General features: G+C 33.5%; 4 protein-coding genes across 4 annotated transcripts; 2 read left to right on the top strand and 2 right to left on the bottom strand.

The window, feature by feature from the left end:
• Positions 1-51,288: 51,288 nt before the first annotated feature.
• Positions 51,289-60,104, bottom strand: LOC132557343 (coatomer subunit zeta-1-like). The gene is made up of 7 exons (XM_060221831.1): positions 60,063-60,104; positions 59,074-59,142; positions 58,449-58,530; positions 58,080-58,171; positions 56,914-57,047; positions 56,421-56,511; positions 51,289-52,726 (listed from the first exon to the last, which is right to left on the bottom strand). Exons 1-7 carry the CDS (start codon positions 60,078-60,080, stop codon positions 52,679-52,681), a joined length of 534 nt encoding a protein of 177 aa, XP_060077814.1. The 5' UTR covers positions 60,081-60,104; the 3' UTR covers positions 51,289-52,678.
• Positions 60,105-60,351: 247 nt separating this feature from the next.
• On the top strand, positions 60,352-74,300 carry LOC132557342 (SWI/SNF complex subunit SMARCC2-like). Its single transcript, XM_060221830.1, has 25 exons — positions 60,352-60,465; positions 60,815-60,934; positions 61,471-61,556; positions 61,907-62,154; positions 62,529-62,598; positions 63,092-63,164; positions 63,377-63,451; positions 63,948-64,001; positions 64,506-64,609; positions 64,878-65,011; positions 65,350-65,438; positions 65,655-65,869; positions 66,214-66,327; positions 66,778-66,934; positions 67,199-67,324; positions 67,493-67,691; positions 68,113-68,235; positions 68,649-68,813; positions 69,523-69,632; positions 70,060-70,179; positions 70,308-70,508; positions 71,046-71,180; positions 71,731-71,881; positions 72,329-72,598; positions 73,094-74,300. Exons 1-25 carry the CDS (start codon positions 60,352-60,354, stop codon positions 73,162-73,164), a joined length of 3,324 nt encoding a protein of 1,107 aa, XP_060077813.1. The 3' UTR covers positions 73,165-74,300.
• Positions 74,301-80,178: 5,878 nt separating this feature from the next.
• On the bottom strand, positions 80,179-112,697 carry LOC132557356 (myc box-dependent-interacting protein 1-like). The gene is made up of 14 exons (XM_060221847.1): positions 112,629-112,697; positions 106,196-106,276; positions 104,760-104,814; positions 88,666-88,760; positions 87,244-87,339; positions 86,964-87,071; positions 86,448-86,533; positions 85,168-85,243; positions 84,875-84,969; positions 84,345-84,499; positions 83,767-83,939; positions 83,177-83,560; positions 82,014-82,115; positions 80,179-81,538 (listed from the first exon to the last, which is right to left on the bottom strand). The coding sequence occupies exons 1-14, from the start codon at positions 112,695-112,697 to the stop codon at positions 81,455-81,457; spliced, it is 1,659 nt and encodes a 552-aa protein (XP_060077830.1). The 3' UTR covers positions 80,179-81,454.
• Positions 112,698-116,320: 3,623 nt separating this feature from the next.
• LOC132557346 (26S proteasome non-ATPase regulatory subunit 3-like) lies at positions 116,321-125,894 on the top strand. Its single transcript, XM_060221834.1, has 11 exons — positions 116,321-116,429; positions 118,368-118,558; positions 119,092-119,232; positions 119,639-119,775; positions 120,579-120,769; positions 121,439-121,542; positions 121,970-122,084; positions 122,591-122,814; positions 123,167-123,322; positions 123,621-123,671; positions 124,747-125,894. The coding sequence occupies exons 1-11, from the start codon at positions 116,333-116,335 to the stop codon at positions 124,822-124,824; spliced, it is 1,485 nt and encodes a 494-aa protein (XP_060077817.1). The 5' UTR covers positions 116,321-116,332; the 3' UTR covers positions 124,825-125,894.
• Positions 125,895-133,584: the final 7,690 nt, after the last annotated feature.

The raw sequence follows: 133,584 nt of genomic DNA, 5'->3' as shown, positions 1-133,584 counted from the left end.
ACAATATTCTCTATTATCTTTTACATTTTACCAAAGTAATGAGAAATGAAACAAAAAATAGCACATGGAAAGGAGAGACTGATAATACATTTCCGTTTCCTATACTGAACCTAGGACGAAAGGACGAATATGCATTTTCTAGAATCTCATGATTTTCCGAGCGATGAGAGATAAAGAGATGAACAGTATCTGATATGTTACACTTGATTGAAAAAATGGACCATCAGACAAATTAATCTTTTTCATTATACTTACAAGTAAGAATTACGTGATATAATAAGTAGTGACAGGTGCACGCACTTCAGGTGAACTTTTCTAATGCTTCTGGTACATTACAGAAAAAAACAACATCTTCAGTGTTGATACTACTTCGATCTCAAATATGTATGGCTTAGTGCTGACCTCAGAATGATATCATCTAGCACATTTACTGATCTATCATACTTATAGAATTGAATATATACCAGAAACTATTTATTATATATATATATAGATTTAGCATAGTCTAATAATGACAGCTGTTTCATTCTTCATAGAAGCATCTTTCCATCGATACGGTGTGTCACGGATGTGTACAAAGCACTTGGTTAAATGAGTCAATTCGAAATTGTTTGTACCATAAGGCATGTAGTATCGTTACAGATATAATGACTATAATAACAAAGCACACATGGACAATATACTGTAATGGTTAGAGTCTGAATAACATTTTAAACAAAGACACGTAGACAGATTTCATCAAACAAGGGGGGATATTGTTCTCACAACAAACATTTAAGACACTTACTCTTCCGGAACACTTCTCTGATTACCTTTGATCATTTACAAGGTTTTTTTTCTTTTGTTCATATTTCTCCCCTCGTTCCATTGATTTTGTGTTGGAATTAAACGTGACCCAGGGCTAAACACATATTTGGAAATGCATTTCCCTTTTAAATCATCTTTAAGCAAAAAGTAAGACATTTATCGGAATTGCAAAACATGGTATCAGTGCCTTTGTCTACACAAAATGTCGCATTATATAGTGTTGTTAAAGATCCCAGAGATATGCTGCATCCTCTCGTGAAAAAAACTCTTAGGAGAACGTGAATTTTCCGCTCTGTACACTACAATACACTATTCTATACTGAATGATCGCCTCCTTCTCTGGTTATGAGAGTTTTCTTTTCACAGAAAGATAAACGTCATTATGATTATTATATGGTTGTGAGGTATAATGTAGCGTATTTCGTTAAATTTCTTTGAAGAAATACACTGAGGATGAAATTGTAAAAAATAATTGTTTGACAATATCTTCTTGTGTTTGACGGTGAGATCTTCCAACAAAGTTTTGACATATTCGTGGAAGCAGTCTGTAATCCTGTCTTGGCTAGATTGTTTTGTTTCCAAAACGAGACTAACTTGATCAAAAAGATTATCATAACAGATCATACAGACATTGGCAAGTCCGTCAATTTCACGTTTAGATATATTGATGATGTATTGTCTTTAATTTATTGACAATGTCCACCGTATGTACCCACCAGAATTTGAAACTAAGAGCACGCCGATCTCTTCTCAGCCGCGTACCTTGCTCAATTCATAGAACGAAGCCAGCAGATACAGCTTCCCGCCTAACTGCATTATAAGCATGGAAATTTTGATTTCCCTATTGTTAATTTTCCATTTCTAGATAATAATGGACCTGCTTTCCGAATCTACGATGTTAAAACGTCTCATTTGAGTCAATATCCAAGGACTTGTTCCCGATATCAGGATTTCTGAACAAAACATCAACAACTGACAGCTGAACTCACAATACAGTATTGTAAGAGACGTTTTACATACGTAGTTATGGTTAAATTTAAAAATAATCTATTTCCTTGTCGATGTCAAAGCTGGATGTGTTCGAAGCTCGTTATTATGCCTGGTAGTTCCGTTGTTCTTAACCTCATCTGGGAACGATATAGTAACCTAAATTGAAAAGACTTACAGGGAAATTTTCGATGGAGAAGGCGCTTGCCTTTTCGGAATATATGGTCATATTCAATTTTCTATTTGTAATAATAATGCAATGTATCCTGGCGCGACGAAATTAAGTTTGAAATCTATGAGGAAGAAAAAAGGCTTTACCAAACAATTGAAAAAAGTATACTGTAACAGTAATTTTAAGGAAATGTTGAATTCTGAATTCACAATTATTATTCATAAAGGAGAAATATTACAAATGCAGAAATACCGACCATATTTAATAACCGGACAACAACAGGACATTCCGTTATCAAATAGTGTGCATGTAACAAGTCTGGAATCATTTTCAAATTCGATCACTCTCGACAGCATTCAGCAATTAACAAGACATCGAAACGAGGACATAATGGCGTCATTTTTTGGAAATGACTCCATAATAGAAAGCATACTACTGTCCAATTGTCCAAAGTTTGTTTAATTTCATAACAAAAATAACAACAACAATTACAGTAAGATTTTTTTTGTTTTATTTGTGTGGTTTTTTTTTACTTCATGATCCAGCCTTGGTTGCGTGAGGGTGAAAGCTAGACAGACAGAAACAAAGAAATTACAGCAACGCAAAGAAGGAATTTAACGACAAAAAGAAAACGAAAAATATTTCAAACGTTACAATGCACATTACAATAGTAGCAGCAGATCAGTCCAGGAAATTCTACAAAGGCGAGGAAGAGATATTTCTGCATGACCCTCAGCACCAGTCGCCTGTTATAAACTAAAGTATTATGATGAACAGGTCATATGATATAACAGGTCATATGATAGACTGGTTTTACCAATAGCACAACAAAACAGAAGACTTTGTGAAAACGATTTCGTCGTAATGTTAACGATTCTGAAAATTGTCATAAAATGTGTCTGTTTATTTATTATTTTGTTTTTTGGGTGTTTTTTAGGGGTTTTTTTTATAAAAATTTAATCTGGTTCAGTAGTAATTATAGAACATACAATAAAATCTTTCAATGATTATTAAACTGAACTAACAGTCATAAAATACAAACTATCGGTTGAGACGAATTTACAAATGTTGATGAGTCAAAAACAAAACTAAAAAAAAACAATAACACGCAAAAACAAATCCAAACTAAACAAAAACAAAACAAAAACAACAAAAAAAATAAATAAAAAACCCAAAAGCAGAAAACCACAACAAAAAAAACAGCAAAACATACAAAAAAAACCATATGTATTATCGAGTCAGCAGAACTGTTCATTATACCTGAAACGTTTAGTTTTGTGGTAAAATGGCTATCTAAAGTAACGGGCGAAGTGTAGCCACACAGACGTGTAGGCGATGGAAGGGAGACAATGTATTAGAATGCAGTAGAGCGGTGGCGATTGTTACGTAACAAGGAGGATGAAGTCCCAGACGAGCAAACAAAATGATAACACCAAGCTTACGTAGGCACTATACCATAGCTTTGTACGTCCTTCAGAAGTGGTTTTAAATACAAATTACAAACACAAAGGTCATATAATAGTTACATTATCTTTGTTGACTACAATATCCAGATACACTGATGGAATTCATATGGGATATGGATGAAATCATATCTTAATGCATATCTACATAGCTTTTTATAGTTTCCAAGACATTTGTATATGACCATATAAAGAAGTCGTGATACTCTATACATTTCTTCACATGGCTGATTAAGAATTGCACGGATAATGTGTACATATAATCGCAAGGTGTAAACTTGACTACATACATTTGTACACATCACGGTGTAAGTGTTAACACATACGTTTGTACATATAGAGGTGTATGTTTTAACACATACATTTGTACATATCATGGTGTAAGTTTTATCACATACATTTGTACATATAGAGGTGTAAGTGTTAACACATACATTTGTACATATCAAGGTGTAAGTTTTAACACATACGTTTGTACATATAGAGGTGTAAGGTTTAACACATACATTTCTACACATCAAGGTGTAGTTTTAACAAATACATTTGTACATATAAAGGTGTATGTTTGACTACATACATTTGTACATGTAAAGGTGTAAGTGTTAACACATACATTTGTACATCTCAAGGTGTAGTTTTAACACATACATTTGTATATATAGAGGTGTAAGGTTTAACACATACATTTGTACATATCAAGGTGTAAGTTTTATCACATACATTTGTACATCTCAAGGTGTAAGTTTTAACACATACATTTGCTTACAGAAGATTTCTTTATTGTTAATTTCGTACAGAGTATTTTGTTATTCAATTATGACTGCTGGATTCGTTTGAAATAGTAAGTATATGTTATAATGTGAATATACAGAATCATTAAGTATTTCGGTATACTCATAGATTGTGAAAATTCCACAACTGATTCAGTATATTTAAAGTTATTAACAAAATGTATCATACAACATTTTAGAGATTTAGGGTCCCGATATGTTTTGTTCCAGAACTGCCATTATATGACAGTAAATCGAAGACTTAATGCATGACACCAATTATGATGAACTTTAAGGCGAGAAATTGAAAAATACTGATATGACCCGATGGTATCATATTTTACATTGACATTAATAAAGTCCGGGGACACGGCATATATATTTAACAGCGAGTTAATTAAGTAGAGAGGACACACTAAGTAACCACCAGCTGTCGACGAAAATAGCGTTAAGTATAGATATCCTGTTTGGAACAAACGATTAACACGTGTAAAAAAGGTGAGTAAAGTTTTATCAGATAAAATGAAACCATTATGATACATACCGTACATAATTACATAGATTAGAAACATATGTTGACGTTCAGATGTTAGACAAGTGAAAAGGTAAGGCTAATTATCGATGGAATCGACAAGGAAAACTCTATAACAATTGTCTGATGAAATAAACTCGTTTTTGAGCTATTAACACTTACACATAACAGATGAAAATATATTGGATCGAGTCGCACTCATCAAAAAATTGCATTGTAATTCAGTATTTCTTTTTTTTTGAAAAAGAATGAAAAATTACTGCTATAAGTAAAGTCATTTTCCTTTGTTTTGTTTGTTTGTTATTAAGAAATATGATATCTTTATATAGATTTTTGAAGACAGATTTGCATCATTAACAACATTCTGGTAAGATAAATAAAAATATCGTTTACCTGTCAGCATATTAGTAATATGACGGTTTCTTACTTAAACAGTCTTTAACTTAACTTCCTGGCACATTATAAAAATAATCAAAATCTCTTTTTTGGTTATATGTCTATCTCATTCAAATGATTGATTTTCATATTTATATTACGATCGGTAATGTAAACTGTGCTTGGTTTATTGATGTTTATGGAACTGAAATATCGACAGAGGGAATCACTATATCGTTGGTTATTTTTATCAAACATTCAATAGAAATCATCAATGTGTATAAATTTTCTGTCGTTTGTTTAAATGAACAAAGGAACAAAGAAAAGTTATCCCAGAAGGATAAGCGTCTTCTGCTTCATCGGCGACATCTGATGTTAATGAAAGGATTTACGCTTTTAAACACGGCTTTATCTCAAATTTCGTACTAATCGCTAATATACACATATCCGATACCTACAATACCTTAAGATATCATTTATTTGGTAAAAAGGATATATTTTCAAGGATATCAACTCATCATATGTTTCATCCCGAAAATATCTAGATATTACTATCATCAGTAACAAGCAATATCTTGGCAGCAAAAGTATCTTTCTTGGAAAGTTTGAAATCGACCCCTACCACCCCCAATATTATTCCATTCGCCGTATTAATACATTAATACATCTTTATCTTACGAACTCACCTACATACTATACCGGAGACGTGTGAACAAGTATCATGTATGGTACACACGCTTTACATGTACTTGGTTGTTGATTAACTTTCCGTTTTGTGTACTCTCATCTATTGCTAAGGTGTTGTATGTTCATTTCATTTTACTGTTCTAGTTTGTTAATTTCGTTTTGTTCTTAGTTCACAACTGTACAAATACCAGTTATATAACGTTTTAAATTTAATTTGATAATTGGAAGCTCTGCTTTAAAGAGCTGTGATAACTAGCATAAATGATACAACAATAATGATACCTGAAACATGGTGACGAAGATAGAGGCCGTTTCAGTGTTATTTATTTTAGGATGAATTGGATATCTTTAAAATAAAACACGATGTTATTAGCATCCACACCCGGAAATAAGATATGACGTTTCAATTCACAGCTAAATATAAAAGTATGGAAACAAAGAAGCATGAAGCACGAAACGTGAAATGTACAAAGCAGTGTGGCAAAACGGTTTCAATAGATAACTGAATAAAAGTGCATTTAACCAAATGATACATAAATAAATTGTAATCATTAATAAAACACGAAACCCAAAATAAATTTCTAGATTTTAACGATAATACACTGGAATCCATTACTAATTTTACCATTAAACAATAATTGATAGCGACACGACACCGATAGCAGAGCAATGATTAAATATCATTAAGAATTGAAAGGGACTGTAGTCTTTTCACTGATGATATTCACCTGAAAAGTAGACAATGTCAAAATATTAACACAAATTAATCTAATACTAGTAACATTTCTTAAATATTTTGTTATTTACACAGAAAATATCCTAATTTCTACCAAAGAGAAATATTATTCGTACATAGTTAAGTGGTTTTCTTTCTACCATTCTTTTTCCTTTCTAATTGATAGAAATCCAACAGTCTGAAACCATCTGAGAATAATTGTTAACAATGTGATGAAATAATTTTTATGGAATTATGGTATACAATTCTATAAATTTACCACATCTGCACTGTAGCAACTTCTGTATATTCTATGTAATCCTTTATTCTCACTCTCATTCTCACTTTTTTCTCAAACGACAAGAATTGCAAGTGATGAAATTGATATAGTTATTCAGTTTATCGAGACATTAATATTTCACAAAACGTACAGTCCATTTAACTGCATATAATCATTATGCAATATCTCCAAAAATGAAATTAAACATTATCAGGAATGTAAAGATACGTAATTAAAAACTCTCACAGAAAATGCAGATTTATAGAGTACATCTTTAATTCTTAACGGGATCGTAAATAGATCTTAAGTCGATACAGAATATAAAATTATAGGGTTTAGACCTTATTGATCGTTGTAGACACTTCAATATTAGTTAATCATTTTTATCCTAAAATTTCTTCACGAAAAACAAAAACAATCTCATGTAGAAAACCTTAGTTAAATAGTCTGTTGGTTAACGTGTCACATATACACAGACAAACCTGACAATGGAGAATATACTGTACCAAATGTACCGACCGACTTCTTAACTTACTTTCTGGATATCAATAATTTATGCCCTCGCTTCAAGGATGAGCTCTGGAAGGAAACAACAGCTGCATGATGCTGTTTAATTCAATATTTGGCATATACTGTAACTATAATATGTTTGTACATGATTATTTTTAAAATCCACTGTAGTATCGATATCACGACTCTGGAATGTTCCTACATATAAAAGGAAAGGTTACTATAATATATCAAAGGTCAAATTCATTTCTCAAGTTTATAATTTCCAAACACAAATCATACGAAGAGTCTATTCTTATTAATTGGGATATTTGTGTAGAAAGGTAAAAATTACATGGTAATTTTGTACTTAACTTTGGGTCTTAATGAAAATTTCAATTGTTATATGAAGTTGGTGTTTGACGTTGTCTTACGTTACATTATAAGTATACTGATTGATGAAAACAAATCTTATAACATCGATTGCTTTAAATTATTTTAGACAAAATGTCACAATTTATATAATTAGGCGCAAAATATCCCATTTCATTAATGCCACTCTTAACTTTGATAAACAAAACTATTAAATCTGTGAAATACATATATCAAAGAAAACAAGTTAATAGTTCTCTTATGATATGGAAGGATAGCTTAATGCTAACTAATCAAGAATTGCTAGATTCACACTCAGTCGAGCCCTTTACTGTAATCCTTTCTGTCTCCATGAAAGTACACATTTCTATTTGTGATTCATTTTTATTTGCCTGTAAGTGATATGGATATCATAAAGGAAATATTGTTGTCTACATTGTAGTCTAAGTAACGCATTGTATGTATGAACACTCTCCTACGCAAAAGAAAAAAATCAATCTCATGTATTTTACTATTCTGATCCTGTAATGCGATTGCTTTCTCGGATTTACAACACTAAAGAACGTGGAATTATTACTAGTGTTAACACAAAGAAGATATTGTGTCTATTGTTACACGTAGGGAGTGGAAATATTGTCCAACGAATGTACATTTCTACTATAGAAGAGTCCCACCATCGTAAGTGACATTATGTTGTTTTGTAACGTACGTTCTTCAACGGAAATAGTGCTTTGTAAGGTATATTTATGATATAACAAGTCACCAAATATATATCCATCTTTTCCCTATCTGATACCAAACAGGCAGTCACAGCTTTTCATGTCCAAAAGATTTTTCACATTTTCACATAGTTTTCAACGAAATGACAACAAATCTAAAACATAGTAATATACAAGGATGATTTTAAGGTCGCCACTGCTGTATATAAAAATGCAAGGAAGAAAGTTGTGGAGAAGTACCAAACGTATTAGGCTCGAAGCATTTCATTGGCGCCGGCCAAATTTAACGCTAAACATTTGAACTCCTTAAATCAGATATTCAGAAAACGGTTATTCCACTGTACCGCCGACTGCGGGATAATGAGGTTCGACTGTATTTAAAACGAATACAATTAGAATTATATAAAAACAAATATTAAACTTTTTAAAAAGTTTTTTTTTTTTTTTTTTTTTGCCCTTCTGGGAGTCCTCCGTGTTGCCAAGATCCTTCTAAATCGTTAAAACCTAGGTTGAGACTTAGAAGCGTTTCGCACATCCGTGTTTTAATATGGAAATCATTAAAATACTAAAATACATCATGTAGATGTTATTGTCTACTGTTTTTTCAATGTTCATTGAGAAACTAATTGAAATAATTGCTCACAGATGGTTTAGAACACTCTTATTTCAGTATATCAACAACAGCTGGCCGTTGCTTGCTATCTATCAAAGAAGTCATCTTTACGGAAAAAAATATTGTGACACCACATTGTAAAAATATCGACATAAACTAACTGTTAAAACTTGATTCGTGATACGCATAATAGTTTGTTGTAATGAAAATTTTGAGCAATTGAACTTGTCAATCGTAGCTTAAAGTACTCATTTAAAATTGATATCGTCGATTTATGATCAAATATACCATACCCTATGTTCGTAATTGAATAATTAAGAAATAAAGACAAAGAAGTAAACATTTCGGTCTGGACCTTCTACCCATCATCAATGTGCGACGTCATATCGCTTCACTATTAAGCCTCAATGACACCCCCAAAAGGACATGTTTATATCGTATTGATGAACAGTGGTTATCGATTATCAAATATTTAGTGTCTTTATCATGAGTATTGCTAACAAGTGCCATATAATGTAGACATTATGAGTTGTTCCTTTTCTGTGCTTGTGACAAAAATCTTGTATAACGCTACACCACGCCTTTTTTAATTCTCATCTATTTCATTAAGACGTAAAAGCCCAACCTTAGATTCGTATGTCATTTGTCTTAATGTTGTACATGGCACCATATTAAAGCATTGCATTTGGGTGGCATGTCTGTTATTTTTTTTAATGTATGCAAATCCTTATTAACTTTGTATGTGTTTAGACCATTTATTTTAAAGAGTAATAAGTATGGAAATCAGGAATGACACTCTAAAGACTAAGCTACAAATTACGTATGTCGCGCTGGAGCTGGATAATACATGACCTGTAATTTGAAATATATATGTTTGACATTGAAATATATATAAATATTCTTATATTACAAATGTTTTTTATGTAAAAAGAATGCATTTTATTCATATCTTGTCAAATAAACAATACCTTTCAGAGAACTGCGGTAATATCAGTCGTGTAGACATGCCGGCAACTCTCAACCACATTTTTAAAGAGACTCACGTTCGCCTAAAAATGGTCGTATGCACTTTAAAACAATAAAGAAAAAAATAAACAGGTGGTTTATTTCAGAAACATCACTCCAAATTCTTATTTACAGCTATAACGATTCAATAATGAATAGATTTATTCAACATTTATTTGATAATAAACATTAAATGTTAAAAGCTTTCACAATTTTCCTTTTAATCTGGCACCCCGTGTTGATATATATTGCCAATCTGACTGCACCGCTAGCATTAAGTATGACGTTTCTGCCTGAGCATCGACTATATTACAGGTATGAGGGAATAACAAGTCTGGCTGTATCATAACCAGTGTACAGGTAAAACGGTTAATTAACATGATTGTTATATATAACTATATTATAACCTTGAACACATATTTTACATGAAACTTGACTTAAAAACTGAAAAAATAGTATTAGTTTATTTCTGGTTAACGGTAAATTGTGAATAATTAAATGAATTTTAAATAATATAGTTTAATGTTTTTAAAGTATATATATAGATACATCTGGATTTCCGTATCTTTTTTGGCATGTGGAATCATTTACCTGACTTAGACGTTGAACATCAAAACATGTGATGCTGTTCCATTCATGTTCGTCATGTACAAAATCTATGACAAAATTTGAACCGAAAGACAATTATTCCATTATGAAATTTACATAATCCTCAAAACAAGTTGTGTAAGAATACAACACTTTTTCATTGTTAAAGCTTATATCGACAGTAGTTTGTGTACTTTATTAAATGATATAGTCTTTCAATATCTTTATCTATCATCTTCAAACCGCTAAGCATAAATACAGACCCCACAGTGGGTTCCGGAAACTCTGGAAGATAACATGTTAGACTACGGAAGCAGTTACTTCCCTGCATCGCTCGGTTTGTGTATAGTTTGGCTTTGGTGTTTTCCAGTTAGAATGGCAATTTTGAGTTCTCGTTGTATCATTACTCTGTAAAATTCTCCGAATTCAAAATGAAATGGAGAATGGCATGTAATATTATCTTTAGAAATATGAGAAACGTAACAAAACAATAGATCAGTGTGAAAAATAAAACCTAGTAACGATAATTCGAGGACATTTTTGCTTATAAAGTTGTTTTATAATTTCGGTTTTGTGTCAATTAATGGGACGGATCAACCATGTCTGTTCTCTCCTCCTGTCGCATAGCGTGACATCTTATCCCCAAATGACCCAAATCACTGCAGCAACTTAATAAAACATTATACCATGATGAACTACAGCCATTCATTACATGGTTTCGTGTTTCAGATTTCACCACAAGGTCACAGTGAATATTCCTTGAGTTTTTTCGAAAGAAAAGCTAATTTCTTAAAAACATTTTTTTCGTTTTTAATAGAGTAGGCAATATCAATACATTGTGCATATGAGCGAAAGAAATCCAGATTTTTTTTTTTTTTTTTTTTTAGTTTTCGTTTTGCTCTTTTGAACAAAATACTTACAAAATTGGCGGTCCTATCGTACGTTTGTTATTTCAAACTCCGGAGAGGTATGTTGAATCGACATCTATTCAATATTATCAGTGTTATATAAATACTGTTTTATTATCAATGTTTTTGATGAACATTTCTCATCAGAAATTAACCCTAATGTCAGATATCATTTTCAGACAATTGTTATCTTTTTTTACAGTATGAGTGTGTCAGAAGACGGGTGCTAAATGTGGCGACGAGAAACCTGACGGGTGCCACATGTGACAAAGAGACATCCGGACGCGTGCCAAATGTGGTGAAAGGTGATCTTCTGAAATTGCCACATGTGGTGCTGGGATATCTCTTGAGGAGGTTCATATGTTGTGACGGTAGATCTCATCCTGGCGGGCACAACATGTGAAAGATAAACCTATTTCCTTTCTGAGTGTCCTTTGGTCACATCGTAATTACAATGATCATATCATCATAGAGATTTATGTTTGCAATTGGATGCTGATAGCTTTGATGATAATTGTATTACTAAATAATCTTTATGAATTAAACATGGATTTATATTTTACTGCTTTAAAATTTTATCGGTTAATATTCACGTGTAAACAACGAATAGAACATCATAAAATGAATGCTACTTTATGTCGGTATGTTTAGTTGAATTGTTTGCTTTCAATTCACAAAATATTGATAAAATTCATTCAGAGCAACAATTAATAAAAAAAAGTAAATTTTCACAATTCAGATATGTTCCTCAATATGCTTTCTCTCTGAATGATTAGACGATTTCAACTTTATTTTCATAAAATTGTAAACGAATTTTGATTGGAGAATATCCTATCACGTGATGTAATCTTGCATGTCCAGACACAATGTGTTCGGTCCATGAATCAAAGCGCTGATTGTGTACGTGAAGTAGTTTTATCTCATATCAGTCATAACATCATTTACCTCGTTTCTTTCATGTGTATTTTACCGTACCATCACCTCGTTAATGTTCGTAGCTCTTTGCAGGTGGCGCTCAGGTAAGAGACCTAGTTACCACAAGATCAACAGAAAATCTTAAAAGTGATCGTCTCCGGTGGTTGAGCGTCGTTTGATCATTCTAGAATTCAATCATACCTAGAAACATCAGGATTGCCACTGTCACCTCAATATATCTTGGAAGTAGATTAAATACAGAGAGATACTATCTCAAATCTTCAAATAAGCCTAATTCAAACTTAATAAAAAAAACTACCTATTGATGTATTGTTAATAAGTTTTATTGACTTTTTGGTACAGATTTGTTTCTATATCATTTTTGTAAGAAGTAAACACCACAAGTAATTAATTTTGAGTCAATTTAATTTTTTCTTTGCAATTTAGAGGGAATACCATTTTCATGTATATTGATGCAATTAAAAAATAAAAATGAGGAAGAATTATGTTTTGAAACGAAATTGAAATGATTGATGTTTTACATATTAATGTACCGGTTTCCTGTTTTGCAAACTTGCATTTTGTTATCATCAATAAACTGCGTGAAACAGAGTAAACTAATATTGTTTTGTGTTCTGTTTGTGATTTTATGCATTCATATCTATCATCTATCTTCCAGATATATCAAATAAAATATGTTTAATTGTACATAACATTACATTTCTATTTCATCTCAGTGTCAAATTGAATATCCCTTAACAACTCAAATGGTGAGAAACAGACTTGTTCTGAACGGCGTATGTTCTTTTTTTATTTTATGAATCCATGTTAATTTATTGAAGTATGAGACAAATGTATTCCCAATATCAATTTTGGGATTTATTTCGATCACTTTTGCTTAATCCTAATTCACCTCTTATGTTTCGAAATTTTGGCCCTTTATACTCTGACTAGTCCTAGAAGGACTTAACGGCTTGTATGTTTTTGTTCGATTTTCAAGATGTTGCGATTTCAATGTGACATTTTGATTTCGGTTTTTCGATTTTCCTGTATTGAATTTTCTTTTTATTGTTTGTGTATCTTTTGCTTGTTTTTAAATAACAATTTATCCAATTGAAGCTACATGTTCTAAATACTAAAATTACCCTTATCAATATCTGCTACTACACGAGTAACTATGATTACAATATTTCTTAAAATGGAGAATATCAAAGTTCTTAATGGGGGTCAACGTGTAAAAACTCTTTGGTTTAAATGCATGAAGGTCGACGATTTTGACCTTTTTATTGATCAAACTTATGCTTTTGTCGTGGATGTGCCGCTTATCAGCTAAATTTAATGGTATTAAATCGATTTAATTAAAGATCAATAGGATCTACCCGAAAATTGAAGCTTAAGTAGCAGATGATATTTTTCTGTGTATGTATCTTTTTATTTCATGTAAAGAGTGATGACGTCATTCAGATTTTTTTAATGGTTATTGTGGATATTTTTTGCGATTCTGCAGCATAAAAGTTATTTCATGATCTAAAATGTTTTGAAAATAATAACAAACATGCCCTTAGTTAATATTTGAGATAAAGACATTTCTCTTGAAAGAAAAAGGTTTTAGCGAAACCTGCTGTTGAAGAACACACCAGGTCACACCACGTGATTGAAAACGTGGTGCTCATTGGCTGCAATAATGTCGATTTATCCATAGCTACACTTAGGAATGAAACTTCCACTCCAAGTTGTGTCGTTTATCATTAAAGTGACACGCGATTCGAGAAAAATGCTGCATGTCTGTGTTGTAGTTTTTGGCAAGGTCTTATCTTTTTGTACCATTAGCGCAAGCATCTCTTCTCACAGGAAGTGACAAAATCAAATTTGTCTGAAGATTACCTCAGAGAGATCGAAATTCTAGATAATTAAGACATAATAGCAAAACATTGAGACATGAAATGACTTTCTTGTAAAATGAAATTGAAAGCAAAAGATTCTAGAAAAGCTAAAACAAAACCCAGACTAAAGACACCCAAACGAATGATTCTTGAAAAGACGAAATGGCATAGCAAATTTCTGCAGCAAAAATGACTAATAAACTTCCAAATATTTATTTTGAATTACAATAAAAGCAATTTCTCAAATTCTAATTTATTTGTTAATTAATTAATTAACTTGTTTTACAAAAATATAAAGATATGTTCGTATGTTGAATGCTTCTATAGAAGCTATTTAAAACCAAACAATAACTGACTATCTCAGTGATATCAGAACACAGCTCACAAAGTTTACGATGTTTCTGATAAGTGAATGAAGATTAAATGCAAAGTTGTCATCATAACGTGTTCTCTGCTGCCACATGTATGTGATATTTTCTCTGGTTTTTAGTTCTTTATGTATCTTTTATTATTATAAATGTGGAGGTATGACATATGGATGATCCCAATAACGTAATCAGCATTCCATTTGGATGACATATGGATGAGAGAGAACATTTAGTGATAACTGATTAAAATCTAAGATATTTTTCTATGCCACCCTGCTAGCCATGTACGAATTGTTATCTCGTCATCCAGAAAATGCATGTGCAGCGTGTGTGTCTGTGTGCGCAGAGATTTAAATCATTTAATTCATTACAAATGTTATTTATTTTGATTGACGTTTATAACGAAAGTTTTTGACGAATGAAATATCTCCATAAACAAAGAAACTTGCTCTAACCAACCAGTAATGAGAAATATATCGAACAAAGATCCCTTTAAATTAGGAAAGAATATCTACAGCTACTTTCAGTTTAACTTTTTCAGAGAGACGTTTCTAAAATTCCATTTTTCAGAGATATGTTTTCAAAATGTCATAAGGATTTCGATGTCTGTGACATTGGGATCGACATTTCAATTAAACCAAGTGCTACATCTCTCGATATATCAATACATTCTCTATTTCTAAGACCATCGAGAAAGGTTAAGAAACGAAATGTATCATATTGAAAGTTTGAAAACCAAAGATACATATACATGTATATAATCTATCACATAATACATCGAAATGAGTCAAATTAACCAATGAAGTCTGTATTACTCCATAATAGCATTAAATACCCATATTTATCTAAATTATACTAATAACATATTAAAAAGCTGTCATTTTTTATGAGTTATTATTCGTTTTCATCTGTTACATGTTTTACAAACTAGGAAGGTTATATAATTATGGTAGTAACATATCATTGCAAAGTGGAATATCATTAAAACTGTTTTACTTTCAAAATGTTATCACGTTTTGGGAAGTTTATTGATTTTTGATCACAGGTATAACACATTTGTGTAGTAAATTGCTCATTCTTGATGTAAGGAGTTGGTGTTATAATCACTGACACACTTTTAATGTTTATATGGAAAAGTATTTTACATTTCACGTGTGCGTATGGATCAAGTACGAAATACACAATAATTCCTGGGTTAAATTAATGAAATTAGGAATCGTAATTCGTAACTAAATAAACGTCTTTTACTGTAAATTTTCTTTGTATTTCAACATTGATTAATTTCTCAAATGCCAAACAAACATAAAAGTTTCTCACGTGAAAAAAGGTGATGGTCTGTTGGTAACAAGAATCATTACAATTAACTTTAGTCGATTTAGTACAAGCCTAAGTTAACTCAAATCTTTGTCACAAATGTGTACTTCGGTCTCATATATCTTATACTGCTCTTGATTTGCACGTATCTTTAATGAAAACATTTGCTTTGATATACAGATGTTCTTGCAATTTCGGAATTCACGATCAAATTGAGACTGTTAAAGAGACAGAGGTATCAATCCAATCAAAGATATTCTCAACAGTAAACTTAATTTAAGCACTAGGTAATGTACTTGAAAGAGCGTTGTTCGGTGAAGTAGCAAATGCAAGGTACTATAATTTTTTTCTTACATAACCAGCATGAAGGTCAAAATTAACAGTAAGTATCTACTGTATGATCTTAATTGTCGCGGGTCATTTATTTTCGTTAGATAAGTGGGTATTACTCGTCCACGAGAGGTCCACAAATTGATATATACATTTTTTTCATAATTGATATTTCTTCTTAGTAAGGGAGACTTTTAGGCTTTTTAGATGAAATGTCTAAAAAAATTTGAAAACCACGAAAATGTTATTTTCAGTTTAGTCAGTGTTGTCCTTGAACAGCATTATTATATCTAAATGTTAACTTCGGACGATCTTTATGTCATACAAATCAAGGGAAGAGTTATAATGGTATGATTGTAATTGTATTCATAAGCTTTTAAAACTGAACGACAACATCATTATAATCTGGAAGAGGAAACACTCATTAATAAATTAGCATCTAAATTTAGAAACTGTCTTTACCTCAATGAAAGTACTGAAACATGATTCGTTAGAAAAACGTTCGTACAAATAGAGGTTATGTTACAAAAACATATTTATAATTGTCAAGTTGCAAATCTCGGAAATATTATATATACAAACTTCAATGGACTCTCGCCCATTTAGGTTGTTTACGAGGCAAGTACCTTGTTGTTGAACGTCCGCACTACAAGTAAATCATCAAGACAAAGTCTGCATTTGGCATTCAAACGTATTTATCAGCATTTAAAAATAAATGAAAAGAAATTTATTCTTTAACTTTTTGTCTTGTCTTAACAAAGAGAACATCAATTTCCTTAGTGCTTCTTTGTTCTTTAATAGGCTTAAAAGACTAAAATGTTTATGACCTTTTTTAAATACGACGCAACTGTAATAAATACAAAATTATTTTTACATAACTACATTTTTACCTTTAATTCAATCCGTTTGTTTCTAGACGAAAGTCAAATTACTAAATTTGATACTGTTTCTTCTTGGACGACAACAAGAGTTTAATATCTGAAATATGTGTTTTTGTAAAATCTCAAACAAATTTTATATTTTATATAGACTGAATACCAGTGTTCTCCATGGTGAACGATCAATCCTCTTAATTATTCTAAAGATTGTACTAGGCTAGTGGTCTACTGCCTGTATAACGTGTTATTTTTCCCTTTCAGTAACTGGTAAATATTTTTCAACTTTCTGAATCTCGGAGTACTGGCATATTTATGTTCCATTCTCTTAGGTTTGGTGAAATGGGAGAGTCTTGACAATTATCTTAATCTCGGCGTGCTGGTAAATGTATGCTCAAACTACCACTGTGTTAATTATATATTTGGTAGTCCCCGTATTTCTGTATCAACTCTCTGAATCCTGACATGATGGAAGACATCTTTCAATACTCTACATTTCTAATCCCCTGAATCTCGCTTGCCGGTAGCCGGGCCCTACACAACTTTTGAGACAAATCGTGCCGAGAGCATAGGGAAACACAACAGAGAAAAAACACATGTTTTGAAAAGGTGTTTCTAAAGGTATTGTATTTGCTCTCAAATATCCGAATACAACTTCACGTGTAAAGTTTAATTGATCGATTTCTTTCTGAACAAATACATATCTTATAATCTTACTTACATAGAATTTGAGTGATATTTGTGCAGATCTTTTATCGCACTTTCTTCTTCTAAAGGATAAACTGGGAACACAACTGAAATTATTTCGTTGAGTAAAATTAAAATCATAATTATACCACTAATGGTGGACCTACCGAACTCGACCTGAAGGAAAAAACTGGCATTGATATCATTAGTTGTGCTTAGTTTTCTCAGATTATATGCATATTTTTCTTTCCCTTTTATTTTGGTATTCTATTGTTGGTACCCTTGTAATTTGCTGATATAGTTTACTTCGGCAACTGGTTCCCTTTTCATCTACTCTTGAGGTAGCCATATATCATCCCTTAATATGAGTTGCCTATGATATATAGGTATATCTATTTTAAAATCAGACATGATATTTGAATGCTATTGTACGCTTTAAGAAGAAAACAAATAAAAACATTCATTTGTTATCATCTGATTTTTCATTTCCCCGGGTAGTAAAATGAAAATAAAAGTTGTTATTGCTAGATAAATATTAAATATATCAAAGTCAGCTATTTGCTGCAACTGGATCCTAACAGTGTTATTCATATATTTAAGTATGTGTATCAAAACGATATAGAATTTAGAATCATTTGAAAGGAAATAAAATTTCCCTTTTAAACGTATCCTTTTTCATCTTAATCAATAAAACGCATCGTTTCCTTTAGTTCGAAGTGTGTGGTATAAATAAAATATGCATATCATACATAAATAATCATCGATAAATATCTACATCTCAATGATAACAATTTTCTTCTAATGTAAAAAAAAAAGTAATATCTTCATATTCATTCTTCATTACATATTTGCATATTGCATTTTCTTAATATATCATGCTTATTCAGCGTGTTTTATGTTTCCTGTAGGCTCAGGTTGTTTGGTTTTTTTCCCACAAGTTTTTTTTTACAAAATGGAAACATATGAAACAAGACAGTATATTTGTTAGAATGTCTTGAAAAAGACGTCATGACTTTATAGAGATTTGCAGTCAAGAAATATTAGGATAATTCATAATGTATTGATAGGTGAAAATAGCAGGCCTGGAATGACGTCACAATTAACAATGACCATTATTTTGTCTTAGTTGGTTCATTCATGACAAATAAAGCGTTGCAGAAATAAGAGGCATTAATTCTATTATCAATGTTGTTTTGTTAATTCTTAAAAAGGAATGAAATCAGCTCTCAATCATTATAGTTTTTTTCTGTTAAAAGATACCAGAAATGTGTGTTTGGATGAGGTTGTTTGGACTACTATACATTAAGCAGTCTATTGATATGGTCATTAAGACCAGTCGAAAGCTCGCCAGTTTCAAAGCACAAATTGAAATTTGTTTGTTTTACGAAAATTCGGAAAATTATCACAAGATGTAAAAATACTGAAAAAAATCTCTATAAAACATATGTCAATATAAGGATATATTAACTTGATAACGTTCTTTATCTCGATGAAAATGTATGTGATCGTGACTAAGGGTATCATGATATGTCAATAACTGACATTACATAAGTGACACTCAAATTTGGTTATGATGTGCGGATGGAAGCAATGAATCCAGAACCCTGATATGATATTACCGTATCATTTTACTGCGGTCAAAATAAAACCAGCAATGATAATAACAGCTAAATAAATGCAGGAACATTAACAAATTCAAGACAAAAAATATATTTAATACAAGCAACAACAAGGAATAAATGTAGTACGCACCAGAACATCGTTAGGGAAAAGTCGTATTGATAAAGATAGAAAAAGCAGCATTATCACCAACGCTGGGGACAAAACAAATAAATCAATACCACAAACAAACGACAAAATATCACTTTGAATCTAATGTCAAAAGCTACAAAAAACGAAAACATTCGACATCAATCAGCATAAAAAGCATCACGTTTCACATTGATAAAAATATTCTTTCCAAAAGCCGTATTTGTAAACTGAAATGATTGTAGAAAGAGGAAATGCTTGGTTAGGTGAAGGTGTTTGTCAAATGAAAAACTTAATTATTCTAGTAAATGTCATTTTCTCACACCTCCTGTGATCTAAGGCAGCTTTTCTCATTCAAGTGATTATAGGTCATTATATCTGACCTGCGTGGTTAACTTTATAATGAGATGTTTTCTTGTGAGGGGCCAAACGAGGAGGAATTCCGGAGCAAATCAAGGAGGTAATTTTAATTCCCGATTGATTCATACGAATTAATTATTGAGATATATAATTTTTTGTAACTTCTTGCAAGTCATAGCAGTGTTTGAATTCTTTTTCTGGTGTTAAAATGTACTAAAGGTCTATTTCTATTAAATGTTGGTGGAAAGGGACAATAAGACTAGTCTCTCTGACTTTAGGCTTCTCAATTACATCGGGATAATGAAGGCGCGTATTAAATGTTATGGAACATTTAAATTGACGGTAATTTCTAAAGCAAACGATCCAGTCGACAGATGATTAAAAGTTTAAGGCAATAGATAGTATCGTATTTAAGATTTGAACGATTACCAAGTTAAATTAACTTAAGATGTTAGTATGACTAACAAACCAAAAAGAAATGTTTCGGAAGAAGTTCATCAACTATCAGGGAGTCTACCTGAGATTACAAGACGATAGCAGGTAACACGATTTTTCAAACAAAGCCACAGAATGAAGCTGTCTCATTCATCAAAACATTATGATGAGAGATTTTCAAAATAAAAAAAGAAAGAAAAAAATGCTCTTCCATTTGGCACAGCACAACATTCTAATGATGATAAGCACATCTTCCGGAACTGAAAAGTCAAGAATTCGAGATGACTCTGACATGAAAGTATATCTTAATGATTTATCTCTTGTAACTTGTCAAAATTAGTGATGGTTCATTATATGTCGACACTAAAATCACATGCAATGGGTTTAAAACTGTTTTATTGTCTTCTTCACACTTGATTTCGCACGCATATTTTCTTCCTTCGGTCTAATTCAAGAACAGCATCTCTTTTCCACAACATGTGACAATACAATATAAAGCGCAAATTACCTCATTCTACCGGAAGTTATAATTCTATGACGTTAATGATCAGCAGTCTGCTAACAAGATGACCTTGATCTCTATATGAGCTCTTTAGAACATTGTATCATTCCTCTTCGGAAAATCGTAAAATCAAAACAATGGAGGTTTTGTTTTCATTCGAATTTAAGTGTGGTTGATTTTGTCTTCTGGTGCTTTTTCAAAACCTTCGTGTACATCTGTCTTTCTCTCATTTCTTGATCTCGTTTCATTGAATTTGAGTTTGAATAGTTATTTTTGTTAGTATGTCGATATTTTTTTAAAGTTTTTTACGCAAAACCTATGTAGAAAAATAGCAACCATTTATATTTGGTTTAGTCTGTTTAAATTAATTATTCTTTGATTACAACAGTATTAAACCTGTTCATCTGCCACCCTCTTTCCAATCATTATCGAAACACTAATATGTTAACAGAATCATGATGTATAGTCGAATTCAGTAAACGAGATTAAAAAATTGACAAAAGGAGGACTTGCACGAATACTGCTGAAAAAGTACAAGGAAAATACCGATGTTCCAACAGAGGATGCGTATTCTGCTTTGTCGACGACTTGTAAACATTAGTATGGAAAGCTGCGTGCCCATATTAGACCACGGTAAACGTCAATGGAACAGGTATACTAACAAGCATGTGCAATTTCATATCGCATAAGGAACTATAATATTCCCCAATTGGATCATTATGACGACCGTAAAACTTCCTCATCGTTTTCATCAACCGACATCTTTTGAAACTCTGTTTAATGAGTCAGCTGTCAACTGTAATTAAGACTTCATTACATGTTTTTATGTTTCTGTTTGTTAAGTTATCCAACTTACGAATTAGTTTTCTTCCTTCTATTCTTAGTCTTATGGAGATGTGATCTGTTAAATAAATTATTTACTTTTGTTTGAGCTCTTTCGTTGTACAATGAAGTAATATGGCATGTGTAAGACAGACGGCCTCAGATTTAATCCGTCACATAAAAACTGGTTTGTTATCTGTTTTTTCATGCCCCTCCTCGATCTCGTCATTATTTCATTTCTATGGAATACATTTGCCAACGAATTTTTCGGGGGAGGTATATGACTACAAACGCCACACCAATGAATACCATCTTTCAATACAAATTTGTCATGCGGTACAGTAAAGGGGTAATAATAACATCATATCACTGTTTCGTCCTACTTAGATTTGTCACTGATGCTAGGATACTCAAACCATAAAAACTTTGGGAAAATTTTATCACTCATAGACACATCTAATTCAGACAAATATATGAACCTTAAAGCATTATATTGATAATTGCTTGTACTACAGAATTCAATTTTCAAAATTGTCCTTCAAATATTACTGCCATTTACGATTTACCAAGTAAATATGCACAAGTTATGAATAAAGCAACTGAGAAAAGTACTCTTGCTGTTTTACTTTGCCTTGATTGAAAAATTTATTTTCTATTCCACACTGTAGATCAGAAAAGCAATTAGAAGCAACACCTTGTTTAAAACTACACCACATACAAAATAAATTTCCTAAAATAATGCAATATTTTTTTCTAACAAAAATAATAAACAGTAGCTGTTTCCGTCAATCCTATACATACATTCCTAATTCTATGACAAGCTGATTGCTCTTTTCCAAAAGGACTATGTCACTATTTCCTTTACGAAAACAATAAACATCGAAATATTCTGCTTTTTTCGCCAAAGAACGATGTAGATAAGGGCGTTTATTAAAATGATTAATTTAACAGAACAATTGATGCAGCAATGGTTTTCTAAAAGAGTTTATTCGATCGATGATGGAAGTATGAGTTATGTCTGCAAGATCTGACGTTAAACTGAAAGATCTGAAAAAAGTAACTGTCATGTTTGTACATTACATCTGATGTATCATACAGACAAATTGGTATCGGAATGAAATTTTATTTTTAATATTATTATATGTACTAAGTGTGATTCTCTATAAGCATTAAATAGGCATTGTATTGTTTTGATTTGCCTTACTTGAGCTTATAATAAAGAATAAGAAACGGATTCTTTTTATGGTTTTCTCTATCATATTTACAATTCATAATTTAATTATCATTCTCGGAAAACAAAACCTCTGAAATAGCAAAAGCCTTATTGCAATTTGTTACAAGTTACCATGGAACGCTAACCCTTCTGGAACATCCAATCTTATTTTTCTTTATACTCGATGTTATTTCCTTCGTTCTTATTTTTCAGTTGTTTCATTGAACTGTTTTAAATAAGATCTCGTTAACATGTCGGTATTTTCTTTTTGTTTTCGTAATGTTTCAAATCATTACACATTGATGTCAGTTGATATTTGTTGTTTTATGATACAAATGAATTAACGAACGGAATAATCACAGACTGCACATAACCTAATAATTCCTACTTTCCGATATTGTGATTGGGCACTCCTGGTTCAGTTTGTTTTAGGTTACAGCTTGATAGTTGATCTTAAATCTTTAAGTACCACGATCAATTATTGAAACATGACATAAGATACCCGGACCAAATGAACTCACAGCAAATTGAAATCTTGTGAAAAGAGTAAAAACAAGCCAATACACAAAATGTATTGGCAAGCAGTCACCAATAACTTACAAACCTTGATTCTGGTTGTGACGTCATGTTAGTACTCAACATTGAAAAATACCACCATTTTCTTTACTCATTGGTTTCCTCCTTTGATTTATATTTAAACATTATTTTTAAACCTATGTATTGTCAAACTTGGAACAAGGGATGAGGCACAACTTATTACAACTTATCTAGCTCTTCTCCCAATATTGCTTTTAGATTTAAAGAATGACTCTGAAGATACTTGAATTCCGATTAGACATGTAGTTTGTGTTTAAGGCTCCACAATCTGATTCCTGTTCACAAAACACTACACTTAGCAGATTGTACCAAAAAACACATACATGTAAACAGCACATTTTAATACAAATTTAACATCAAATGAAGTAGATCCAAGCAATGAATCATACAGATGTTTCGTCCTTCTTGGGCAGGTAAGTGATGCTAAGAGTCCAAAATTTGAAACGTAGGATACTTCTTCGGAAAATCCAAAGAGTTGGAAAGAAATGTCTAAATCTAGGTGGGGAGATGCACTAGCCCCATTTCAGATGAATGTCAAGAACATGAGCATTTCGGAAACGTGCCACAATTTGAATGAATTAAATTCTGGCAAGAATGTCCATCAGTAGCGTCTGTCGCCTGCAATCTCAAAAATTTTAGGCAATGAGTGAAGAGGAACTAGCCACAAAATTCAGCACAAGCCATCTTTTATAATAACAAAGATGGGAAATACACAATAGTATGCATGTATTATGGTTATATTAACAACTAACACTGAAAATATCTTGCCTACGTTTGGTTATCCAAACAGTACAATATAATAGGATTTTCAAACGAACTTGTAACAAATGTGAAACTCAAGTTTAAATCGTTGAACTTTTCATTTTTTCACAATTTGGTTATTCTGTTACCAGGAAACCCGAACATCATAATAATGTCAGCGCAAATGTATGGATGTTGAAGTATTAGATAAAAATGTAAATATTGTCGATGATAAACCAATATAATATTTTGCTGAATTTTGTGATTACTTTAGGAATAAAATTTAACCATTTATAATATATCACATACTTTAGTATAACCGTTCTGCCATTGTTTTAATCTTTTTTGACTTGTTATACACCCCAGAAATTAAATACATACAAAATTCATCTTGTCTGGGATTAAAACTAGTGTGACCCACGTTAAAGGAGCGAGAAAGCGATCCATATATATTTTTGTAATATGAAATACCAAACACAAATTGTATCTTCACAGATAAAGAAGACTTGTATTCATTTCTACCATTCATCGTTTAATTAAGCATGATGTATCTCTGATCCCGCTGATGATGTTGAATGTTTCTGCAAGCGTGTGTACTGTAACGATAAATGGAGTTTTGAATCACAGAGTTAAGCAACGTAACATTTTTTCAAGCTTCCTGTGAATAGCTACCTTTCATTTCCTCATAAAATCAGATCAAATAATCCAATATATCTAAGTGGCCAATTACACCATTGGATATCCTTAATATCTTGGAATCGTTATTGTAAATTAACATTAAATTCATTGAAATTGTACATAGATTTCTTGTCTTGACAACAGCGCAAGATTAACGATAGCAAAATGTTTTCAAAAATAAAATAAATGTTAAATTGAAAATTTAAATACCGATAAAATTGCAAGATAGGTACATAACATAGAATTTTTCGAAAAAGAAAGTAAATCGTCAACAAATAAAATCACTTCAACGATCATTTTTCTGAAATATTTCTATTTGAAATGCTAAAGATATTACCAAAACAGGGCAGTCGTAAAGTATAGCATGTTTATGATCTAATAAACAATGAAATATGTTATTTTACTGTATACACAATTACATTATTTCCAAATATAAATCTGTGTTAATGGAATAACTGGAAAGGGATCTTTAAAGTTTTACGGATAATCTTATCAAAACAAAACTATTTTGTCGTCTTGTGAAGAAATTAGGAAATAAACACTTATACATCAAAAACAAATCTTCCTCTTTAGATAAATAAATTTATTTTTCAAAATTTGATTTCATATCGTTTGAAACTTATTTTAAAAATCAAAATCTGTCGCCAATCATTGACAGTCGGATATTTTAGTGATCGATGTCCATTAACACTGAGATAGAAATGACCTAATAAAACCTTACCTTTGTCATACCGCTTGAAGAAATGTCTTATTATATCTTATTTCGCCATCGTTGAAATATTCTTTTTCATTTGTACATTTAGATTTCTACTTAAGAAATAAAATTCTACTGATTCAAAACATTATCTTTGTGTTAATGGGAAAAACATATGACGTTTTTGATGCGACGCTGACGATCTGATACCTAGATGAACTACAAAAGTAATGAGATGTTTTCCTTGATAGTATGGATGGAGTAGAAAAGCTAAATCACACTTTTGTGAGTGTCATCTCGCTTATTATTCCACACTCGTCTTGTACGACAATAGAGACTCGTTTTGGATGCAACGATAACATATAGCTGTTTGAAATCATCATATGAAATTTTACGATAGGTATCTTATACAGCAGTATTTTCGGTTTATGCAAAAAAGAGATATTACAAATCTACCGCATAGCAGAATAATATAAAGGATTCATTTTTCAACCTTTTGATAAATATTTAACAACAGTATAACGGTAACGTTTAATAAAGCAATGATGCTATTTTCAGTGCTTAATGTAGTTTACTTTTTTTCAAATAAACACCTGTTTGTTTGGACACGTACACATATTTGACGAAAATGTTATCATCTACTCACGAGACCAATATATCTTAATGCTGTATATCACCTTGTTCTGAATAATTTGTAAAACGAAATATGTACTTTTTATTTATCTATTTATCTATAAATATAAGTTATAAGCGATATGATACTTCTAATGTTAGATAAATTTTGACTAAAAAATGGTTTGATTTTCCTAATAATTCTTTATCATTTAAAAATATATGAAATAAATTTGTGTACGATTTCATTTTGATATTTTCGTCTTGTCTTCGGGAATCAAAATTTCGGACCTCAGTCTAGAACAATTTCAGATATCAGGAGACGATTTGTTTTAAATATGTATAATACTTTAGTTGAACTGTTGAAACCGAATATTTATATTTATATGACATTTCTCTTTTTGCATTTGGTAACTTACTGACTTATAACTTTCATTTTTTTTTTTATATTATTATTTTATTATTATTTGTTGATAAGCAATGAAAAATGTAAATTTTACATCAGTTATCGGATAAACAAACCTATAATACATGTGTATGTAAAGTAGTCTCTTAGTCCACTCCACAGTAGTTCCCTAGGAAATAAGCTCTAGCAGTACTAGGTATTTCCAAAAATTGTAAACTCTGATCACCAATACTACTGCCGTTGGTTTCAAATAATTAGAAAAGATATGTATGTGTGAATTAGATGTGAAGTAGAGGGTAACATGTGTCTTAAGGTAATGAATAACGTGGGGATATTGAGCTACGTAATATATCGTTTACAGAAGAATCAAATTTGTCGATTTATCAAAAATACCGCAAAAACAATTTGAACATCAGTCTTACATTGGATAACAAAATACTGCAAAAAACGTGAAAGACTAGAAAACTGTCTGTATTTATCCAAATATCTTCGTTATTGTTTTGTAAGTATTATGTTTTCGTATATACATTCTAATTAATAAATAATTCCGATTGCAAAAGATTATCACGAAAGCATTATGACAAAATAATGAAATCAAGTACCAATATACAGCTTTTGTAACATAAAAAAAAAACAGAAAATGTTCATTTAATACAAGTCTCATTAATCCCATCCTTTAGATTCTCAATAACTAAATAAAAGACCATTTTGTAATTCCTGGACAGCATGTATGTTTACTTCTTTACAGAGTTGAATGGGAACAATTAAATAATACGTCTGATTTTAAAACAAAAATTGTAAACTGCATCATACTATAAAACATGCTGCTAGTTTGCATCAACTGTTAATTGATCGCTGGTTGCGCGTGTGTGTTCATACTGCTTTTATTGCAGCATGTGCATCGTTCAAGCAAAACATGGTGTCAGTGGACCAATTAGGAGTGTTGTCCTCCTCTTGGGAGTCTATTGAATATTGTGAGTATTGTGGGATTTTCTGCAAGCTTCAACGTCAGCTAACAAGTCAAAATCTTGCATGACAAAAAGATAGATAAATAACAAAGCATCCAATGGTCTTAATTATTCATTAACAATACGTGTAAGTAGGTATTTAACCCTTGCTATTATCTATAAAGTCTAAATTGAAAAGTAATTATCTGTGGTCAGTTTAATAGTTGTTTAATTATAGATAAATTAAGATAAATTTGGTTTTAGATAGTTAATGATAATATTTATTGAACTCGCCATACCTTTATCTATATGGAATATTGATGTCTTGATTACACATAAAATGTCTCCCACTTAAATATTGGAGAAGATCAAAGAGTTATCAATGACTATCCTTTGACCAAAAGTCTTCGTTTCTGTTATTTGGTATCCGCCATCATTATCACCATATAATTCTCTATAGGACACATCTTTCCCATTCGTGGATAAATTGTCTGTTGTATGATAACGCCATCACATTATCCATATAATGTCCATTTCTTGGTTTATGTGGAAAGTATCAAAGGACTTGTAAGTCAGCAAACCAATCCATACCATATCCTTCATCTCGATATACCTCTCTGCCTAGCAATCCTATAAACGACTCGTATATTTGCCTTTCTCCTGAATGAATGTCAGGAAACTATAGATACTCAGATAATGAATGAGCATTAAGATCAACAAATAAAACACATTTTCACATTTGCGTTGTGTTTTAACGATTCTAAATAATGTTCATACTTTCGTCAAATGAGACTTTTATGCATTATAATAAAACATATCCTTTAGCTAATATTTAGTCCTAATATAAATGTTATCAATTTCATGCTTTTATTTGGAGAGTTGTAAAATACAAATAACTCGGGCACTAAAATAAAAGGAAGCAATACTGTTATACATGATAACTGCCGAGGGCGCGATAAGCCATGGCGCTCGTACAGCTTAACACGTAACCAGAATATTTAAAAGAAAAATATACTTTTATTCCATTTTTCATCGAAATAATCATTGAATTCCGAGACATCGCAAACTTCGACTCTTTAAAATAGATGAGTGATTTTTATAAAGGAAATGTAGCCTGATTTTCGTGATGAAAACTGCCACCACCATACATTTATGCATTTCTTGAATAACTGCAATTGTTTTATTGCAGCACTTCGTATCAACATCAATCTGCTTTTTATCCTATAATATAGAATTAATATATTTGTAATATTTGTTCTTACTAAATGTGTAAAATGGTGTTCTCTCTTATTTAGATTTTGTTCTGCTTTAAAATTAACAATGTCTAGAAAATCAAATAGAGAATAAATATTTCATGATAAATGTTTAATAATAGTAGTTACCATGTTTCTGTTAATATCGCGTCTTAAAAGTCTCGCTTAAAATACCAGATAGACCACACACAGAACTTATGAAAACGAAAAGTCATTTATCCTCCTTTTGTCATATTTACACAATGGTTTTGACATTTGAGAATAACACATAATTTATTATGGAGTTTCAGAATACTAAAGTATTCCGATTTAAGTATTGTATGCTTTAGATAGCAATTTACGATTACATAACAACAGGTTCTACATTTCTTTGAAGAAACGATTTACCTCTGTTTTTGTTCCGTTTGATTTTTTGATTGTTTGGAGAAACGGGTTGCTGTCGTGATGTTATTTTTACTTAAAATATGTTTCTGAAGGTTTTGATTTTTGTTCTTTGTATCTTTTGTATGTTCTAAACTGGCGTTGCTGATGCGGTGTTACATTTCATATCTGTTTACTTCATTTCACTTCAATAGATTTATTTCAACATAAGCAAGTCTAAAAACAACATACATAATATCAAACATGAATGTGAAAGTGGATATAATAAAGTACTTATCGCATAGCTTCTCGTTCAATTTTCTTACTTAGAGTTCGTGTCCTCGTTATTTTATTTATTTCAAATCAGTATAGAATTTAATTTAAACTTGTATCGATACTGAAATGATATAAATTCCTACTAGAAAATAAATAATTTGTTCATTCCAAGAGATTAGCATAGATTTCATTCACATGAATCATTTACATTCACCGTGAGTAGAGAACATTCTTGTGATTCAAATAGTTTTTTTTTCAATTAAAAGAAAATATCAATAATAAATGTTGTTGTCACTTTATGAGATACATATTCAGCTGGCCATAGTCAATACCAGATGACCAAATTCATCAATTAATTTGTTGAAAATTGAAATCAAATAATTCATATGATATTTTTAAGAGCCAGATAAAATTGCAATTGGTTCCAACTGTTAGATATCAATTCAGCGGACTGGCTATCATATGCTACTTAATGAAAACCCTAGAGTTTTGAATCAATATAAAAAAGAAACATAGCTACAGATTTTTGTTCGGTGACTCATCGAAATTGAGATTGCTATGGTGATTGATTTACATTTACGTCAGAAATACTTATTTACTTATTAAGCATTTGTTTCACTACACGTGAGAGGAGTGCAATACATGAATCGAAACAGCAAAGACTGGAAGACATTTTTGCATCGTATTGAACAATCATGTAACAAAATGATGTTGGTCTTAGATTTGGAGATGAATAAATACAATTAATACATGAATCGAAACAGCAAAGACTGGAAGACATTTTTGCATCGTATTGAACAATCAAGTAACAAAATGATGTTGGTCTTAGATTTGGAGATGAATAAATACAGTTAACATCCAGATGTCCTTTACACAGAGAATGTTTCTTTAGAGAATATAGTAATCTTACACAAAAAAAGAGTACAAAATATCATCACTTTTATCACCTCGGGTAGATTTTTAAGGTAAATTTTACGGAACATTAAAAGGACAATGAAGACTTCTCTGATCTTATCCCTTGTCATATGTAAAAAGGCACTACTCTAGCTACTTAATGAAAGTCTTTGCTTCAGGGTAATGAAAATTCAAAACAAAAAGAAAAGAGAATAACTACTAAACGGAAAATATGACCACCAGCACCTAAAGACTTGAACAGGGGAATATATCTTATTAACACTCCACGTTGTTGACTTAAATCTAAGACTACCATCCTTATGACTTTGTTACCTTCTACGTTTCACATGAATGTATCAAAATTAATGTTCTTGAAAATGTTAACTTCGGCGTAAGAACCCTTAAAGCTACTAGAATATTGTAAAGACGGTAACCTCCACTAATTACTATCGTTTCATCTTCGTATTTTAAACGGAACACAGATGATATAACAACTTATTTAAAGACCATTGTGTATTAAAGTGATAGTATAGTATGGTACAGGGAAATTATACTTTTTCATTTTTGTCCATTGAAATAAAAAAATGCAAGGTCTTTAAAACAATACAAATCATGTGAAGTGTTCTCTTAAACGCAGAACACAACGACTACTGTTAAAACTCATATTATTTACTGTAAATGGTAGTAAAAGGTTTATGTTTCATTAAGAAAGTAAGTGATCGTTGATATTGAGAGCATATTGGGATGACATTGAAGGACGATATATCTTTTGTAAATGAACATTGTACATAATTACTTAAAATTACGGATTTCTATTATTTTTGATGAATGGCAATGAAAGCGTAAAACTGTCTGTGTGATTCAAGTGAAAGTATACAATGTTTCAAGAAACAAACGAACTCATCCCACCAAAAACAATGAAAACCTTAAATTCATTTGGTGCAATTTTGAAATAAGAAATATTAGATTATCATTCGACAATATAACAATTAGAATAGCAAAACATCAGAATACTGACTTATCTGATTCATATTGGAAACTTTACAATATCTATGGAATATTTAATTCATTTTTGATAATCAATGGGTAACAATATCGACATGCCTTGTTTGTATTGGAATCGTTATAATAAAACATACAAATCAAGCTCAACTAAGACAGTTTCCCATCACTTTACACTTTCGTAAGTATCAAATTACTATTAATATCAAGTTAAAGACGCATTGTTAAATATACTATCCTTGTAGAAATTTACTCTTTTACACTTTGTAAATTTTAAAAGTTAAAAATTTAACAACAATAACATGCTAAAGGAATCATATCGTAGGAAAATCACACTGTCTTTGCTTTGATAATGATACTGATCTATCAACAGAATCTTAACTCAAACTCAAATTTAATGAAACAATGTCAAAATAAGAGCAAAGGAAATATTTACACGGAGACATCAGACCGAGTATAAGGTGAACATAACCATTAAAACCGTACTCAAGTACATATTTTGTACTCAAACTAAAATTACTTTATTTACGAATCTGGTATCTGCAGCAATATATTGTTTCAATGATTTCAAGGAATTTTGAGAAGATTACAAGTGTAATGTTATTTTTAATGTTTCGGTTTGTCTTTAAACTGTTCATGATATAATAAGTAAGAACTGAGCTTGATCATGATAATGGTTTCCCGAATATGGATCCAGGTATTCTGGAAGGGTTTGCGTCTTCTTCTTTATCGACAACATCCACTAAACCTTGGTCAATCCACGTGCGTAATGTAACTTTCCAAAATGAGAACGAAATAAATAAAAATGACCCCATTAGGCATACTAACAAACATCAAACACGTTCAGAGTCATTAAGTATTTGCATATGGTAGAAAACAAATCTCTTTTCTTGCAGTGTGTGTTTGTATTACTTGGATCTATCGGACAGGTGTTTAAGACAAGTAACACATCCCTCGCCAAGTCCTATATTTTTGAGTTCAGATATAGATTTCGGCGAGATAACTTTAAATACAAAGTCGAACGTAGATGTCATCAAATAATAACAATCAAAAACATAGGTCTACATCAACCGTTACCAACAAGGACGACTTTCTAACATGGATAGCGACACTCCTGGTTCTCTGACCTAAGGTCGATTTAGTTCCAAGTCACAGAATTAAAGAAAGTTCGGCTTATGAGCCCGTTGTGTACTGATTTCAGTTTAGACAAGGTCACATTGGGACACGTTCTGCTTCCTTTTGTGCAGTCGATGACATAAAAGTCACAACTCTTTTTTAACATTTGTCTATGGCTTCAGTCGCTTTCCATTTGGCATTTTCTTTATGGTCGCAAATTAACTCTAGCAACTGCAAAATTACGTATACCTCATTTTGTAAGGCTTCAGATAGAGACGCCAATTAATGTTTTAATGGATTCAGCACAAACAGGATATTACAAAGCCATGATATCGTTAAGACTATTTTAACTGACGTGTTTGTGAAACTTGTACATTAGTTATATAATGATATACTTCGGGGATAGCCGTACATGGTTGTTTTTTATTTTATTTTGCGGCGGATTATCGTGATTATATTGTTGCAAATTTAGTTTTTTACTGGTGCCGCGTAATTCATGTCAATTAAAGAAAAAAAAACACGATAATTTCGAGTTATTATTGTGCATAATTTCAGAAATCTCGAAACGTTGATATCAGCAATGAACATGGAACAATGTGATACATAACAGTTTTATATCTCATTTCTTCTAGCATGATATGGGATATTCCATAATGTATTAGTATTAATGTGTATTTAGATGTTACAATATATTCATGCACACCCATAATCAATGTAGAAATTGTAGGTCAGAACTAAATTCACCATCTTTGTTTTATATAATAAATAATATTAATAATAAACTAATTATATACATGATCTCTTTACAAAATATGTAATGACATTTCTAAAAATGTAGCTAATTATAGTAACGTAAATAAATATGTTTATCGCATTAATATATCGTTTGATATACCTTTTAGTTCATTGTACAGTAGGTATGTAGACATACATCTAACGCCGCTTAACAACTGCATCATGGATATCAATTTACTATATTTACTCAAGTACAATGAGTTTTTTCGGAACACAAGAATAATAAATTACATATGATATAGGGAGAGTAAAAGAAAAAAAAATAATAGAATCTCTCTATTAATCATTTCACGAAATCGTTTTTAATACCTTATAAATGACGTTTATGACTTACATGAGGGTTTTAATACTGATGTAATGCGGTACCAAGGGGTGGTATTTTGAAGTTCATGACTCATGAAATATAAACGACTAATGCAACAATTAATAAATGATTTATTCACAGTTGAAAAATGTAGTAAATTTTCATTTTTTTAAGTTGAAATCCTCGATCAATGATAAATAAGCATTCAAAACCAATATCTTATCTTGATTTTTAAAAATATTACCAAAAACAATTAATTCCTGAATGCTTTACCTCCACGACATAGAGGAATTAATATATTAAAATATTTTATAGCCTTGGGTGATCTGTTCTCCTTCGTGAAGAAAACGTGTCGTAGATTATTCAGGCAAAACCATATTCGTATTAATTTTTACATTTCTCTGAAAAATACAAAGGAATGAACATGAATTAGCCGTGCATTGTATTATCGTTCTTTGTATGGGCCTCTGAAAACTCCATGCAACCTTTCCATCTCCATATTATCGTCATGAATCGGTAGAAAAAGAACAAATGTGTTGCTGTCAACATTGTCATCGTTACATGTTTAGATAGATTATAAAGATACATTACACATACAAGTGTTGAAAGTCACATGATTCCTACCCACAACATGAAACTGCATGTAATTCTTTTTTATGTGATTTTAATGTGTTTCTGTCTAACTGAGCGACTCTGTTGACGGTGTAGGTGGTCGCGACTAGCCAGGTAGACATCCACACATTTCAGGTCTCTCGGCGCCCAACACAAAGGTGCGTTTCTATCAGTTTTATAGACCTGAAAGGAGATAGTGAAATTGAACTCTCTATTAGTCAACATCACAAGCGATTACATATATGGGCATCCGTGACCTAATTAGTGTTGCCATGGCACCAGACCCATGTACGTCATTAGATGTGGATTTTGATACACGATACAGAGCCCCTTTACGGAGCGTCATTTAATCAACTAACATGTAGCAAGCGAATTTTCCAGTTAAATAGCAATACTTGTGCTCAAATTAAGCAATGTTAAATGTATGACGAGTCATGCTTTAGCGTACAGTTGATAGACAACACACCATTAAATACAGGTTTTGGTGTAAATACTGTACATGGATATTGAAATATATGCATCAAAACTGGAGCATAATGACTTTGACGTAATGAAATGTAACATAACGAAAAAGTAATGTATATAAACAAAAATTAGAAAAACTTAAAAGCAGATGTGTATTTGTCGTATTTGATATTGTTATTCTGTATGGGCTCAATCATTTTTTTTTTTTTTAATTATGGCTTCACTGGAAAATCACATTATGGTGAAATTTAAATAATCACTGCGAGTATGGAAAAAGGAATAGAAAGGAAAGTCACACTGAGTGTCATGGTATTTTCGTGCAAGGACTTATTTGTGATGGCGGGTTCCAGCGAAGGCAAACCAACGTACGACTATCCGAGAAATAAGCGAAGTAAGAACTGAGCCTGAACAGATTTTATAGGGTTTTTATACCGTTGATATAAATCACCACAAAAATAGCCAAACGTGGAAGAAGAGGGACCGATAGATTATGGGAAAAGCATCCTGCAATCTCAGGTGAAGATTAAATGTATGGTTCGATCCCTGTCCACTACGATCCTCAGGAGGACGACGAGATCATGGACTGTCCTATGTAGTCATGTTTGTTTTCTTAGACAAGAAACTGATCTAGATAACACGCGGCGATCACCCCCTATTGTTTTCAGTGAGGTCATCTCAGAATGACACTTTCAGTCCACGGCCGATGAGCATTATAAAACAATATATGTACAAACTAATCGCACTAGTAAGAACAATGGCGTTGTTCGTGAGACTTTCAAGGACGCCAGATGAATACTGCAACTAAATATGGCATGTTTATACGAATCACAATAGGTAATTAAATACTCGTTACATTTTCTCAGTGCTTGTATCATCATTATACACACGACAAAATATATTAAGGATCAACATAAACTTACAATATACTTTCATTTTATACATTTTGAACAGGCATGTTTCCTTATTTTCTGGAAAATACTTCTGGCAACGTAATTGTTTCCGACTCGTTTCCAAACACATCACATTTAGTTAATTAGAACACGATTAGTTTGTGTATTTCTCACATGATTCCAGCTCAAGATCAATCTTATTTATATAAATATTTATATCAAAATATTCAAATTATTAATATTACTGGGGAAAAATGGCGCTTTTCTTTCGCTCATAATCGATTCTACAGAAAGATTAAGATATAAGTCTTTGTCGATAACGATTGTTTCAATAAACAATAAATCAGTATTAATGGTCGATCAGTTGGGTAATTGTGTGATAATCACACCAGATCGCACATTGTTGAAAACTTACATCATTACATATGTTTACTTTAAATAATTCATAAAATTTGATTTCGTGATCTCTCGCTCATGATTTGGATTGCATTACTTCAGTAGGAAAAGCAATTGTCTTGGGGCTCACAAAATACGCTTACCGTTTTCCTGTGGAAAATGTTAGCGATGCTGAATGAATCGCCAATAACACGTAGAACTGCCAGACATATAGATATACAGTCTTATACATATTATATTATGACTGCGAATAGTATATGTTCAATGAAACAGTTAATTAATATCTAGGGATTGTATTTCTGCACCTACAGACTGCAGACGACAAACGAACGACAGACTGACGGCCGACTGACGACAGACAGACAACGCTTCAGCATAGTTAGCTGAATATGAAAATATAAATATTTTGTATGAAATTGCATTTGATAATAATAAACTCAATTATTGCTTACACTTAAGTCTTTTCGAGATTGTAGGTGTTTAAATGGTACAAGAATTGATGTTTGTTACAGATTAAAATCTTTATGGAGAATTTCGAATGAAATAGCTACTATTACTACCCATGTTGTGTGTAAATTAGACTGCATGCAGTGTTATGTTTGACGCCTACCTGTCACACCTCGCTAGACAGCATCTATGGGAAATGTTTTGTCTTTAAAAATTTATTGTCCTTCATCGATATACGTGACCTACATCCAGGTAAGAACTGAGGCTGCTCTCGTGACGAGAGGTCATCTGGAGCACTTATCAAGGCCGTTCCGGTGTTTAGCAGACGACAATTTGGTTAATGGACAACGGAAACTTGATAACATATATAAACATATAAACATTTGATTTCAAAAAGTGACATTTTACGGAGCGCACGGTCATGGTCATTCGGTAGGCTTATGCTGTGTTTACTTAACGAAGAGGGGCGTGGAACGAGATGACAAGAAGCCGGATTCCTGTGAGCGCGCGGTAACATGATATCCACTAAGTAATTGTGGCAATGAGGGAGCGTATGTCACATTAACTTTTGAAGTGTTTCAAAGGAAATAAATAAATTGATTAACTAACACATACGCTTTGTTTCTTTATCATATAGTTTATGAGCAGTGATCAGGAATGGGTTTAAAGTCAAATAAATCTGGAATAATTCTTTACAAATATCAAAACTAGTTGATCCAATTCCTCAACCCTGAAATGTTACTCGTGTGGAAATGATAGCTAACGATTTGAGAACAGATACACGTCGTGAGATTTGTCAAACACTTTTTATATATATTATATATTATATATAGATATTTGGGTATACAATGGAAGAACAGAAATGCATAATGTATTGATACCAGGTTGATATGACACCCTATTGACCCCATGAAAGACCATAATTGATAATTGTATATATATTGTGTTTTATATTTACGCCATACAAAATACGTGATATCATGTTGGCATTGGTTGGTTTTCAGCCTCTATATCAACGTCAAATTTCTGGTGACGTCAGATATTAGGGTATCTTGTTATTGGTAAGCTAACGGTTTGCCTTTATTTTGTCTGTAATATTTAGGTTTTTAGATTAATTATAAAGATAACTATTTCTATTATTGTAATGTATGGCTGACAAGGTACTTGCCACACTAGGGATTTTACAAGTTAATTTGGCTATCGATGACATCTCTTGATGGTAGTGGTATGTGAGTATGAAGAGAAGAGCTGGTGTGACAAAATTTGTGAAAATGACAAAAAAAAACTAATTTATTGTAGAACTGGTATCCGTAACGAATTGCGTATGGAAATCAAATGTAGAGTAATTTGAAACCATTCCAGTTTGTGTGTTAACTGATGGCGGTGTGGAAAACTTTTCCCTCAGATTTCATTATCATTCCTCGATCATCAGAGACCGGAAGGAAATATTGTAACTTCAGTTATTACATTTTATATTGTCTTGTTATGTACAATAAGAAAATCGACAGAAACTATGTCATTCAAAACAACAACATATATTTATATATAAACATGTCAATAGTGCACCTTTAAAAATTACCAGATACTGCGGAATTTCTTGAATTATTGGGCAAGTTGAACTTCTCATCTAGAGTAGGACATTTCAATCGATCAATTTTCATTTTCCCCAGTTGCTTCCTAGGTTTCAAAATATCATCAATGATGATTCCTAGAAGGGCGAAACAGCTGTATGATGTAGCAATACTGACGAGTCCTAGAAGGACGAAAACACTGTATGGTGTAGCAACACTGACGAGTCCTAGAAGGACGAAACAGTTGTATGATTTAGTATCACTGACGAGCCTGAGGACGAAACAAATATTTGATGTAGCATTACTGACGAGTCCAAGAAGGACGAAACAGCTGTATGATGTAGCATTATTGACAAGTCCTAGAAGTATAAAACAGTTATATGATGTAACATTACTGACGAGTCCTAGAAGGACGAAACAGTTGTATGATGTAACATTACTGACGAGTCCTAGAAGGACGAAACAGCTGTATGCAGTTTAATTCATTGTTTGGCTGCCCTGTATCTAACTCTATATTTGTATTGTAAGATGATATTTACTTGTGTGACTTTTGTATAATCACGTAAGAAAAATCTGCTTGGTAACCACCCCTTCCCCCTAGAAGGTAGCATAACTCCGAACTTTTCTCATTCTTAGAAACTTTTCCCGGAGAATTATCGAGTAGTTTGTTATTATTATTGACGAGCGAACTCCTGTATCAAAACCAACCATCACTGTCGATAACTTATAACATGGCACGTAAATGGAAATCTTTTTCTTAAAGATTGAGCATTGTTGAGCGTTTAGCTGTCACAGAAGTCTCGAGAGACGGCGGTTAGTCTGTCTGCGGGAGGTACACTGCACTCTTACTATACAGACTGTCAAGATATCTATCAACTTTGATGATTTAGTGATATATTTATATTAGTTGTATAGATGACACAGTAATAAAACTGAACGTAATCATTAGTTGACATCTTATTTGGAATATTCTGCTAACATTTACAATGCTCTATTAAACAAAGGTGTAAAACCGTCTTTGGTCTTTTGCTGTGAATGTTTTTTCACCAAAGCGTTATCGTGTGTTGGTGCTTTAGCGAAAAATACAAGGTCAGCACTTTTCGGAATATTGTGTGCGATATTTCCTTTATAATACAATGATAACGTTGGAACAAAAAGTCTACAATTAAACTAAAAAATCCCTATAAGGTTTTAATATCCCCTTTCCTATACAAACAAGATCTGATCAGGCGTATATTTTGATATTATGAATTCGTCCATGACTGAAACTGCGTTACCGAACTGTAGTTAAGAATAGGTATTAAAAGATGTAAGGACTCGGATCTAATTGGAGATATTACCAATAGATCGTATGGATTTAGATGGAAATGTTGATACTGTGGTGTAAATATGTACAAAATAAAGGTTCTCAAGATACGACGACCATTTGTAACGAACGGACGACCAGACATAGGTAACTATAAGTCCGTATGAAATTAAAGATGCATAAAAACGCCAACACTAGCTTAGAAGTCACGGATGAAGGAGACACCAAAATTAAAAGAACGACAGCTTTGACTTTGTAAAATGAAGAGCTAAAGTCGAGCACGATACAAATTAGAGCCTCCAGCACAACCAAGTCAAACATTGGCGAATATGTATGATATTCATACCACGTCTAATATTATCTAATTCAGGCATTTGTCAAATGATTCATGGCTGTCACAGTATTTTGTATTAAGTTCTGTGTTATAGACACGTTGATATTTAATTGACAGGCTATTATGTGTTTTTGAATTAAATGAAGAAAAGATAATGTACTTTAAAGCATGCACGGACGATGACATATCATTTATATAGAAGCAAGCATGTGAGTCGGAAGTCCGATGTTTTTACTTATGTGATTATATCACAATACGAATTGTCTTTAATTTACATATAATTTACATATAATACACTTGCTTACATCATACCACAAAAATTCTTATTATCTATTTGTCACTTTTCAATGTTATGTCCGGAAACAGAACATTTATTGGTTAAGTCTGAAAAACATAAAACACAAATCTGGCTATACACATGTAGTTACAGTTACTTAATATTGTCCTTTAGATATTCATCGAGTTCAAATCCACATTTCACGGTCTGTTGTTATCACAGTTATAAGTCATCCAAAACACACTGGAAACATTTGTTGTCAAAATATTCTTAAAATCTAATAATTATGTTGAAAATAAATACATTGTTTTTATATCTAACGATTTTTATTATGTTCAGGGTTATGTTTGTGTGCATTCAAGGTGAATAAAGTTCTGTATTTTGTGGTAGATAATTTTTTTAGAAATGAATATTCACAAGAAGTGTTATTTTGGTGAAACCGCTTACCAGACAAAGAACATTATCAAAATGAACACCACGTGAAAACATGATAATTGTATAAACAAAACAGAACTAGCAGGACCTATAACAATTCGAAACTTACACAAGTATGTTGGTTCAGAAGTACTCAAATCGAATTAATATTACCGGAACACAACTCCTCGTTAGAAACTGAAAGGAGGATGTAATTAAAGTAATTGCTATCTGTAATTACACCAATTACAATCCGATTAAGACTATTTTGATAATTATATTGATATGATTGGTGTCACGGCTCATTACAGCACTGTTGGTCAGGTCATATCTAGTTATTAAAATATTTCAAAGTGAACGTTTTCTTTAAACAATGTTATAAAGTGCATTGTAACATAGACAAAAAATGTAATACCTAACATGTGCAAAGTCAAGCTGGAAATTTAACAAGAAAAAGAGAATTTTAATGATCATGAACTTTGATATTACAGACTGTCATTTTCACGGGGGATGATATTTTCGCTATTTCGCGGTACATTAAAGTGGTCGCGAAAAATAAATCCGCGAAAGAATTTGCTTCTTTATAATTCGACCGTTTTATTAGAATGAATTAACCATCTATAAAGTATTGACATATATAAATGCATATTCTGTGACTAAAAAGAGTTATCAAAGACTCGTTCATATGATTCAGAATTATCATTTAAAGGAACACATTATTGATGAATAAAGAAATACTTTCACTCAGTAAGTGAAAAGACGCTGGTTCTTTTGTAGTAAGAGGAAGTTTCATTAGAGATAAATGGGACACCTGTCTTTTTACCTATCTAGACTCCCAGCATAGGGTGTCGGTGGGAAATATTTCTCCTAAAGTTCGTTGCTCGTTAGTATGTCCGATGATTTCGGTACTGTTAACTTTGATTCAGACACAAAATCGACGAAACGATGGCTTAATATGAAGCACAAGGAGAATACGACCAGGTGTTCCGGAAAGCCCACATTTGTGCGATCCACCTTTATTCCGTATGTCCTGTTAATTCAGCCGTTAAGAAATCCCATCCATAACGTAAGGACTATACTTCATATTTTTATTACTTTGTAAACACTAACGCTCGTCGGGGGTGGAGGCGTTGGGTAGGGGGTGGGTGGGGTGGGGTGGGGATGGGGACTCAAGGAGACAAAAATCCCATACCCAAACAACCAGTTTCGATATCCATTGAACCTATGTTTATATATATATATATATCTCGAAAAATCCTCTATCATCTAAGGTATATTAAAAATGAAAGATATGCCAGTAGACATTTTAAAGCGATACAACCCTGGGTACAACATATCGAACATGTCCTTTAACTACCACAGTTTGCATGTTAAGATTTATATGAAATTTACACATAATCTACAAATAGTTCTTCTTTGACGTTAGACCTGACCTATCACACAAATGAAATAAGACATCGTTTGTCACACACCAACGGGATTACATTGCCTTTTATTAATCGTTGGAAAAATAGATTAAAAATCACACTTTTATACATACTCACACACATGGCTTTTATCTGTAGAATCACTCAAGATTGTTTTAAGATGTTTTTGTGGTTGGGACATATCATATGTCTGTCGAGGAAGTGGAAGGATGAAATCAGCTGAAGGAAGGCGCACGTAAGAAGGGTCCTGAAAGGGAGTCTCATGTATTAACAGGTCGTTTAGATTGACATTGACAGATAGGGGTGGCAGGTTTTTGATGACCTATGATTTATGTCAGATCTGATAACAATATAACCTTTTAACTAAAGTACAAAAAAAGGTTGCAACCCCTTGGCCCAGAAACAGATGGAGAGGAAACGAATCAGGCGGAAAAAGTTACAAAAATAAAAAAAGAATGAAAGAGAAAAGGTGAAAAAATTTACAACTGGTTTTAGAATAAAATGATCTGTTTATCAAAGAAATAAGACATGTTTACTGTGATGGTTATGTTTACTCTAGTAGTATACTTCAGAAATAACTACATTATAACTTCTCAAAATGTATATGCAGCAAATTTTATTAATGCTTCAAAAATAATATTGGAACATTTATTTTATGAAGATATATCAAATCTATTTTGTAGCTGTTTGTTAGCTTTAATTTTTCAATGTTGAAATAAGGATTGAGACTACTAATATCCGTCTTCATTGTTCATTGTCAACACTATGAGAAATCACCAACGGCGTACACTGACTCGAAAAAGATGCAAGAAGCTTGCAGGGAATACAAAGACCATCTCACAACACAAGTTTTAAACAATTAATCAGATTTGATAGAAGCGTCTTCCTAAAAAATGTATCCAAAGACAGAATACTTGAGCGAGCTGAACGGTAAATGTTGCGGACCTCAAACTCCAAAATGAAACATTGCGAAGACTATAGAAAAATACTTCAATGTCACCGATATCATGATTCAAACTTATTGGCGTACGATTGAAGAAAAATAAGTTTTTACATTGTGGCATTGGAAATAGTACAAAGGAAATAAGAACAAGTGTTAATGAAGGATAAGCGTTTCCTGCTTCATCGACAACACCTTGTATTTGTAAGGTTTGGTATTGTCTAACGTCCTGTCAACACCTTAAGTCATTTACGAACGGTTGTCCTATATAGGCGAGATGAGTTGATGTATATTCGGAAGAATACAATATACTTATGTAAGACATTTTGTGATGGAGTGGAACTGAAGCCGAAGTATATAACAAAGGTCTCTAGCAGGACACTTTACCTTGTCATTGACAAACAGCAAACCGATACATTACCATGACGTTGAGCGTTAAGCGTCAAGTATAAACTACAATTTTAAAGACTATGATGTGTCTTGGGCTAAGGAACAGAAGTCAAAGGCTCCCACAAAGGCGCGATCCCTCAAATAAAGGCCAAAAGGGAAGCAGTGTCGGGGGAGAGATTAGGAAGAAAATACATTGAGGTCGGTTAGAGAAAAGAGAAATTGTCATATTCCAATTAAGTTGCCTCTTACGATCCATTCAAAGGGAACAGCAGGTACTACTCTTACGCACGTCCATCTGTGGGGGTTTTCAAGTAAATCGGAATTATTGGTTCAATAATTACATCCGAAATTCAACACAAATTGCTTAGCAAAATCGGAGGCAAAGAAAAAATAAAAAATGAAATTACAATTCCAACCACAGTCGATTTTTACAATGGATTCCATTTCCTCTTGTAAATTTTGGAAGGAGATATATGCAGATGTCTATTAAGGTGACGAAGCTGTTTGCTGGAGCGCGGGACAGTACCCTTCACAGATGTCGTCTTAGACAGGTGATTGCGAGTGGGGGTGTATCTTATTCTGTAAACCTGACTTTTAACACCATCTACGGACACACGAAAACCGCATGGACGATAAAATGACCAGTGGGCCATATATTGCAGAACCAGACTAGCAGACGACAACCTGATCAGTTTAACGACCTATAAAATCTAGTGGTCAGTTGTTGTATTAGGCTGAGAGAGTACAAACATACAGGTGTAACGTTCCTGTCAGAAGATATACCTTGAATACGATAGTAACACATCAACGTCCAGTAAAACTTGTCAGTGTGTGAATGTGTCACCCTGGTCAGGTCTTACCTTACATTGGCTAGGTTTCCTTCGGTATATAGGTCTGTCACACCGGTCAGGTCTTACCTTACAGTGGCTAGGTTTCCTTCGCCAAATAGTGACCAGGTTTCCTTCGACATATAGGTCTGTCTCACCGACAAGGTCTTCCGTTTACAGTAACCAGGTTTCCTTCGGTATATAGGTCTGTCACACCGGTCAGGTCTTACCTTACACTGGCTAGGTTTCCTTCGCCATATAGTGACCAGGTTTCCTTCGGCAAGGTCTTACGTTTACAGTAACCAGGTTTCCTTCGGCATATAGGTCTGTGAAACCGACAAGGTCTTACCTTGCACTGACCAGGTTTGCTTTCTCATATAGGTGTAATATTGTCACCAGTGAAGCGTGTTTGCCTTAATAATTTCCACTCGTCACTCATTGACACTTGGACAAATCCATTAGGTTCTGAAATACAATCCTGAAATACAAGTTACGACCAAAAATGGCTTGTTCATATTTTACACCCGAAGTCGCTCGGGATCCTGCTTATAAAGGGATTTGAAGCTGGAGGACCTTTTCGCTCTGAAGAAAATATTCACTTCGGTGTCATTGTGACATAACGAATATAAAAGTACCGGTCTTTCCTGAAATGCAGAAGAAATTTTACCGATGTATTGATATAACGGTCTAAGCTTGGTATTGAAAAATCATGATCGCCATTTTTTTTTTTGTTAAAGTCATGAAAAAATACCATAATTTGGATTTTTTTGGATAATTTTGACAGAAAATGCAAGTATCATGCGAAGGAAGATCTATCAAAGCAACCAATTCTAATTTCATTACGTGCACGAAATGTAACCATTGACACTTTTGAAGGTTGTGTTGCGTGGATTTTATCTCGCGTCAAAGAGAAGTTGTGACCATTCATACCCACAAATCACGAAAGTCTGTTACAGTTGTTCAAAATCTAGTACAACATGTGTATGGCCAAAACAAAGAATGGTAGTTTGTCTATTCTGTTCCTGTACTCTCTCTCTCACCCAATAGCTTAACAAAATCTACGTAAACATCTATTGTTTACCGAACAAAGAATGGTAGTTTGTTTATTCTGTTGCTGTACTCTCTCGTACACTGGCATTACAAACCCCCAGTAAACATCTGTTGTTTACCTCTACAACATTGCTTGCTAGAACATTGAAAACAATACCTACGAGACAAATAACAAGTTTCCATGTCGCGCGATCAACCTCGTTTCCATGGTAAATACGCGTGATATTACAACCTGTAATCAGTAATGAAGACATTCCAATTCGTATTTCTCCAATCTATTTATAGATAGTTCATTCTTCCTCTTTGCACTAAGCACTGACCATTCCGTCACGTTCCCGATTAGTATAAATAGCACCAGCCGGATGGTGTTTCAATTTTATAGTTTAGCTGACGAGTTCAAATTACAGTGATCATGCTATATACTGCTGTTACTGACATTTACTTCTAAAACCTCTCAGTCCCATGTGAAAATAAATATGGGTGCGTTTTTAACGAGACGAAAGTAATGTAAATGCAAATAGAATACAAATTCACGTGACGTCGATTAATACATACTTACTGTTGTTTGCCATATAAGGATTGCATATGATTGCGAAAAATAGACACCTTGACAACAAAATAGCATTAGACCATAGTCTCTAGCATCGCTTCCGTTAAAAAAACATATCTTTACTCCAGGATTTTGAAAAATTGTAAAAAAATAACCATAAAAAAGATCAGTTTATGATATACAGACCAAGTGCTTGAAAGGCGTTGTTCTATCAAACTGTTCGAACGTTCAAGGTTAATCTAAAAATATAGCAATATTGTAAGGCAACTGCAAAACCAATTTTTGAACGACTTCGCGGAGATCTGCTGCGTGCAAGTACTCCGACCTTCATATTTGTACTGTGCTCGATTGAATTTGACATGTGTTGTGCAAATCCGGCCGGTATCGGTCAGATGTGTCCCGTCAGTGACCACAGGACTGGCCATACATTATAGATAAGTACATGTAGTTTTCAGGTCGGTGGTCGTCAATATAATATTTATACTCGCTATAATATCACTAATACATATCATTTCGCTCCAGATGATATGACATCAAGGAAGTCCAATTGCCGATAGTTATGGCCCTATAAAGCTAATAACACGATCGTAACCACTGACGTTTTATGGTTACCAAGGGGGCGGTACCAAGTTTGATTGACATTTGACTCTGACATGTTTGGCAAACCTAAGTGTAACGTATCAGCCTAACAGGTGATTTGGTACATAAACATCTGAGAGCCAGTTTTTATCATCAATCAAATCATGTGTTTTCCACTGTGGTCAGTCTCGTCTGCACGTCGGCTTTCCAACTATCCCAAGACGGCCAAACGCTGGTCAATATTCCACGCACTAACCGTATGTGGTCAATATCAATGGTTTGGCCGGAATGTTATCCTGTTTCATATGAATTCTGACATTGCAATATATGTATATCATTTTACGTTGATAGAAAAGTGACTTCTACATCAAACAACAATGAATGATGTTTGAATATGTTAATGGCCATTTTTTTATATTTAAATACATTGCCTGCACGCCTTGTTGCCTTGTATAGATCGTACTGTCTGAAAATGTAAATTTATCACATTACCTGTTTTGTGGTGGGGAGAATGCAAAGCAAGCGCAATTATTGACCAATAATTACATGATTTTTCTAAATATTCTAATGCTCACAAAGAATTCTTGATAATTTCTTGATGGTAGTTAAAACTAGGTTACAACTGGTTGTGCTAACCGTACACCTATATCTAACAGTAACACGACAGCCACGTCGACAGAGGCAGGGTCCGATAATTCAGTGTCATAATTGAACTGATATTGATGGAAATCAACATCGAGTGTGTTTAGAATTCATTTCCTTGTATAAACCTCAAACAAGCATGTATAAATGACTCCATCGCCCCGCCCATTAACAAATAGGTCTGTGTTTTGTTTTAGTTTTTTTTTTCTTGTTTTATATTCCAAAGTTGAGGAATTGAAACGGGCGTTTTCTTTGTAGTAAATGTTCTTCGTGCGCGTACTTTTTTTTTCAAAGCACCGTCAAATTTTTGACAACTTATAAACACATCGACGTCAGTGACTAATCATTATTATCTTTATGAAATTTATTCTGACATGGACGCCGGATCACGTGATGAAATAGAATATCGTTAATATAAAAAAATATATAATTGTCTAAAAATACAACGTGCAAGTTTTGTAGCTCACAGAAGTTTTACATATAAGTAACAATTATCAATGTGTTTAAACAAAAAATCGATTAGAGATCGAATGTAATATTGATTGAGTTGGAGCTTGTGAAATACATTCCTTAAATATGCTGCTGTCCTAACAAATTCTTAAAGCAAACTTTTCTGAGTCTCCAGATTTTCAGCCTTACCCTTAGCATATCGAAAACAAACACCCAGTTGTATTTAAGCCTCTTGTGAATGAATTCAGTATTCAAATGAATCTGATAACAGTTATCAGTTTCCTTCACCTAACTTTAACCATACATCTCATTCTTCCATCGGGGGATGTATTCTCGTCCAGGCCATTTTGTTTTTAAGAGTAGACACTATATAAGTACTTTTTGAAATGATTGGTCCGCCAATTCATAATTTTTACAGGACGTGAACAAAAACATGTTTAAAATTAGTGACAAAAACATTGCGTCTATATCCTTGGCGTCACCATCTTGTCAATATAACCGAGGTGACACTTTCTTGTCCATACATCCTTGGCGTCACCATCTTGTCAATATAACCGAGGTGTCACTATCTTGTCCATAAATCTTTGGTGTCATTGTTTTGTTCATACCTGCACTTTGTCACCAACTTGTCCACATATCCTTAGTGTCATCATCTTGTCCACACATCCTTACAGTCATCATCTTGTCCATATATCCTTAGTGTCATCATCTTGTCCACATATCCTTAGTGTCATCATCTTGTCCACATATCCTTACAGTCATCATCTTGTCCACATATCCTTACAGTCATGATCTTGTCCACATATCCTTAGTGTCATCATCTTGTCCTCATATCTTACAGTTATTATCTTGTCCACACATCCTTATAGTCATCATCTTGTCCACATATCCTTACAGTCATCATCTTGTCCACACATCCTTACAGTCATCATCTTGTCCACACATCCTTACAGTCATCATCTTGTCCACATATCCTTACAGTCATCATCTTGTCCACATATCCTTACAGTCATCATCTTGTCCACATATCCTTAGTGTCATCATCTTGTCCACATATCCTTACAGTCATCATCTTGTCCACACATCCTTACAGTCACCATCTTGTCCACACATCCTTACAGTCATCATCTTGTCCACATATCCTTACAGTCATCATCTTGTCCACACATCCTTACAGTCATCATCTTGTCCACATATCCTTACATCATCTTGTCCACACATCCTTACAGTCATCATCTTGTCCACACATCCTTACAGTCCACACATCCTTACAGTCATCATCTTGTCCACATATCCTTACAGTCATCATCTTGTCCACATATCCTTACAGTCATCATCTTGTCCACATATCCTTACAGTCATCATCTTGTCCACATATCCTTACAGTCATCATCTTGTCCTCACATCCATAGTCATCATCTTGTCCACACATCCTTACAGTCATCTTGTCCACACATCCTTACAGTCATCATCTTGTCCACACATCCTTACAGTCATCATCTTGTCCACACATCCTTACAGTCATCATCTTGTCCACATATCCTTACAGTCATCATCTTGTCCACACATCCATAGTCATCATCTTGTCCACACATCCTTACAGTCATCATCTTGTCCACACATCCTTACAGTCATCATCTTGTCCACACATCCTTACAGTCATGATCTTGTCCACACATCCTTACAGTCATCATCTTGTCCATATATCCTTACAGTCATCATCTTGTCCACACATCATCTCATCATCTTGTCCACATATCAGGACTTACATCCTTACACATCCTTACAGTCATCATCTTGTCCACACATCCAGTCATCATCTTGTCCACATATCCTTAGTGTCATCATCTTGTCCACACATCCCTACAGTCATCATCTTGTCCACATATCCTTAGTGTCATCATCTTGTCCACATATCCTTACAGTCATCATCTTGTCCACATATCCTTACAGTCATCATCTTGTCCACATATCCTTACAGTCATCATCTTGTCCACATATCCTTACAGTCATCATCTTGTCCACACATCCTTACAGTCATCATCTTGTCCACACATCCTTACAGTCATCATCTTGTCCACATATCCTTATAGTCATCATCTTGTCCACAAATCCTTATAGTCATCATCTTGTCCACATATCCTTACAGTCATCATCTTGTCCACATATCCTTACAGTCATCATCTTGTCCACATATCCTTACAGTCATCATCTTGTCCACATATCCTTAGTGTCATCATCTTGTCCACATATCCTTATAGTCATCATCTTGTCCACACATCCTTACAGTCATCATCTTGTCCACATATCCTTAGTGTCATCATCTTGTCCACATATCCTTAGTGTCATCATCTTGTCCACATATCCTTAGTGTCATCATCTTGTCCACATATCCTTACAGTCATCATCTTGTCCACATATCCTTAGTGTCATCATCTTGTCCACATATCCTTAGTGTCATCATCTTGTCCACATATCCTTAGTGTCATCATCTTGTCCACATATACTTACAGTCATCATCTTGTCCACATATCCTTACAGTCATCATCTTGTCATCATCTAGTCCACATATACAAAGTGTCATCATCTTGTCCACATATCCTTACAGTCATCATCTTGTCCACATATCCTTAGTGTCATCATCTTGTCCACATATCCTTACAGTCATCATCTTGTCCACATATCCTTAGTGTCATCATCTTGTCCACATATCCTTATAGTCATCATCTTGTCATCATCTTCTTGTCCACATATCCTTAGTGTCCACATCATCCTTATCATCTTGTCATCATCTTGTCCACATATCCTTAGTCATCATCTTGTCCTCATATCCTTACAGTTATTATCTTGTCCACATATCCTTAGTGTCATCATCTTGTCCACATATCCTTACAGTCACCATCTTGTCCACATATCCTTACAGTCATCATCTTGTCCACACATCCTTACAGTCATCATCTTGTCCACACATCCCTACAGTCATCATCTTGTCCACATATCCTTAGTGTCATCATCCTGTCCACACATCATGTCAATAATGTATACCAATTTTCATACCTGTATGATGTATTTTCACGGAATTCATCATTAAAACAAACTTTCAATATTTATAAAGTATAGCAGACTATATTGTGAATATTGATGCAAACTTAAGATATAGAAATCAAAAAATTTAGTAGCTGCGAAAGGAATCTTGTTTCCAATGTATCAATAATCAGAGTCTAAAACAATATCCACCTTTTAGGAAGATTTCATTTTTTTGTTTATGTTCAAGTGGAATTGTACGTATATCACACAATATCGGTAGAAATATGCTTGTTACATCTGTTTGTAACTATAAAACCGGACATTTTCCTTTATCACTTGTTATCATAAATCTTCTTATATCTGATGTATCCAAACTACATGATATGTATCCTTAACACCAAACATCTGATAATGTATATATGTGTATTTAATACTTGTCCTATACTGTTACCAATACACCTGACAACAAAAATTGTATACATGATTGTGTTCCCTATTTCTTTCTTTACGAAACCTCTGTATCATAAGAATCCTTCAAATATCGTCTTCTCCATCCTCAACCTACACCACCTAAAAAGTATCGGGAAATTCATTCTTAAACAATACCGACATAACAAAGGGAAAAAAAATAATCCAATCTCCTGATCCGTAACAGCCCTGCTCCTTGTCTTTCCTGCATTAATCCCAAGGTGTTACCATATAACTTTGGACCCTCAAAAATTGCGAAAAGACACCAGTGATTAGCAACTTTTATCATAATTTAGAATTAGATACAGTAGTGCAAATAAACTGAATCATACAGCTGTTCCATCCTTCAAGGACTCATCAGTGATGTTGTGGACCTGATTTTTAAAACCTAGGAGGTGACCGAGTTCAAAAATTAGAAGGAAAGACTAATCCGGGGAAAATGTTATAATATTTGTGGAGATTTCTTCTGAAACTGTAAAACATGTGTTGGCTTATTACTAGGTATGGGCTTTTTGTAGGATAAATATGGTAAACTATACACTGTTGCCTGTGTACTGACCTTCAGCTGTGTCTAATACTGCTAACACTTGTCATTTTCTACATAAAAACACTGAAATTTATTAGGTTTCATGAATAATTTATTTACTTTCATTCTTACTCACAAATAGCAAATGAAATTTTTGATGACAAATATGATCATTCATATACATATCCATATGAGTAATGCATCGTAAGGGCTTTTCAAGTAAAACATCTATCTCACATAGGGACTCAAGATTTCGTTCAGTTGTATCACCCATAAAATTTACTCAATAATTTGATAAGAAGTAATAGACAGGAAACTGAACCATGGATAGGAAAATTTAACTTTGGAGTCCTATGGTTAAATAGATGGTTTACTGGAACCTTTTTAAATGACAAATCTACATTTATCCTTTCTATCTGCAACACTGACCAGTACCATGATATCATAAACATCAATAAAATCTTTGCACTTGAATTCAAATCTAAGGTTACAGAATCATGACAAAGACATTTTCATTACGACACAAATATATAAAGATATCTGCAACAAATGTTAGGTAGAAGAGGAATGCCTTCATTTCCATCCTGGCTGTTGCTGATTCCTGTTTTCATGTGTCAGACATTATATGTATCCATGTCCAAATCACTGTATACAGGCCATGGGGTAAGTATAGTCAAACATGTACTGTATATAGCCTTAAAACAGTGTAATCTTGTTTTTAATCATCACAAAATTTATAATCTAAGTTATAAACTCTATCTTTTCAATTAATGAAAAAGTACATGGTATATTTTGTAGCATCAATATAATACATTCTCTCTCATTTTCAAATATCCAGACAAAGACAACTGTAATGAAACTCTACGCTTCAACGACAGTAAACACAGAAACTAACACCACTTACAAATGTTATCTCTGAAATAGTTAGAATGATTCCTGATTTCAAACTTGCAAAAATCTTCTTTTTTTTAAAATGTTTCCTTTAACCAGATCTCTGAAGGAATTTTAAAGAAAGATCTAGCCACAGTACTCTGAAAGTGCCTGGTATATGTAAGTGTTTTTTTTGTGGTGATTCCTGTCATTTTTTTCCCTGAACTCTCAGAAGAAAGCAGGAGAGATTTTACAAAGATATTATCACTTTATCAAACATTACATCGGAACATCTGCTGATTAGCATTTATATATTCAAATCCTACAAATATGTACTTTGAGAAATATCAATTTTATACCACTTTATCAAAAAAGACAAATAGCATATAATTTGTATCAGCCCCTGTAACCCAGCACCCCAAATAAAGTGTAGTTGTATCACACAATGACTTCTCCTTGCTGTCGCCATGGGAAACCAATGTTATACTAAAATGTTCAGGTTGCCAAGGCAATGCAAATGCTGCAAGTAAACTGTCAAATTTTACCTTCCCCAGCATGTAAACTTATCTGCAGTCCATGATCAAGAAAACGATAAAAATATTTTTGTCCATCATTTCAGTAATGACCATTTTATCTGTTCTTTAGCACTTTGAAGAACCTGCAAAAAATGAAAAGAAGATTAGGTGGCTATCAACAATAACAGTGTGCAGGAGTGAGATTAACTCCCACACAGGTACACAGTAAGATCCATGACAGAGAAAACTCTTATCTTGGGTAGGCATATAACAGAAGTTTAAAGTTTTTGTAAACTGATAAAAAACTTGTTTTTTTTTTGTTGAACGCTTAGAGAGAGCTGTATTTAGATACAGTATATGGGTGTTTTATGGGTATGATATGCTGTTGTCTGTTATACTATAATATTGAGTAACACTTAAAAACCAGGTTCTATTCAACATCAGTTTCAGTGACCAAATACAGCTACTCAAACAAATTTATTACATTTCTTGATAACACTGGATTTTATTCAGAAATAGGGATTTTTTTTTGACATATATGCTAACGAAATCTTTGAAATAGCATTCTGTTTTTCTATCATCAAGTTTTTCTCTGTTTCTTGTTGGAGCAACTTTGATCCTGCTGTACCAAACATATAAACACACAACAGACCTTTGCCCACAAAATCTAGGCTACAATAACATGCAATGCCACAACCACAGTGGACGAAGGGAGATAATCCTTAACTCCTGCTCCAGTACATAAGACAAAGACACCAAAAGGAGATTGGTGAATGTAATTTATTATTGAAAACACTACAAATATTTGCATATCTTAACATCACAGAAGCAATATGAACGTGTTTGAAGTTCCTGTATCTTCACCAGGACGATATGAGATCAGTATTACAAATAAGACACAACCAGAAAGCATAATATACCATGACCTAACATTAATCAGTCTACCGCACTAAAAAACCATTTGAATTAAGAACTGTTGTCCTATGACAGGAGCTAATACAATAAACAATCAATCAAACAAGGCTAAACTTTTAATAGAATTTCATAAACGGAAAACTCACTCATAACCCATTCACATAAACAATGTATTTGCCACTATTGCATGAACTTTGTTTTTTTAATAAGCCCAATCCCCCCCACTTCCTAAAACTATCCTGTTTTCTGATCAATTTCAAAATTGATTTGGTATTTTTAGGAACCAAGGCAAATCAAAACAAGAAATTTGAGAAATTTTATTCTCTTTTTTTCCCATTGATCTCAAAATGGAGCAGGCACCACTAGAAACCAAGGCAGACCTACATTGAAATCAGTCCACAAATTTAGGACAGGCTGATTCCAGTACATGTATTATATCCCACTTCAGTCCCCTACAAACCTAGATTATTCAGAATTATATGCAGACTTTTTTTTCCATTCCCACTTGAGTTTCGCAAGGCACTCCACCAGTTTTAGTTTTACCATATTTGTGATTTATTTTTTTCAATTCAGACAATAATAAATTAACCAAATGTACATAGGAAATAATGACCTGTATATCATTATAGTACAACTATATACCAAATTACAGTTCTATATATCTGTATCGGCTGAAGAGTAAATGAGCAGAAACAATATTATGATAGAATGACAGCCACAGGTAATACTGTATGCCCAGACCCAGAGTTTTCCCTGGGACCCTCAAATTTATGACTAACATAACATATGAAATAGAATAAAACTTAATTGATTTTGTGGGTCCTTTACCAATTTAAGGAGTCAAAATGAAGGATTTTGAAGGTCAGGGAAAAGTCTGCCGGTCGTAAAATGGTTTGGCTTTAAAAAATGTTCTTGTGTCGACATAATTATGAACATGTTTACAAGGTGATAAGCAGTTCTTTGATAGTATGTTATTTATCAGGCTAGTACAATAACCCAGATGAACATTACTGCAGATATTTAGGGACAAATGAAATGAATAAACAGTGGAATATGTGTTTATAAGCTAACACAAAACACCACATACATGTACAAATGCATGTATTTGTATGGGAAAGTGAAAGTAGACGCTATGACCCACTTAACCAGAAGACTTTCATTTTACTCACCTCCAGCTTTTTAGTGAGTTGCTTTAACACAAAAAAATCAAACCATGCACATATTAACAACACTTAAGTATAGGCAGCAGAACTTCAAACTTCTTTGAAATTTTCCTGTAAATTTTTTGTTAAAAAATGATAAAAAATGATATGTACACTTTGAAGGACCTTGATTGTGGGGTTTTTCAAATAATTTCAATTTGTTATATGCATGTTGCTATCTGCATGTTTCTCTCTAACCAATGAAAAGAATGTTAATCCATTTGTGTGATGTTATGACACATGATTGATATTTTGTGAACACATAATGCATATCTATAGTACACACAGGAACATCTTAATATTTTCTTAATCCTCTCACCATTTTAGACCGAAACACTCTTTCTAAAACACTTATTCCATTAACATATCTGTTTCAAACCTAGAGTCCAAAGCCTTGTTTAGCAGCCCAACCCATAGAATCTAATGAATCATGTCTTTAACATATTTGTCCTTTCAATATACCCATGTCCTAAGTATTGTAAAAAAATGAGTAAAAGCATTATTGTGATGTTTTAAGTAAATATAAGACGATTGTCTTGACAATGGCAAAAAGTCCTATCTTGGTCCAAATTTTCCTTTTTTATAACAAAATTAATGGAACTGATTTCATTTAATTGATAATGAAAATAACTTAAGTGATGAACAGAATCTAATACTCAGTCCATGTTATAATTTACAAAACTGACCTAATTATTTGATAAAATACTTGCTTAAAGGTGGATATCTTGTGACTGAACTTGTTTAATGATTTAATACATCAAAGTAAAATCCTTCATCATTGTTGTACACATAAATAAGAGGCTTAAATCTCCCCAGTAGATAGGTTTTATTTTTTAGTCCTGCGTTTCTTAGATTTTCTTTTTACCAGATCTATAGTACCATAAAAAATATGAATGGGTGATTGTGAAATTAAAGCCATCCACTAGTAATTCTTGTGTTAATTACTTTTTTGATGGAACTTACAATGGCCAAATGTGTTCCTACAGGAACAGAGGTTACTCTATACAATGTAAGGAAATTGCACCAGTTGTTGCCATACTTCAAAACCTTTCCCCAAAATCAATACACACTTATAATTGTAACATGTCATAATCAGTAAATGATTACACTGTACTTGTCCAGCATTATCCCTAAATATTCCAGATGAACACTGTTTGGAAATTCCTGAAATATCAGCAAGAGTTATGTCCCTTCAAGTACAGAAGATTTGGTTTTTTCTAAAATGATGCTGTGTACTGGTGGAGTTCCTAATTTCACTTGAGTGTCATGATAACTGAAAAAATTCTTTTTGTTGACAGCAATTTGGAACCTAGACATACCATTTGAGCTCATGTGCACATATTGCAAATGATGTGATCAAAGGACATCATAATAACATCATCATACATTGCATCTAACCTGCTCCATTTGAACATTATGATGTTTTATATTGTCTATCATAATCTATAATGGCATGCAAGTAAATCTACTCCATCCATAATTGGTGAGAAAAGCACTTGACTGTATCTACACTCCCCATCTCCTCCAAATCATATCTGTATTCTGATCACTGTTTCAGTTGTCCAAACACTTTATGTTGCTCATCTGAACACCGTAATAGTGTTTTTCTAGAAACAAAAGACCAACTAAGGCTTTGCACAACATATATATTACATGTAGGGGGAAAGCAAGTGCTACAAATAATCTGATAAGTAGCTGTATCTATAGTAGTAAGTTTTACCTGTGCCACGGTTTGTTCTCCCAGGGGTATATCATCTGTCCTGATTGCTACCTTCTGTACTATTGACATGGAGTCAGCATCTAAGATTATCCTGTCAGAAAGAAATAATAGATTTATAACCTCATTGTTCAGAAAATATTTCAAACATAAAACATTTGAAATTTCAAGGTGTCTGGCAATAAGCGCGGGGGGGGGACATATAAAATATGACTCAAAGGCTCATTGCCAGACTACAGAATAGCACTTGTCTGTAATTCTACTGAACTGCAAAAATTATGGATGGATTTATTACCAGAAATGGATCTACTGCCAGATAAATATGGTAAAAAACATTCATGAATATAAATCATCTCAATATTTTTGTGGTTGTATTAAGAAAAATTTAAGTAGATTTGTATATAGTAAAACTGTATTCGCTTCTTTTACAAGGGGACAAATATTTAAATAGAGTTGCTCATCAAGATAAATACAGTAACTGGAAAGTTATGCTTACCCGCCATCACAGATCTCATCAACAGCTAAATATACTGCATCCAAGTTCTCAAACAATGCCCTCTTCTCCACATTTTTACGAAGGATTTGGTTGACAGCATCATACAAGGCATTGAGAACACTTGCTAAAATCAGCTAAAATTATAAATCAGCAAATTATTATTTAAATCATATCATCACTATGCAAATAATAATATCTTTTGGATCAATCTTATATATCCAACTTTTTACTATTGTAATATACATATGACAGATGAGTCACCTTGCCATATTAAGCCAGAAAATAAAATAAAATATTACAATCATTTCATATTAAAGGTAGATAGGTATTTTTTCATACAGTTTACCCTTGTTATATCACCATCTTTGGTCCACACCTAATTTGGCCATACTCTGAGGTTAGCGATAGTATCGAAATTTGACAAATTACAATGATGTACAAGATAAAAAGATCTCTCATTTCATAAAAGGCAAAATACTAATGTACATCACTCATCTGCAGTTATATTTACAATACTGTCACACAAAACCAGACCATCTAATGTGCTTACAGCTGATGTGTTTTTGGCAGTCTTTTTGCACAAGATGTTTTCTACTTGGAGTCTCCATCATGAATAGCAAAGCCAAACTTTATTTTTACCTTCACTATTACTAGCCAAACACTGACATGCAGGTGTACAACACAATATGGGTACATAGCATGTACCTACAGGCATTGATCTGTTCAGTAAACAAAATCGGGGAAGCCCCATATATCTATATACAAAACATTAAGAGAATTCCACAACGCCCAGAAATAGTGATAAGATCAAGGGAAATATGCAGTGGTTTAAAACTTCTGTGTTTTAAAGCACTTGGCAAATGGCAGTATGCAAGGATGGTGAACTTATCTAGGGAATTGTAGTGAGGAAATTTGTTCTAAGGGTTTTAGTTGGCAATATGAGATGGTGGCAGTAGTAATGGGTGGTGAAAGGTAGAGGGAAAACTGTATATGTATATTTATAAAGTTTATTAATATTTATATAAGAAGGTGATCATGATCTAACCTTTTTGAAAACTACCCACAAATGTTAAGAGCTAATACAAAAAATTACATAGGAGCAGAATGGAAACACGTAACTTTTTTCTTCCTTATATGTAATAACTCATGATTAATGTCCTGCTTACCTCATTTTCTTGTGAGCTACCCACAACATAGAAAAATAGATCAACATTGCTCTTGTAAACACATGTAAGTCCTTCAAACATTATAATTTCCGCTGAAAAAAATAATCAAAATTAAAAGAAAAAGGAAAATTTTAAAAAGCTCTATCATTTGTCTTAATTACAAAATACATAATAATAGAAACCTCTTTTTAGGAGGCAAATAAAGTATTTTAACTCTAATTTCAAATAAACACTCCATTTAATGGTAAACTTGACCAGAAGAAATTCAGATTTCCATGTCTTTCTATAAACAATGTATATTCAAAATAATTAACACAAATTTTGATATCTTAAGGACAAATTAACTAATCAAATTGAATTTCAACTTACAATTAGCTCTGTGTGTTTTGTTGAATAAATTCTTCTCAAACTGTTTTTGTTCCTTTGCTGTAGAGAATTGGTCATCGTAATACTTAAAAAATAAAAAAGGCACAAAATATTAATTATTTATTAACACAGCTACCTTGTCATTCTCTGAATACACTTGGTACTGGCTAAATCATGTAATCATATGCCATAGAAATTGAATAATATTGATATGATGTAATAAACTTCCATATCATATGTATATTTATCATAGCATTATCGTATGCTGATAATAGAGAGAAAAAGGGGTTGAATCATGGTGGCAGTATTTTACACTTAAAGAATTTTAAACTTGTTTCAAGTTCATGTTTGCTTAATTTAATTTTAGCTCATAAAAGTCAATACAAAAATAAAAGCATTTCAGACTTCTGACAAAAATTTTAAACATGTAAAACAAAATTCCTTTAGATCACACAAAACTATTTTATCAAATGATCTCTGACCCTCTGGCATGATAGCAATATGATCAGACTGGTAGAATAAACATGGAAAGAGGAAAATATGTCAATTTTCTTCAACCAGTGGGCAAGACATATATCCAACAATATGTTCGATTTTTATACAGAACTGTAAAAAATGTAAAACTTACCTTAGCAAGCATACGGTTGCCATCATTATCTAGGATGGCCATCGCCTTCACTGTGTACAAAGAAGGTTCCTGTGGAAAAGAAGAAATTAACACATGTAAAGTCAAAGCAATTTTCAAATAAAAGGCTGTAATGACTACAAAGCAGTTTTTTATCAATATACTGTCCTGTCATTTTAATATCAGGACTACTATAATTAAGAACCAGCTGCACTGCTAACAAGATATCCCTGATTGAGGTATCTCAGTGTCACCTGCCATCTGCAGTCAGATGATTCCTTTATTTAGGGATATGTCATTAGACAAAACTTTTCCCCCAATTTGGGTCTAGAAAAAAATAAACTCCAGTGTAAAACATTAAGTAACTAGAAGTCATGGACTGGAAGTCAAAATGGAACACCTATATGCCACATTTTGGTAGTACTGGTTATATGCTCGAGATCAAAAACCTTCATTATAAATAACATAGCACTTAGATGATGTTACAAGGGAGATAAAATCTTCCTTTTCTTTTGACGTCAGTTTTGACTTTGACACATGTATGGTTGTGGTGAGACAGGTAAACATATACATGAACAGTTAAATTTGTCTCTAAACTGATGTCATAAAATTTCCTCATATAACATCATCACATACAACACCATCAGACCAGATTTGTAATGCAATGTACAAAACGGCATCTGTTAGATACAGATTGGTCACCTTGCTTCACTTCTACAAATCAAACTCTGCCTGAACTAACCAAATATTCATGCCCCATGTATGATCGGTTTGAAGAAGCTCCACTGACTCTAAATCAGAATTTTAGTCCGAGTACAAAAAATGTGTGAGGGGGGGGGATATGCCGGTTGGCACCGAATGTGCAATGTTTAATCACATAACCCTGTGTATCGGCATGTATAACAGTAATTCGTAAGTTAATACAAAAGTATCTTTGGCTGGTTTATATCAAGAGTATTTTTTCACAGTGTAAGAGTATACTGATTCCTTACCAGAATACCACCGTCCATGGTTGCAAGTTGACTTGACGTGGAAGTGCTCGTCAATGTTAATCAAGCGCACGCTTGGTGATCCCTCAAGCACAAACACTGAAACGACTAGGATTTAAAAGCATGAAATTTATGTTATTTTGCTTAAAATAGACTAAATTAAGCCAATAAGGCCACATAAATATAGATTTATTAATTATTTGCGTATCATTGTTTTGAATTTTGTATTCTTCGATTTTATTTACCGAGAAAAATATTCGCTGCGGAACTGCTCACGCCAAATTTGTCCAAGATGGCGGTCCAAAGAAAGAAAGACGGATCTCCTAATGTTAAATTTTACGAGGCCGTAGAAACAATAGCACAGTTCGATTCCGTCAGAACATGGCTTCATAAAAATTGCAAGAAGGTAGGTTTATCCCTTGATACATATCATGGAAACTGCTGTTGATTACATCGTCAATTCTCGATATGAAACTTTGCCGGCATCTCTTTGTTTCGAATTTTTGCAGTCAGTTGCTCTGTACTGTCAGTTATGACAATAATTAGTACTGTTGCGATATGTATTTAATGTTGGCCAAAAAATTTAATGCATTCTGGATGTATTTTACATGGTTAACTATTTGATATGTAATGTGTATCGCTACAATAATTCCATGTTTGAAGCAACGAACCGGAGATGTGGACGAGTTGTCTTGTCTTTCACGAGTCGTCCAACAACAACATTCGGTCCTCAACTACATTATTGTATTTTTCAGTACACGCAAGCAGACCCACCTACCAATAAAAGTTTGGCCAACCTTGTCATCCAGTTGCTACAGTTTCAAGAAGATGCTTTTGGAAAATCTGTCAGCAACTCCGCTCTCACAAAGTTACCTGTACGAGTTTATTTTATTTCGCTTTCTGATTTGAAAAGGAGGAGTAGATTTATCACATCTTAATGACATTTATTGGCATTGGATATTTTTTTCTGAACCTGACAGGCTTGTTTGTTAAATTGTTTTAGCAGATCAGTTGTCTTTAAGTGTTTTCATTTAAGCCATCCATAGTTAGATTTTATAGAAGTTCTAAATTTTGAAGAAGGATTTCTGCTTAGTTTCTGCACATGTGTTATCTTTAGGGCTTACTTGAGAGTGCTTCTTTGAAAAATGATGAAAAGGTTAGAGTAGGCATGAAATATTAAGGTAGGTCCAACCAATGAGGACAACTGGAAGTTACTTCAGTTCCAATTTTGATTTTATGAGAATGGAAGATGTCAGATAATTTATAAATTCAAAGTGTCAATATGTTTTAATAAATAAGAATTTTATGTCATTATTACTAGGAACATTTTTCCTTCTTTTTAATAAAATGCAGTCATACCAACTGAAGTGCTATGTTCATTTTGGAATAATTTTCTTTCCTTTTTTTTCAGATGAAATGTTTCTTAGATTTTAAAGCTGGTGGAGCTTTGTGCCATATCATTGCTGCAGTTTATAAGTTCAAAAGTGATCAAGGATGGTAAGTCTGATCTAGAATGGTACCTAGGGTGATGAAATACTGTTTGGCTGTTAAAATTATTTGTAACACAATACCTATAATCAATACTTGATATTATACATGGGTTTTCGACCAGAAAGACTTTCATACATGAAATAACGACGAATATGAAAATGTAAAAATTCAGATATTGGAATATTTTCAGACTTTTAGAGAAAATGATATCCATTGCAAAGTAAAAAAAAAAGAAGTCTCAACAACTGATATATGTAGGTTGTAGAGGTTTTCTGGAACAGCTGTAATAACACATGTTTATATCATATGTTCTCTTTTATTTAGGGTTTTCTCTTTCTTTTTTTTTTCTCTAACAGGAGAAGATTCGACTTTCAGTCACCATCACGAATGGACAGGAATGTTGAAATGTTCTTGCAGATTGAAAAGTCGCTTGTACAAAACAAGTGTTTGACTATGCCCTGTATATTCCTACAGCCCGACATTGACAAATCTCTAATGCCAAAATTAAGGGACATCATAAAACGTCATCAAGGCACACTGGCTGAGGATCCAGAGGATGCCACTCATATCATTCATTCTCTACCTACCAACAGTGATAAGGATGGTAAGGATTTCAGCAAATTTATCTTGTTTAGTGGGTACTGGTAGAGATCTTTCAGTCACTGCTGAATGCCAACAGTTTTGAGATATCTTTGCTTTAGGTGAGGATTTGTGAATGAATTACATCCAATTGTTTACCATGGAATCTGCATTGTGTTTTTATGAATATTACTTTATTTCTGGTTAAAGGATATTTTTCTGTCAATATTTTTGTTTGTTTCTTGTAATTGAACCTTGTAATTTTTCTTTGTCATTTTGTGAGCCAATATTTCCTCATTTCATGATTCATGTACATTATCCACAAATATCATTTACGAAAATTTACTTCATACTTTGATCTGATACAAATTGTATTGATTAATTTTGTTTTATGTGTAGAAGAGTGGATCCGTCCAGTGATGAAAAGAGACCGACATGCCCTCATCCACTGGTGGTATTTACCAGACAGGTCAGTGTCTAATATAAAGACTAAGATATTTATCACCTTTTCTTTAATCAGTTTGTCTGTTATTTTGGGACACTACTATCTTAACGACTGTGTCAGCATTAACTTATTTTTGGATTTTGTGTTTAAATATTCTAATGATGACAGAGAAGAACACAAAGTAATTTTTCAGTTTTCAAATTGTTAAAAAAATACAATTGTCTGAATGCACTTAATAGAATAAGATGGAAATGATGTAATACAATAACTCAGAATTAAATTTGAAATATAAATCAAAGTATAAGGTTTAACTATTTTCTGTAATTGTGGGTGGTAGTTTGTATGAAGCTGATGAAATATACCATATATACAAATGAGTATGAGATGAACAAAGAGCAATATAAGTATTTTTTAATGGAGAAAGCTGTAATCTCATCAACTAATATTAATTGATAGTTAACAGAGAGGTCAATTGTTCTGTAAGTTTGATTGCTAAATTGGTATGTCTCTGTTACAGTTATGACACATGGGCAATAGATGTCCATGTGGAGGATGACCCTCCAGAGAAGTCACATCATGGACCGTGGGAGGTAAAACTACTGATAAAAATCAAATGTAACACAGATTAAAGCTTAATAAATGTTTTCTACCAAAATCTTATCCATTTTTCTCAAAACGAAATTGATGCAATATAATTGGTTACTCTTAAACATAAGGTTTCAGTTTAATATCAATCTTATCATAAATGATATTATTTGTTCTATTGTTTTGTGAATAACGTGGATTATTTATAATGGTACAGGTAACAGCTAGATGGCTTTTGGATCTTGAGGAATACAACGAGTGGATGAATGAAGAGGATTATGCAGAGGAAGAGGTTGGCACACTTCAAATAAAACATCAATCAATTTTACCTCTGTTTAGTGTTAAGACTTTTTCAAGGATTAGGCTTATGATCAGAAAAATATGATGAAATGACTTTTCATCAGGTTAGAGGTATAGATAACTCAAATCAACACATTTCAGCTGACTAAAGTATTTACATACACTGTAAAGTGACACTGTAGCAGCTACAACAATTATGGTACATTATTTGAAAAAATACTGGACTGTCCGCTTGAGAAATTTAACTTTTTTGCCATTATTTAGTCATTGCTAAAAATTAAACACACAAAAATCCCTGAATGTTCTTTTAATATCTAATGTTAACACAATATGGGTTTATCCACTCTCTTTTCATGAGCTCTTCTCTTTGAGAAATTACCAAGAAGTTCCATCAGCTAATCAAGTGAAAAACTAGAGACAACCAATGATGATTTATATTTTTATTAGCATTTAAGCTAACACCCACGTACATTAAATTTTCTTTTCAGTTTGAAACGAAGAGGAGTAAGAAAACCAAGATAATTAAGATGACTGTAGAAGATGTAAGTGTAATAATTACACCAGACTGTCAATTGACTTTAGAGGAAGTTATCGTGATACCATGGTCATTGCTTACTGAAATACTTAAAAATTGGTCATCTTCTTGAAACGTCTTGTGGAAGCTAAGAAAAACAGGAATGGTCATCAACTAATTGTATAATGAGAATTAATCCTTTTTTTTTCAAAATTATTGTCTATGCATTTGCATGATTTCACCTGCAGAAGTTTCATCGTATGTGTATTTATGAAAATTATTCATTGAACTCGAACACTTTAGTGACTGTAAATTTAGACCATATATATAAAACACCACTTATGCACTGCTAAAAAGTGCTATGAACTAGACTTTCATAATATGGATTGCTATTATTCTTGTTGACATTCAGTTGCTTTTCTTAAATTTATGTAACAAAGAACTACAAATATTTTATGAAAAGACTGAATCAGACTTACATCAAGAGAGTCTCCTTAATTTAAACTTATTAGATATACTATTGGTCTTACAGTTGATTCCTAGTCAGGACAGTGACAGACGAGAAAAACGGGACAAAAAAACCAAGAGGAAACGTTCTCCCTCACCACCAGTTATAGAGAAGAAGAAACGCAAGAGGTTAGTTACTAAAGAAAATAAAAATGTTTTGATTTAATTGCTTGTAGCTTGAAAAGTTCCATGGGATATATATTTGTATATATTGTGTTACTTTTTCTGAATTTGTGCTTCCCAGAATTTTTCAGCAGAGTGATTTACAACAGAACTTAATGCTTTCCTAATTAGTTTCCAATCTTGTTATTTCAATGATAAAAAAAGAAATTTTATTGATAAGGAAAATATCAGGAATGATTAATAGAATACTGAAAAATGTGGTAAAAATTTTCAGTGGGCGAACTTCCACTGCCCCTGGGTCCACAAAAAAGAAAAACACAAGAGATGAAGATGATGAAGACTTAACCAAAGATATGGACAACCCATCACCCGAAACCAACATTCAAGAAGTTCAACTCTCCAAACAACGTAATCATTTACTATTCATAATATTTTTTTGTCTGACAGGGGTACTCTTGAATTAATTGATGATACAATATCATAAATTTGTGGCTGATAACATTACTCAGGTTTATACAAACTTTATTTCTGTAGCATTCTAGAGTTGAGGACAGTTTTATATTTCTCAAAGAAAAAAGAAGAAAAGAAAGAAAAAAACCAAGTGTTTTGAAGCCTGCCATAGATTTTGAATAATAGCACTAGCCAGAATAGAAAGAGAGGAAAAACTGAGTTTCAAGTTACTGAACTCTTAAATAAAATTTTAGTATGAGATGAAATGGTGAGTATGATGCCCTTGTGTGTTACAGCCAGCAGCTCACGCAGTACAAAAGACTCAGAAAACATGCCAATCAAAGGTGGTACTGTGATGGACCTTGATGAAGAGACCAATGACAAGGTAAGTACAGATAATTGACAGACCCTATCAAAATATCAAGGAAAAGCTGATAGATATTCTCGGATATTCTGATATAGATACAGTACTGGGAAAATTATGTTGTTTATGGTCAGGTCTTTGTGATTTGAAGTTAACTGAATGGAATATTATCACACAGCATTCAAACTCATAGAAATAAACTAAGGGCTGGTGACTTGGTTTGTATTTATAAAACAGTTCCCTGAGGGCGAGGGTAAGGTTGAGTCAGTTGAAACACAAGAGGAAGTACCAAAGGACAAGGAGGAGGAGGAAGACAATGTGACAGAACAGACCCACCACATCATTATCCCAAGCTACTCAGCCTGGTTTGATTACAACGGTATCCACTCCATCGAGAAACGTGCATTACCGGAGTTCTTCAATAGCAAAAATAAGTCAAAGACACCAGAAATGTAGGTCTTATCAATGAATTGATTTTCTTTGTAATATTTCCATGGGACAATAAAACTACCTCTAACTTAAAGTTAAGGGCCGGGCTTATTACAGGACAAAGAAATAGCTTTTCTGTATGATTTTATCAAACAGAAGTCTTTATGGACGTTAATTTATCCCCTCGTGGCGACCGCTAAGAGGTTGTTGCATTTCGTACATACATACGTACATATATTCGCTTTTTGTCATCACTCTAGAAACTTTATTTCTCATCCGATTTTGCTCAAACTTCACATATTGATTAAGTATCGTAAAACCTTTTGCAAGTTTAGTTTTAAAAACCTGTTTCTGCCACTGTTTATAGATACATGGCCTACAGGAACTTTATGATTGACACGTACCGTCTCAACCCCACTGAGTACCTGACCAGCACTGCATGTAGGAGAAATCTGGCTGGTGATGTGTGTGCAATAATGAGGTAGGACCATTTTGACATGGGAAGATGTAGAGTACATTTAATAGTAAATTTTGTTTATTGCAACAGGAAGTTATATCATGTGATGCTGTCTTCTGTAAAGAGTTATATTACACAAAGCTAGGGTATTCTGTATGTCTTTGATATTCCTAAATGATTTTGCGACTTATTACACACAATCTACATATTGGTACACACAGTCTACAATATATATTACATATTGGTAATTGTAGACTAAACTATTATAAAAGTTCAAACACAAAGTACAGTTCTGTTCATATTTCTCAAAGTCAGTTGAAGGTTACAAAGTTTTTGAGGCAATAAGGCAGTTGTGTAGTATGTCTTGATATTTTTTCAGTCAGACATTTTTCAAAACAATTGTTGAGAACTTGACAATCATTTCTATGCCAATAGCTGTGAAACCAATCACATTAAATGTATATTTCCTTACAGAGTGCATGCTTTCTTAGAACAATGGGGACTGCTAAATTATCAGGTGGACGCTGATAACAAACCATCAGCCATGGGACCTCCACCAACCTCTCATTTCCACATTATGGCTGACACACCATCAGGTCTAGCCCCAGCAAACCCACCGAAGATCAATCAGGTAATAATGATAGTGTTGTATAAATGATATATCCAATTCTCTCAAATAATTTAGATGTTGATATCCATGTGTACTCCAGTACTGATGAAAAGAAAATTAATCCTCCAAAAATATTCATTCAGAAAAATCCGAAGCTTTATTAAGATCAAAGCACAGCTGATAGAGCCCTTCAATTTTGTACATAGCACAACAACATAAAAAGAATTCTGATCAACTGTTTTGACTGTTTATTGTTTACTGAGCTTTTTTATATGTCCCCACCAGCCATCAGCAGCCAAACAGATAGTCAGTTTTGATGGCGATAAGGACAAGGAACGAGAAGGGGATGACAAGAAGGAGCTATCAAACTTTAGTCTTAGGATGGACATTTATGCTAAAAAGGCACTGAAGGTAAACTTTCAAATGGATGAAATTTTGAGGGCTTGTTGAGAGATTTGGAAGTTAAGAATTATATCAGATAAAGTAGGTTGATCCACAGTATTTTGAGATTTTTATGGCAAGAAAAAATGAAAATTGAAAAATGCCATGATCATAATTGTCAACAACGATATATTATAGGACAAGGGTGCTGCCACTCGTTCCCGTGAGTGGACAGATCAGGAGACCCTCCTGTTACTCGAGGCCCTCGAGATGTATAAGGATGACTGGAACAAGGTCTCGGAACATGTAGGTAGTCGGACGCAGGACGAGTGTATCCTACACTTTCTCAGGCTTCCGATTGAGGATCCTTTCCTGGAAGAGGACTTTGGCCATCTGGGTATGTTTTTCTCTATGATGTGTTGTATGATGGACATTCATCTTTTATTTAAAGTTCCGGGAATTCAGGATCCCCATCAAATAAGCACTGAAATGAGTGCCTCATAGAAATAAAAACAAAATAGATATTGCAAAAGTTAACTGAAATTTTGACTCACAATTTCAGCCCCATTGACTTTTCGGAAATGTGAAAATCAAACTAAGCTAATTTCAATTGAAAAAGAAAGCATCCTAACATTAGTATAGGACTTATTTCATTGTTATGGTAAAAAAATTCAAACTGTTGGTTTTAACAGGATATTGTCTTCTTGGGTGGGTTTTACCTGAATACTTAAAGACAACTGGCCTATTTAAATAAAGGGATCTTTCTAAAAAATTGTGTGTATATTTATGCTGTAACTTTTGATTTTTTGTCGTTACAGGACCTTTGGCATTCCAGCCCATACCCTTTTCCCAAAGTGGTAACCCTATCATGTCTACTGTGGCTTTTATTGCGTCTGTGGTAGACCCACGTGTGGCCAGTGCTGCGGCTAAGGCTGCCCTAGGTAAGTACAGATCCTTTGTCTAGTGTTATCTCCTCTTGCGTTATTGAAGCAAAGTGTACATAATTGCATGTGTTTTGTTACACTCCTTATTGACTAAGTAGCTGTGTCTATAATTTGGAGACATGATTTGATGGTTATGGTGAAATTTGTCTAACTTAAGCCAAACTGTGATATAAAGTTTTTGAAATTTAGTCATATTTTGAATTAAAAAAAAGGTATTATTCACTCGGTAGATTCATTTTCCCAGAGATTATTAACATAATTTTCAAGATTGCAATTTCTGTTATGGACTGCCTATTGACATTATTAAAGGACTATTTCTGATGTTTGAAAGCTGTGATAATACACACTAGATATGCTTATTTGGTTGTTGATATCATCTTGTGTATAACATATTCACATCTTGCGAACAGAGGAGTTTGCTAAAATGAAGGATGAAGTCCCCCCTGCTCTAACACATGCCCATGTTAAGATGGTGGAAGAGGCAGCGAAGGAGGGTAAGGCTGTGGATGCTGTTTTTGGTCTGGAGAAGAGTGGCATTGCTGGTACTGTTGCTGAGAAAGAGGAGTCTAAGGAAGGTGAGTGACACATGTCATCCATCCTGGTTCATTGACAACTTTTACTGTGATAGGCTTCAAGCAGTTTATAGGTGGTCCAATGACTGATAGATTATGACAAACATCTATATTAAGTGTGTTATATCATCGTTAAGTTTCCCAATTGTCTCTTTTTTTTTACAGTCAAACCAGTTCAACTTCTTTTTTACACAAAACACATTCTTTCAGCAGACAAGTTTAGATCCTACAAACATATTTTACTATATCCTTTTAAATAGTGAATACCTTATTAGCATGGACACCAGACAATGTTCTTGCAGGCAATAAATAAGTTTTGTCTTTTAAATGGAGGGCACATAAAGGATTTTGTTTATTGCAGTACATGTTTTCTCCTATAATCTGGGTCCTGTGCCTGATGCAGTGTATTCTGGGTTATTTATCACAACAACAAGTCGAGTTCAGTGAACTTTCTTTCAAGAAAGCTGAGAAACAAATAGGTCCATGCTGACATGGTTGTGTCCTTGTACAAGACACTTTACCCTGATTGTTCTTGATGACATGCAACAGTCCTCCTGTTTAATGAGTTCTGTAGCTGCTAGATGCAATAAGGAGCCCTAACCTTAAATTGTCCCATGTTGATAAACCAAGCAATCATCTTTCAGACATATTTAGAGAAATATTTTGATTGCATCAGTTGATTTGTGTTTTATTTCAATCCTTCATATTTCAGAATCAGATGAGAAAAAAGAATCTGAGGACAAAGAAAAAGAAGAAGATTCAAAGTCTGAAGGGAAGAAAGAGGATGGAAAGGAAGATGAAGAAGAAAAGGACAAAGAAAAGGTTATTTTTTGTCATTTTCTCTTATTTCACAGTGATCGTTTTTTGTTTTTTCTCAGAACAGTAAATTTTTTATTCTTTATTTCTGATGAATAACAAAGGATACTAATCTTCATAAAGTTTTGATGTTTTAACTTATCTCTGATACTATTCTTTAGATATGAAAAGAAAATTCTGATATATAAAAGCAAAATTCAACTTTCCATTGTAGTAGTCTATGTGATATTGTACAAAATCGTAAATCCTTGGAAGTTTTCAATACTCCCAGTTTGCATCAGCAAAGGTAATTTTTTTGTCCAAATTGTCTGTATTTGTCACTGTAATTATGTTGTACCAGAAGTTTTATATATAGTGCTGTCACACAGGAATACTTTCTATAAAAGAAACTTTTTGTGATTAGAGTCATGACAATTAAACATTTTACCTTCAGACTGAGGAAGCCATGGAAACAGATGAGACAGAGAAAAAAGAGGATAAGGTAGAGAAAGACGACAAGGCAAAAGACAAGGAAGCAACAAAAGAATCAGAATCCGAGGAAAAGAAAGATGAGGTGTGTTATTGGTCAATACAAATTTTTAGATTCTTTAGAACTGAGGGGAAAATTTCTAAAGCAAAAATTCAGTAATGAAAACATGATCAATGAAAATATATTTCTTATAGAAAGGGTTTTTTTTGTAGAAAAAGATAGATGAGGAGAAGGAAAAGACAGGTGATGAGGAGAAGATGGAGACAAAGGAGAATGAGGAGGAAAAATCAAAGGAAGGCACAGATGAAAAGAAAGAGGACGAAACAAAAGTGGAGATGTCGAAGAGGAAAGCTGATGGCAATGTGGCTACAGCCGCAGCATCTGCACTGGCATCAGCTGCTGTCAAGGCTAAGGTATATAGTCTGGTGGTAAAGTGGCCATGTATGTTAAGTGGACATTAAGATGAAGTTTGAGATAATGCAACATGCATATTTTTTTTTATTCAATTTTAAACAAAGTAAAGGCATGTCTGTCGAAGTAGGCTGTCAAACATATAATTTGAATTCCAATTTATAAAGTTGTCATTTGGCATGATGTCATATTCTAAGATTTATTGTTGATTAACTTTGCCTCACATCCTCTAATGGCTGCTGCCACAGGCACTATACTGTTTGTAAATAGGTTAATTGATGAGGATTAACTTAGAAAAACAACATCTCTTTTACAAAAACATATGGGATTATTTTGAATTTATGAAGGTTCCTATAATTGAAACTCATTACTGATAAAGATTTTGATAATGCTAATATGACCTTAAATGATTAAGTGTTTTCTGTTAAGATAATCATTAAATTTTTTTCTTAAAGTAAAATGCTTCTGTGACAGTAAAAGTTAATAAAATTGTTTTAAGTGTCTGCATGGCAATTACGTTTAACGTTATTTTATTTCAGCACTTAGCAGCAGTGGAAGAGCGTAAGATCAAATCTCTGGTAGCTCTGCTAGTGGAGACACAAATGAAGAAGCTGGAAATCAAGCTTCGTCATTTTGAGGAATTAGAGACCATCATGGACAGAGAAAGGGATGCAGTAAGTGACTTCATTCTCATGTTCCTGGCTTTCTTCAACATAAAAATCTTACTGTGGAGAATATATACTAGCTATAATAAATTAATGAGCTAGCCACTCTGTGCTGAAAAAAAATCATCTATTTAATGTTTAAATAGCTGTAGTGCTGTCGTATCTCAGACTGTTTTTTTACATCCCAATTATCTAACTTTTTATTGGCATTACCATGAAGGCTATATTTATGATAAAACATCTGAGAGGGTTGTCAGAGTAGGTCTGAGGATAAAAATATCTGAAAACCTTGTGCTGATTCTCATTTACAACAGTTCTTACTTCTCAGATGTAAAATGAGGACTATCTTGATATTGCTATGAGATATGATCTGGTGTTTTCAGCCACTATGCTGACAGCTCTGATCTAATGTCTCTCTCATGGATCATTCTCATCTGTTACCTGTTTTAGAATTTAAACAATATTTTTAAGTTACTGACATTACCATATAAAGAAGATAATGTCATCTGATGTCCAATGAAAGGTGATAACTAAACATATGAACTGTATTGTGTTGTAGCTGGAGTTCCAGCGTCAGCAGTTGTTACAGGAAAGACAAATGTTCCATAATGAACAAATTCGCGCAGCTGAACATCGAGCCCGACAGATCGCCATGCAGCAGCTTGTGTCAGAGCAAAAGCAGCAATCTGCACAACAGGCTGGAGAACAAGGTATGACTTCAAGAGTACTAAAACCTTCTGTAAAGAGTTCTTGTTTAGATGATTATATAGTGATATATTTATTGACTAAAATCTGCTTCAAAATGTTGTTGACATAGACATCAGATAAATACAACACACATTTATTTTAGGATACTTAAAAAACCAACAAAATCTGAAGGTAGAAACATTTTCATATTTTGAAAACCATTTAATGTAAATTGTTCCTGAAATTTTTCATGACAATTTAAATGGAAGTAAACAGTTGGATGTTTTTCTATTTGTATTTATGTATCTCTGAGCCTTTGACAATGACTGATCTGTGTCCGTAGTTTAATGAAGTATCATTTTTTAAACTTCATTACAATCTTTTATTTTCAAAAAGTTTGACAGTTTGTTAATTATGTCAGCATGATTATTAATGTCATTTGTTTATATCTATCCAATCTGATTGATCAGGAGGCCCAGCAGGTTCTGGGGCAGCACCAGTCTCCACGCCGTCCCTGGCTGCAGCTGTAGGACAGAGTTATCCAATGACTGGCTCCCCAATGGCACCACAGGGACCACAGGCTCATCAGCCTGCTCAAGGCTCCCCCGCACCTTCATTCCCTGCACCATCACAGAGCCAAAGTCCACAACCTCCTCCACAGACCCTGACGCAGGGACTGCCCCCACAAAGCATGCACCTGCCTGCTACCCCAACAAAACCAAGCAGTGTCGAATCTCCAGGTATGTTATACTGTGTACTGTGAAATGTCATGTTTTCTTTGGACTTATTTAACAGTATGTGTTTTGGCAGATATTCTATATAAACTTTGTGAAGTGGGTTCCATAAGGTCAAGAGAATAATGTAATTATTGTCATTCCCCTGTCACGTTGTGGTCCCAATTATTCAGGATTAATGTCCTCAAACTGGCAATTTTGTTTCCATGGGATTTCAGTCAAAGTTGATGATATCAATGTCAAGTATGAGAAGAAAATGAAATCATTTTTCAGAATACCAAGTTCAAAGGTTACCTTTGCAATTTCAAATTCTCAAAAAACATAAGTGCAGCAGCTAATTACCTGTTACGATTTTATGCACAACATCAGAAAGGTTTGATGTCCCAGAGGAATGTATTATTTGTCAGCCTCAAAGAAGAAATGCCATGAAATAAAACCAAAGTTCTGAAAAAGTTGCAAAGAAAAATCACCACAATTGATTTATTGATATTTTTCTTTCAGCACCATCTACACAAAGTGATTCAGAGCCAATGGTAACTGACTCTCCTTCTCCTGCCATACCAAAACCATGACCACCAACCATGGACTTAATATTGTGACTGTATGTGAAGTGAAGGTGCTCTGGTGTAGGAATGTGTTCAGTAAACGTTTACCAACAGGAAGATATTTAAGATCTGATTCATTGATCTTGTTTAAGACATGTTGTGCATGGCAGCTGGAGAGAATGTGTGGAGATGCGAGACCAATGACAGTTTTTGACTGTTAAGTATAAATGTATTTTGAACAGAGGCATTTCTTTCTGTCATTGACAGTGGTGACAAATTTTAGTCATTACCTGACAAGTCATGAAAATTCATCATAGTTCAGTTTCTTTTGTCAATCTGAATATCATCACATATACAACTCGCCACACAATATTAAATCTTTGGCAGCCATAAACAGTCTGGTGGGATTGGGTTTCTCCATTCTACTGTAGGACCATGATCATGTTTTCTTTGATAATGAATCTGTTTCATTAGACAAAGAGAAATATTTTATTAAATTATTAAGTGTTACATAGATAAACATGTTGGAAATAAAATGTAAAAGTTTGATCAGGTTTGGTTGTATATAAAAGTGTTTAAAAGCATTTTGGCATTTTATTTTTCTACTGGTCACATGTTTATCAAGACAGATTTTCATACATAATTATGATAGTCTTAATGTTGCTTTGTAGTTGGGGATATAGAAATAGTGCAATTTTACCCAGTTAAGGAGGGATCAACATACACGATGTAAAATGTACTGCCAACTGTTGTTCATCACAGTCAGTAAAGTTTGACAAGTTAGATCAAAGATGTATGCGAATGAAATACTGTTCATTTAGTAGTCTGAAGCTGTTTACTGTTGAGGCTTGGAAAATACTTTTAAAAAGTCTTGTGTTGTAAACAGTCGCAGATCTGCTAAGATTCAGTCACAGATCCGATAAAGTTCATCTCCAAATTATGGTAGACTGGTCATTCTAAATAAATCAAAAGACCCACAGTTGTTATATCAGGCAGATCCAAAAGTAACTAAAACATTCTTCATCAGTTTTCATGGTCATTGTAATGTCAGTATTTGTTGATGATCGTGCCATACACGGCATTGAGATTTTTTTATATGTCTGTACATCCTATTATCATTAGTGAATGTTTCGTCATATGTAAAATAAATGTATCAGTAACTGTTCAGTTGTTATGGTTTGTTTTTAGTTTTATCTCACTGGGTACAAGTAACAACGAAGCCAATGCTGTTTCTCCAGCATCTCTATCCCACAACAATTTTTTTTTTAAATGGTTAGTCGATGTTAAGTATACATCCCAGACATTCGTCCTACTTTGTATATATCATTATAAGCACAAGATTACAGTGATTCAATACTGAATACTGTTGTATATTTTAGCCCACTATCACGAGATGATGACCCTCTGGGATCTCTTGTTCATGTTTTGGACTTATTTTTTATCACACCATGATGTTTTGAATGGCTTTGACTTCAACGACCCACACCCTTTTTAGATACAATAATCAAGCATTTGGCTGCTGTTAATAATCTTGTCAATCAAGGATTACATATATGTCATCAAGGATAGTTCTTCATCAGATTTCACTATGTGTACCTCGATTCAGACATTTTGTTACTGTTAGTTGTGGTTGGGAAACACTTTCTAAAATTTAACAAAACTTCATTTGATGTAATAAATGATTAGGAACAAGTAAGAGAGATCATGAGAATTATTCTTCTATCGGTTGTGAAGACAACACAAACAAGACATAATAATAAATATTTTATTGAAAATAAGTAGTTAATGTAATGGATATTACAAAGGTGAGTTACAAATCTACAAGAGCTATGCCAAGATGGTAGAGTCCTTGATGCAGCCACAACAAAATAGTTATACCTAAACACCAACAAGGACTTGATGAAAATGATACATAGCAGTTGCTTTACTTTGATATTTTACACTCAGGACTTAAACATTTAAACTCCAGATTTTATGTTTGTATGATCACCTTACAATTCCAAGTAGATTTTCTATACAAATTACTGTTGATGAAGATTTTATTAAATATAATGAACCTTTAAGATAAAGTTATATAGCAAGACCACATAGGATACAGAACAGACAAAATCTGATATCACTGTTTCCAGTCTCTTCCAGATGTCTATATACATCACAATTACACCAATCGCTCATGTTTTTGTGAGATCCAGTAAAAAAACAAAAAAACCAAAAATACAAGGAAAGGTAAGTAGGTTTTTTTTATTTCAAAATGTTTAAAAAGTTTTTACAATGTGTTGATGGAGCAGAAATTCTGTCTTTACCACTACTGTCAACAAAGAAAGTTTCGGCAGTACCTATTTTCATATTTCTTTCAACTGCATGAATCAAAACAAATGCTTCACATTTCTCAAAATTCGAAAAAGATCAGTTCCAATGATATTCCTTACACAATAAGAAATAACTTGTCAAATGGGGATGATAATCATAATACATGTATTTGTTAATAGAACTTTACAATATTTTCAAAACAACATTGTTCCAATATTTATACAATGAATGTATGGTATAGACCAAGCATACACTATTTATAAAGCAAATTATTTCAACAAAGAATATTTACAAAAAGACTTGATCTTGGAAAATTTGTCCATGAAAGTAGTTTTTCTTTTTACATAACACAGTAATTGTAACCATGAATTAATTTCACTGATTTTGGAACAGGTCACATCAACCATTTAAAGTTTATTTTTCAACAATGACAGCAGATTGGAAAATCAACATTATTTTCCATTTATGATTTCTTTTATTACTTTACAACCTATAAAAATGTTTACCAAAAAAGTTGATAATGTATAAACTGAATTTTCACAAAGAAACACATAAATTTTTGACATTATGCATAAATACCACAAAAATGAATCTAAGATTCATATTACCTTTTACTGCCATAGAAAATGTGTCAAGTAGATTGCAATCCAAGATTTGATCTGATGAAATCATATTGCACCTGTAGCTTCTCGTACATAGTTATGTATACAATCCATCAATTTCAAGATAGAAAATTTCTGAGAGGAAAAAAAACCATATCTATCTACCGTAATATTGAGTATTTGACATTATGTTTTAACAAGTATGGAACCATGTAAATATATATAGATATTTCAAGTATACAAATAAAAATCATATATAATTGATATATGTATAAAAAAATATGAATTATCTCCCTTATATCTGGAATGTCTTAAGTACGCCAGTATCACTATTATGTGCATCAGAAACTTATGATTCGCTTTTCAGAACGAGTATTGATTTGATAATCTATTTACACTATAGGACATCTACAGGACCCTATCTAAGTTGGTTTAATTAGCACTCAATTCTGGTAACAAATTACAAAACAATGGAGCATACCATATTTGTGTTGCATTAATCCTTGGTGGGGGGGGGGGGGGCACCACATAATCTGCTGAGCCAAACTAATAGTGTGGGCTTACAAGAGGACAACTGAACAGTATTTGTCATCATTTCAACTTTAATGCAATAGATATGGGTGGGTTTATCACCAGATATGGGCCCATTGCTTGATAAATACAGCTATTGTATGTATAACAGAATACAGACATATTGCTTAACAGTAGCTACAGTAAGCCTATATATATATATGGGGATAACATTCTGCTGCATATAAATATATACCTGAAGTTTTACACATACATGATAGTCTTTAAAGTTTTGATATTGTAACATGCACAGTGTTATATTAATTTCATTTCATCAGTGATCATAGTCAGCCTGTCCACAATATTAAGGAAAAGCATTAAGGCACTACCACATCAGTTATCGCGAGAAAAAAAGAAATATCTATTCATTTCTTTTCTTTTTTATTTAACTGCATAGCAACACCAGATTTTTATTCTAGCTTGGAGTAACTGTATCCATCAAAGTACAATTTTTTAATTTTGACACTTTGTATTTTTAAATCCCTGACCGCTTCATTTGAGAATTTTGTCTCTGGCATCAATTTATTGCTTAACATTGTCATTCCATTTCTCTACTAAAACTAAACATTTTAAAGGCTCACAGAAATAAACACCGATTCTGTGATATCAGTAATAAGGTATTATAACCTAACCACACCCTTTAACTTCAGTAGTAGTTTCCAGTCAAATCTCTCCGTTTAAGATCATATGTAAAACAAGAGAGTGTAAGACAGGGTTATATCAATAAGGACTAACAGAATGTTCTTTTAATCAATGATCTGGTCTTATGGTCTTGTACATATTATGCTACATAACACATATTCTACAGATCAGGTAAAACAAATCTTTTGACTCGATTTGCACCCAATGTGGAGGCATACTATTTCAAAATTATATAAAATGGCAAGACTACATTATATAACATCCAACAATTAACTATACGTAACTGTTTCATATTAAAACTGGAATTGTTTCATACCAATTATGCTGGAAGACTTGAAATAACAAAGGCACCAGTTAAATGGACAACCTATCTCTTGTAAGAAGTAGGATGTCAGCTTTATTAGGACTTCACAAAATGGAATGTTGTCAACTTGGACAAAATTAGGATACCCTACAGAACCTGGAATGATCACTGCATCATTCAGTAATGAAATTGTCACTCAGAAAGGAAAGTGTCTCGGTAACCCAAGTCACCAAGCCTAATGTTTACTGGAAATGAAAGGTAGGGAGTTGTGAGAAAGATTCTCTTCTACCAATGGCTGACCTACATCATATAGCTGAAGGTTGTGTCACAGTTTTGTGTAGGTCTATCAAGAACCGTCGTGTTAGTGTTATAATCAGAAGCTAAAAATTAACTTCATTAAGAACAAAAACGAAGAACATTATTCTAGATCATATACCCCGATGTAACGCTGGTGAAGGTGAGGAAGAACATTATTCTAGACCACATACCGCGATGTAACGCTGGTGAAGGTGAGGAAGAACATTATTCTAGATCACATACCCCGATGTAACGCTGGTGAAGGTGAGGAAGAACATTATTCTAGATCACATACCCCGATGTAACGCTGGTGAAGGTGAGGAAGAACATTATTCTAGATCACATACCCCGATGTAACGCTGGTGAAGGTGAGGAAGAACATTATTCTAGATCACATACCCCGATGTAACGCTGGTGAAGGTGAGGAAGAACATTATTCTAGATCACATACCCCGATGTAACGCTGGTGAAGGTGAGGAAGAACATTATTCTAGACCACATACCCCGATGTAATGCTGGTGAAGGTGAGGAAGAACATTATTCTAGACCACATACCCCGATGTAATGCTGGTGAAGGTGAGGAAGAACATTATTCTAGATCACATACCCCGATGTAACTATTCTAGACCACATACCCCGATGTAATGCTGGTGAAGGTGAGGAAGAACATTATTCTAGACCACATACCCCGATGTAACGCTGGTGAAGGTGAGGAAGAACATTATTCTAGATCACATACCCCGATGTAACGCTGGTGAAGGTGAGGAAGAACATTATTCTAGATCACATACTCCGATGTAACGCTGGTGAAGGTGAGGAAGAACATTATTCTATATCACATACCCCGATGTAACGCTGGTGAAGGTGAGGAAGAACATTATTCTAGACCACATACCCCGATGTAACGCTGGTGAAGGTGAGGAAGAACATTATTCTATATCACATACCCCGATGTAACGGTGGTGAAGGTGAGGAAGAACATTATTCTATATCACATACCCCGATGTAACGCTGGTGAAGGTGAGGAAGAACATTATTCTAGATCACATACCCCGATGTAACGCTGGTGAAGGTGAGGAAGAACATTATTCTAGATCACATACCCCGATGTAACGCTGGTGAAGGTGAGGAAGAACATTATTCTAGATCACATACCCCGATGTAACGCTGCTGAAGGTGTGGAAGAACATTATTCTAGATCACATACCCCGATGTAACGCTGGTGAAGGTGAGGATTCATTCAAGTCTATCAACAAAACAGGTAAAATGAAAACATAATGAAACTTGTTTACATTATAAATGTAAAATGAAAGTAAATTTATTAAAATTAAAAAAAAAAAAAAAAAACAGTATGGTATACATGTAGTGTGATTCAGTATATATCATAAAACACCAATACATTTTGTATCATGAAGTTTCAATTTTTAAAAAATGAAATGACATATATTTACATTAACATACAATTTCATAAATTATGATAGCAGAAGAACCAATTGACCTACATACGGTTTTTCGGTAATAGTACATGTGACCTGAAGGGTGAAACATTCCAAAAGGAACTTGGAATATCATCTTTGACAAAGAAAGCAAAGGACACTTCTTTTGTCTCAAGGAACAGATCTAATGATATCATGTTTGAAATCTAATAAATTGCAAATTTGTTTAACCCACCCTAAGTTTAAAATCCAGTTTAGTCCATATTTGCAATTATTTTATTTCAAATTATATAATGTCAAGTTTAACACAAAAGATTTATCTACCAACAGTACAGTATTTAGATGATCTATCTATACATACAAAACTACATTGCACAAATATTCTCACCTTTGATCAAATACCTCGGTGGCTAGTCTAGAATTACCTTAGTATGAGGAGTAAATCTCTAATGTTTAAGCTTGTCAGCATCCTAACCCCCTGCATCTCCATCTCCACCCCTCAACTGCTGTAAATTCTTTACATCCCCATCCCATAATTGCGGTATATTTTCTATCTCCCCCTGTAGTTCATTTCCTGTCTTCATATTTAACTAGTGTAAGAATCATCTACTCTTGAAGGCTCATAGTTTTACAGCTCTGAGTAAAAAGGCACACAGTCTAGAACTTGACGCTTGTTGAGTGAGCTCTAAGTAAACTCTGCACATAACTAATATAGTGTCACCTTGAATACACATTTCAGTGTGGATCTAATGTCACCTATGTAGTATTACACTGAATATAGTCCTATGTGCCCCTGGTCCATTTCAACCCCATTCCAGGACCTAAAAGCCCATGGAGACTGATTTCACTCTTTTCCAGGACCTCTGGGTCTATGGGGACAGTCTTCACTCCGCCCTAGGACCTCCTAATCCATCGAGACCATCTTAACTCTATCCCAGGACCTCAGAGTCCATGGAGACCATCTTAATTATTTGTCTATAGACCTGCATGGATCAACTTATACAAATTATCAATATTGTGGCACAGTTCAGTTGTTTGAATCAATGGATCGATCTCAATGAATCTCTAAATTTCCATCAACATTATCTAAACAAAAAAACTATCAGAACAAAAAAAATCAGCAAAATATTGTCATAACAGTAATATTTTGCCTACAGGTGTTTTTTGTTTGTTTTTTTAAAACAAAATATGATTTTGCAATGCATACAGTGAAATCTGTGTTATCTGACTCTTGATTACATAGAAACCAAACAAGATTCATGTATTCCATCCTCCAGTCTAATCTATCCAAAAGATTGCATCATACATAGCGTGTCTAATTTCAGACAGATTCACTGTATTTATACATTAATCAGACTTCATGAACACAATTGCCTTGATTTATAGATACAGTACCCTTATCTGTGAGTATTTTAATTTTGGGTCACCACAAGCGAAAGCATAACCATGATAAAACCATAGCCTGTAATTAACCATGGTTATTTGGCTCTACTATACACATAATTTGACCTGTGTTATCTTGCTGATCAAAAATACCCTGTGTTTCATCCCTGTAATATTTAGTACGGCATTGATACTTAATAAACTATACTTAATTAATAATTTCATTACAGCACTGGTTTAGATATTTAAGCACCACTGTGGTAATTCAAAGCCTAATGATATACGAAGGAACTTTTTAGAAGTCGGATATCAGTACCAAATCAGGCACAATAGATTTGTACTAGGAAATACTAGACATGATGTTGATGTAGGAATTTGTAGAACAGTTCTGAACACAGAACGGTATATATTTAATTCAATGAAAAGAGAGCATTTTGCTTTATTTTGCATATTTCTGTCTCAAGTCAGTAACATACTTGCGACATCAATTTGAACATCTTTCGTGAATGTATGACAGGAACAAACACTGATCACTCTAATCATAGATTTTCTCTCTTATCAAATATGCCAATGTTGAACACAAAATAGTTTTGACTCAGTATAGCACATGATTTAATCCAAGGCAGATAATCCTTCTGATATCTTCAACCTTATATCTTCATTCTTTCCCCCGATTTGGGAGATCTCAAACCATGACACTTTCTCCTGAAATTGACTTCAGTTGACTGGCCAGTTAGAACCTTTGCAGTGAGTAGAGTTTCAGTGAAAGTGAATCAATTTTCACGTTTTGTGAAGTTTTCCGGGAAGACACCCATTTCACCTGTAACCTTTTTCTTCCCCATCAACCACCCATCATCCTGCAGGAAAACAACACATTCAGAGCAATGACAATGCAATTTTCATAATTATATATAAAAATACTGTATAACAGGTTATTTTTTCAATACTAACTGTTAAATTATGATAGTTACCGGTAAATTACAACACTAACTGTAAATAATAACACTAATCGTAAATAACAATCGTAAATAACAACACTAATCGTAAATAACAATCATAAATAACAACACTAATCGTAAATAACAATCGTAAATAACAACACTAATCGTAAATAACAATCGTAAATAACAACACTAATCGTAAATAACAATCGTAAATAACAACACTAATCGTAAATAAAAACACTAATCATAAATAACAACACTAACTGGTAAATTACAACATCATTCGAAAGCATTCGAGAAAAATATAATCAGTCACTCCTGTTAGTTGTAGACAGAGGAAAAATGTCAATCCTCAAGTACTGCCCATTCTCGGACCAGATCTACTCACCAATTCCTCAGGGCCATTGTATTCCATCACATATATTAGATCACCCTTCTCAAAGCTGAGTTCATCATCATCCTCTCTCGTGTAGGAATGAGTCGTCACAACCTATCAACAAAATATAATTCTTACAGTAAGGGTGTCTATTTATGCAACAAAAGCTACCACCATAGTATTGCAACAGTAAAATTACTAATGTGATATTATTACGTGGTCCAGTGACTATTGTGATAAAACAATAGAATTTTACATTAGCTATAGGTTTTTCTAACACAGAAAAAAAGTCACTTACCAATTAAATGTATTAGAATGCTCAATTTAGCAAATGTTAAGGTTGAGAAATTTATTTACGATTTTTTATACAATCCAGTATGTTGCACTGTAATATTTTGTACACCTTGTTTATATCATTTATCTCCTACATAAACATGCTATTCTTTGATATCTCTAGTGAAACTCCTACACAGCTGGACTCCAAGACTGTACAATTCTTTCTTATAGAAGCCTTAGTTTTACAATAAATTCACAATTGGTTTCTTCTTTATTTTAGACCATTCTCTTCTTGTTAAAGCTGAATAATTAATTCAACAATGACACAATTGTTTGATTTTAACAGAAACTTGATACACTTCAGACATTGTAAGTCTTGTTAAGACATATATATATACTTGTCTTAATAAAGGTAGGATCACATACAGCTATTTACAGAATGAAGGTGTCACAAACTGAGATATTCAGCAATAATTCAGTGTAAAATCTTGCTTTTAAGCGACACTTTTGTTTAGTTGAAAAAAACTATCATTAACAACTGTTGAATGAATTATTGTGATAGTTATCAATTGAAAATATGCAGACGACCTACTGCTATCGACAGATATAAGTTGACCTATCATTACACCACAACACCACAGGTCTTTTTTATAGATGTATAAAATGTGAAATGGAAATGAATACTGCAGGAAAGAAGAAGGAAGAACTTGACAACATTCACCTGAAGTAATATCTTAAATTTAATTAAGTTTGTAACTCCAACCTAATCATCAGTAAAAAAATATGGCTTGTAATTCCAACATTCTGTTTTCAATAAAACAATGAAGATACAAGAAAAATATCACTATTGAGATGCCACTGGAGTGTCTTAACATTTTGTCAGAGAACGAAGTGTTAACCTTATATCGGGCTCCTTCTGGTAGTTTCTCCTCAACTGGTGCGTTGGACTTTGGCACTTCATACAAATTGTCATCATCGAATTTACTTGCATCCTCTTCCTCCTCTTTTGGTTTGACTTCTGCTGGTGATGGCACAATATCATACACCGGGGCTTGCACTGAGGGTTCTTCTGCTTTTGGTTCTGGCTCTTCTGAAGGTAATGACTCTTCCTCTTTCATTTGCATGACAGGTGAATCACTTGTTGGAGGAGGAGGATTAGAGGGAACCGCAGGAGGTGGATAGTCAGGAGCATCGTCTGGAGTTACCTTATCAGGCACTTCCTGTGACAGTGTGTCAGTAGCTTCCTGAGAAATTTCATCAACTCTTTCTTTGGTTTCCTCGGCCTGGACAAAGTGAAGTTAGCATTCATTTTATACAAATATTTTACAACTCCTTTTTTTCCTGGCTACCTTTTCAAATAAATTTATGGTAAGTCAATTTTTAAAAATCAATGATATTCAACAAGTTTCATCAATACAATTTGATCATAACTGTGCCAAACTTAGTAGAAATTTATACTGAGGTTATGTTTGTAGTCTAGTAAGCTTGCCTGTGTGATTGTGACCTCCTCCTGCTGCTGTGCGGGTGACATCTGCTCTTCCGTGACAGAAGGCTCACTCTCTACCTGAGGTGAAGCCACCTCCTCCTCTGGTTTACTGTCGACCTGAGGTGGGGACAGGGCCACTGTTTCTTGGAAGGAGGGGTTGTTCTGGTACAATGGACCTTTACAAGACAAAAAATATACCAATAAATTTACAAAACCTTCCAGGGGATCTCTTAATGCCTACAACCAGATTCAACACAGAAAGTGTTTATCTTCTAAAGCATTTTTATCACTTCCACCAAACTATGGGATGTGGCCATCTTTTAACCATATCATTTCATTTTATCACCTCTACCAAACTATGGGATGTGGCCACCTTTCAACCAGATAGTATTTCATGTTGTTTTTTCTTTTCAGACTTTCTTCCATGTGGCACCTTTTATGCATAATGGAGATTTTTTTGGTACTTTCACTGGCTTGAAATCTATTTCCATATCATCTCATTATCTATCTGTATCATTATCAGTCATCTTAACTTGGAACTGATTATCATGTTAAAGGTGTGACATCGTCTTGTGACCTACTTTCTGGTGGTGAATGATGTCCTTCATCTTCCTCGTGGCCATTCAGCATTGGTGGCTGTGATGGCCGCGTAGGCGTAGCGCCTGGGCTGGACGACTCGTAGCCACTGTTTCCATTAGTATGGTCACCATTCTCTCCGTTCATTACATGTGTGTTTCTGTAAAAAATTTGTCAATGTTCCTGTTAAAAGTCTTCATAACAACATAAAAAATTTTGGTAGGTCACATCTATTTGAAAGCAGGACTTACATTTCCAATATTTTCCTAACTAGGTCCTGTTTACACAACACACTGACATTACAATAATTTAGCTTCAGAACTTTCTCTGTATCAAATCTTGTTCAAATCTGCTCATCTGTTCTACACACAAATATTGATAGAAAAATCTGACAGTTAAACAGTGGACACTACCGTTCATTAACAATTCACAATTAAAATCTGATACTATGAACAGCACAGTTAACTAAACTTTTTCAAGGCACCTTTTGTACCCCGATAATCATAGAAATTTTCAAGAGACAGGCAATACTTACTCATGTGACAAGGCCTTACTGACTGGGCGGGGTCGGTAGGTAAATTGGTTCTCATTTGCTAACAGCTTGGCAATGTTGCTGGTATCTTCCGCTAACTGTAGATGATCATGAGACATGTTAATATTAGGAAATCATTATTTCTACAACAATGAGATTGAAGTGGACATGTCAAAAGTCATGACAGTAGTTAATGCTTTTCAAACACATGATTCATTGACAAAATTTACTTATAGACCCAATTTGCTATTCTAAATTGTTTGAACAAAAAGTTGTTCACTTTTTAAAATTCTTACCTTTCCAAGCTCAGAGTGAAACATACTCTCTGATCCAAAGAGTTTTTCAAATGTTGTACCATACAGACCAACACGACTGAAATCACACACAAAAAAGTCTGTGTTATTGTTGATTGCTTCCAGAAAAAAGCCTTTTTGACAAAAATATGTGAACATATGATATGACTTGTTGAAGTACTATATTTTTCCAGCTTTAATCCCATACATGATAATAAGCCCACAAAGAGGTACAGGTAGTCAAGTTTCAGAAGAAATCCTATAGCATGATCCCGTAACAAGCCCATCCCCTAATTATAAGTCTGATAATGTCTGTTTATCCCCTGGTCTCATTTACAGGAGCAGCCATTAAACTACCCCCATAGCCAAGAAGCCATTGTTTTAAACATAACAACCAATAAGGTAAGATGGATATCATCTACCTTTGTTCTACTATTGTATGTGTTACATAAAACGCATGTGTATTATTTTGACTAATTCTGAATGAATTAATCAAGTGTTAAAATTACAACTTTACCATATCTGTATAGCAGTTACTATAGTGATTTTAAATGATTTTAATGTTTTAAATGCTGACGTTGTTTTGATTTATACATGACACAAACAGCAGTTGACAGAGAAAATGAAAATTTATTGAACATCAATACTAACTTTACTTGTTCAGGACATAGGAATAAAAAACTAAACTAGGTTTTGGCAATCTTAGGGGCTGCTCACTATCTACCTTCCTACTAAACTTACAAAATAAAAACTCGTACAAAGCAAAGATACAAAATAAACCTATCTACCTACAAATAAGCAAAATTACTTACAACATAATTAATTGAAAGTGGGGCGATCCCCATGCAACCTCAAAAGCTAACACAACCTCCAGGCGACCCTGAAGGTTATAAGGTTAAGTGGGCGACCCCACTGCAACACCGAGCGATCCCGGAGTTGTGATAATTAAGAACTCATTGCGAGTCACCGAGCGATCCCAGAATTGTGTAATTAATACTCATTGCGAGTAAAGTGTATGCACGTGACTTACAGGGCAAGCCCTGGCAGGTACATAGACTTGAGAACAACATGGAAATGGAATGATGTAACAAATGTAAGTACAAAAAACAAACCCAAAATGAATTGGGGGTATAATTCCCCAGAATTAAATGCCCAAACAAGCGAAGGTACTATTTACCAGGTAAAGTAGTAACAAGTGAGAGCCCCCAGACGTTGTTTTGATAAGAGGAAATTAAAATATTTCCAATCAAACAAAAATGCAAGGAATCATGCCTCCTACCTACCTCTTATAGAACTCGGGGAGGTCTGCGTGTAGATAGTCATTCATTTCTGTGTAGATCATTTTTGCTTGTTCAGCATCTTCTTTTGCCTGTAAAATAAATGTTACAAGGAAAGTGAATCCTTATAAATGTTAAATGTATAAGCAAAACAGGTATAAACATGATATTGATTTATTTGTAAATATTTTTGTTCTTACAAAGACTTCATCAATCATATTACAAGTAATACACAAACATATCTCGGACAGATTCTTTTAAACTAGAAATAACAAACTCCAAATGGAATAACTGAATATTTGGATCCTCTTAGATTTGATGGAAATTGGTTATAGACATGTCTTAATTGTAACTTAACAAATCTTTCTCTTTTTTTTTTTTTTAATTTTTGTTGAATAATGAATTTTCTCTACCCTGGAAATATTGTTTTTGTTTCTCTAGAAATATTGTGGATTTTTTTGGGGGCCCTTTTTTTACCCTGAATACTTTGATTTCCTCTCCTTGAAATATGCATTTTCTTACCCTGGTTATTTTGGTTTCGTCTCTCTTCTTTGCATTTTGTACCACTTCCAGATTATGCCGTGCATTATCATAGTCAACCAGCTTACGTCCTCTCTTGGCGATTCGTGTCTGAAAAAATTTATATGTAAAATATGTGGCTATGACACATCTAGTTTGATGGTAGTTAAGAACAAAATTATCAACATAGGCGTTCATTCTTCCCAATACTACTTGTGATTCATTATACTGATGATTTGCATGTTCTGATTGGTCTATAACTGTGGTTGCTATGGTTACCTACCTTTAAGGGTGTTATATGACTGATGTAGGTTGCCATTGGTTCTTGCACTCTTTCCTGAAGATTCTGGATATAATCTGCCCACATCAGCTCCATGGACTGTAAGAAAATAACATTTCACCATACAATGATTTGATCACTAACAGTATTATAGTGTTATAGGTGCAAGATATGTAAAAGGATCCATGGTAGGGACTTGAATTACCAGAGGCACTGAAAACAAGCACACCCAAGATATGTAGTAGAACCTGAAGTATAGCAGCATAAAGTCACGGAAGAAGCAACTCAACAATAAGAGACCTTTCAAGGCTCTCACCAAGGACCAACTTGATAGAGTTAAGTTCAGGACAATCCCAGCATACAGCATTATCGAATTGAATTGTTGAATTGGAAATACAGTATTTTCATTTTTAGTGATATTTTTTTCAATCTTCAGGACATTTCCTTATGTACGTATGTACGCAGTGTCTAGACTTGTAGCTAAATCTATTGATAGGTTATAGATAAGTACATGAACAAGTTTTTTCTACATCCTAATTTGGAGAGTATGAGCATTTCTGCTCTGTCTCTATCCACTCAACACACTGAAGAAACTCTTTTAACCATTCTTCCTTGTACTTCAGTTTTTTTTATTTTTTTTTTTTCACTCTGAACAGTTGGACAGATGAACAATTTGCAACTTTAGTTTGAATTCATCACCTCTTTATCATATAATATCTGACCCTGTATTATGGTATCTTGATAGAGTTAAGTTCAGGACAATCCCAGCATGCAGCATTATCGCTGGTGGCTCACCAGCATAATCAAGACCTGTACTAGATATATTTATAGGTAGAAAAGCTAAAGAGGGATCTCAAACTCAGCGATGATAGCCGTAGCACAGCATCGACACCTAATGCATCAGAGTTAGGGGCTGTAACATATGTAGATTATAAAATACTGAACTACAAATCGGAATCTTTGTCCACCAGTTTACATGATGAACATTAACATTTGTTGCATGATATAGAAGTATAAACAGAAGGTAATTTAAAAGATTACAGAACAATGGACATTTTGTTTACGTAGAATGTATTGTAATATTAACATCATAATGTATAATATAAAGCTGCCTGCAATTTAAGTACCTTAGGTATGAAATTTTATGATACTGTGTCCTGATGAAGCCCAAGTTTTCTGGCGAAACCAATAGACAATATCTTATAAATTACTAGAAACTGCCCCCAGGATGTTTTGATTGTAGATTTTCAAATCACTCTTTGCTTCAATCGCTATTTCTTATACAACTCCCGAGTCAAGTGTTAAGACAAAAAGTCTGAAAATGAATTGGTATCAACAGAATTTGCAAGATATTACCACAGATGACAAGAACTACCCACATAGTAAAGTACCTGCTCATGTTACATCCCAGATCACACAACATACCTGTAGGTTTTCATGAACTTTACTGCCTCCATCCCAATCATCCTCATATGTCTCTTGTATTGTGTTAAACAAGGATCGGGACGCATTCTGCATCGCTGTAAGTAAACAACAAAAAGTTTTATTGAACTGTTCAATCATTTTGCTTGTTTGCTTGCTATAGAGATGATGGAACCCTACAATCAGCTAATCAGAGCTGTAATAGCTTTTGTTTTTTGTCTTTCAACTGATAAAACTTCAGTTCAGGGTATGTATGTGATACATATAACAAGTATAGGACATTCTAGCATGTTGACAAATAAACTGAAAAATGCAAGACATTGGGTGTTCCCACTCTCCTTCATGCAGAAGTTGTCTCATGTGGCTTTTGAGTCTTTAACCAACTGATGACCTTGATATAGTTGTACTGACCAGTTCTCAGGTATTGACATTGATTCAGAACTGGATGCAATGCGACATAAGACAGGTGTAATTCTATTTATGGTAGGGATATAAAAAATATTAATCTCATCCAAGATTGTACAAAAGAGACACAAGTGAATTGCACTTTTTACTACCAATTTTAAGAGTCAGACAGGAGGTGGGGGTAGGGGTGGGTCGGGTGGAGTCAGTTGAGCTTTAAAAGTGAAGAGACCACCATTGCTACAGCTTACTTTTCCAATGTTGATAGTGTGTATAGTCAAGTCAAGTAATCTTTATTCATTGTCAGTACATTTTGTAAACAAACAACCCATTGTAATGCAGTATTAGGACAATATCATAATATAGACAATAAAACCACATGATTGTTTACATTTTTTCATCAAAACATCTGAAATCAGTGTCACACTATGATGAATCACTGACTAATGACACAGCTTGTCAGTGTTTGAATACCAAGCCGGAAATATGCCCTCTGTCCAGATCTTCATAACTCTATGCAACAAGCACCTGTTACCATGAGCTAGTATACCACTTCATAAGTTACTAGACAATTCATACACTTGATGAAGAGCTGTCATGTGATGGGTCATTTGCAAATCCAGGAAATATTAATTTCCATAAAAATGTAATTTTGATTATTAATACCACTCAATTTCATTTTTGTAAATTTTGATGGAATAAGAGAATACATTATTGGTATTGAATCCTGGAAAAGTCTGCTTTTCCTACCAACAGAAATTTTTGATAATTTGTATTTAAAAAGCGCATTGAGAAAAGAGGTTACATTTGCAATAATCTATTTAAATAGTTTGGGGAATCAACATGTCAGTATCTTCTATTTACATTCTATTTACATTCTATTTACATGAAACTTTTCCCTTTTTTTTCTAAACATATCAGGATCTACAGCCCTTTAAATTTTTAAGTGGACAACTACTCATATGTCAGCATAAAACAGACATCAAATATTACACTGCCATATCAAAATGGATCCAGGACAATTCTAGTCTCAACATTTATGTGTTTCTAACAGGTCTTTTTGAAGAGGCAATTATCATCTTATGTTTGTATAAAAATATATCCTCCATATCACTTTCCTTCTTACATTCCAGCTTTGTAACCTTATATTCAATTGATGTAGTAAAACATATATAGTCAACTCTATTTACCTGATATAACAGACACAAAACTTTTATGCATGTATTTTTGAAAGTTCCCATTTTCAAATTAACAATAGTATGGCATTAATATGGTGTTATCTTACTGGTGTCAGTTGTGTTTTAACAGCTCATACACAGCCAACGGCACAAGATATTATAAGAAATTAAAACACTGCTACTTGAAGTTGACTCCCTTAGGAGTGCTGACTGGGTAAAGGCAGTTTTAAAATGAACAAACTTTATTAAACTTACCCATATCAAGTTGGCATTCATTTAATCCATGAAACACATCAATAAAATAAAGGACTACCTGTGTATAATTCATTTGCAAACTGATATTAAATGTTTCACTGACGATTTTGATAAATTGCCTTACATTTTCTGTTATATCAATGAACTTTGGTCAACATTACGGTTACTACATCTTGAGAAAGGGTGCAATTTATATTTCAGTGCAGCTAATATGTGGATTAAATCGAAAACAAGAGTAAAAAATAGGCTCTGCAGCTTACAAACCGGTTTAGTTTATAACCATAACCTAGAAAAAAAAAGTTGGTCTTCAGGAGATGGATTCCTAATGGAGTCCAGTTCCACCATGTACGACCAGACAACATACCGACACAGACATTGGCTGGTTTTATCAACCATCAACTTTAATATTACATTGTGTATGGAGGATCTCTGCAGATACCTTTCACTTTCATCATAAACGTTTTCCGTCAATCATTTTTATGTCTGGAAGGCTGAATGATGACAGCTGTTGGACATTTATTGAAGGAAACCTCAGCATGAAAATTCTGTAGGAGTGTGGGGGAGAGGGGGATGTGTGTGTGTGGTGTTGAATTGGAAATACAGTATTTTCATTTTTAGTGATATTTTTTTCAATCTTCAGGACATTTCCTTATGTACATATGTACGCAGTGTCTAGACTTGTAGCTAAATCTATTGATAGGTTATAGATAAGTACATGAATAAGTTTTTTCTACATCCTAATTTGGAGAGTATGAGCATTTCTGCTCTGTCTCTATCCACTCAACACACTTAAGAAACTCTTTTAACCATTCTTCCTTGTACTTCAGTTTTTTTATTTTTTTTTTTTGGACACTCAATTTGCAACTTTAGTTTGAATTCATCACCTCTTTATCATGTAATGTCTGACCCTCTATCACTGGTGTAATGTCTGACCCACTATCACTGGTGTAATGTCTGACCCTCTACCATGGATGTAATGTCTGACCCTCTATCACTGGTGTAATGTCTGACCCTCTACCATGGGTGTAATGTCTGACCCTCTATCACAGGTGTAATGTCTGACCCTCTATCACTGGTGTAATGTCTGACCCTCTATCACTGGTGTAATGTCTGACCCTCTACCATGGATGTAATGTCTGACCCACTATCACTGGTGTAATGTCTGACCCTCTACCATGGGTGTAATGTCTGACCCTCTACCATGGGTGTAATGTCTGACCCTCTATCACTGGTGTAATGTCTGACCCTCTACCATGGGTGTAATGTCTGACCCTCTATCACAGGTGTAATGTCTGACCCTCTATCACAGGTGTAATGTCTGACCCTCTATCACAGGTGTAATATCTGACCCTCTATCACAGGTGTAATGTCTGACCCTCTATCACTGGTGTAATGTCTGACCCTCTATCACAGGTGTAATGTCTGACCCTCTATCACTGGTGTAATGTCTGACCCTCTATCACAGGTGTAATGTCTGACCCTCTATCACAGGTGTAATGTCTGACCCTCTATCATGGGTGTAATGTCTGACCCTCTATCATGGGTGTAATGTCTGACCCTCTATCACTGGTGTAATGTCTGACCCACTATCACTGGTGTAATGTCTGACCCTCTATCATGGGTGTAATGTCTGACCCTCTATCACTGGTGTAATGTCTGACCCTCTATCATGGGTGTAATGTCTTATAAGAAGTGAAGCTACTAGAGTAAGCCTATTGACTGGAGATGGTGTAAGAGAGATAAAGGTAACACTAAAGACTAGATCCTCTAACCCCATCACCTTCAAACACCATTCCAAGTAAAATGTCGGAAACATAAAAACAAATCACTTTCTGCAGTGAATAAATTTGTCTCTTTATTGCCTTATTTAAGGAAAACAAATTATTTCTATCATTACCTGCCTAATATATTAAATTATACAAAACAAGCAGCATTCCTTAAGTTCTGCTTCATGTTGCCTTCATACATTTTTATTATGAGACATATACTTGGCAAACTGCTACTATAATCTAAAAAGTAATTTTTATAATAAACAAATTTTTGTAAACAGGTATCTTCCATAGCATCTGACCTTTTATATTTTACTTCTGTGGTTGAAACACATGTAAATGTTTCACAGTGACAGCTCAATGTGGATCTGACATCTATCATCTTATCTTTAATTAATATGTACAAATACATGTATTTATATACTTAATAGTGACATCAGCCTTTTGTTTCCATATTTGTCAACATTTAATGTCACTTTTGATATCTGGAGATGTAATTAATCCCGGAATGTTATTCTTCATGAGCTATATACAGTGACTTGGATCAAGTAATATCTTTACCGCATCATTATAATTCAGAACAAATGGAATGACCTCCCTATAATAAGATACAAGATTTGTATAATGAAGAGCTATGCTTCGTCACTTTTGATATTTAATTATTTTTTAGTGACACAGTTGAATGATTTAAACCCAAACTTTCATCAGACTAGGTCAGTCAGAGTGAAGGATTATCCCCCTTTAATCATCGAGCCTTTAACACTTGCCCTATATTATACGATTTATGAATTTCTTTGTGTTGGATTATTAAATTCTGCTAGAAACCCTGTCACCAAAGAAAATAGGATGTATCTCACACCTGACACACTAACCTATCATCTTCATTTGTATTCAGAATACATTCTAGAGGTTTGGTACCTCTTTATCAAATCATTCAGCGAAAAAAAACCCATTATAAACAGTGTTTCAGTGTGTTTGTTTTAATAGATGTATTAGGTACAGTGATACACTGACACAGATTATCATGTGTTTGTATGTATAGGAAATACCTACTTAAATAACATGCAGTGTATATAATAGATATTTACATTCAGGATTTAAGTGAAGTAATATGTATATGTAGTCATGAACCAGTGAACATATTTCAGGATGCGCAAGTTCCCTACAATATTTCTTAAAATTGTTGATTTTCAGAGAATTTAAAGCATGCAAGATTTCAAAAAGTCAGTCAGATCGGTTTATCTTTTTTATAAACCAGAAAACAACTAACTTATAAGGCTAGAATGTCTGTGCCTCTTGGCATTCCAGAATCTGGGAGAATTTGATGTTATAAAATTACGGAGTAGTTACATACTCATGATATATAATGTGTACAAAATCTGATGAGGGGTTACTGAGAACTGGGCTTTGTAAAAAGTATAGTAGGCATTGCCCTTGTTAAGTATTTCATTTTCTTCAGGGCTCAGTAATTTATCCTGGTCAGAAATTGACTGTTATGGTCGGAATTAGAAACCTGGATGCCACATAGAGGTAAAGATGAAAACACCTGAGTACCACATAGAGGTAAAGACGAGAACATCTGGGTACCACATAGAGGCAAAGACAAGAACATCTGGGTACCACATAGAGGCAAAGTCTAGAACATCTGGGTACCACATAGAGGCGAAGACAAGAACACCTGTGTACCACATTGAGGTAAAGTCTAGAACATCTGGGTACCACATAGAGGCGAAGACAAGAACACCTGGGAATCGTATAGAGGCAAAGACATGAACAGCTGGGCAACACATCAACACCTAAGTACCACATAGATTTAAAGAAAAGAACATGCTGTAATGGGCCAACATACAAATTCTGACTCATTGGGGTGGGCATATCATAGGACATTGAAATAGCAATGCAAAGTGTGCACTTATTACTCGGCACTAATTGTTTAACAAACAGGGTACGAGATGTAAAAGACAGAGGAAGGTGTGGGAGCTATAATGTTATTGATAATGCCCTATCATCCCATCTCCAGAATATTTCACAGAAACACAACAAATCATATTCTTTATTAGTAAAACATGTTTCAGTGATGTCAGTTTTTAAGTTTGTCTGTATACATTTTTACAAGACATTGAAAAATTAGCTCTATAGCATATTTCTTACATAACATACAATGTATCATGAGAATGACCTTACATTTAACTATATAGACAAATATATAGGTCAGTAAACAGGATATTACCATCCTTCTTCTTCCTTATTCTGAAGGTTACCAGACTTCAACAAGAGATCCTGCTTAATAACTCCATTGGTACATTGGACCATCCTGTACATTCATTTCCTTTTTCATCACTTACAAATTTGTGTTTTTCTCTTAAACATCATTTTGCATTTATATGCGATTTAAAACAGAAAGGTCTGTGGTATGTGGAAGGCTATTATACCTGTCAGGAACAGTACAGATTTACATTTTTTGAGGGAGCGTAAATTCCATACCCAGGAAAGTGTCATCACCACAACATTACCTTGTTATTATAATTAATATAACATTATTTCTGACAGAAACATGGCGCCACTACATTCCAAACAAATAAAACAATGAGGCAATAATTAGATATTCTTTATAACTGTAATTAATAACTGTCCAAAGTATAACACAGTAAGAAATATGGCCCTCAGTAGAGGTCAGCCCACACCACATTAAGTCAACACACACCACATTAAGTCAGCACACAACGTCACATCAAGTCAGCACACACCACATTAAGTCAGCACACAACGTCACATCTAGTCAGCACACACCACATTAAGTCAGCACACAATGTCACATCTAGTCAGCACATGTCACATCAAGTCAGCACACATCACATTAAGTCAGCACACAACGTTACATCAAGTCAGCACACAACGTTACATCAAGTCAGCACAAAACGTTACATCTAGTCAGCACACATCACATTAAGTCAGCACACACCACATTAAGTCAGCACACAACGTCACATCCAGTCAGCACATGTCACATCAAGTCAGCACACATCACATTAAGTCAGCACACAACGTCACATCTAGTCAGCACATGTCACATCAAGTCAGCACACATCACATTAAGTCAGCACACAACGTCACATCAAGTCAGCACACAACGTCACATCAAGTCAGCACACATCACATTAAGTCAGCACACAACGTTACATCTAGTCAGCACACAACGTTACATCTAGTCAGCACACAACGTCACATCTAGTCAGCACACATCACATTAAGTCAGCACACAACGTTACATCAAGTCAGCACACAACATTACATCAAGTCAGCACAAAACGTTACATCTAGTCAGCACACAACTGTGCATGTTACATTAAGATTTGCACACAATTACTCCATAATTGACTGGTAATAAGCCCTTAAAAGTGCTTTATATTAAATCAAGCTGGATTTTTTTTCAACTTTGATAAAATGTTATCACCTGAAAAAACACAATGTATCACTGACTATACTCCCCTAACATTCATATTATTACACTTAAACACTATACAGGGCTGGTTTCTGGACAAATGGAAAAATTATTCACACCTATGTAGAATATTCATATGAGGTGGAAAGTTCAGTAATAAAGAAAGAAATGTAGGTAAGACTTGTATGTGTGTGTGTGTGTATGTGTGTATGCCTGTACTCCAACACTGGTAGAAACTCATAAATGCAATCTAAAGCATAAGAGATTCTAAGTCACCTTAACAGTGCAGCCTTCAAAAATTGTCTACGCACAGATATTGGGCCTGACATTACATAGTGTTTACTTAATAATATCTCTATTGATGTCTGTACTGTTAAATATTAGCGATGGCCCGTGCATGCTGTCAAAATTCTATATATCTCTTACTATTTCTTGTAAGTTTCACAAAACCATTCTTATTGTAAACAAGCATGGCAGTCATTCTAGAATTTGACCTATAACCTGATGACCTATTGATCCCAGGATGCAACTTCCGCTATAGCTTCTGAAGCAATCTTGAAAGTTCAGAAGATATAACTGTGATTCATATTAAAAGTTATGATTAATTGAAGGGGGTATAAAACAAATTATGAAATTATAAATGGCGATATAAAGTCAGAGGGAGACGCAGGTCCCTCTGTACTATTTGCTACCAAAACACGCTATGACTGCTAATGATGCCAACGCATCTCATGGGATCCTGGATGTACCATCCAGGAGTGAATGACAGAATTAAATGCATGAGAATGTTTATTTCATTTCAATCTTAACAAAAATGTCCAGAAAATGATTGCAAATGTCACTTCTAGATAACCTGTTTTAGTCACAAACATGTAAAGGACAAGTAAAACCTGGTGTACTGGTACAATTTATTTTCCTTTTTTTCATTCTGCCGCTTATAAGCCACACTAGTATATAAGCCACACTAGTATATAAGCCGCACTAGTATATAAGCCACACTAGTATATAAGCCACACTAGTATATAAGCCACATGCCAAACTGCAAAGGAAAAAGGCTGTGGCTTATAACCCAGAAAATATGGTACATCTGAAGTTTTCCTTCTTACTTAACATCAATGCCTCCTGTGCCCTGCCTCCATTATGCAGCAAGGGAAAGGTGATTAACTGCTAAACTGGATGTTTAATCATATTCATTTACAGGTTTTTACCTCCAAGTAAAAGATATTGAAAATACATAGTTCCCTGTTTAAGTTAGGTGCAGTTTTTTTAAAATGCCACAGGGCGACAATAAGACATATATAAAGCATATGGACATAATTAGTTTCTGAATAATCATATTAACAGATATTGCAGTTATATAGTTTAATTACCATCAGTTATATTCTATAGATCTGTATATCAGAAATCAGTTACCCTATTTGACCCATTAAATCTATTTGAATAAGTAAATGTATATCTGATCGCTTATAAACCTAACACAATTATGTTTGCATACTACCTGTCTACGATAAGAGTATTTGGCCCTAGAGGTGACCATTGGGTGACCAAGGTTAAAATCTCAGGACACCCTGGATATATATATCAGAGCTCAGGTAAATCCACTACAAACATAATAGAAAGTGACAACCTCAGCCCGTAGTGCACTTGTATGCAGCAGAGAAAACATGACAGAGTGTAAAGTGGTCACTGATTTACTCCCATCCCAGAGGCCAAACAGCGTCAACATATACACCTAAATACCTTTAGATTCTCAGAATACAGGCAAAATCAAAGGTACAAGGTGAAACCTTAGGCTGGCAGAGCACCAAAACAAGGGGAAGAAACAAAACAGGCCACCCACAAGTTTGTTTAAAGGTTTAAAAAGTTTCAACCCTCTATCATTAAAGGTGTTTTGGCTGGCATTTATCAATGAATCCTAATGTTGCCAACGTGTTAAGTTAAAAATAAAGATACACCATTAATGAATGAGGAAGTGGTAGGTTCTTTTAATAAATCTGACATACATGTACAATAAAACTTCATTATAATTGACAAACATACAGCACAACTCTCTTGTCCCCTCTGTATAACAAAAAACATCAAAGTCTTTCTTTCAGTAAAAGAATATGATGTATTTCAAGATTAAATGATTTAATGATATTGAAAGGACACTTCATAAAATTGTACTTTAACATTCAATATTAGTAAAAACTAAATATCTGGTCATACACTTGTGTATGTAATATAAAAGACAAAAGCAGTAATAAGTTGGATCAACACTGCTGCCAGCAGTTTTTATTCTTTGACTCTTCAAACCATGTGATCTGACAGGACCCATGTGTCACCTGAATTCTAAAAAGGCCCTGAAAATGTCAAAGTTCATCCTAAAATAACAACAAATGAACCAGCCATGATGAATTTACTTCAAGAACCTATACTCTCAAATAATAACAAATAACTACCACATTTATAATTCATGAAATCACGTTGAATATTTCCAAACACTGTTAAAACATCTCATAATTTAGTGCATTGAATAATTTCACTGCCTGGATGGTTTTCAAATTAATGATTTTTCAGAACTAACAATGAAACATTTATTTAACTTCATATATTTCCACAAAATGAATTGATTGAATTCAGAATTACATGCCTACATAATGCTAATCATTAAAGAAATAGCTAAGTTTTCTTAAAAAGCAAGACTAATTTTAAAAAAATCATTTACATTAAATCTTTGTTGTATTTTATGTCAGAAAGTGTAATGATATAAATAAATGTACTGCACACGAGTAAAAATATAAAATATCATTTCGTATTTGCTGCAGACTCTATATATAGCAGAACATGTTTACATTTTGTTCAGGCAGTAACTCAGGTGTAAAGGAATGTCTGACTTTACTAGCATGATACTGTCAGCCTCACATCAGATCTCTCGACACTCTATACCCCTCAGGTAGACATCCACAAACCACCTACTTCAATTACCCTTCGACCAATCCAAGTTAGGTGATGAAATGTCACACTAAATATGCCTGTAAATATCTCACATTCATAAAACATTTTCCAACACTTTAGTACATACTTTAACTTTTAAAAAAAATGTATGAAATGCTTTTGATAATTATATCTATACATACCTATATAACATTAGTTGGCCTTGCATTGTCTGGTTTATGTACAAAAAAATAAACTTCATGAATAATTTCACGCCTATTTTTTGTTTGAGGCAAGTGCATAGAGAATTTATTCAACTGTATTACAATTCACCATTTAAATAAATGCTTCTATCGTTTAAATAAATTTGTATCTGATAAATTTCACAAAGGCTGGTACTTCTAGCTGGAATTGTCCCCCAAAATAAGATTGACAATAACGCACATCTGCAGTGACTGCTCACATAAGCAATTCATCAAACACACTTCTGTGAAGAGATTGAACTTGAAGTTCAAGAAGTCAGATGCACTTGCTTACACACAAAATGCACTTAACTATCTTTCTCCTGTGAAATATGCAGTATCATTATTTCAATACTGCAGGCATTGCTGAACTTTATTTTCTGACACATTTGCTTTGTCCCGAGTGAGCCATGTTTGGTCAGACACACTTTAATATAAACTTTATTTTTTATTCCATAACAACATGCGAATAATACATAGCAAAGTATACAGAGGAATTGGAATTGGAAACAAGTTAAACAACTTATATAAATCCTTTTCCAGACACACTCCCTACTTTTTATAGTTTTTATAGTCTTTTATAGTTCCAGATCAAGGAACAACACATCCAACTCAGTGATAGAAGATCTAGAATTACCTATGCATTTTCCATTGCACCAATCAGGCTACCTACATGATATAGGTATACCAATATAGATATATGCAGAGATCTACGATCAAGAGTATGTAGACTTGCTAGAGTCTAACTCTATGACACCAAGTTTTGTACTGAGATGTAATAACTCAGCAAAATTCTCTAGAAGAAAAAAAGGATATAAAATATCCATTGGTCATGTAGAGAACTAGGTCACACCATATATGTAGGTCATCTGACCTTAATAGCACAACCTGTAATGGCATCCCCACAAACATTATGATAATTTCTAACTACCTGTATCAACTTTCTACATTCTCTATACATCACAATTTTATGTTAGGAGTTAGGATTTCAACAGTTTAGTGAAAAATGTTTAGATTTTGTTACAAATATCTAATATTCCTGATTTTACTGAAATGATACCGACTACTGCCATCTCAGAGAAAGATCAGATCGCCGTGATAAAATTGTCAATTTTGTGTCTGATGTGTCTGGTTCATAGAAGAACAGATTTGATGATGAGATAGAACTATACAGAATATCATAACAATCAATTACTTCTCATGTCCCTTGAAGTAAACAAATGCAGATAATTTCCATTGAGTAATTTCTGATTTGTACAACTTTCCCAAGAGTATAAGTGAAAGTGATGAATGTTCCCTGGAAAACATTTTACTACAGAAAATTTTATCGAAGATCAATAACTATGTAATAAAGGTGTTCTGGGGACTTAACTGGCTACATTTTACATCCTCTTAGCATGACCAATGCACACACTAGTTTTAATTTTCCTAGTTTAAATGAAAGCAAAATTATGCTATGGATATATAATGTTAACAAAGCCGACTAACTCTGTAATTAAAGGGTTACAGGCACTGAATTTTGGCTACTGCACATCTTCTTAGCATGACCAATGTATAAATCAAGTTTCATTATCCTAGCTTAAATGAAAGCAAAGTTATGCACTGGACATAAATTTAAACAAAGGGCAATAACTCTGTATATGAGGGGTTGCAGGCCCTGAATTTGGTACACTGTGCATCATCCTTGTATGACCAATTTATAACCAAGTTTCATGATCCTTACTTAACTGTGGGCAAACTTATTCTCGGGACATGAAAGTACATATAGAAGAATAAATGACGATTATATGACATTTGTAGAATTTTGAGGGAAAAAATGAGAAAATATCAGAATGAGCAATGTTTCATGTCATAAGTTCTAAAACTGTGTATTACTTTAAACACTACTTTGTGCCTGCCCCAATTACACTGGGTATCTGAGGCAGTTCACCATGAAAATGCATCACTGTCATTTTTTTGTGACATTTTTTTTTTTTTAAATATGTGAGACCACCCAAAGTGGTCTCTTCATAAGAGGGAGCCTTTCAATAAAGTATTTTGTGTAGTGAACTGTTCTCACAAATTCAATTATGTAGGATAACTTTTGCACATAACTTGTTACCATTATGAAACACCAGATGTTTTAGATGAAAACTGTACCTTATTGACACATATGAAATATTTAAGCAAAATTCTTTACATTTAAAAAAAGTAAGAGAGGTGACAGCTCTGCCGAGTCTGTAGTAAAATGTCAAATATTTTCCAATGACATAGTGATGAAGCCAAGAGGAAATTGATCCTTCCGTCCTCGGGTGGCTCTTTCATGTATACATCACATATGTTGTAGGTAACATTCCAGATTATGGCTATACAGCTCATATTTCATTCTTACTTTTTTTTTTTACTATTTCTACAAATCACAATATAAAATGGCCAAATTCATATCAAATGTAATTACTTAACTGATCACTGATTTAATTCATTGATATATAGATTCGAAATATTTACATCATATTGAAACAAAAGGATTATGTCAAAATTTGAAAACATTGGGTTACAAACAAAACATTGAGACAATTGTAAACAGTTGCTGGTGTTCATTGACCTCCTATTCCTCTCGCGTTCTAGAATAATAGTCTCCTGAATTTTTACTACTACAATATACCTACATATCTATGTGGAGACAAATACTACAAAGTCGGTGATGCATGTAATATCAGTTTTCCCAGCTGTATGTAGGTCAGGCATACACACCATTGAGACTGAATTTTATATACAGAAACTGACACCAATGGACTGTGTTTTGTACGTCTCCTAGTTTTATAAATGTTTCTTAACATATCTGTCAAACTAAGATTTCTCAAAGCAAACAATTTTTGTTGCAGTTAAGAAACTGTAATTACCATGCTTTCCTTGACTTTAGTAAAATGTTTGCATGGAAGACAATAAGTTGGTGAAATCCTTTTTTGATCATTAATCATAAGACTAAGGAACACACCAATCCAGCAGTTGGTTTAAATGTTCTTAGATTGAGAGACATCTATATTCCATTGATAAGGTTTTATACTACCAACATACATCTAAACAACATATCACATTATCTAATGACTAAAGTGATATTACTTGATCAAATTCATGCAATTCAGAAAACATTATATACAACACATGGAGAATTTAATATTAAATAAAATCATGTTTCTTTGTACTTTTCAGGGATGGATTCAGTAATGAAATGTAAAAATTGCAAAGAAAAAAAAATTCAAAAAGAGGTTGTTTTGAAAATGGAAAATGTGAGTACTATTTTGTTTGCTACATTCCCAGGAACACAACATGTCACCAGGCTCCCAGGTAAATGTAGCAAGCCTACTACTACTATACTCACAGATCTAGTTTTTTTAAAGCCTTGTGACATATTGATCACAGATGTCGCATGAAAACTAAGGAAGTTTATTTGTGAAACATGTTATCAGCTTTAAAAAAAATTTTACAAAAAAAAATATAAGAGGAAATGAAAGTCTGCATGTTTTTCCCAGCAATGTTCAAGTAGATAGATGGTGCTTAAATCTGTATAAATACAGACTATATTTGATAACTAAACTTATTCTGCTTGATAAATTTCTATCAGCAATTTGAACTTTACAACACCCAAACATGTTTTTACAATTTACTCAAAAATGCATATTCCTGGAGGAAAAATGATAACAGCATTAAAAAGTATAATGCTATGTATGTGTGGTTGTACAGCAAAGACCACACCTACAACACTACACCTGTATACCACACCTCCACACCTGAGTATTTCATTACAGGTGAGTCTCTACCTTCACCTGTCCTTACAATCTGATGTTAACGTATCCCTGGTGACAAGGATGGTCTCCAATGTCAAACAAACTTTGGAATATACATATTTTCTAACAATTTGAAAAAAAACCAACTCAAATATCACCAAGATTTTTTTCCATGATGGAAGAAAAAAGTTTCTAACATGACCTGTTTTAAAAACAATTGCTGATCACCTAAAGGTTTGGAAGTTAATATTCATCAATTGATGTTTTAAAGAGAACATTAACTTTCAAGTCTGATGTAGAGAAATTCAACGAGTGTTTATACCCTCTACAATTCAACCTTTGTTTCAAAACCAAATTCCTGGGCACTATTGGGATAGGGGACCAAACAGTCTAAAGCTCATTCCATATGAATCCTCTAGAACTTACGCTGAAGTAGAAAGATACATATACAGGATATTGATCTAAATAATTATCTTTGAAACACTGTGAAAGTGACAATTTTCTCAGGATCATTCGTATGACATGATTACTTGACCTATTTTGCACCTGATCAACTATTCTGAACTTTTTGGGTGGGACAGATAAACAACTAAAGCTTTGTATGTGTGCACCAACACTAGTTCAACTAACGGACTCTCTGACTTCAGGTAAAATAATTTTTCTATTGATGTGAAAAAAAACAGCAACAGCACATGAATATGAGATACATGTAAGAAATTTCCTTGTTTGAAAGGAAAATTTTCAACATATTGCTGGTACTGTTTTGTAATGATATTGTAGTTTATGTTAAGTTCTGAGGATTTTGGTAAGTTAACACTCAAAAGGCCCTGTACCTCTCCAGTATGTTAACCCTCAGTCATTCTCTGACCCCAGTGCAATATTGACGTTCTACCTGTCGATCACTCATTAACACCACTCCATCACAACAGTATCACTAATTTTCGCTTAAAAAAAGTACTTAATTGATCTAAACTCAGGCTGTTTTTTCCATTATTTTGTAACCAGTGCTTCAACCTGTTTCACAAGTTCTATTGAAATTCGAACATAAATATGTAACAAAAAAAATTTTGTTCTGTAAATTCTTTCTCAAATTATGATTGTTTACATTACTTTTACTTGGCATGGAGATTATAATTAAGATATCCATGTTTGTATCACAGCTGAGCGACCATCATGTTTCTTTGTCTTTCATCTGGTATATCAATAATCTAAAATTTACCTCCTTTACAAAATTTCCCATCCTTATCTCGGGACATTGCCTTGTGAATTGCAAATGCTACAGCAAAATGTCAAATTCCAAAACCGGATATAGTTAGCATGGTATATAAAAGGAAAGATTACCGGGCTCTGGGAAATGTGACATCACACAAGAGTCAATTAAATTTAAGCTTAATAAAAGTATAATTCAGTTTGGTACAGAGGAATCCTATCTATAAATGGCACGAGGTAAATGTGAAACCTGACAAATTCCTTACATTTAAATAAAGACATAAATTGTGTCCAGTCACTATAATTATCCAGGTCAAATTAGAATTCATGTTAGCCCAATACTCAAGGTCAGATTTGTGGAGAGACCATACTGATGATAATATAAGGACAGCAAGATACGTAAATCCCCAATGTCATTCATGATTCAATGTCAGATTTGTGGGGACGCAAATCACTGATGATCAAAGATCAGATTTGTGGGGATACAAATATACCACTTATGATCAAAGGTCAAATTTGTGGGGACACAAATATACCACTTATGACCCAAGGTCAGATTTGTGGGGACACAAATATACCACTTATGATCCAAGATCAGATTTGTGGGTACACATCTTCAACTTATGATCCAAGGTCAAATTTATAAGGACATTTTTACCTTTTATTTAATGTTTTCACTGTAATGTACATGTCCTGTAATCCTATTTCAGTGTTCATATCACAGTACAGAAAACAACAAGTGTGTGTATACACCATGGATAAGTTTATGTTCAGAACTCAGCTGAAACATTTACATACATTGTTGCACAAGAGGTAGGTTTCATTACAAACAATGACAGTCTGGATTATTTTACATGTAGCAATTCCACACCAGACAGAGATATGGTGTCACAATTCTTATGAAAACCAGCACTTACTTTTTGCAGCATTGATGTAGGTGCGCAGTTCCTTCTGGAATTTTTGTGCAGTTTCCTGTGAAATAATGTTTACTGATAAGCAGCCTTCTTATAAACAGGTACAACACATTAAAAGGACAAAATCTGTTCTAAATAGTATACTGGTAATACACAATTTTTTCTATTAACCTACACAATTAATTCATTTATCACAAAAGTTTCCATTCAAACATTTGTATGTAGATTAAAAAAAAAAATTAATGTCCCTCAAATATTACATAAGTCATGATAAAGTTTCTTTCTGTTTTTCTAGGGTTTCTGTTAACACTAAAATTAAAGCAATTTTCCACAACATGAGAAATGTATTTAAGAAAAATGTTTTTTGAGTTACATTCAGAAAGCATGATTCATCAGTCTACATCAGTTTACATCAGGACATGAACATTTCATGAAAGGATGTGTCAATAACCACAAGTGTAAACTTCTGTTTACCATATTTAACCACTGTTAAGTAATAAGCCCATGCCTGGTTATAACACACACCATATCTGTTGTTCATAATTGTAAAAAATTCTATTTCATTGTCCTGTAATATACCTATCTCTGACGTTCAAGACAGAATTTGTATGATGGCCCTATAAGACTTTTTTATCAATTTTAACTTTTGCCTATTTCCAACTCCCTAATGACAGAACATAGTCATTGCATGTACAGTCTGAAACATACTATGTAGAAAATATAGAATTAACAAGCGAAATGTAAATATGATTCCCCAGTATAGAAGTTAGGTAGAGGGTATATACCAGTGCTAACATGTACAAGTTTTTAACAAATGTGCACAGTATGCTAGGGATAAAATACATGTAGGTACACAGCAACAGGAAATGTGGTTTCCATACACACTGTACACATGTGAAGAGTTCTATTCGGTTTTTTTTAATCACCTCAAAATACCTCTGTAAACTTTAAGATAACAGCTTATTGAATTCATCTAATTGATATTTTTTTTCCTTTTTAAATGAAATTTCAGTGGGAAAAGACATTTGTGGTGTCCAGAAACTGTAGTGTCAAATTTTCAGAGAAAAGTCAATTGTGATGGTTAGAAACCACTTACATTTTCTACTTTTCATAGGTAAAAGGTGATCAGGGTGTTCAGAATCTGCGTACATTGTCAAATTCTCACAGGAATAAGATAATTATGGTGTTCGGAAACTGTACTCTTGGTCATATTTTCACTGGTAAAAGACACTTTTGGTATCCAGAAATTGTAATCAATAATGTGGTGTTCAAAAACTGTATACATTGCCAAATTTTCACATGGAAAAGGCAATTTTGATGTTCAGAAACTGCATACATTGTAAAATTTTCACAGGGAAAAAAGAAAATTGTGGTATTTAGAAACTATTCATTGTCAAATGTTCAGAAATTGTGCGTGTTGTCTAAATTTGATACTGTACCTGCTGTTTGTCAAGTTTGTGGACATACTCATCTAACTTTTCATCTGAGGTTTTTTCAGCTTTACCAAGATTCTGTAGAACCTGAAAAGAACAGATCAAGGTTATCATTAAGATTTCCCAATTGAACAATATCCTTGAATTTGTCAGGTAAACAAAATGATGTTTAAATAGAAAACATTTCACTGATGTACATGTGAAGATAACAGTATCATCAAGTTGTTTACTATCCCACCTCTTCACCGATATGATTAAACACCATATAGTTAAGACAACATACAGGTTTATAGACAAAATAACCTGTCTAAACCAGTCTCCATATCCAAGTCCTTATATAGAAACTGATGATCATTGAAATGTCTTCGTATCTGTAAATCACTTGTTATGAAAACATCCAGTTCAGATATGAAAGTTGACTGTTATTAGAATTTGTTTTATAATCTTTCAAAAGACTTGTTCTGCCTCAGGTACAGTAGGTATAGAAATGAGTCTATATATATGTATTGAGTTACATTGCTGAATTTTACATCCTGTTTTTCTGCTGATGATAGTTCTTAACCTCGAGGTCTGTCCAGATCTCCGTCCATACCAGCAACAACTCTATTACATATCCAATTTAGTCTGTTTGTCTTTCTCTCTCTCTCTCTCTCTCTCTCTGTCTCATTCTCTCAGTATGCTTTATATTTTGAAACTCTCAGCAAATATAGCTGACAATCTCCAGCCATAAATTGTACCATTTACTAAAATCTGTAGAACATGTGCTGCTTGAATTGTATAGCTGTGGGCGAAACTTCAAATTTTTTTTTTTAAGTTTTTATAGCCAAACAGTCAAGAGATTTGGTCCTAAATTTCACTTGCTTGTTTAATATTTTATATATATATATCAACCATCAAAGGTAAAAACCTGGTTGCAGTAAAATGGAGTATTTTTATTTCAAACAGAGTAACAGAGAGTTCTTTATTGCATTACACAAATCTATATCATACCAACATATTTACAAATATAAAAATTTTTAAAGATAAAAGTTTGTTCTCAATCTTGCTGACAATGTGAAAACTTCAGTTACAGGAATTGTTATTTGTTTGCTTCTCAATGTCACAAGATGTCACCAGTGGGAGACCTGGGGACACCTCTGTCCTGCCATTAGCCACATTCTGGTACAATTTTGCGTAGTTTAGAACATTGCCCAGGGCAACAGTGTCCATTTATATTCATTTTGCTATGAAGACATCATCTTGTAATAAGGTAAGAATGTTTGACATGAATACAGGTGAATGGCCCTTCACACCCACAGTGGGTTTTTTTTAATCTACCAAACAATCCATTCGTAAATTTCCCAAAATGAAATTCCACTCACGCAGGTGAATAATGCTGTGAATCTTAAATGTCTCAGTTTTAATACTGTACAGAAATCAACAACATTGCTTATACAGGTCAATAGAAATGTACATCAAGAATATTTTTGAAATGTTTAATGAGGTGAACACATTCAGCTACTGTTTAGATGTGTATTTGTTTTCAGATTTGACTATCTTGCCATAGTTATGGCACCTTCATAAATGTGAAAGAAATTCTTTATCTATTATCCAATCCCATCCTTAATTACTTACCAATACCCATCTATTGCCCAACTGTCCACCCCTACTTGCATCCTCTACCATCCAGCCCAATCTACACTGACCCATACCCTTCAGACCTAACACCTCACCTCATTTATTCATCACACTCCCCCCCACTCCCCTGCCATCCAATCCCAACCTGAAGTTACCCGTGGGCTTCAGGCCTTACATCCCATCCTCAATTTCTCACAAGATTATCCCCGTCTCCAATTTATGTCTCCATCCTACAAGAAACACAGATCAAAATCCATGTGCAAGTTGAACAGTGTAACTTCCTAGCAGCATCTATCTGACAATAAGCCTTTAAACTGTAAATTTTAGGCAGCATCTACCAGATTCTGACAATAAGCCTATGCTTGGTAATAAGCCAACAATAAATCTACCTCTTACTCTTCAGATATATTGCAGGTTTATAATATTTCTTTTTTCTTATCATTGGTAAGTAAACTAAATCATTTTTTTAAGCTAATGAGAAAATGATATGGCTAGCTAAGGTGTATTTGTTTGATCAATCATCTGCAGACCATATGCAACTGTGACTACAAAACCAATAATTAAATGGTAAAAGTATGCATGAAAGACCAGACAACACAACAATGATAAATTGGTATCAACAGAATTACCCTCTCTATTGATATCTATTACTGATGTTTACCCAAAAACAAATTAACAACAGACTCCTTCAGTTCATGCTCAAGAAATCACAAGTTTTGTGACTAATTTCATACACAACATTACACAATGTTACATGATCCTCCATATATTGTAATTCCTGAAATCACCTTCAATGTGACACTGCATGAATAACTTGCATAATTAGTATGTAATGACACAAGAATGAATTTTTACTGCACAGTACCCACAAGGATGAGATTTATATATACAAACATTAAAATAACAAAATCTTTCAAATATTTACATAAAGTATTTAAGTATCGTGACAACAACCAAGAGAGTAATGTAAATAATGTAAATGGTGAAAATTTCAGTGATCCTAAGAGCGGACAGGAATGTTGGACTGTCAGTAAATTTGTGTGGTCACTCGACTGGCACCGTCATGTTTGGATTAGTATTCAAGGACAGGGATGAGAATGGGGTTATCTTGTATTATTGAACATGGTTTATACTCAGCTGTGACCCATCACTAACGCCCTGTTGTTTCCATGCATGAGCTCACATTAATTCTAATTTCAATTAGAAAATATTTTCTTTCTCATACCAAAAACAGTAAATAAACACAAACTGAAAAATCTTGACTAGAACACATATTCTAAATGCCAAACCCTTATTTGGCACTTTTTACAAAAAAATGGAGAAATTTGTCTGCAACTTGTATGAACAAAAAAATATACTTTGTAAGTGAAACTGACAATACTTTAAAGGAAACAGATTCTTTAATTAATTACATCCATCTTATCAATTACTTTAGGACCAATGTATCACCCTAATTCTACTTTTGAATGAATTAAACTAGAGATGTTTACAAGCTGTTTCACTCCCTTCAACAGGTAATTATGCAAGTTTACAAGTGGGTGTAGATCCAGCATTAAGACTCCAGGCAAATAGGTGTAAATAGAAAGATACAGCGACCTATTTACAGGTAAAAGTTGTAAATACAGTAGATAATTGATTTACTAGTAAATATTTGTAAATACAGCTTTACCGGTAATTACATTAATTTACAAGCAAATTTGTAAAATACAAGTAAAATACATTGTAGATATGTAAATACTGTGTTAGTTAGGTAAATAGATGACCATAACAGTAACTATGTGTAGTTAAGAAAGAGTCTCTTCAGCATAAATTTTCATTATTTACATCTTTATTTCGGCTCATTGTATCAACCAATTCAACCACCAGATCAAGGATGATTTCTAGGATAAATATATTACTGAAAACTCCAGTACAATTAAAGATCCTGGGTCGCCTTAGGAAAAGTATGTAGTATTTAAAGTCTTGAAAGTAGATCTGGTAGTACACTGTAGATCAATTTAAAGATTAGAAGATACAACTGACAACATTCCCCACTTCGATGTAATCCTGTCGTCCCTGATAGTCCTAGGAGTGGTACCATATTTCTTAATTAACATCCATTACCAGCAAGTTCACAGTGCAAGGTTCAAAATAAGTCAAGGACCAGTGACTTTCAAAAGAAACCTGAGCAACTATTTTCTGATCAGAAAATATTTTTAACTGAGATTTGTAAAATGAGATTTTGAGAACATGTTGTGAAGTTGCTCTGTTTGTAGCACAGGATATATCTGTGTCCTTTTAATAGCAAAACAGCATAAAAAATAAGAAAACCCATTAAAATAATTCCATGGCACTGATTTGAACACCAATCAGAGAGGAAGATGAACATTCATGAATGGTTATGTATACATTAAGTATCAATGCATATTCTTCAGACGACACAGTTAAATCCATGAAATGCAGGGTTCTGTGCCCCGCTCCTAATAATGTACATGTTATTTTCAGCAGAAGAAAATAATTGACCATTTAACGTTTAACTATTGGAGAATTGGTTAAAAAATTAATTCTAAATCATGGTGAAATTTGCTTATTTATTCATAATCAAACAAATAAATTAAATAATTTCTTCAAAGATATCAAATTGTAAATAAAGATTTACTTTCTATTATGTGCCTGATGTAAGGTGTGGCTTGTGCAAAGGTCACATAAGTGAATGGCATTTTTTAATAACAAACTTATATTAGAACTGTGGCATAGCGCTGTGATTGAGTCCTTCTTGTAAGTGACTAGCAAAATAGTTTTATATTCTAAACCTTGCAATGATAAAGATGAAAAATTGGCCACCTATTGCATAGACATTTTATGATGTGTATCAATACTTAAGTCCTTATAGCTGTCTATTGCCTGTAAGCTATACAGTTAGGTGTGTACCTAGCTAGCACTGCGCATTAGTCAGGGTGACAGGTATGGCCTTTCAATTGTTTTTCTGTCTGACCAAAGGCCATACTTACGCTTCACTTGAGCTATCAGTTTCAGGGCCTTGCCACCTGTAATGGTCAGGTATCAGTTACCCAAAGCCAATGTCCCGTGTCCACTCGTGTCAACAAATAACAAGCCACATTCAACTCAATCATCTCCCTGGATATGTGTAATTTATACATGACAAAAGGTCTATAGAGTACATGATACTTACATTTAAACCTATCATATACCTAGTATCATGCATATTTAGTGTTCTATTTTATCGGTTATAATTACATAACAGGTATTGGTGTCAAGTTTACAGTATGGAAGGTCTTTGTCATGAGACATAATAGCACAAGACATGCAAACAAATTATGAGAAACTTGAAGTGTTGCCAGAATACAACAGGGATCATTCGAGTCTTGTCTGTCATGCTTATTATAGCATGACACAAAATTATACACTTATCAATAATGATAAATTAATACACTTGTAGTATACCAAATGATAACACTACAAACAGTAACTTCAAAATAATTTCAATTCTTATAACTTCTAAAATCCGTTCTAAACAACAGACTTTAACAGTAATATGTTAGGAATGCATATTGTACATAAATTAACTGACATATATTAATTAGGCTAACTCGGAATGTTCTCAGTTTCTCCATGGCTCTAACAACCTTTAATATGCATGTTAAGTCATTTAATTTTTGAGTCAAATTTAAGACATATAAGGTAAAAAAGATTTTCTGTAATACCACATTTAGTATTTTTAATTACCTATTCATTTTTTTAGATATGAAAGGCCTGGTATATCTTAAATTTGTAAGTATAGCAGTTTACAATCTGACATACATCATTTATAACATTGCCTGCAGTCATCATTCACTATACTTATTACCAAACACAAACAAAAGAATCTTTGTTAGAGTATTTTAATTGTTATCCTAAAAATACCCAGTAATATATTTAAAGCAAATACTGTCATTTATTTTTTTCTGTGAATATTTTTTTAATAGCTAATATGAGTCAAGTATTAAGAGTTAAGTATGTCTATAACAGGCTATCTATATAACTTAATATTATTTCAATAACTATTACACAAAACTAAACCTACAAGTAACTAGTGAGTAAATCTAATTCTTTTGATTTTGAAAGGATATCAATCTATTTGCTTTTTCCCAATCAGAAAACCTTTTCAATATTTCTGCAGTGCTACACCTGTGTACATTTGTGATCAAGTACGCCTGGCTAGGTAGGATCATAATCTGTTGAATCTACTAAAGGTATTTATCTACAACACGCCAAAGGTGTCAATATATCTGTTTAATCCCTACTGAGCTCTGGCCTTGTGAACAAGCTTTCAACAATCACTGAAATATCAATATAAAACAAATAAATTCCATGTACAGTTTACATTATAACCTGTTAACGACAACAAAACGACATGTAGATTCTATATGCGTTCTGTGTATAACGTTTAAAATACTTCTCGCTATATACTTCCGTGTTTACATTACAATTCAATGCTGAGGTTTACTTTCGTTTTCATTAATTTCTACACGAATCCTGACATCTCGATAAAAACAAAAGACATCGTTAATACAATGACTTTTCCTAGGACACAAGCTTGACTCTCCATAAGCGGCGTGTTGACAATGTGTGACACACATTTCACGCTGAGAGCAGAACACAAGACGATACACTCCTATAGATATATACACACTATCCAGTGGGCCTACTGTCAGTCAAAAACACCTGTTACGCCAACCGCTAAATCCACTTTTAAACTTCTATTTCCTTATATCCAATTAGCAAAGGCATGCTCAAATGTAAAATTCAAGTCGAGTCTGACAGATAAAAGCGTTTCACTCACCTTCGCTTTTGTACGAGTTAAAGTTTTTTGCGCTCTCGTGAAAATGCCTCCTTTGCTGTGATCTGCCATGTTGATTTTTCATCCTGACCTTGCCACAACTTTTCTGATTGGCTGGTGGCAGCGATGAAGTTTTCTATAGTCCGTTCTAATGTAAGCTCCTAAGCGGGCTACATGAAAGTGAATTTTGGCAGGACCCTTTGTTGTATTAATGTGATACAAACTATAGATAGGTCAAGGTGTGCTATCATGAACAATTTTCAAGTCACAACTATGTGAACTATTTTATCCAAAACGATGAATGGAAAGGATGGGTACAAATATGCCACTTTCGTTAAATATTTCAACAATAGTTCACACAACGAAATGCAGAATGACCGCGTTGCGTCAGGGGCGTATAATACTGTATTGAAATGCTAACAGTTATATTTCAATATATTCCAAGAGATCCCACCATCTTCAAAATCAATTAAAGTAAATTTCAACCACATTCGCCTTACTAATTCAATTTCAACCTGATGTACGGAAATGTGCTATAGTTTTACAAAATAATTATATAATGCTTTGTTGTTGCTGGGGTTAAAAGAGCAGATGAAAAAAATGCTTTATCCGTGGCAAAGACCCAACTGCAACATAGTTTAATTCTATTAGTTTTTTTTATATATTAGAAATGTGGTAAATGATGATAATGAAGTTATTACTAAACAGGAAGATATTTGTCAGGAAATTTGTTTATTTCATTTTGAAAACTCCTCTTTAATAATGCTCATACTACACATATTAAAAATCCTAACCTAACTGATTATCTTAATGTTTATTGTACACCTGATCTATCAAAACATATGAGTCAGATAATTTTGAAGAAGAAATTACATTTAAGGAGGCAGGAAAAACTTTAAATTGATGAAGAATAATTATGAATAAATAAGAATCCAGGCTCCGACGGAATTACAAATGATTTTTTCAAATTCTTTTGGGAAAAACTGGGGAATTTTTGAGTGAAATCCATTAACTTTGAGCTATCATAATGGAAAACTTTTTATTACACAACAGCTGGGTATAACTTGTATTCCTAAACCTAGAAATATATTAAAGAATTGTAGGCCCATATCACTTCTAAATAATGTATACAAAATAGCGTCAGTCTCAATCGCGAATAGGATACAGTTTTAAATAAATAATTAATTCATTAATAGTGACCAAACCGGTTTTCTTTCATGTCGTTATATAGTAAGAAATACAAGAATAATATATCATTTAATGTATTTTACTAGAGATAATGATATTCCTGGCATGTTACTTATGGTTGACTCCAAAAAAAAAATTCTGTAACAAAGGTATTCATTGAAAATGTTTTTACATCTTTATGGATTTGGAACTAGCATCATTAAATTGTTCAAAACATAACATAATAATGTCCAGTCAACTATTATTCAAGGGGGGATCTTTTGATTTTGATTTTATTTTATTGAGAGGGGCTGCTGAATTGGGACCCAGTCGCAACATACCTATTTTTTCTTGTTGAGGTTCTAATTCTAATAAAGTGAGAAACAATAAAAACCTAACAGGCATCAATGTTGATATATTACCTTGTCTGTTGTCCCAGTATGCAGATAATACATCTGTCATTCTTTATGGATCAGAAAAAGGTTAAAAGTATCAATATTTGAGTTTAAAGAATTTACAAAAGTGTCTGAATGATTTAAAGATAAATGTTGATAAAACCTGAGTGGTATGGATTGGAAGCAAAAAATACAACACAGATAGTTTTTTACTTTAATTAAATTTACATTGGGATGGGGAAATATTTGCATTGTTAGGAGTAGAATTGAGTGTGAATCTGCATGAAATACCAAAGTTAAATTTTGAAAGAAAAAAAAAGAAAAAACTCACCAAACTAAAATCCCTACTAAAAATATTGTACAGAACATCATTTACACCTAATAGATATTAGTATTATCAAATCACTTCTTATATCAATATAATATATATATATCTATTTAATCACCTGTTCTTCTCTTTACATTACCCTGATGATAAGTATCACAAAAACAGTAAGACAGACAAGATAAAAAGGGAGGTAATTACTCAAAGTAATGCCAGTGTTGGATTAAAAATGGTCAACATGACTGCTTTTATACAAGCATTAACACTCACCTGGATTATGAGTCTTTAGCCAAAAACAGAAGTAACAAGATATACTGAAATCACCTATTGATATTGATCTTCTTCCAGTTAGTAGTGTTGAATAAATAAAGATTTGTATAAACAAATGTAAATATGTTTTGGCATGATGTTCTAAAGGCTTAGTATAAAACACATTTAAAATACAATTATAAAATCTTTCATGAGAACAAAGACATAGTTCCAATTTGGCATAATAGTAAAATTGTTGTTAAAGGAAAAATACTTCTTTAAAAAATGGTGTGAAAGTAACAAAACTATCATTGATTTGATGAAAGACTCGAGTACTGACACATTTTACTCATTAGATGAATTTATTGAGAAATATAAACAATATACATAGCATAATCAACATTACTTACCCTTACATACCAATTAATGTACCAATCTTCAGCCAGGCAAAAAAATCATTCTATATTCTATAATCTTTTTAATAAATCTGAACTGGAACACATAGTTAGACAATGTTGACCATTAATCAAGGACTAGATATTACTGAATGCCATTCCAGGTAACAAATAGTACAAAACTTCAATGGTTCCAGTATAGAGTAATCCACCATATCTTTGTTACTTATTCTTTTAAGTTAAGAATATTTATCTCCCCTGTCTGTGTTTTCTGTAATACCAAAACTGAGACATTTACTCATCTTTTATGGTAGTATCAGGAAGTTCTAAACTTACTTCAGTGCTTCAAAACATTATATCAGGGACGGATATATACGTGATATATACGTCCCTGATTATATGAAGCCTAATTAATCAATTTCTCTGTAAACAACAAAATCCTTCATTTTTGGCATTCTTTATCAGAACCTCCTTCCCAGTAATCATGTTGACTATGAAATTGTCATAATTATAAAACGCTATATTTACAGGATGAAATGCTTTCACAACTCTCTAAATATAAATGCTCATATAAATACAATCAAAAATGATTATTTAATCCAGAAATATATTGTAGATGGTAAAGAGGACAAAGGAAAACAAAAATTTGTGATATTTATGATAATTTTTTCCACAAAATAGTACTAATTTCTACTTTTGGAGTCCTTGTTCAAGTGGAAAAAAGCAGATATATATCAAACACATTATGTAAATATGCAATATAATGTCAAATTTCATCATTTCTCATCTTAAAAATTCTACCCTATCAGGAAGTCAAAGCTAGACATCAAGAAATAATTAATTAAGTCAGGTTGATCAAAACCGAAATTATAAACAGAGGGGTACATTTAATGTTTACATTCCTTGTGCATGTAGGAGAACAACGGATGTGTTTAAAGGTTGTGAGAGATCGAACACCAGCTCTGCCGAAATTTGAACTTTCCCGCCTTTTTCATCAATTCGATGAGATGATTTAAATCATAACCTTTTAAAAACATAAAAAGAGTGTCACACAACTTAACACAAATATGTTGTTTCTATTGTTATGTACGTATTTTATTTCTAGATTTTGTATTATATTATTTGTAGATTTGCTGCGGGATGTACTTCCGCCATAGCGTTCACAATTTGCTGATCATGCCGGGGGTGACAACGACAACGAAAACGCCAGAAAAAGCTGTAAACGGTGTTACAGAAGAGCCAAAGAAAGATCCAGATGTCTTGACACTAGAAGGTTGCATTAACGAATTATATTCTACATATATATGATAGCGAGTTATCAAACTAAAACCCTATAATTAGTCACTATCATGTTGTGTTTTCAGACTTCTGTTTAGAGATAGGTTCAGTGGCTCATTGTTGATATTTCTACAACGCAATCGTGCTAGCATGTTTGCTTTTACATTAAAAGTTCACAAACCTCTGATTTTTACCATGAGTACATGTGCTAAAGTTAACTTTACCTAGCGCAATATCGAGTCAATGGTTGTTCGTAGGACAGACCGATAACCAGGTTACTGGCCCAGGTATTACATTATACTGGAGCACATGCAAAAGAAGGTGTATATGTAGCTATATTTGAATTTGATCATATTTATCAAGGTTTGGTTATCCATGGAGATTTGTGACATTACAGTCTTGATTTTGTGACACACCTTGATCAGATCAGGGAAAACTACTAATTTATTTGTGTAGAATATGCCAACTGGCCCATTATGCACTAATAGGGGTATGTATTTGTTTCTAAAAATAGCTGATATCACTTTGGAATAAGCCTTTTCAATTGTTTTGTTTTTTTGCCCAAGTCACATTCATTTACCCTTGAAACATCACAGAACTGCAAAAATAAAATTAATTTGCATGGGGGAAAGAACTGAAAATAGACGCCGTACACCCGACCTATATTACGATAGTATAGTTACTACAGCTGCGACTGTTAAATCAAGCTTCTATGTAGATAGCACTTTCAGTAAACATGTTTTGATGATAAAATATTTACCTGATATTGCCGAAGGTACTGTTTTAATTATTTTGGTTATTTTTAGTAACAAATTCATACTCCAGTTGACATGTAACAGGCAAGTTTGTATATCATCCGCAAATTTGTTGTTTCCTTGACCTGTTAATATTGAATACAATACAGGTTCAACCATTTAGCAATAGTGCTAGCCGCATCTATCAATACAATCCTTGAATTATCAAGGTATTCAGTCTGCATAATGAAATAACCAATTTTCTGGAAATTATAAAGTTGTGACATAACATTCCTGATATCTGATTTTGTTGATAGAAAAATGAAAATATTTCCCTTTGATTATGTTCATGAATATTCATTAAGAAATAATCCAATTCCAAGCTGAACATTTATTAAAAATTTGATGATTTTGTACATCTTTGTTGACCAAATTGTTCATCATATTTAAAAATCAAATTACATGAGAAAGATGGAAAGAGGCATCTATTTTTTACATGTACAGGACTGTGATTAAGAAGTCCTAAGTTTCTTTCTACCAATTCTCCTTTGAATGCTGACGTAGGCAAGGGTTACTTATTTCCTTCAATTTTTATAGGGCCAGGGTTCTGGGGTTCATTAACTACATGTAACAAAGTCAATGGAATGTCACAGTAATTTAGACCAGTAATTACACTCACTTGATATTGGTCACAACACATACTTTGTATATGAAATTTGATTACTTCAACCTGAAGGTAATCTTTCCAAAAAACTCATCAAAATCCGTTTAAATATTTCAGATTGGCTCAGAATTGTTTCATTCATTGCATATTAAGTAGTCTTTTGAGTTTAGTAACACCAGAGGAGGTTCAGTAATTAAAAGACATATTAGCTCCTATTTCATCTATTGATCATCAATTAATTATTACTGTTGCATGAAACAGTCTGAGAGTGAATCAGTTGAATATAAGCATTTGTGAAGGTTTGAATACTAAGGTTGATTGGTAAGAATTCCATTTAAATGTTTATCAGATTTGTAAACAGATATTGGCATGTGTGTACACTTGCAAATGTTTTATCCACAGTGTCTTGAAGCACTAATCAACATTCAGTTTATGAAAGTGACATAAAGTAGCTGAGCCATTTCATTCTTTATACCGGTAGTTGCAAGTTGCCAGCTGGTGGTATTATCCTACAAATTGTATCCTTTATTTGCAGACATCAGAGAACATGTTCGACATATCGAGAAATCAGTCTCCACAAAGGAGCCTCGGTATTTGTCGCGTGTCATGCGTGGTCTTGTGGGTATTAGACGCAGACTCAACCCAGTGGTACTAAGGAAGCTGTTGAATGGCTACATGGTCAACCAGGCGACACAAAAGGAAGAACTCTTGAAGTTCCTCGCTGAGGTTGTTTTTTTGTAAACTTATTATACTGATAACTAATTTGACGCTCTGTAAAGAAATTTCTTCTTTTTGCTTTTGCATCATTCTTAAGCAAGTGTCATATTTAAAAGTTTGCTAGTGATTTGCAAAGAAAGTTAATGTGTTTTATGATACTTTTAAATCTAATGATAGCCAGATATAGTGTGTTTTCACATCATACACCAACTTAAAAGCTTCAGATGGTTCACAAACTGATATTATACCTGTCTTTCCCTCACTGGGTTCATCAGGACAATGAAACATGCAATTAGAAGCCCTTAGGTACAAAAAAGTGGTTCAGTGTAAGGTGTGTTGTGAATTGTCTATTTGTTACATCATTATCATAGATATTATGCCTTTTAGCTTAAAATGCTTTAATGTTCTTAAATGTCAATTACATGAAAGTTTTAACAGAATGCCTAGAATGTTTTTGTGGTTTGTAATCTTGAGGTAACCATTACTATGATTAGGAACAAAGTATTTTCAATGGTTTGTATATTGTGGGTCCTGTTTTGTAGCCGATGGAGTCAGATGGACCAGAAACACCGTTCAGACCGAGGTCAGGCAAAGCAGCAAACATTGCATTAATACCGGAAGTAGAGACCTATCTTCACCTCCTTATATTGATTCATTTGATTGACCTACAGAAATATGACATGGTATGTTAGGAATAGACATTTTTATCATGTTATGTAGTCTACTCCAAAAAATATCTTTGATTTATGTCTAAAATGAAATAACATATACTGTCTTGGTGTTTATCCAACTGTAATAAGTCAAGGTCTGGTATTTGGTCTATTCCTATCTATTGCTGTTTAGTAGAATTAACAATGTATGGTCTTTCATTGCTATCCTAAAAGCAAACCCAATAACATTGAACTTGATGGACTCTAGGGTTTCTTGATAATGAATAAGTTTTATTAGTGAGTAAATACATAAAGTTAATATTCATATTTTGGTAAAAGGTCATGTTCTTAAAGTTTGATTTTAATCTGATAATGTTCCTATACCATTTATTTCTTCTTTTTTTTTTGTGAAATATCCTGTCATATTTTATTATTGCAGGCTGTAATGTGTGCAGAGTTGTTGATGTCAAAGATTGTAATGCATAACAGACGTAGCCTCAACATGCTGGCAGCAAAATGCTACTTTTATTATTCCCGAGCCTATGAGCTTACAAAAAAATTAGACAAAATCAGATCGTAAGTATTTCAAGTCTGTAACAGGGTAAAATGGAATGCCTGCCAATGTAGTTGAAACAAATAGTGAACATTTTTTATTTTTGCTTAACTATGGGAATAAATTTGAGTACTCCTGTCTCAAGTATTTGATATTTTCAGTGAAAGCTATAATTTCTTTGAAGGGTTTTTTTTCTTTGTTGGAAATTCATGTTGTCTAGACCAACTGTGGTTGTATATGGAAAGAGATGTTGCAATATAACCCTGTATATGTTTGCTGTGTTCAGTCTTTTTCAAGTAATACCACATAAACAGTTTCTTTGTCTAAATATTTTACTCTGAAATGTAAACAAGATAAAAAGAAAACATGGTCACAATTATCATAATGAAAAATCAAATTCCATACATTTCACACGAAAGGATTTGCCATATAGACTGGCTTTGGATTTGGTTACATTTTCTCAGAAAATCACTCTACAAAACAAAACCTTTAATGATGTGTCCAGCTTGGATTTGTGTCATCCTTGAGATTGAGAGAAAAAATGAACATCAATACTGAGAATACCAAATTCTCATCTGAAAAACATTAATTGAAATAAGCTTTGTTTTGCATTTAAATATGATTTAATTAGTGATCAGTCTGTTTATCATGTACTAAAGAAATTCTCATTATAAACCAAAAGTGGAAACATATTCGTCGATATAACTTCACAGTAAATAAAATACTACATAGAGAAGGAATTCTTAGTAACATTGTCATAAAGACAATTTCTATTTTGGTGTTTACAGTTGGAAAATTGTAACTGTATACAATTATTTATCTTTAGTTTCCTCCATGCCCGACTGCGTACTGCTACCCTGAGGTCAGACTATGATGGTCAAGCCTCTCTCCTCAACCTACTTCTGAGGAACTACCTTCAGTTCAACCTTATAGAACAGGCCGACAAGCTGGTATCTAAGTCCACCTTCCCTGAGAGTGCTTCTAATAACGAGTGGGCCCGACATCTCTACTATTTAGGTGAAATATCACATACATTAGGATGAGAAAATTGTACTTCTTAAGGAAATCTTCAGTGGAAAAAGTGAAATTTATCATATTCTTATCATATTTGATTTGTTTGTTACACAATATATCTTTAGATCCATTTTGAAAATATGTATGTAAATAAACAAACTTTTGTTGTGAAAATAAATTTGTACATTAACTTTACTATATTTCTGTCTGTATATATAGTTTATTTCTTAATTAACATGACTGGAAAGTATTCCTCTATTGACAAAATTAAGCATTGGTATTTACAACTAAGAATGCTTAGGTGTAAGGTATATTTCATGTCAATAGGTTGTCAAAAGTTACTTATCCTTGCTTACTTGTATGTCAAGTAGAGAGGGATAATTCTGCTTATTCCTCGTTTACTTGTATGATGGGATGAGAGGGAAAATTCTGGTTTCCTTAGTTTACTTGTATGATGGGAAGAGAGGGAAAATTCTGGTTTCCTTAGTTTACTTGTATGATGGGAAGAGAGGGAAAATTCTGGTTTCCTTAGTTTACTTGTATGATAGGAAGAGAACAATAATTCTGTTTGCCCTCATTTACTTGTATGATTGAAAGAGACGGATAATTCTATGTTCCTTAATTCAATTTGTATAAGAAGAGAGCAATAATTCTGCAAAGTTTTGTTTTCAGGAAGAATAAAATCTGCCCAGCTGGAATATTCTGAGGCACATAAATATTTGCTACAGGCCTTAAGGAAAGCTCCTCAGCACAGTGCTGTAGGCTTCAAACAGACAGTAAGTTCTATCTCTCCATCCTCCATTAAATTTGTTATTGGTGTCTGCTTTATGGTTTAACATAAATTTACAAAGCCAAGGACACAGGTCCAAGTTCTATGTATAATAGTGATGTTTTCTTGTCTCCAGATCCAAGAGGAACATCACACACAGATAAAATTAATTTAAGGCGTCTGTATTGATAATTTATGATCAATGTCAGAGTTACATTCTGAACTTGTCATTACTCCCTGTTTTAATTTGTTCTTTGAAGTTGGCATCAAAAGTTGTTTCACATAGTATTGATAGATTCCAGCTCTCTACTTTTGATTACAATGATAAAAGTGATTAATTAAGAAATTTTAAGGAAAATATTTCAGGCTTTTCCTGAAATGAGTTGATGTATGTGCTTGGTCAAAGACAATAAGAAAAGAAATTTGTTTTCCAGGTGCAGAGGCTGGCCATTACGGTGGAGCTGTTGTTAGGAGATATCCCAGATAGACATGTGTTCAGACAGAAATCAATGAGAAAGACACTGGCTCCATACTTCCAACTCACCCAGGGTATGTGTAACAACTGGTCTGAAATATTATCTCTAAAGCATGACCATTAAATGTCTTTGTTGTGATAAGAATAGGTCTAAACATGATGATTGTCTGAGCCACTGTAGTAGTAAAATGTCTAGAACATTATACAAGTAATCTGTTTCATTTGAAGTGTGAAGGTCAGAATGACTTTCAGTACTTACTGTAAATGTAGCTATTATGTACTAAATGTACTAGATATTCCATCAAAATATGATTTCTGTATGTCATTTAAATAGTAATTATTTTGAAATTTGAGTTCCTCATTGCATTTATGCGTTCTAAATTGATATTGCGCTAAAATAGAAATGCACTAAAATAAGTACATCTACAGTATACTGTAACAATGTTTTCCTCTTCTTCTGTTGTAAATTTTGTGTTGTAATCATAGAAATTCATTAGACTGATGTGATTTTAAGTTTGGAATTTATTAATCAGTCTTTAATTTGATTCGTTTGACATGATATGTACTATACATTTGACAGCTGTGAGGACGGGAAACCTAGCCAAGTTTAATGAGACACTACACAAATTTGGCTCCAAGTTCCAGGCTGAGGATACCTACACACTTATCATCCGTCTGCGTCATAATGTGATCAAAACAGGCGTGAGGATGATTAATCAGTCGTACTCTAAGATCTCTTTGATGGACATTGCACAGAAGTTGATGCTGGATAGCCCGGAGGATGCAGAATATATTGTAGCAAAGGTATTGTAACAAACCTGTTCGTGATGGAGATGTTTATCACTTATCAAAATTATTTCTTATTCATTTATCAGTCATTGTTTTTAATTCTGCATAGCCAGTTATTTTTGTGGGGATGATGTTTTTGCTATTTTGCAGCACATTGACATGACCATCAAAATTTGATCTGCGAAATGATGAGACAATATTTAGATGTTTCCATTACATCCGGATTGTGAAATTTCATTCGGTAAAATATAATAGCATTTCATTTTAACTTGTGTATGTGAGAAATATCTGTGGGATGTTACACTTATAAATTGATGGACACATTTTTAGAGACATCTTATTAAGACCAAACCATTGTTGTGTACAGGCTATCCGTGATGGAGTGATTGAAGCCACCATTGACCATGAACAGGGCTATGTTCAGTCTAAAGAGACAAGCGACATCTACACAACTAAGGAACCCATGGCAGCGTTTCACCAACGTATCAGTTTCTGCCTAGATATACACAATTCTTCTGTAAAGGTAACAAAAAAATTTCAAATGTCAAAGAGATTTTCCAGAAAGGCTTTTCAAAGAATATATAACAAAATGTAGGTGGTAGAGGTCTATGATGATAACCCTCAAACCAGGGGTTCAACCAATATAACTGTTACAACTGCTTACATGAACATACCCTTTATTGTTAAAAAAGTATTTATTGATTTGACCAGTGGTCATTCAATTCAAACTTTAACATTTTGATAACCGATTCCTCAAATAGCATAAAAAATACTGAAAATGTTTGCACTATTGATTCTAATAAAAGTTTTTATTTTTCTAGGCTATGAGATTTCCACCAAAATCATATAATAAAGATTTAGAATCAGCTGAGGTAAGAATAACAACACAATATATGGTTAAGAGGTTGAAGAGCATCATTCAATATTTAAATGGAAGACCTCAATTTGGACTGTGACTCTTTAACAGATTGAAACACTTATTTTCTAGCAATGTTACCAAAATTTTATTATTGCATGCTTGATAAAGATGTTGGTATATATTGAATTGGGCCCTGTTTGTGCAGTCAATATTTTGGAAATGATAATTGCTACTGCCATGAGTATAACAACGAGAATTGGTGAATTTGACCTACATTTGATGCTTCAGTGAATGAGTTCAAATTTTGTTTAAGAAGACTTGAGTTATATTAGGAAATCTATTATGTGATACTATAAACCAACATTTTTTTGCGTTCTATTTACTTTTGTGAATTTTAGGATTGAAGAAAATCCCAAAAATAAATCACTTTGAACTGAATCATTGATAATGAACACCAATGTTCATGCTTAACATTTGCTACTTTACAGTATTGACTATTTTACCTTGCCATGCATATTTGAATTCTATGAATTGACCACCTTTCTACAAAGTCATGCAAGCTTTTAAATAACTGATTGACCTGCATTTACTATCTAAACAAAAATTTGAGACACCTTGTGAATTTGAAAGTTATTAGACTGATATATTCCTCTGGGTGTTGCATAATGTCAAAATTCATTTCCGTCTGTGAACAGATCAATACTGACCCATGTCCCTCAAACGTCCTAAGGTAAGCTCACCTGTTGTGGACAAATAAGCAACTGGATATGGGCCTCCCTGTAGGGGTTGAAATGAAGAATGCTTTTTTGATTTTACAATGGTGGCTCAGAATTCATGAAAGCAAATTGAACTTGTTTTGTTACTGAATTGGTGAAAGTTAGTAGCTGTGAAAATTGTTTGCAAGATATGGATTACAGTTTCAGGATGAATATAACTGTAGTGTTACAACACTATTGCTCATTGTATTTTGAAACATCCAAAGGTTGCTACATTGTAATATGACTTGTCTGAAAACTAGTTTTCTGAGCAGGGAAATAGATGACAGAATCTTCTTGTTATTTTTATTTTCACATTTACTCTTTTTCCAGGAGAGACGGGAGCGTGAACAACAAGAGCTAGAAAGTGCCAAGGAGATAGCTGATGAAGATTTTGATGGGTTTCCTTAGATTGTGATAGACTTTTAAGATACCTGTCAAGATTAGTAAGGTGCATCATGTTTTGATATTACAAAACCCACTGTGTCAATATTTTTCCAGTAAGGCCAGCTTGGTGGTGATGCACTAATGCTATTATGTCTATTAAGTAGAAATTTGGCATTAAACATAACATCACATAAGTTGTATTTTTTCACATACGTGCAACATTTAAATGTTCTTATTAGCCTTGTGTTGAAATCTCAGAAAATTTGTATGCAAGTGTTTAGCTTGGTGTTGATGCTGAACTCGGAGGATCTGTGTGATGTTGTGAGAGAAAATTTCTGAAATAGAATATTGGATGAGTTACTGTAGACACACATTTAGTATTGATTTGTTGGAAACTTTAAGTAGTCCTTCAGCAATGGATGCCAGGACAGTATAGTGCTATTTATGTCATGTCATCATTTGATATGTTAACCAAATTTTAAGTATTTTAAGTTTTAAGATACCAGTGTTGCAGAATTTCTAAATATTTGTGAGGACATTCAAGGCAGTAGTAATATTTCAATTACGCTATTTCTGTGAGTACTACTGTTGGAAGTATATTTTATAACCAGTAAGGAATTAACTTTAGATATTGAAAGCACCATCTTCTGTCAAAAGGAACTTTACATTATTAAATATGAATTCAATAGGTAACACAGTCAGATCTGAAATTATTTTTCAGACCACAGTCATGAATCAATTATGAAGTCAATATGAACACTAGTTGTAATTTATTATCACAAGGGAGCTAACAAATCAAGGCTTATTTTGACTTTAACTTCTTTCGTAAGTTTTGCGCAAGTTTTTGAACAATGAATAAATATAAACTTGTGATTATACAATATTATATAAACTTGTCTTCATCCAATGTAGATAAATATTCTTCAACAACTTGATAGTTAGTGGTATGATACAAGTCATTAATGACTTATTGTTGATGAGACTAGATGTATGGGTGGAAATGAATGTATTTGTGTTCTTTGTAAGACTTTCAAGAGATTTTCAGGAATCATACAAAAATAATTATAATAAATTCATGATAAACATATTCAAAATATTTGTTGTCTTATCATTATGATGTATATGTTAAGTACCAGTTCCATGTTTCAATAGCCAAGTTACCAGTTTAGTATGTAATTGACCTTGTACATTTGTATCGCCTGATATTTGACACTTTTGTATGGTATATTTACCTCATCTTCACAATTCTTATTTCTTCTCTGAATTTGACTTGAAATCATCTGATGAATGTTATCTTGGTTAAATTAACTGTTCTACAGAATTACCTAAAAATATAAATGAGTCTACTTTTTACCATGTACTCTAGTCTAGGGAAGGATGAGATTTATTGATTTTTTAGGACTCGGATATTCAAGTCCTGGACTTGTACTTTTCCTGTGGGACTTGCCTGAACAAATTTTGAGAACTCAATTACTGTCTTAGTATTGGGACTCCTTGAAATGTCATAATTGGTATTTTGGACATGCCTGAAGAAATCTAACAAAAATTAACAGTAAACATAATTTTAGAGATCACATAGTTATCAACAGGTACAGTTAATTGTTATGTGAATTAATGCTGAATGGTCTTCACCTTAATATAACTGATATGTTTAAAAGATGAAACAGCTATATGATGCAGTTTAATACATCATTTTGCTCTATTGTATCTAGCTTTAAATTGGATTAAAATGTGCTTTTCACTTGTGTGTCTTTTGTACAGTCTTCAATGAGCACAAAAAAATATATATATAAAATTTGATACCTTTTGGCTAATGCTCGTTACTCTGAAATTTTTTGAAATTAGGTCAAGTTGAAAATTAAAACATAAATGTTGGAAGATATACAGAGATAAAATGAAGAAAAAATGAAATAAATGTTGGAAGATATACAGAGATAAAATGAAGAAAAAATGAAACTTATGATAGAAATTCATGTCAGTAGAAAACCTGTTGCTATGGTCCTACAGTAATAGATTGATGTAGTGTATGTTGGTTCATTAAACTGTAACTTGATATCTTGGCTGTTTACTTGAATTTAGCTTGATACAATTCTAGCGATTCAAATATCCATAAGGCCATTTCATGTGAAAATATGTTTTATATAACCATCTAGTTTTCAGTAACAAGAAAAGAATGTATTAGAAGAGTCGACCAAATTATCTCCCTTTGATTGCAAACTGACTTGAATATGTAACTGCTGTTCATTAAGATATATGCCATACTAATTCTCATTGTTAATACCAGACGAATGTTGTACTTATATCAGGAATAGGACTTCATTTTAAATCACAAAAGCATTTGATATGCATTGACATTTGTTTCAAATAAATTCCTCTCGACACATTTTTCTACTGGTTTGGAGAATATCAGATTAACAATTTTATACTGGTCAAACTTGATCTGAACTTATAAATGTCTCAAGGATAATATATATCAATAACAATATTTATTTTTATCTATGTATCTATTTATTTATTTCGTCAAGTTACAGAATTGAAAACAAAATATCAGATGAATACTTGCAAACAATATCAAGATATTTACAGCATGCATACAGTAGCATAATCATCTAAAGCATGTTGTCTTTAGGCGAGAATTCAATGATGGCAAATGACATTCAGATATACAGCCAAGTTAACAGCATTTCTGATTGCACAATGGCTAAAGCTAAATATTCGGACATTCATGCTACTAGAGGGACAAATTAATGGTAAAATCACAAAAGGCAGACAATTTCTCCTGCTGACACCAACCTTAAGCCAACAAACAGGCGATGAATACATCTACCAAGGAAGCAAAGACTGCATATATTGAAGAAGATTTAATTTGACGTATTTCAGAATAAGAATGATGATTGAAATTGAAAACAAATATGACTAAGGGTATTTTATATGTATGATTTATTTGTACTGATTCTAGTGATTTGTACAGTGACCAGGTTTCCTGTACTTACCTTCTATGACCTTATTGCAGATACATAATTGAAATATTTAAAAAGACTTTTTGACACAACTTTTTGACAAGGTGTGAGAAGTTTAAATTGTCAAATCCTTATCTTTTGATAAAAACTCGCCTCACCTCAAAGAAGAATACTTAATCGGGTTTCGTTTCATGGAGAGGCATATAATACATTTTTGTAAATTCAGCTTTCATACTCTAAATTTTACAACCTGTCAAATTCTCTTTCAAGATCTTCTTGTAATTTTCCAGAGTAAAACAATCATGCAACTCTTTTTAAAAAAATAGCTGTCAAACGAGTGGAATGTCTCGGAATCGCTTGTAAGTCATTTATATAAGAACAATTTGAACCAAACTATGTAACCCTAGGGAACAACTGAACAAACACTCAGATGTCGCTTATTTTTTTCGGCCAATCTTTCTTGCAGTCTAAAATGTTATCCTGATCCCACTGGTATAAAGTTTTCGTAGCAATAACTTTTGATTCACTTTGCTGAAGAAAAATCAGTATATCGATAGTATCAACGACAAAATCTGTAAAACTTGTGATGCTAGTTTTTGCAGGTCTCTTAGGCATAAAACCATGTGCTATGTCATTGCGTATCCAGATGGCTTCATAACAAACTGCCTGAAAAGGTTGTTTTCCATGCCGACTTCTTATTTTCCTATTCAGTGATATAATTCTGTTGCGATTTATTGATCCGTCTGAGATTGTCTGATCTGCTGAATGTCCAGCCTTCTTTGGATTATACGTCTGTCTGGTGTTCAGTAAGTCGGTACCCGAATCTTCTGTTCTATTTCTCCGTTATTTCTTGAATCCGATCATGTATTCTGCGACGTTCTCTTGGGATATGTTGGAGAGTCTCGTAGGGTTTCGTGGCTGTTGCTATCCAAGGCAAATCCTTAGAATGTTTTCTAACAGACATCTGATGGTCCGACAAATCATATATGATAGGGACAACATCAGGAGGATGGCCATCCCCGATAATCCAGGGATTACAAATCACTTTTGATCTTTGCACCCCAGGAACATGACATCGCAAAATAGAAGGCATAAGCGAAGTAATTTGATTGGTTAAAGGAGAAAAAAAATGACCAATCACATGTTGATAAGCTCCTGTTAAAGATTGCAAAGGAGCTACAACCAACTTCGTTTGATGGACATCAAAGGATCAAACTAGACTTTTCGTCTTGTCCACAAGATGTCGCACATGGATCCATCAATTTTGCCATGACATGTTCTAGGGATGCAGAGAGCGAAAGTGATTATAACCCCTGGATTATCGAGGATGGACAAGTCACAAAGAAGGAACATAGACAAATGTATGTTTCACCGTGTGTGTGAAAGATGGGTCTTTCTCTGAGCGTTGAGACCCCTTTATCTCAACCAAAAGGGACTGAACGACTACTTGTCTCTTACCCTACTTGCCTTTTTAGGTAAGTATTGTTGTATGAGTGTGGCATTTTTGACAAGACGTCATGAAACTGGCGTCCCTCCCTTCCCAAGGGTGAGGCCATGAAGATCAAGGAAATCTCACACCAGTGAAAGCGTGAAAACATGTCTACCTTCGGAGTATCAGGTACAATGTAAATATTGTACATACCGGGAAGGAGTAGGCGGGGTGTGAGATGTTCACTTATGGACTAAAATCCTTATTAAAGTCCAAAAACAATGTTTAAATTATCTGACGAATTAGCATTGTATTTCCTTAACATCAGTTTACGACCTCCAGTTATTGTATGTCCAATCTGAGAAGCGTGACATGTATATCTATGGACATCTTGAACCCTTCTCAAAAAGGAGTTTTGGTATATAAAAGTGAAGTCCAAAACATCGAAATATTTACAAAGAATACAGAAAAAGTTTGCACTTCATTGCTCGTAACATCCATCTTAAACCATAAAGTAATGAGTGCACGTATCAAATGGGAAAACAAATGAGGTACAGGTGTGAACAGTAGAAGAGACTGAGATCAGACTACACCTTAAGATCCTGTAACTAGAACAATTTGAGAGAAAAAACAGAAGACGAGAGACGACAAGCAGGTAACAAACTGGAACTATGCTGAGAAAAGACTTAGCTGAGCAGAGGTCACTAAGATCTAGAATTACATTAACCACAACTACATTGTCCTCTCATGGCAGCGAATACTACTCCTTCTAAATTTACAAAGAAAGATGGAACCAGGTCGAAAATGTTGATGACCCACTTTGTGATAAAAGACGAGCCTTGGAGCATATACTTTCTTCAGGACAAGTAGCATTCACACAAAAGGTGTATGAATGGAAGCATAATAAGGTGCTTAGAGTGTTAGTAATCATGGAAAGGAAAACCCATCAGAAAGTACAGACCAAAGCATGGGGCATTTTAAGGAGGGAGAAATGGCAATAGCGACAACACCCCGCAGGCAATGAATTATGAGCCAGGCTTGAGATTAGAACTCAGGTGTGGACATCGATCAGAGAAATACATTTCCGCCACTGGGGTTAGCAACAATCCTTCGATAGAATATGGTCTTCTTGGACAGCCAACGGGCCCCTGGGACATAGAAGAAAATCAAGACTACAGTCCTGTGGGAGAAATGGAAGGAGGTGTGCAGAGGCTTAGGGTTGAAAAGGGACTAAGTATGAATAGTTATCTAACTGGCAGAATGCAGAGACAAGTGCACTGAATGAAGAGAGTAGGGTTGACTCCTTCCCCAAAGACATTGTGTTACGGTTGGCTTTGGCTGATGACGTCGCATTGAAGCTGAAATCTACACCAGTACACCAGTGTTATCTTAAGTAAACCTTCATTCCGTGTTAGATTCTATGAATCGACTCTATGAAGTTTTTATTTTTGCGAGCTGTAGCGAAAGCAAACATGAAAACTTCGAGTCGAGTTAATTAAAATCTCATCTGAAATGAGGTCAGAAAGATACATTTTTCACATTACTAAGGAAAGTTGTATTTTGAAAGGTTTTAAAATTGAAGTGTAGGGAACAAAATCAAATGTGTGCAGCCGTGCTTTTAACGCAACGCCGTCATATCATGACATCACAAGTGATTTCTGACTGGCGCAGCCAATGAAAACGCTCAAGGGCATATTACATACATATGCAACCAGAATTTCGTCAGTTGCAGAATTTGATGCTATCCAATACAATGGCGATAAATATGAATCAAATCTGCCCAGAAATTCTCAACATATGGCATTTATTCGGGACTGGACGTGACGGAGGGGCGTAGGTAACACTAAAACTCAGACCCAACCCATCCAAACCATCATAAAATGGCGAGAGCATAAAAATCTGATAGGAAATACCTCCTGAATGTTTGGCAAAACAGCTTCAACCGGAAATAAGCCTGTGCAGAATCTATTATAAAGACTTTCACATAAATCTTTTGTATTGGGATTTCTATAAATTCTGAAGGTTGAATGACAATATATTTTTAAACAGCTACATACCAAATGCCAGTTCAATTTCTCTATGCATTAAAGAGGAAATGAGAGGAAACCATATTATGACAGAGCGACGGTCTGGTGCGCGACACTGTATGCCTTGCTCCGACAATTTCATCGGAGCAGAAAAAATATCGATGCCATCCCGGAGCCAATTCGTGTTCTGACGTTAATATGGTAAATATTGTATTCCATGTTCAACATACATCATACATAATCCGTAAATACTGATATTTGTTTTTATATATATAGTGAAAATGTGATGAATTCTCCGTATATATATTGGTTTTGGTTTTCACTTGGAAACGTGTAAATCTAATCGGTGGTGTAATTTAAGTTTAACGTCCTTTTCAAACACATATAATTGCTATGAAGCGACGTTTGTTCCTAACACCTTAAACATCAATCCCTGATAATTCTTAAGTGATATGTATTCTAAGCCTATGTCTTCCAAGACCGATTTTTTTCTTGCAGCGTGAAAAAAGTCCCTTGTGATATTTTGTTATATATATCCATAAACTGAAGTCACATCTGACAGTTATGATTTGTTTATCGCTGAGCGGATATTTTTTATCTCGCGATGTGATCCGGAACTTAAACTATCAGAGGAACAAAAAATATCTCTTTATGATGTAGATTTTCAATTACGATATTGCCTCTGAAACAATGTTGTCAAAAATTGCTTATTGCCTTACGTTTCGGTGACTAGGGAAATTATCACGTCTATTTAGTGTAAAAACCTACAACCTGGCGTGCTTTGTCATAAAGTTAAAAAGGCCGTTATAACGTCTGTATTATTCATTTCTACGAAGGCTTCAAAAGGTCAAGTAATAAGGTCGAAAATCAAACCAGATATCAAGCGATTTCATTATGTAAAAATTAATGTTTGATAAAAAATTAATTTATATAGCTAGACTGTCATTCAGCTCAACACGCTAATGTCCGAAAGACGTGACCCTTGACCTCAATGGCATTGCGCTTTTGAACGCAATGACTTTAATGACTGTTCAAATAATGGTACTGACCAACTATTACGATTCCTGACATCTTTGATATTGATACGGAATCTTTAACGCCATGAACCGTGAAAGGACCAAAGCCATTGTTAAAAGTTATGGATCGAAGTAATTGCTCAGATTTTATCAACCAAAATTAGTACTTTAAAATCTAAAGCATTCAACGCCAGAGACAGCGTCACTTACTCTGGGTAATTAAAAAATCATTAGCGTCCTTCTCAGCAATGTCTCTAATCTAATATGGTGACTTCATGAGCTCTTCTTTATGAAAAAAAAAAACAACAAAAAACAAACAAAAACAACACGTGAATACTGTATTTCTAAAAGGGTGCAACGCATTTGACCCCAGTGACCTTTAAAGTGGTGATATGTCATTCATTTATACACATTTGACAAACCCTTCATCATAGCATACTATTTCAAATTGAAAAAAAGTTTGGTTCCGCCGTGCTTTACATGTAACCTTGCAATTCTCTCTATGTCATTCGTTGACACTATGTATTCCTAAGTAACGATGTAGACGAAAAAAAAAGTTGCAGCAGGACCAGGGACGTATAATAATACCTCGACTGGAACTATATACTACAGCTGGTTTTGAGGCCTTGAAATAATCACAGTTTCGATTTGTGAAATAGACATATAACAGTACCGACATTAAAAATGCACACACTCCATCACGTTACGTTATTAAACATGGCGCGTGCGGCTGTACGTATTAATTATGTTATCAAGTATGTAGCTGCATGGCGATACGATGAAGCCACTATATTAGAGTCAGCTGTGTTAAGTCACGCGCCACGAGGATATCAGATAGGGAAATTTATTATCACTCAGACCCTTGTTTACGTTTGTAGTATACAGACCGAATATTAATACTTTTGGTGTTAATTATTGGTGGTGTGTAACATTCTTTGTGAAATGCAAACAATTGTAGTTTTTTAAAACATGTCGTTTTTCAGATAAAGGATAATGTTTGAAATATTATTGATCTCTTTTGTTTATTTGTTATCGGTTTTCCTAAATTTAATTTCACACTTAACTCCCTACGTGTTTTGCTTCGCTGTGACACTCCTTCTCTTTAGTTTTGTTTGTACAACACAGTCCGCTGTGCAATCCTATATTTTCTTTTCCTCGCCTATTTCCAAATGCGACGTGACAACAGCATGGGAGCCCTCGACCTTTTTTTCCTCTCACAACTGATAGATATATGTGCAGGTTTCCTACCTAATTGTAATCATTGTGCTATGTGTCAATGTACAGACGAGCATCTCGCTGTGTACGCGACCTAAACTTGTCACGACCCCCGGGGTTAAAGCTCGCCCCGTATA

The sequence above is a fragment of the Ylistrum balloti genome, unplaced genomic scaffold (genome assembly GCF_031769215.1).
Source record: "Ylistrum balloti isolate Yb309-2 unplaced genomic scaffold, AGI_CSIRO_Ybal_v1 Utg370662, whole genome shotgun sequence".
Classification (NCBI taxonomy): Eukaryota; Metazoa; Mollusca; class Bivalvia; order Pectinida; family Pectinidae; genus Ylistrum; species Ylistrum balloti.
The sequence above is the reverse complement of the archived record's forward strand: the minus strand, read 5'-3'. Positions and strand labels throughout refer to the sequence as shown.

Coding starts and splice junctions, on each gene's coding strand:
- LOC132557343 (XM_060221831.1), bottom strand. Junction 58,172..58,448: donor CAAAACACACAGAGCTAATT/GTAAGTTGAAAT, acceptor TATTTTTTTCAG/CGGAAATTATAATGTTTGAA. Junction 56,512..56,913: donor GATGAGATCTGTGATGGCGG/GTAAGCATAACT, acceptor TCTTTCTGACAG/GATAATCTTAGATGCTGACT.
- LOC132557342 (XM_060221830.1), top strand. CDS start 60,352: ATGGCGGTCCAAAGAAAGAAAGACGGATCTCCTAATGTTAAATTTTAC. Junction 60,466..60,814: donor TTCATAAAAATTGCAAGAAG/GTAGGTTTATCC, acceptor TGTATTTTTCAG/TACACGCAAGCAGACCCACC. Junction 68,814..69,522: donor GAAAGAGGAGTCTAAGGAAG/GTGAGTGACACA, acceptor TTCATATTTCAG/AATCAGATGAGAAAAAAGAA.
- LOC132557356 (XM_060221847.1), bottom strand. CDS start 112,697: ATGGCAGATCACAGCAAAGGAGGCATTTTCACGAGAGCGCAAAAAACT. Junction 87,340..88,665: donor AAGTTCATGAAAACCTACAG/GTATGTTGTGTG, acceptor ATTTTCTTACAG/TCCATGGAGCTGATGTGGGC. Junction 82,116..83,176: donor CAGAAGGAGCCCGATATAAG/GTTAACACTTCG, acceptor TTTTGTTGATAG/GTTGTGACGACTCATTCCTA.
- LOC132557346 (XM_060221834.1), top strand. CDS start 116,333: ATGCCGGGGGTGACAACGACAACGAAAACGCCAGAAAAAGCTGTAAAC. Junction 122,085..122,590: donor ATACTTCCAACTCACCCAGG/GTATGTGTAACA, acceptor TACATTTGACAG/CTGTGAGGACGGGAAACCTA. Junction 123,323..123,620: donor TACACAATTCTTCTGTAAAG/GTAACAAAAAAA, acceptor TTATTTTTCTAG/GCTATGAGATTTCCACCAAA.